Source organism: Nansenia antarctica (assembly GCF_963989245.1).
Source record: "Nansenia antarctica genome assembly, chromosome: 5".
Lineage (NCBI taxonomy): Eukaryota > Metazoa > Chordata > Actinopteri > Argentiniformes > Microstomatidae > Nansenia > Nansenia antarctica.
Window position 1 is genome coordinate 10347760 of NC_137690.1, and position 131004 is coordinate 10478763.

Below are 131004 nucleotides of genomic sequence, written 5' to 3' on the forward strand. Positions count from 1 at the left end.
GGAAAAGAGACTGCGGTTGCCCTGGCGATACGAGGTGCCCGTGTCATCATTGCTTCCCGGGACGTGGACAAGTCTGAGAAGGCGGTGAGGGAGATAAAGATCAAGGGTCGCAGTGTCAACGTCCTGCACATGGAGTTGGATCTGGCCAACCTCCGCTCCATACGGGAATTCTGTAAGACCTTCCTGCAGAGAGAGAAGAGGCTGGACATCCTGATCAACAATGCAGGTGAGATGGGCGCTTAGGTGGCGTAGTGGATTAAGTGCTGACCATGTACCGCAGGGCTCCCGGGTTCGATTCCAGCAGCGGACATATCCTGCATGTCATCCCTTCTCTCTCTCTCACCCATCCTTCCTGTCATAATCTCTACTATATCTGTCATTTAAAAGAAAACATATGAGTGGGACTGCCCCACTCAGAAAAAATAACTTAAAAAAAACAATGCAGGTGAGTGACTCTCAAAAGCAATGCCACACACTCCTTTCAAAGGTACGTACATGCTTGATAAAACTGCCTCTTAGATAAACCCTGGGCTGATGGTGTGTATGTACTTATGGTATATATAAATGTTTTCCTCTCCCTCTTACCCTCCCAGGCATGCCCAGTGTGCTGGAATGGACGGACGACAATTTTAGCATGTGTTTCGGGGTCAACCACCTGGGTCACTTCCTGTTGACCAACCTGCTCCTGAACCGTCTGAAGGAGTGCGCCCCTAGCCGGGTGGTCACTCTCACATGCTCCAACTACAAATACCAGAAGCTGGACTTCCAGGACCTGAACTACAACCTGCTCCCTTTCTTCACCTACTGCCGCAGCAAGCTGGCCAACATCTACTTCAGCCATGAGCTGGGGAGGATGATGGAGGGCAAAGGGGTGACGACCTATGCCGTGCACCCTGGTGAGAGATATTCGGCTGCTTTCATGGACCCAGATTATAAGACTAATTCTAGACTAAAAAGCATCCTCAATGGAGATTTTCAATTGCAAGTGTGATTTAATCCTGGACTAGGCTTAAGCCTTGTCTGTGAAACCGGCTCCTGATATACAACAACAACAACAAAAAGGCATTCGGCTAGATGCTCATCTAGAATCTTGTTCTAGTGCTGGGGAAATTACTCATCATCTATTACAAGTGGGTTAATTATCCTCATATCGCTCCTTCTCTCTCTCTCCCTCTCCCAGGTTACGTGCAGAGTAACTGGACGTGCCACTACTCCACCCTGTTCCGTATGCTGATGCAGGTGATCATGTGGATGTTCTTCGTGCCGTCCGAGATCGGGGCTCAGACGGTGGTCTACTGTGCCGTCTCTGACGAGGCCGCCAAGCACAGCGGTGGCTACTTCTCGGACTGCCGTCCCGCCACTCTATGGGCATTTGCCAGGGATGAGGGCGTGGCCAAGAAACTGTGGGAGGCAAGCGAAAGGCTCGTCAACCTGGCCTGATGAAAGGATGCCTTCGGCAACATTGGGATTTACAGTAGAAAAAGAAAAATATTTTGGTTGCAATTTCTTTTCTTTTTTTTTCTTTTATTATTATTATTATTATTATTATTTATTTATTTTTACGCTTCGATAACGTCTTTATTGACAACAGCATATATTCATGTTAATGTTCTAATGTAAATTACCAACTTGGTGGATTTATTGGAACTTTGTAATGGCAACAATTAGATAAATATCCTAATTCTGTAGAATAAAAACCGAGAGCGCTTAAGCTGATTCACCAAAAGGAACAAGGAACAAGGAACAAGGAGAAAAAGGAACCCATTTTTCTCATCTTTACCAAGAAAAGATTGGTGCCAATAACTGTGGAGGGCACTGTATGTTGAAGTAACAAAATTGACCCTTGACTGCCACCTGCTGGTCTGTACCATAAACATCACACATGGCTCTTTTAAGGCTTTCTGAAAGAACTGAAGGAGAGACTGAGAGGAGCGGTGAGGTGTCTCCCCGTGGCAGGGAGGTTCTCAGGCGTGGCTGGAGAGGGAGGGGGCTGGACCAGAGCTCCCCCTACAGGGCTGGGTCTGGGGCCTGGGGGGGGGTATGGAGGGGGTAGCAGGTCTGGGGCCTGGGGGGGGTATCAGGGCTGGGTCTGGGCCCTCTGGGGCCTGGGGAGGGTATGGAGGGGGTAGCACGGCTGGGTCTGGGCCCTCTGGGGCCTGGGGGGGGTATGGAGGGGGTAGCAGGGCTGGGTCTGGGGCCTGGGGGGGGTATGGAGGGGGTAGCAGGGCTGGGTCTGGGGCCTGGGGGAACCACCTCCTTCCTCCCCACAGAGGCGGGGGTCTTCGGGGCTCCGGGGGGACTCTCCTTGGGGCCCTACTGGGCTGCTATCTGGAGAGACAGCCCTCTCCCCAAGGAGGGGAAGGCGGGAGGGGAGGGCGAAGCGTCTTTAGCCGGGGGCCTCCCTCTGCTCATGGTGTCCTTCACCATCTCCACCAGTCCTGGTCCTCCTGATGGGGATGCGGGGCTGCACCCAAGGGCAGGAGGGGTAAGAGAAGGAGGGGTAAGTGAAGGAGGGGTAAGAGAAGGAGGGGTAGGGGCAGGAGGGGTAAGAGAAGGTGGGGTGAGGGCAGCTAGGGTAAGGGCTGCTGGGGTAAGGGCCGTGGGCACAGCGGGGAGGTTAGAAGACCTCTGGGCGGTGGTGGGATGGGGGGTCTTTGCTGGGGCCTTGGTTGCAATTTCATTTGATGACTACAATTTAATTCAAAGCATGAGGAGGGTCAGTACACTGTATTGTGACAAGCTTTGATGTACTGTAACATCATGATGTAGTGATACTTTTCAAGCATCCAGTGTGTGGGCATTTTTGTATGGTAATGGGGATCACTATTGTTTTGTTGTTTGAGATGTGTTTTTTTTATGATGCTATTTATGTTAATATTTATTTGTCTTCAGAGAGCAGTGTTTGCCTTTATAATATGCTATTTTACATTTGTATGGATGCATTCAAACATTCTTTAAGGTTTCCCCGTTATTGCTTTCCTGAAACCCTTAAAACACGGCTGCTTTTTCTTCTGTTACAAAAAAACCTTATACTGAAAAAAAACTTTGCAATATCACACGAGAGGGAGTGTGTTATACTGAATATCAGCACGGCTGTGATTCGGTGGTAGGTACGAGGCCGCAGGCCGAGTAGAAGACAATCACAGCCGTGATATTCAGTATAACACACGACCTCGAGTGTGATATTGCTTTTATACAACAGTTCTACAGCGCAATTTATTAGTTAACAGTAATAAGTGACAACAGATTATTATTTGTTTGTTTATTCAATCATTTATTTTGGCTCCGTCAAGAAAAAATAGTTCCGCAACGGGACTGTTCAACTGGACTGTTGCCTAGTAACCTGAACACAAACTAGCTACTTTGTATCGTGGCTAGCTACTTTGTATCGTGTACATTTATTTGTACATTTCCATGTATTGTGCAACCAGTGAAATATGACTCGGTTGACAGTCGCTTTGGTGGCATGTGTGAATGTGATTCAGACGAGTTGACATCAGACAGCACACTGCTCCATCGTTTCCTGTTCTCGGTGGATGGTCTCCAATAACTTTTTAGCGAGCTTTCAGACCTGCAAAACACATACGTTTTTTTGTTTAGATTTTTATGTTCCGCTACTCATTCATTATAAATCACAATTCAGATCGTAATCTCACCTATGCCCGCTCACTGCCATGATCTCCCTCGCCTCGAGTCCCGCATCGGACAGTTTCTGTATGGCAGTGGCTCTCAGGCTGTGGTTGGTGTAAGATGTGTGTGTCCCTACCTCTTTGCACATCCTCTGCAACATCTGTGCCAGCTGGTTTACTCCCAGGGGAACGGTGGTGTACCAGTAGCTGTCTGTCTCCGCTGTTACCCTCCTGGGCTGCAGATAGAGGGCTTTTGCATTGGGCGGAATTTTGGTCAGGTATTTTTCGAGAGATGCTACCGGGCAGAGGGGATTTCCTCGCTCCTCAAACATTGCGCCCCTACGATTTTCTCTGTCTCGCTCAAGTGGGTCTTTATGGTTTTTTGTTTCTTCATTGAATGTCATGGTAAAATACTTTTCTCCATTCTCATGACGTTTTAGTACGAATGAGTCAGGTTTGAGATCCCGGTTCCCCTCTTTACCCCTGCGTCCAAAGTGCAACTGAATATCATACCAGACCTTGTTCAGTAAACCTTTTGGATAGTCTGGATTTAATGTTGCAGAATATTTTAAGGTGCGCTGGTCTTCAGGTGTTATCGGGGGGCGGTGTGTTGTTTTGTCTTTCCCTGCCCTTCTGAGCTCTTTCACAACACCTTTGAAGACATTATTGGCTGATGTGAATTCTGGGTCCTGCATCAGATTCCAAGACCGGCTAACCGGTGGCTCGTTGATGTAACGGTTTAGACCAGCACGAAGCCCAAGGTAGCTGCTGATGCTGTAGTGCTCCCCTTTAGTTGTCCGGATGGACCCAAAAAACTGCCTCAGGACTGTATTTAGCTCTGCCTTCTCAATGGACTGAATGTTGATGTCTATATGTTTAAGGCTTAGCCAAGTCTGGAGGCAGTTCAAGGCCCATGTTGTTTGCCTTACGGTGTTAATTTCATTTTTACTCTTCTCCAATTTGTCCAGGTCGGCCGGTGTCATATCAGCACACCTGGGGGTTTGCACTGAAGTACCTTCGTCCTCTCCTTCTGATTCATAATTTAAGTCAAATGTTATATTTGGAAATATATCCATCTTCTGTTTCTGTTGTAGGCTATATGACCGTTAATGTAGTCTAATTAACGGTAATTTAACACCTGTGCGGCGGAGTGATACATATAGTTAAAAGTCCCAGTGCTGTTATACTATATATCGTAACTCATGGAATGCCTCTTGTCCAATCAAATTATTTGGTCGGAACTAACTGTTGTATAAACTGAAATAAAGTCCTTAATTTCTTTTGTGAGATGGCTTACAATACATGATCATTAAGAGAGCGATAATGTCCTGGCTGACATTTTGACCTGTCTTTTTACTCAAAGGGTATTGTTATATTTTTTATCTTATGAATATCAATAGAATGGGGAGTAATGCAGCAGGAATTTCAGATAGAGATTGTATTTTTTATCGTATATCCGACTGGGAAATAAAGCAATCAATCTTAAACACACCCTCAACAGTGCTTATAGTGACAGTTGATAAGAGAGCAGGTGTGGTCACCTTTGTTTAGGGAGTGAGGAGCGAGAGTTCCTTCAAGAGAGTAAAGTAGCCAGTATAGGGTGTTAGACCTAACCAAGGGATCTCTGCTGATCGACTCAATCGATTGAATAGGCTCACCTTAGGCTCACCTTTGGTAAAACAGTCAAAAGAGAGGTAAAGGAATTGGTTTAATGAGACTTGCAATGGACGAATACTGTACAGGGACATGTGGATGGAAGGACTAGACTAACAATTTTGAGAAAATGGCAGAGAGACTCCTGAATAGTTTCCTCTGCTGCCATGTCTGTTCCGAGACGTTCAGAGATCCTGTGTCTCTGGGCTGCCACCACAACTTCTGTTCCAGCTGTCTGGACAAGTCATGGGATCAGGCCAACAACAAGAACTGTCCGGTTTGTAGAAGAAAATCTTCTAAGAATGAACCAGGAGTTAACTTTCCATTGCAGAAGCTAGCTGACTCATTCACAGGTAGAGATAAAGCAGGGTCACCTGGAGAGGGGAGAGAAATGTATGTTGTTCCAGATGAGGGTGGAGAGGTGGTGTGTCGTCTACATAGAGAGGAGCCTAAATGGTTCTGTGAGGTGGAGCAGAGAGCTTTGTGTCACCTTTGTGAAGACCCTGCTCACCACGGCCACACAGTGGTTACCTTAGAGCAGGCAGTGAAGGACCTGAAAGAGCAACTGAAATCTGATTTAGAGACCTTGCAGGACAAGCGGTACAAATGCAATGACGTTGAGGAGGCATACAATGAAGTGGTGGAGTACTCTGAGGGTCAGCTCGAGGCCACAGAGAGACAGATCAGGGTGGAGTTTGAGAAGCTCCACCAGTTCCTGAGAGAGGAAGAGGAAGACAGACTGGCTGCACTCAGGGAGGAGGCGGAGGAGAAGGGGAAGATTGTCACCAGAGAGGTGAAGAGCATCCAGGACCAGATCTCTTCTCTAACAGAGAGCATCTCTGCGGTGGAACAGGACCTGAAGAAACAGGAGCTGTCATTTCTCACCAGCTATAAACACACTCAGAGGAGCATCAGAGACCAGAGCTCACTGCCTGATCCACAGCTGGTCTCGGGAGCACTGATAGACGTGGCCAAACACCTGGGCAACCTGACATTCAGAGTCTGGGAGAAGATGAAGAAGATTGTCAAATATAGCCCTGTGGTTTTAGACCCCAACACTGTATCCTGCTGGCTCTCTGTGTCTGATGATCTGACCAGTGTGAGTTACACAGGCCAAAGGCAGCAGCTCCCTGGCAACCCAGAGCGCACACAGTACGCTACTGTATTTGGCTCTGAGGGGTTCAGCTTCGGAAGGCACAGCTGGGATGTAAATGTGGGGGACCATCCTTACTGGGATATAGGCGTGGCCAAAGAGACAGTCAACAGGACGGCGTTGGTACATGCCTCACCCAAGTATGGAATCTGGGCTATAGTGTTCAGGAGCGGTGAGTATACAGATGGAATGGGTAATGCACTCACTGTGAAGAGGAGACCCCAGAAGATCAGAGTACAGCTGGACTACAACAAGGGAGAGGTGTCCTTCTATGGAGCTGAAGACATGACTCACATCTGCACTCATAAAGAGACATTCACTGAGACACTTTACCCATACTTCTCTATCGTAGGCTGATGGTATTAATCGATATCAACCGTGATATTAAGATCTGCCCAAACAGAGGTGTGGCTCAGGAGGTAGAGCCGGCGTCTAATGATCGCAAGGTCAGCGGTTTGGCAGTTCAATCCCCGGCTGGCCACATGTCGAGGTGTCCTTGGGCAAGACACTGAACCCCAAATTGCTTCCAATAAGTGGGCCGGTGGCTCGCATGGTAGCTTGCTGCCATTGGTGTGTGAATGTGTGTGTGAATGGGTGAATGACAGGCCATGTAAAGCGCTTTGGAATAAGGCACTATGGTGCAATCCATTTAGGTGTCAGAGTGCTCTCATCTCAATAATGTTTGTGTATACGGGTGCATAGACGTGTGTGTGTGTGTGTGTGCTTGAGTGTAGTTGTAGTCGACTCAATCTACATGGAGGATCAATATATCACATATTTTTTATGAAACTGATAAGTTTATGAACTTATCTTTGATCTCAAGTCGTTCCCCTGGTGAAATAAAGGTTACATAAACAATAAAAAATAAAAAATGCGAGAACATTTTAATTTACTATGTTTTGTGATTCAGAGTATCACTATGATCTCTGTGATTCACGGGATCAAATGGTCCAAATTGCATAGAATGTAATGGGAAATTAATGTAATTTTAATGGTCAGTTAGTTGCTCTGAAACTATTCTCTCAACCTTTTAAATGATTGGCATAATGCTAATTGGTCCTGATTAAGAACCTGATTTTTGCCTGAAATCATACACGATACATGATTATACAATATAAGCTGTTAAATCTTACTGCACATTTGTAACAACTTGATCAAATGTTAAATACTGTACATTCTGCTACTTATCATCACTATGTTTTGTTAATTGATCTGTGTGTGTATGAGATGCAAAATTAACTGCTCTGATTGAATGAAACTGATTTATCATCCTATCAGTATAAAACTTTGAAGAACCCTAGGAGGCAGCCTTTTATTGAAAAAAAGTGAGGTTCAATTCTCATTTTATTGGCAACACCTTATTAAGGGTAATCATAATCATTATCATCATCTTTATTTGAGTGTACTTGTATGTGTTATCCATATGTATGAGGGCTAATTTAATAAAGCAAATATCAGAATGTTCAGATGTTCATGTTCAACTGGGAAGTTGGTCCTAACTGATTAAGCCCCAGGGAGTCTGTACTCCTAACTAAATCTAACCTAATCTATTATGGTGTTGACCTTTTGCAGAAAGTCCAGCAACAGTTTTGTAGATCAATTTGACAAACCACTGTAACTGTAAAGGCTCAGGCTGGATGATTTACAACTAGAAAATTGAAAACCGGATCATTCTGATGGATGAGAACAGAACACTTACTTTCGACAATGGGGCTTGCAATACATTGTACTGTAATGTATTGTAGGCTACTTTGGATAAGAGTGCCTGGCAAATTGGGCTACCCAAATGTAAATGTGTATTACTTAGAAAGCACGGATTCCAGGCTTCAAATTACTAGTAGAGCAGTAGAAAAGGAATGAATGTTCTCTGACATGACATGCTTTGATAAGCACGTTTTGATAAGCTCTTAAAGATTTTACTCATGTCTGCCACAGATAGTGAGAGCACATAGTCCTCCTGTACAGAGGGGGCCCTCATATCAGCTATGGTGTTAATGAAGGTATTCAGTTTCCCCTGAAGGGAGGCTTCAATATGCACCATGTTACTTGGTTTGCCTTTGTAGTCTGAGATACCTACCTCTCATTCTATCCTCCCCCCCCCTCCCATCCTTTATTCTTTTCTTCTCCCTCTTTCTCTCTTCCCCTGTCCATTTATCCTTCTCTCCTTCCTACCGTCTCGCAGTAGGAATGAAAAATAGAACATTTAACATTAATCCAAGCTCATTCAGACTGCAGACATGGCATAATGTCATGTGACACACACACACACACACACACACACACTAAGCGATGAGGAGTCTGTGCAGGAGCCAATATTTCTAATGATTCATTGTCTTGTACATGATTCTTGTTATGATTCTTGTATATGATTCTTTTTTTTTCTGATTTTATCCCTTTTTCACCCAATTTAGTATCCAATTGTACCCAACCTAGCATCCAATTATCCCCTGCCTATTGCGTAGGATCCGCCGCACGACCCCGTGGCCGGCAGCCCCAGAGGAGATAGCCAGGCAGACTAGCTGTCTGGCTTCTCGAGCCCGACACCGTTATTCCGGCACCCAGGGGGCGGTGTTGCGCGACGGATCCTTGTCCGGAAATAGTCCTATTCCCTGTGAGCCCCGGACATATCCGGGTCTGGCGAGACCGGGATTCGATCCCAGTCCCCGGTGGGCAGCTTGTACTAGAGGCTAATGCTTAGACCGCTGCGCCACCGCGGGGCTACTTGTATATGATTCTTGTTATGATTACATTTCTATTGGGATATTGCCTCAGGCATAGCTGTAAACATGCTTAGCTACTATATTTGTTGCTGTAATCGCAGTTGCTTCTAGCTATGATATTTAAGATCACTTATCTAGTTACACAATCTTCAGCATAACAAGTTCATAAGATATGAAAAATGCACAAGCAAAAGTAATGGAATGCAATTTATTTTGTATTCACAGTGGACAGCAGCTCCGGCCAAGGCTGTTTGCAGTTGAGCGTCCTCTGGAGGAGTCGGGCGCTAGAGAGAGGAGAGAGAGTTCATATGAGCTTCACCAGGCCTATAGCTACAGAATTAGGGTTGGGTACCGAAAATCAGTACCGGTATCTGGGTTTCCGTTAACCGGCAATTGCCGGTCTTTGTCCGGTAAAATTTGGTGAAGTCCGACAAATTGAAAAGTCGTCGGACATATTGAAAATAATTCCCTTTGAATACAATTCGCTAAAGCTGGCTGGGTGCGTTCGTAAACACGCTCTGGAAATCCGATCAGCACTCGCGGAACGCCTCTCGTCCAATCGAACGACTCGGTCGCTCTGTGACATCGAAGCCAGCGTGCGCTCCGGCGCTCTCAGAGCGTGTTTACGAACGCACCCCTAGAAGTTTCCAGCCAGCTAGCTGAAGCTGCTACACACACCAGAGCCATGGCGACCGAACGGCAAGTTAAACAACATACTATAAAAGTGACATTGTTTTACTCATTACTCATACGTTTGTTGTCATTCGGCGGTGCTAATAGTCGCTTTCTTTTTTAATTTATTTAATTTATTTTATTTTAGCAGTTTCCCCGAAAGTTAAGTGTTTGTTTTTATATCACTATTTGCACTTCTGGTTAGATGCTAAACTGCATTTTGTTGTCTGGTACTTGTACTCTGCAATGACAATAAAGTTGAATCTCACCTAATCTAATCTAATCTAATCTAAAATAATCTAAAATAATCCCATAACTATTACTCCCTATTTTCATCAGTGTTTCAATCCTTGAATCTGTGATGGAAATCAAGCAAAGCCACTTCAAGTCTCCCCACCACTGACAGCGCTGGGTGTGCCTTTCCTTACACTCTCGGTTATTCCCTGTGGATTTAAAAAAACGGTGTTTTGGTTTCTATAATGTGGTCTATTCTCAGTGTTGACGAGCAACTCAGGGGGCTTTGAGATGGCTAACAGCTAATTAAAGGAGTAATTCCACTCAAAAGGGTAGAAGTAAGCTGACTGTCTGTCTGTCTGTCTGTCTGTCTATCTGTCTGTCTGTCTGCCTGTCTGTCTGTCTGTCTGTCTGTCTGTCTGTCTCTCTGTCAGTGTGCTGGACTACCTATGACTTCCATGGTACCTGGGAACGCGTTGTCGGAGAGAAACGCCCTCTGTACAAAGGACCTACTGACCAAAATCCCTGTTCCCCGTAGCCTACATGCTTGCACTGTTACTGTTCAATAAAATGTTATACATCTAGACATTGTGGTATTTCTTTATATACGTATCCCAGACTGCCTATCAATTGTTTCTCAATAAACAGTTATGTTCTTCCCATTGTCATACTCCCGAGCTAAACGAAATGCCTTCCCAACCAGCGAGACTTATAGAAATGACGTTGTTTTATTGATTTAAAAAAAAAAAAAGGGTAAAACTGTAAAGAGAAAATAGAAAACTCACATTAATCCCAAACAATTTAACAAACTTCAGTTAACGTAATGTGGAGTCCGTTCATTGATCGATGCTGTCTGTTCAGTTCCCAGTGAGGCGCCCGTTCAGCGCTGGACCCGTTCAGCGCTGGATTTGACGCATGGCATAGCGCGCATGCGTCAAATCATGTTATATTATTATATATTATATAGCTCGCATCTAATCGTATCGGATGAGAAATAGACATTAAATGGCATATATAGGCCGCTACACAACAGTAATCACCGCGACAAACATTAGATTTGGAGGAAAAAAATATATGATTTTGGAAAAAAAAAATATTATATTTTAATATGATGACCGGAATATATCACGTTTGTCCGGTAAATCGAATTCTTCCCGGACACGATGTCCGACGGCAAATTTTTCTAACGGAAACCCTGACCGGTATATACCGGTTACTTTACATTCGGTATATACCGTACCGAATTGCAAAGGAGATTTCGGTACCTCATTTCGGTACTTTTCTATCTCGCCCCCTGGTGTCCGGTGTCATGCAACAGTCAACTGGTGACTCGTGACGTCACATCGCCTGTTAAATTTCCACTCAGTGGGTGTCGTGGTAGTAGTGAGCTGAGCAGTTGTGTTACGAGTTAAGAAGAGTGAGTGAAAGCATATATACTAAATTATTATATTATCTGAATTGTATTATTATTATTATTATTATTATTATTATTATTATCATAATCATATTATCTAATTTCGCTAGCTAGCCTAGCTACGAGGTCACCGAGAATGCCGAAGGCCCTAATGAAGCAGCGTTCTAAAGTGTGGCTGCATTTCACCCGACTCGACGAAAACAACGCGAAGTTCAAAATGCTTAAAATCATTCGCACTTTATCGCTATTATGGCGATGTGCTGTGCCTATGGTGTTCCTCAGTCCAGCGGCAGTCAAATGCCGGTAGATTCGTGTCTTGCTCTCTCAGCACCGCTTCCTGGTTGACGACTCCCGTTGACAGCGGGGGGGGAGAGAAACGTTTTACCAGGGAATTCGCTCCGCTCTGTGTCGTTCAGTTTCAGGTGAAGTGACGTGAAAACAATATTTGTTTACTTTATGTTTATAAATCTGTGCCATTAGACATTAGACAACAATGTCAAAACCCAAAAAAAGTCAAAATGACAATAAAAAAGTCAAGAGAGGTGTCGTATTTTGCCAGAGAATGCAAATATGCTGATCTTTTTGCAAAAGAATTGCTGAGGTGGGAGTTTTATTTTTATTTATTTTTTATTTAAGTGTATATTTAACTGTAATATTATATATATTGTGCCTCAGTCAGCAGGAGTTTTATTTTCATTTATTTTAATTTGAGTGTATATTTAACTAATATATATTGTGCCTCAGCAATAAAAAAGTGAAAAGCTGTTTAATGTTGTCGACCGTGTTATTATTATATATATATATACAGTATGTCATTTTAAAAAATCAAAAGTACCGAATTAAGTAGTTAAGTTTCGGTACCGGTACCGTTTTTAAAGTATCGGTTAGGTACCGGTACCGGATAAAACCCAAACGATACCCAACCCTATACAGAATAGAATACTTCATTAGTGTAGTTAGTATGTCCTTGGTCTATGTGTTCTACATGTTGACTTACCTCTGCTGTGTCCATCGTTGTGAAGATGGTTACAGGGTCTCGGGGGACGGAGGCCGTCTCCTCCAGATGCTCTGGAAGAGGGAACGCTTCTGTTTCTTTGAAGCTCCGCTCTCCTCACAAGGCGTCGTCTCAGCTGTCACTGGGCTGGCCGCTAGAGAGAGGAGAGAGAGTTCATATGAGCTTCACCAGGCCTATAGCTACAGAATAGAATACTTCATTCGTTTGGTTAGTATGTCCTAGGTCTATGTGTTCTACGTGTTGACTTACCTCTGCTGTGTCCCTCGTCGTGGGCAACCTCGATGCCCTCCTGTCCTGGGGCTGAAGGCTGGATACCTACCTTTATATCCTCCTGTTCTGGAGCTGGAGGCTGGACACCATCATTGATGTCCTCCTGTCCTTCAGCAGGAGGCTGGACACCATCATTGATGACCTCCGGTCCTGGGGCTGGAGGCTGGACACCAACCTGGTTGGTCCTCTTGCACTATATCAGTTGTTACAGAAGAAGAATCAATGACAGAACATATCTCTTAAAACCCCATTATTCCTACAACAACAATGCATAGCTTGTCTGCTGTTTTATGATAAACTGGTAAGACTTTACTTTTACATTACACTTCCTTAATGTGAAATTATGTGGAATGTGGCGCATAGAGAAGCAAAGAGGTGGGTTTGTTATTATCAAACTAGTAACTAAATTAGAAACGTTATGCTAGTTATTAATTAACGTTAATTTCGCAATGAAGACCGAACTGCAGCGTTTTAGCCAACACCTAGCTTGCTAGACAGGTGTGTTTTTTTTCTCCAGCTGACGTTATGTTAGACTCTAGAATCATGGGCATCATTTATTTTGTAAATTGTTTTTGTCCAACCTCTCTCCTAATCTCCTCAGAGGTCTGGGAGCGCGAGGAGTCTTCCTCTCCAGAAGACTCAGGTGAGGATCCACCCTGATAATGGTCACCGAGTTTGGACACAGCTTTCCCACAACCAGAGGGCAGTGGTCTGAGTTTGACCTGGAAGACGCCGACCAAAGGCCTGTGGTCTGACGTCTTAATCCCTGTACAACTCTGGTACTTGATGACCTTGATGTCACCTGCCTGTCTGCTCCTGTACAGTATTCTGTCCTAGAATACACAGAGACAGATGTACAGTAGGTTAAGACTCCTACATCAACAATGTTTCTTGCCCAAAGCCATGAGCGATGACGATGAATGGGTTTCTTACTGTGTAGGAAGGAGTTCTCTGCTTGGAGGAGGTGTCGTACACGTCACAACCGGTGTCAAACTTGTATGTGGGGCGGAAGTGAATCGGTGCCTCCTGGAAGCCTTTAAAGATAGTGCCTAGAGCAAAAATAGATCATAGAAGACTTCCTTTTGTGTACACAATACACAATGCCGGTCGAGAGAGGACACTGGCGTTTCGCCGCTTCTCCGCACGAAATCTAGATATACTTGCCGTATACAGAGTACATTGTCCTACAAAGACACTTAGATTTAGATTTAGTCATCTAAAAATTAATTAGACCCCTATACTTTCTTTTATTTATTTTTATATTTTTATTTTACTACTCTTTTCAGTTTGTAAAGCATCTTTGAGTGTCTAGAAAAGCGCTATATAAGTCTAATGTATTATTATTATTATTATTATTATTATTATTATTAGAATGCATTTTAAGTTATCATTCTCCATCTAATATCTTGAACCTTAAAACACATTTGGGTCCTTTTCGAGTGTTAGCATGTTGCAAGTTGTAGCTGTAGTGTAGCTGTATATAAACATACCATCCTTCATCTCCTGAGAGAGTTGGTCGTGCTGGAGCAGTGCAGACATGTCTGGGCCTTCAGTCTTGTCCAGAATGTTCATCACCCCTACACGGTCTTCACTGAGGCGGAAATTTAAGTCCCCGAACCAGAAGACCTCATCAAAGTGGGTGGTCACATCAGCTGAGAGACATAGAACACAGTCGGACATTAACACTGATGTTTCCACGCAAATACCTTGTTGGTAAAGGTTGTTCAGAGAACAAACAGAGCAGTCCCCCTGACTTAATTAGCCATGGACTATGACATTGCAGTAAGAGGAATACATTAGCACTCCCTTTCCCTGTAAAGAAACACCAGAACACAGTTTAGTCTGTTTATTTATTTTGTGTTGTTTCAATATTAAGAATGGAAAATTATGTTTATTTATTTATTTTGTGTTGTTTCAATATTAAGAATGGAAAATGATTAGTACGTACTGTGGATACTGTAATTTATGTATTAATTCATGGATTATATCATTTAAGTATTATTGTTCTCACTTGGAAGTGAGGGATAGGGGTAGGACAGGATAAGCTGAGGCTTCATCCTACTCCCTTTCCAACAGTGATACCTGTACTTTTCCTTATTAGTTTTTTTTATTTTTAAACCATTGTTCGAAATAAAGATTCATTCATTCATTCAGTCTGGTCTACTTACAGGCTGTGGAGAGGTCAGGGTGTGTGTCAGGGGGGCATTTGGGAAGACCAAGTGTTTTAATGATCTTCTCGTAGTCCCGGATCCTCTTAGACACTCCTCTTACTCCGGCTGGAACACATGGACATAAAAACAAAAAAAAGCTCAACAATGCTACAATGCTACATCATCTAAAGACAAATCACTTAATCAGTACAATCATACTTAGGGCAGCACTCATCATGGCTGGATGACACATACTGGCTCCAGAACAGCTTCTTTCACAGCTTCTTTCAGCACCCCACCCCCACACCCCATGGGGTAAACTGACTATCAGTACCCTCCCCCACCCTCCACACACACACACACACACACACACACACACACACACACACACACACACACTGCGGACAACCATTTTAGCCTTGAGACTACTGCTGGTTGCACCACACACCTGGTCAATGTGAACACTCAATTACCCTTTGCACTACTGTTGTTTACAAATACTACCATTGCACATACCATTTTTTTTGTTGCACAGTGCACATACTCTTTTTGATATAGCCTTATACACCATACTGTACATAGCTACCATAACTGTATATAGCTTACTACTATCCTCTCCTGTATATACCTCTAACTACCGTACTGTACCTATCACTATGACTATCATGTTTTATCTATTAGATGCATATTTCGGTCGCATTTTGTTGTCTGGTACTTGTACTCTGCAATGACAGTAAAGTTGAATCTAATCTATAAAAAAAAAAAGGAATGGGCTTTCTGTTCCCTGTTTAGAATCCCATGTCATGCAATGGCATCTCTTCCTGAGCAGAACTGCATTTCCCAGAGGCCTCTCTTACAGGTCAAATGGGAGACGATGAAGAGGAACTTAGTCTCGAAGAAAGTGAGAGCAATCCCCAGAGCCCCTTTGGTCTTGATCAGAGGGAAGACCCGCGTAGAGACTTTGGCATGCTCCGCCCCTGCCAGGGACACACACACACTTATGAGGTTAATTTTGTTGGTTATGAATCAAAGAATGAATTCTGAGTTTAAGACGATTTAATTAAACAAAGCACAGGTATACAAGATATGAGAGCTGGATTCTGGTCTGGCTGGTCAGCTGGGCTGGGGTGAAATAAGAGAGCGATCTGCCCCTGTGCTCCCACCTTTATGTCCTTTCGTATGCAAATATCTACCACAGTGATCCTATCACAGTCACTACATAGATGCCTGAGGTGTGAAAAGTAGGAGACCCCAATATGATGTCACCTGGCCTTAAGTCAGGGGGCAGGTCACAGATCACAAGAGCCATTTTATAACATTCCTTCATAGCATACATACAGGCCCATACCATATACAATCCATGCATGTGTGTGTGTTTAAGTAGAAATATACTACACACACACACACACACACACACACACATGCAAACACACATGCAGACGCACATACACGCACACACATTCACACACACACACACACACGCAGACGCACACGCACATACATACATACACACACACACACACATACATACATACACACACACACACACACACACACACACACACACACACACACACACAGTCAGACTATGACACTAAACAAATGTGCATTGTAGCTTGATAAACGTGTATGCACAGTAGTAGCTAGACAGATCATGTTATATAACATCTGCAATGTCAATGACACTCAATGAAACATTCTATCTGACACAACATTCTCTGGACCGGACCTGTGCATAACCCGGCGATGTCCCTCCTGATGAACACGGTGAGGTACAGAACTCCGTGGGCGGCGGCGTGCTGCAGCTTGTAGCACGACCCCAGAACCTCCTGGAGACGGGCCTCCCACTGCCGCCTGTGACACACACACACACACACACACACACACACACGCAAACACACACACAAACACACACACGCAAACACACACACACATACACACACGCCCACACACGGACACACACAAACACACACACACACGCAGACGCACACACACGCACATACACACACACACATGCAGACGCACATACACACACGCATTCACGCACACACACACACACACACACACACGCAGACGCACACACACGCACATACACACACACACACAAACACACATGCAGACACACATACACGCACACGCATTCACGCACACACACACACACACACATGCAAACACACGCAGACACACATACACACATGCACATAAACACCTCAGTTTTCACAACACTTAACCTCATTGTTATGACGTTATAACTCATTAACATAATCATGCCGTCTCATACACACCTGTTTCGACATCCCTCCTGGACTCCAATGACGTACACATCTTGATGATGCTCAGACTCAAACAAAAGATCCTCTAGGTTGTTTGGTCCCTGAAAATGACACATGATTTACTGTTGGTTTGGTAAATGGACCTCTCATGTCTACCTAGTGCCAAAACTGTGGGACGAGTAGCCGAGTCCAATTTTGCTCGAATAATAAATAAAGAAGAACATGTACAATACTAATAAGCGCTGCTTGCTACTGCAAGCACACTTAATAACACGCTGACCCTTCACCTTCTCTCCCTGCATGTTCCACGTGGTGATGTAGACGCTCAGGCTCTTCTCTGGGAGGTAGCGGTCCAGCACGTCAGGTTCTATCGGATCGCAGGTAAGTGTTTATTTCCTTTACAGATTTTTTTCAGGACTGGACTGTACATATTAAATGAGAGGTACATTTTTATATTTCGTTTAAACCACTGGGTGAAATTGTGTTTAGTTCTTTAATCCAGTGTCTTTCCCTCATCATTCTCTGTCTTTTTGACCAACAGGTTCCAGATTCCAGGCCTACAATCAGGAGATTCTCCCTACCATGATCTCTAAAATGTTCGTACAGTAGGGTGGATTCCTCAATACGATTTACCCTGTAAAGGTGCTGTTTTAAACGTTCAACGTTGATTTGTCCAAAACAAACCCAATTTATAAAACTGATCAATATCAGTCAAAACACTGCAGGTCAATGAGTTCGAGCTGAACGTCGCTGAGTGTATTATCCACACTGCAGGTTAAGGGAGAACAAATCATGTTCATTTAATTCTCAACTGTTTTGAAGTCTTGAAATCGCCTTGAAAACTCACCATTCAGAGCTCCTAACCAGTGGCGGCTGGTGCTAAATATTTTGGGTGGGGCACAGGTTATGGGGGAATGCTCCACGGGGAAGAATATCAACTTTAAAATCTGGATTTACAGTCGATTTTAGCATGAGAATAACAGTGTTTCCCCTAGGTTTGCTGCCTTGGGGGGGTGGCATGGACCGTGGCATGGACCCCCCCCCCCCAGGGGGTAAGACCCTGCGACATACCAGCGTCATGTCCAGGGGGTGTACTAACTTGTACATTAAGCCGCCTCACGCTACGGAAACAGGAGATAGGCTCCTTCCCTATGGGCCATTAGGCTCGAGAACCATCGGTTCTCAAGGCTACTTACTTATGTGGTCTTGACTACCTGTCCACTTTCTCACCTGGTTCTTGCTGTCTCTCTCTCTGGTGTGCCGATACCATCCTGCACTCTCTACTTCTCTCCCTCTCTATCCTCCTCTCTCCCTTTTGCTGTCAACCAAAAGGCAAACATAACAACCAGAGTATTTATAATCTAATAAGAGGTATAAATTGATCCATATCAACATATCTCTTAAAACCCCATTACTCTCTCACCTGGAAAAAAAAACATGTCGAACTATACTATACAAAACAGACATTTCAAATGCTTCAATCCACTGTCCATGTACATGTACTGCTGGATACTTACCTCGATGTCCACCTGTCCTGGAGCTGGAGGCTGGATACTTACCTTGATGTCCTTCTGTCCTTCAGCAGGAGGCTGGACACCATCATTGATGACCTCCGGTCCTGGGGCTGGAGGCTGGACACCAACCTGGTTGGTCCTCTTGCACTATATCAGTTGTTACAGAAGAAGAATCAATGACAGAACATATCTCTTAAAACCCCATTATTCCTACAACAACAATGCATAGCTTGTCTGCTGTTTTATGATAAACTGGTAAGACTTTACCTTTACATGACACTTCCTTAATGTGAAATTATGTGGAATGTGGCCCTCTTATAAATTCACTGTATATTTTCTGTTTTACCTTGCGCTTCATCGTTGAAAGGAATTTGCTGAGTTTCCCTTTCTTCTTCTTCCCACTAGCATCCCTCTGAGGCTGTGTGACCGAGGCTGTGGAGGTGTCGGATCCCATTGAGAGGGCCATCACCTGGTTGACCTCGGCCCCCACAGGAGGCTGACATGTGAGACTACCCTCACTACACACCCTCTCTACATTCTCCAGCAGAAATCCTACAGCACTGTGGCATTGCTGTAGCTCCACTGAGGTCTCCATTTTCCCTGACTGTGCCACCATGTCACCCAGGGTCTGATGCAACTCCTGCAACTCCTTCAGCTTCCCCTCCAGACCATCACCAGCACTAAGGACACTCGGACACCTCGAGGTGTCCAAGCACTCGGCTTCGTCCTTGAGCCTCTGCACAGACTCCAGCAGGTTCTCCTTCTCAACCAGCTCGTCCTCCAGGAAGGCGTTCCTCTCCATCACATGGTTCATGCGCTCGGACACCTCAGCTTGCACGGCAAGCTCATGCCGCAGATCTGCCCCGACACACAGGAAGAGCAGACACAGCATATCAGCCATCCATAATGGATAACATTCATCCAAACTAGCAGTATGAAGGATGTCAGGAATCTAACACGGTATATATCTCCTAGTAGCAAGCCAAGGGAAGAGTAGGCCCCCGTTTGAATAGTCTTGAAATAGATACATCCATCCATTCACTTTCTTTCCATTTCACCCTTATTTGACCAGGCAAGTTGCCTGAGAGAACACATTCTCATTTGCAGCGAGAATCTGGGGAACTGTTGCAGGGGGGAGGGGTGGGGATGAATAAGCCAACTGGTAGCAGAGGGTGACATGTTAACGCCTACTCTTGCGATAAGTGCCATGGGATCTTTAACGGTATTCAGGAGTCGGGACCTCGGTTAACCGTCTGTCTTTCTTTCCTTCTTTCCTTCCATGTATAAATCACTGATCTGACATGACTTGATTGGTGGTAAACAAGCAATGAAAATGTTGCTTTGACCAATCCAATCACATTAGATCAGTGACTTCCTCAAGGATGGAAGGAAAGGAAGGAAGGAAGGGTGCATTCAAGTACTCGAATAGGGTAATCAGACAATTGTCAATCAACCATCAGATGACTCATCCTTTAACAGAGAGGCTGGCTGGAGTGTAGAACTAAACAGAGACAGTTGTTGTTGTAACATTAGACGCTCCTGTGGTGAGCTCTCGGCCCGGCGCTCACCTCTGGCTTCGTCCTTGAGCCTCTGCACAGACTCCAGCAGGTTCTCCTTCTCAACCAGCTCGTCCTCCAGGAAGGCGTTCCTCTCCATCACATGGTTCATGCGCTCGGACACCTCAGCTTGCACGGCAAGCTCATGCCGCAGATCTGCCCCGACACACAGGAAGAGCAGACACAGCATATCAGCCATCCATAATGGATAACATTCATCCAAACTAGCAGTATGAAGGATGTCAGGAATCTAACACGGTATATATCTCCTAGTAGCAAGCCAAGGGAAGAGTAGGCCCCCGTTTGAATAGTCTTGAAATAGATACATCCATCCATTCACTTTCTTTCCATTTCACCCTTATTTGACCAGGCAAGTTGCCTGAGAGAACACATTCTCATTTGCAGCGAGAATCTGGGGAACTGATGCAGGGGGGAGGGGTGGGGATGAATAAGCCAACTGGTAGCAGAGGGTGACATGTTAACGCCTACTCTTGCGATAAGTGCCATGGGATCTTTAACGGTATTCAGGAGTCGGGACCTCGGTTAACCGTCTGTCTTTCTTTCCTTCTTTCCTTCCATGTATAAATCACTGATCTGACATGACTTGATTGGTGGTAAACAAGCAATGAAAATGTTGCTTTGACCAATCCAATCACATTAGATCAGTGACTTCCTCAAGGATGGAAGGAAAGGAAGGAAGGAAGGGTGCATTCAAGTACTCGAATAGGGTAATCAGACAATTGTCAATCAACCATCAGATGACTCATCCTTTAACAGAGAGGCTGGCTGGAGTGTAGAACTAAACAGAGACAGTTGTTGTTGTAACATTAGACGCTCCTGTGGTGAGCTCTCGGCCCGGCGCTCACCTCTGGCTTCGTCCTCGAGCCTCTGCACAGACTCCAGCAGGTTCTCCTTCTCAACCAGCTCGTCCTCCAGGAAGGCGTTCCTCTCGATCACATGGTTCATCCGCCCCTCAAAGACCTCCAGGAACATGATGTTCTCCCTGGGAGACGGCAGGGAGGGAGAGACAAGACAGACATGATTACATTAGAAACTGTTTAATTGGTCTTTAGCATCACCAGTTACATCAAACATAAAATCATTGTCATCATTAGTCACCATACACAACAAACTAGCTCATTACTGCCTACATTGGGAAAGCCGCCGTTGTCCATTACGTGCCAAAATTGTGGAACTCAGGGTATCAGAGAGGTGGACTCAGTAGACATTTTTAAATGACAGCTGAAAACAAATCTTTTTAACCAGTATTTTTTAACTGGCATATAATTATTAATACTTTTTTTCTTATTATATTCCTACTCATTTTTCATATTTTTATTTAAATATATATTATTCTTTCTTTCATTAAAGTTGCTCTGTTTATTACTGTATTATGGCTGTGCTGAACTATTCATTATTGTGACATGATTGTGCTGAACTGTCAAAGCACGTTGAGCTGCATAATCTAAGCCATTGTAGCTAGAATTCTATCCATGTGCTCTATGGGTGTGGACTGGCATTGGAGGGAATTATATTATAGATATGATAAAGCATCTAGAATGTTTGCTAATAGTTTGTGTGAAGTCCCTCTTCAACAGACAACCTAAATTGTTTTACTTATTTAGACAGGCTCACAAAATACTGAATAACTTCATGTAGGTCAGGAGAAGGTCAAAGCAGACTGACCTCTTTGCCCTTTCCAAGGCATCGTTGGACTGCTCCAGCTCTTTCTGCAGGTGGACCTCAAACTTCTCCTGCAATATCACAACAAATAGACAACAGATTATTTTTTCATAATAATAGTCATTCTAGAAAAATGTTGTATTATTATTATTATTGAAAATGTGTATTATTACTTTCACATATTATTAGCAATTAAATATGGTATTATTATTATTATATTCTTGATTTAATATTATTATTGATGTATTATATTATTGTTCTCTGCAGTTCTCTGTTTCGTGCCTTCAGTTCCGTCTCCAGCAACTCCTGCAGCTCCTCCTGAGACTGCTCAGCCCTGAAGACACAGACACAGACACAGACACAGACACAGACACAGACACAGACACAGACACAGACACACAGACACAGACACAGACACAGACACAGACACAGACACAGACACAGACACACACACACACACACACACACACACACACACACACACACACACACACACACACACACACACACACACACACACACACACACACACACAAAACAGTCAAAGATGTCCTACAGTTCAACATAGCTAAGATTAAGTTGATTCTTTGATCTGTGTGTTACTGGCAGAATTTGAACCCTGGTCTCCCACGTGAAAGACTCAAGCATCTCTCCCATTAAGCCAAGAGGACGTCCTCAAAGTCACAGTTCATAGGTCTCAGACAGGGCTACCTCATCACAAGAAGGTGCTTTCAAACCATGTGCTTGGCAAAAATCCAGACTCTGTCTCCTTACCTCGGCTGGTGTGCTTCTGGCTGCTCTTCCCAGAAACACTGAAAGGACGGGTACCTTTCTTTATTGGGTTCTCCCATGTCTTTACAGAAGGTATGGTTTTACAGCACCTAAAACAAATCTGAAGAAGAACGCCACATTATGAGAGCTTTCGCAACGGAGGTAAAAAAAAAAAGTGCGTTTTTTAGAGTCCGCGATATGTTATTGACGTTGCGAAATTTGGTAGGTCCTTTAGCTAGCTAGCTAACATTAGCATTATTGACCCATCCAGATCAGAAAAAGTGTGTACGCTTTCATCCTGGCGGCAGTGTGAGGGGAAAGACTGCGGCGGGTCTGCGGCGGGTCTCTATATGGATCGCAACAAGTGTCCAAAAAGTGTAGTTTGTTTTTCTTCTTTTGAGAGGTGATCTAATGAATCGTTGCTTGAAACAGGTGGTTAATGACAGGTGGTTAATGACCTTACCTTCTCTTCATGGTTTCTTCATGGTTTCTTCTGGAATCTGGTCTCAATCTTAGTTGTCTATCTAAACAACGGGACATGTGTGAGATGTTAACCCGTGTCTGCCAAGTTGTGATCAATGACACAGTGCGCGTGGTTTAATAGTGGTAGGTACACTCTAATACGTCATAAAGACCATTCATTCTTAATACGTCATAAAGGCATTCCGTTGACATCAATATTTATAACAATGATGTATTTTAAAATCGTCTATATATAAATATTCTCTTTCACTATAGAAATAAATTATCCAGATATGCCCTGCAGTGATGCATTTTTTTTTCCAACGGTTATGACAGCCTTCAAAATATCTCACTCATATCCAACAGAATATCAAAAATATCATCTTTTTAAATGTTAAAATCTCTGTAGAAAAATGTTTGAAATATATATATATATGTATATATACAAATAAAATTTGATGCAAATTATTTTTTATCTTTAAAAATCATTTAAAGCTGAATGGCATACTGTATATTTGCAAGTTATCATCATGACAATGACTTGCAGGATACTGATCACATGCATTTCACCATATTGAACTTATAGCCTATTTGGCAACATACTGAACTTATAGCCCATTTGGCAACAGAGGAGTGACCCTTGAGATAATTTCCCTCCGCTTCAATTTGGCTTCCCTCCATAGTCATATCAGCTCAAAGGTGTAAATGCAGAAACAAACATCAGACTTCTCACAGGAGGTCAGAGGTCATGTGTGACCTAGAAGCCGACAGTGACCTCAACCCACTGGAACATAACCGCAAATTCAAGATGGCTGACAAGTAATTGGTGTCAGTTCCTTGTCAGATCATGGCATTGAAACATAAACATGTTACAGTACATGGTCCATATTCACCTCCCACTGGGTCTGATTCACTAAGCGGGTTGATGTCACTTCTTGGAGTGTGGCAGTCCTTCACTCTTTCTCTCACTCCCGCTCTCGTATTTGTTTCAGTTTTGATTGGACAGAGACAGTAGAGAGAGACAGGAAGTCAGGAGGCGAGGGTATGTCAGCAGGGCATGGGCACAAATTCGGACCCATGTCGACATATGGCCATTTGTGTGCTGGACCACCCCAGGCCATGGTGTTAGACCACTGGACCACCCCAAACTATGGTGCTAGACCACTGGACCAACCCAGGCTGTGGTGCTGGACCACTGGACCACCCCAGGCTGTGGTGCTGGACCACTGGACCCCCCAGGCTGTGGTGCTGGACCACTGGACCAGGCCACCACTAAACCTTTTACACTAGGTGCAACTTGCTCCTCTTTGTTCAAGACCAGATAAAACACCATGGGTCGTTTTTCCACAGACACGGCTTGAGCCTAGTCCTGGACTAAAATCACACTTTCAATGTCAAACCTCCACTGAAGATGCGTTTTAGTCTAGGATTAGACTCAAGCCTCGTCTGTGAAACCGGCCCAACAAGCAGAACGGAACATGAAACGGTCTTCGTTTGGGTTTTACTCCCATTCGGTCCTTCCCTCTCAAAACCTTTAGTTGAACTTTTAAACTTTTTCTCTCCTTCTCTAATTTCACTGTGTAAAGTCCTTTGAAAAGAACACGGGCAATGTGAACCAGGCCTCTATCGCTCTGTTTCAGTAAGACTGTCTGCAACGCCATGATTAGTGTAGGCCGGGCTTCCCTTTTGATCAGTGGAGGCCGGTGGAGGTAGAAATCGGAGGACAGGCTCATGGTAATGTATGGAATGAGGAATGATACCAAACACGTGTTTGATACAGTTCCTCGTGTTTGATACCGTTCCTCATTTCATGCCATGCATTACAATGAGCCCGTCCTCCGATTTCTACCTCCGCCGGCCTCCATTTTCGATAGTGACCGAGAGATTCCGTGACCTTGCTGCCTGTGATTAAACAAAACCCAGAATCTCGGTTTCTGTTGGAAATCTATCAGCGCCACTTGGACACAGGGCTCTTCTGTCTCCTGTTGCATCACTTTTGAATTCGTGGCTGACTGCCGTCCTTCTGCATGGATTACACTGTCTACGCTGTCTGCCTGCCTGCCTGTCTGTCTGTCTGTCTGCCTGCCTGTCTGTCTGTCTGTCTGCTTCTCTGTCTGTCTATCTGCCTGTCTGTCTGTCTGCCTGCCTGCTCCTCTGTCTCTGTCTGTCTGTCTGTCTGTCTGTCTGCCTGCCTGCTCCACTGTCTGTCTGTCTGCCTGTCTGCTCCTCTGTCTGTGTGTCTGTCTGCTCCTCTGTCTGTCTGTAGAGTAGTTTTTTCTTCTTCTTCTCTCTGTGGTAGAGAAGTCCTCCTGTAGTTCTTCTTCTTCTGTCTCTCTCTCTGTGGTAGAGAAGTCCTCCTGTAGTTCTTCTTCTTCTGTCTCTCTCTGTGGTAGAGAAGTCCTCCTGTAGTTCTTCTTCTTCTTCTCTCTCTGTGGTAGAGAAGTCCTCCTGTAGTTCTTCTTCTTCTTCTCTCTCTGTGGTAGAGAAGTCCTCCTGTAGTTCTTCTTCTTCTGTCTCTCTCTCTGTGGTAGAGAAGTCCTCCTGTAGTTCTTCTTCTTCTGTCTCTCTCTCTGTGGTAGAGAAGTCCTCCTGTAGTTCTTCTTCTTCTTCTCTCTCTGTGGTAGAGAAATCTTCCTGTAGTTCTTCTTCTTCTTCTCTCTCTGTGGTAGAGAAATCTTCCTGTAGTTCTTCTTCTTCTCTCTCTGTGGTAGAGAAGTCCTCCTGTAGTTCTTCTTCTTCTTCTCTCTCTGTGGTAGAGAAATCTTCCTGTAGTTCTTCTTCTTCTTCTCTCTCTGTGGTAGAGAAATCTTCCTGTAGTTCTTCTTCTTCTTCTTCTTCTCTCTCTCTGTGGTAGAAAAGACCTCCTGTAGTTCTTCTTCTTCTCTCTCTGTGGTAGAGAAGTCCTCCTGTAGTTCTTCTTCTTCTTCTCTCTCTCTGTGGTAGAGAAATCTTCCTGTAGTTCTTCTTCTTCTTCTTCTCTCTCTCTGTGGTAGAAAATACCTCCTGTAGTTCTTCTTCTTCTCTCTCTGTGGTAGAGAAGTCCTCCTGTAGTTCTTCTTCTTCTTCTCTCTCTCTGTGGTAGAGAAGTCCTCCTGTAGTTCTTGGTTCTCCGTGTATCTTGTTGTGACTGATTTGATTACCTCATTGTCGGGCACCAATGATCTGTGAGGCAAATACCTCAGTGTAACAGCACCATCTACAGGTTCTGATGTTTACATGAGCGTCAACATGTGACTTTTTTTTGATTGATTGAAAACTTTATTAGAAGATTTGCAGAAGTAGGTACATGAAAGTACATATTACATACAAGGTCAACTAACAGGATAAAAACCCAAGAAAGCCACTGGCTTATTTCAATTGGGGTCCTTGATTGACCAAAGTAAGTTAAATGAAAACTTGTTGAAGAGAGCAAAAACGCAATGTATGAAACATTACAGGAAAATATCTTCTGGTCAACTATTTGTAAATAAGTAAATAATTGACTTTTGGAAAAACATTGGTAATATCTGTCAAGGACAGTTTTTGGCCCTCTCAGCCACGCCTCCCAATGGTAAGCTTTTTTTTATTTTTAGTATCAACCTGGTAGTAATCAAGTTTTTGTTACGTCACATTACAAGTGTACTTACAAGTGTAACAGAGTGAAATTCTTAGACTTCGGTTCCTTGACATTTTATAATAATATTTTTTTTTTAAAAAGCTAATAAAATCAAGCTTATCTGTCCCTCTCGTCCAGTACATTGTCAAGTGAAGCCAACATTGCTACTTGTTGAGGGGCTTTTAAACGGCATGTGTTATTGACTGCAAGTTTGGTACACATGAGACAGTCAATATTGTGCTTAACACCCCATGTCAATGTGATCACTCTTTAACCTTTGCACTACTGCTGTTACCGTACTTGCCATACTATACCTATCACTATCATTGTCAAATTGTTATATCAAGTGCACTTCTGGTTAGATGCTAAACTGCATTTTGTTGGCTGGAACTTTTAAGTTGAATCTAATCTAATTTAATTGAATTATTTCATATATAATGCATATATAGCTCTCTTGAGGTCCAAAGAAAAATATAATAAACACAGCAGTTGTCAGACTGTACAATAGCAATAATTAATTACTTTACGGTTTGTAGAAATCATCATCATCCCAAACAGTGATTCTCCAGTTTCTGTAAACCCTTATATTTGAGACAACCCAAGACATGTGAAACTCAATAATATTATGCTTTGTTAATCACTATGTCTTAGATGTGAACTAGATTAAAACTGTCCTGATCTGAATAAAACGGTCTAAAACTGTCTGAATAAAAATCTATCTTCCTGTAAAAATGAAAGTGAAAAAAGAAAGGAAAACAACAGTATATTTCATATTTGTTTAGGTGGCCAGTATCTGCCTCAATGCAACATTTGAATGCAATCAGAAAGAGTTAATTGTGTTAATTTCAGGAACAATCATCCATTCAACAAAAGTAACAAAACATGAGACAGTTGATCTTGGAAAAAGATGTTTATAAAAAAGACATGTTCCACATTGAGAAGGCTGATGAAGTTTCCCAAAACTTACATACATAAGGTACAATACTTGTCTTGACACCACTATGCACAGGAGTCTTACTTATTTACTGCATCAATAAATAATGTCTTCAAAAAGTCTATAGTTGTTGAGTCACACAATGAGCTGTATGGAGGTATCAAGGTATTTTTGTCAATGGAGGTGTGAAGGCTGAAATGTATTGATATTCCGTATTCTGACAATTAAGACTGGTTGTATTTTGTCAACTGTCCCACTTCTTTGACAGAAACCGTTTAAACCTATGCTACTATGTAAACCGCCGCTAGAATGGTGACACATTATGAATAAACACTCATACAACAACAACATTGCATCATTGTCTGGTTTTACATGGCTTGAGTTTCTAAACAAAATACATGTCCATGTACAATTAGTGTTCATATATTTGAATGTAAAATACTACTTTTTAAAACATCAGAAACAACACATGGCTTGAACAATGACAAGTACAATCATCCATATCACAACTGTTGATTGTTGTTGAATATTTTACGGTTGACATTGTACATGGAAAAATGAGTAGATAGGGTTAGGCCTAACAGTGTACCTAATTCTGAGTGTTCAGAATGTTGGTATGCTGTCCTCACCCTAACGAACATAGAGCATTGGTATTGTGCCATGTTCTATGGTTCAGACAAGACAGTTGGAGACTGACACATGAGGTCAATGCATAGCAACTATGGTACAGAAACAACTCATCACTTCATGTTTGACAATCCTAACAGGGAAACCTTTACCTAACAGAACATTACTGCACAGCAGATGCGAGGTGGTTTAAGAAACAGTCATTAGAATCTTTGAAGAATGGCTGAAATATTTTCATTTGTCATTATGTGATTCTCCTGAAACGAATCAAATGTTTTTAGGAAGGGGGTGCTCTGATTAGTCTTGAAATGTTTTCTTTTTCCATTCTGGTGGATCATCAAAGCTTTGCCTCCCTCTAGTGGTCAGTTTTTTAAAACTGGAAAATGTAATTGAAATTGACAACTTTTAGCCCTTTGTGATAACAAACAGTAACATGTGTGAACCCAACCGTATGACTGAGTTTGTGCAAGCTGAATTGAATACATGTCAATGAAGTGAACTTCATTATATTTACTTTCAATATCCTTCTAATAATTGCATGTCTTAATGCTCTCCAAGAAACTTGGAACAGCTCAAACATCTACTCTATGATGGGCTCAGCAAGACGATGTGAATTAAGTCCTGCATGATGCCACTCTCTACAGTTTTTCTGATATATCACTATCTATCAACATCTATGTTACAGCATGTACTGTATAATACCAGATGGTCCCTGATGACATGACTCCCTATCAACCCTAGCAATCTCCTCAACACAGCACCAATACAACAGGGCCTCTTCACGCAATGATCTCATCAAAAATGATCCGCTCATGTCTTGCAGATCGACTCATGATTTGGGTCTAGCTCAATGCATTATAATCCAACTCCACAGGAGGGGGGCGAGTCTTTCTACTATAGGGTTTGAATAAGCACATCGTGTGTGTAGTAGTGTACCTACCTATGGTTCTGCATACAGTATTTGTTTATAACCATTTCATCATACAATACATTGGAGAAAAAAGATTAGAATGGATATGGCCAGAGAAGAAAAACCGTAATATGACAAGCGTATCCAGTATGGGTAAGGAATGGAGGATTGCATCCAAAGTAGAAAAAGAGTTATTATACATGAAGGGCACAAATGGTAAACTAGGGAACTCTGGGAAATAGGCGTTGTGACATCTGGGGCCGCCGTGGTGGGCCTGGAGAAGACTCCTTCCTTAGAGGAAACCAAAAACATCATGGTCCTCACACTGGTCACACTTCTTAGGAGAGACAAAGTTGCAATGGAGCCCTTCACCTAAAATGGTCTGTCCATATTTGGTTGTTACGAGTCAGTCTTTTGTATTTTTGATCCCTCATTCCTAATCTTAAAAAGAAAAAAGAAAAAAAACACATCTATACACCAAGTCAAAGTCCCTTGGGCGGGAAGTTATTTGTTCTTGACGCTTTCTCAACTCTCCAGTTCAACTTGATTGATCTAATTTTTGGTATGGAATGAAAAAAAGGGTCACTCTGAAAAAGGAAGAAGTCCAAGTCTACATTGCAACAGCTATGACCTGATTGTGCCGAGCGCACTGTCGTGGGCCCATGGACACACAGAGAGGCTCATGGGTAAAATGCATCCAATCCACTGACTCTTGACTCCCAAAGGTCCTAGTAAAGGCTCATCGACGTCGAAACACAATGACAGCGGGACACAATGTCAATGGGGCGACAGCAGTCTCTAGGGCCAAAATGGCTGCTCAGTAGTTCAGGGGAAAGAGGGAGAGTGTGAATAACCATTATATCTATATTGCACATCTGATCATTCAGCATAAGAGTTGATGCCATGCTTCCACAGAACAGAGGAATAGGGATCTCTGTCAGCTGGCAGGCAAAGGTTGTGCGTGGGGGGTGGTCAAGAAAGGCCAACAAGAAACGAAGGGTTCCCCTCTGCCAGTAGGTGTATTACTGCATATGGGAACTGCATATGAAAACGTTTTCACAAGTCTCATATAGGGTGCGTTCCTGCCGCACAAGAACCCAAATCATGATTCTTGTAATTATATACTGTATATATATATTTTAAATGGGGGTGGGGGGGTTGCACTGCCTGAGAGGGAGAGAGATCTGGTGGAGGGAGAAGGGAGCTTTCCCTTTCAGCCCTACAGGCAGGTCCAGGTTCCAACTAGTACCAGTTCAAACCGGTTTGGTCCAGTTGTGTTCAGTGCTAGCCCACTTGTATCTGGCCAGAGAAGATGGTGAGCAGGAGCATGATGGCGAAGCCCGTTAGCAGGCCCGCGTTCTGGATGGCAAAGGTCAGGAGACAGCCACTGCCCCCCGACTCCTCCTCCTCACGACTCACCTCGTTCATCTCTGGGAACTGATGGAGGGAGGGTGAGAGAGAGATAGGTCAGTTCATCACCTCCCATATACACACCTATCATTGAAACAACATGCAAATGCTCAAAAGAGGAATTTGCATTGTGAATTATTGTATTTGTTATAAACATGATACACACAATACAACCGCCAACACACACTTCCATCCATTACCTGTCAGCAATAATGGACGGACGTAAGCACACACACACACACACACACACACACACACACCCTTACCATGTCAGCCAGGGCAATATAGAGGAACATTCCCCCCGCCAAGGCGAAAATCCAGTTGGGCGAGAAGCTGTTACCAGCCAGAATGCCAAAGCCCATACCCAAGTAACAGCAGCAGGCGGACATGAAGTTAAAGAAGAGCGCCTGTTGGATACTCATGCCCGCGTTCAACAGGATCACAAAGTCCCCTGCACAGAGGGAGAGGAGAGAGAGGGGAGAGGAGAGAGAGGAGAGAGAGGGGAGAGGGGAGAGGAGAGAGGAGAGAGAGGAGAGGAGAGGAGAGGAGAGGAGAGGAGAGGAGAGGAGAGGAGAGGAGAGGAGAGGAGAGAGAGGGGAGAGGAGAGAGGAGAGAGCGGGCAAGCAACAGCAGGGGTGAGCAAGAACCGGCCAACTAGGTCATATCACAAACAGACTTAGTTTGACATCTGTCAATTATTGACTGTTTGTCTTTGAAACTTAATGAGGACATACACATAACAAAAATAGCCTGCGCTGCACATTGAGAAACTACCCCATCTTGAGGGGAAACCTGGCATGGAAGAATAAATCAAATTGAATGAATTTGAATGTGGTGAACAAAGCAGAACTGGGGAGGACAACGACAGAGACTTAATGCAGACTACACCCTACCAGCTCAGTGGGCTTGCTGTTAGAGTGTCCGCCCTGAGATTGGGAGGTGGTGAGTTCGATCCCCGGCCGAGTCATACCAAAGACTATAGAAACGGTCCCCGATGCGTCCCTGCTTGACACTAAGCATTAAGGGTTGGATTGGGGTTAAGACCCTGCGACATACCAGCGTCATGTCCAGGGGGTGTATTTGTACAACAAGCCGCCTCACGCTATGGAAACAGGAGATAGGCTCCTGCCCTCTAAGGGCCATTAGGCTCGAGAGAACCATCGGTTCTTCTCAAGGCTACTTCCTTTGACACCATGGACTCACTCACCCAGTTCATGGGGGAACTCCTCACACAGGATGGCCACGGAGGTGCTGATGCCCTGGAACACGGAGGAGGTGAACGAGGCCCCGATGGCCAGGCCGTCGATGAAGTTATGGAGCCCGTCGCTCAGGGTGATCATCCAGGCCAGCGTGCCGATGTCAGAGTAGGCCGTGCCCTTCAGCCAGTAGCAGCCACCCTTTCCCCCACCACCCCCGCCCAAGCTCTGGGAGTCCTATTAGGGGAGAGGAGGAGGAAAGGAGTGTGAGTGAGAGAGTGTGTTCAGGGTGGAGGGGTGCGTGTGTGTGTGTGTGTGTGTGTGTGTAAAAAGACCTTTCTGAACAGGCAAGTCAATAACCCTTGTCTAAACATGGAGTTTTCATAATCTAGGTGTGGTTGTACTGATGTGGTCTAAGTATATTTGCGTGTGATGTACACACAGTGAGTCATACTACCTGATGCAGCAGGACAGACACAGATGTCTTATGACTTCAATAATTTCAACTAATCTGAGGGGAAAGGACTTCAGAAATATCTGCTTTCATTATGTTTTATAGTGAATAACACGCATAAAGCGACTGTCATTGAAGCTGTTCCTGAAGCTGTTTTTTTTTGTTCAACACTAAAATATAACAACGAGCTGTTTATCCTGATCCTCCCCCCCGTCCCTCCCTCAGCTGTTACCCCCCCGTCTCCCCTCACCTGTGTGGTCTGTGTGGGCATGGTGAGCATCCTGTCCCCCTCCCCCCCCTCCACCCTGGGCAGGGAGAGGCCTGTCTCTCCGTTCTGTAGCTTCTCTGTCACGCCCTCCTCCGTGTTGCCGTTGGCTGCAGAGTAGCGCTCAGCTGGGTAGTGGCTGTGGCCGTGGCCCTGACCCTGCCACACACACACACACACACACACACACACACACATATGTTTATAGTTAGGGACAGTTTTTCCAGATGATGTGAACTGAGCAGGAGAAACTCAAGAGCCCTAGTTTTAGCATGATGTGGTGAAGGTTAACTACAGGCTACCCTATATATATATAGTTAAGAGGCATGCTGACATTGGATTATGTTTATCGTGTGTGCTGGCATGGCCACGATGCACTCCTGAGACATGACCATATTCTTCATGATATTGGACATTTTAAAATGATAAAATAGACTTTCTATGTAGGCTCATTTCCAGACATAGCTTTGGAATAGACCATTGAGTAAGAGCTGTATGAAAAGTATGAGTCTCGGAGCTTCAACAAAGTTGGAATGACTTTTGCTGTCAGACTGTGTGCCATATGGATTGGATTGAGTATATACGTCAAGTACCTTATAATTGGATCAAGAGGTCACACTCGGGCTCCTAAATGTTGGAGCATTACAGTGGCTGCATAATCTTTGGTTGTTAGGTAAAAATCACACCCAGGTGGTGAAGTAAGCAGTGCAGGTTTTTAAGCAATCATAATAAAATAAAAGGACAGCTATTGTTTTTTCATAAGAAAAAAGGAAAGTGACAGTTAGTACAGGGCATGCTTTTCTCAGGCTACTATTGTATTGCCAGGCATGTGATGCATGGGCGACTCCTGATTGGTTTAAATCTCATTCTACGAACACACACACACACGGGGACACACACAAGTCACATACTGTATAGAAGCGGCTGCACCGCTTAAAAACCATTATGGCCCAATAGTGCACTTGATTAAACATCCACCAGGGGGTAGCATCATCTAAAATACATTTCAGCTTCAACCAATGACACCCTTCAAACAATATACTTACTACATCGACCACTATTAACTCTTATCAAGCAACGCTTACATAGCAAAGCAAACCCTTTCCATAGGCTACTGAAGGGTCCAGTTTTAGTGGTAATGATCGGTTTCATATCCTTAACACATTTAGTGCCGAGAGTGAATAAAGTCGCCCACATTGTCAACATTCTAAAGTGTGAAGGGTGACTTTATTCATCAAAAACGCATCGATGATGATACTTCATTTTATAGTCATATCAAAGCATTGCTGCTAGGTAAGATATCCCATAAAACAGTTACGGCACACTAGGTGGTGAGTGTTCTGGAAATTATTTGGCAGTTGAGTGAGTTAAACTACATAGCTTGGTGCCATTGAGATGGGAATTCCATGTTAAGCTATGCAAGTGAGGCATCCACGTGCGTGTTAAGGAGGTGTGTCCCCCCCAGGTGTTCTAGTGTTAACTCCTCCTCCCCCCCCCCCAGGTGTTCTAGTGTTAACTCCTCCTCCCCCCCCCCAGGTGTTCTAGTGTTAACTCCTCCCCCCCCCCAGGTGTTCTAGTGTTAACTCCTCCCCCCCCCCCCCCAGGTGTTCTAGTGTTAACTCCTCCCCCCCCCCCCCCCAGGTGTTCTAGTGTTAACTCCTCCCCCCCCCCCAGGTGTTCTAGTGTTAACTCCTCCCCCCCCCCCCCCAGGTGTTCTAGTGTTAACTCCCCCCCCCCCCCCCCCAGGTGTTCTAGTGTTAACTCCTCCCCCCCCCCCCCAGGTGTTCTAGTGTTAACTCCTCCCCCCCCCCCCCCAGGTGTTCTAGTGTTAACTCCTCCCCCCCCCCCCCCAGGTGTTCTAGTGTTAACTCCCCCCCCCCCCCCCCAGGTGTTCTAGTGTTAACTCCTCCCCCCCCCCCCCAGGTGTTCTAGTGTTAACTCCTCCCCCCCCCCCCCCAGGTGTTCTAGTGTTAACTCCTCCCCCCCCCCCAGGTGTTCTAGTGTTAACTCCTCCCCCCCCCCCCCCCCAGGTGTTCTAGTGTTAACTCCTCCCCCCCCCCCCCCAGGTGTTCTAGTGTTAACTCCTCCCCCCCCCCCCCCCAGGTGTTCTAGTGTTAACTCCTCCCCCCCCCCCCCCCCAGGTGTTCTAGTGTTAACTCCTCCCCCCCCCCCCCAGGTGTTCTAGTGTTAACTCCTCCCCCCCCCCCCCAGGTGTTCTAGTGTTAACTCCCCCCCCCCCCCCCAGGTGTTCTAGTGTTAACTCCTCCCCCCCCCCCCCCAGGTGTTCTAGTGTTAACTCCTCCCCCCCCCCCCCCCCAGGTGTTCTAGTGTTAACTCCTCCCCCCCCCCCAGGTGTTCTAGTGTTAACTCCTCCCCCCCCCCCAGGTGTTCTAGTGTTAACTCCTCCCCCCCCCCAGGTGTTCTAGTGTTAACTCCTCCCCCCCCCCCCCCAGGTGTTCTAGTGTTAACTCCTCCCCCCCCCCCAGGTGTTCTAGTGTTAACTCCTCCCCCCCCCCCCAGGTGTTCTAGTGTTAACTCCTCCCCCCCCCCCCCCCCAGGTGTTCTAGTGTTAACTCCCCCCCCCCCCAGGTGTTCTAGTGTTAACTCCCCCCCCCCCCCCCCAGGTGTTCTAGTGTTAACTCCTCCCCCCCCCCAGGTGTTCTAGTGTTAACTCCTCCCCCCCCCCCCAGGTGTTCTAGTGTTAACTCCTCCCCCCCCCCCAGGTGTTCTAGTGTTAACTCCTCCCCCCCCCCAGGTGTTCTAGTGTTAACTCCTCCCCCCCCCCCAGGTGTTCTAGTGTTAACTCCCCCCCCCCCCAGGTGTTCTAGTGTTAACTCCTCCCCCCCCCCCCAGGTGTTCTAGTGTTAACTCCTCCCCCCCCCAGGTGTTCTAGTGTTAACTCCCCCCCCCCCCAGGTGTTCTAGTGTTAACTCCCCCCCCCCCCAGGTGTTCTAGTGTTAACTCCTCCCCCCCCCCCAGGTGTTCTAGTGTTAACTCCTCCCCCCCCCCCCCCCAGGTGTTCTAGTGTTAACTCCTCCCCCCCCCCCAGGTGTTCTAGTGTTAACTCCTCCCCCCCCCCCAGGTGTTCTAGTGTTAACTCCTCCCCCCCCCCCAGGTGTTCTAGTGTTAACTCCTCCCCCCCCCCAGGTGTTCTAGTGTTAACTCCTCCCCCCCCCCCCCAGGTGTTCTAGTGTTAACTCCTCCCCCCCCCCCCAGGTGTTCTAGTGTTAACTCCCCCCCCCCCCCAGGTGTTCTAGTGTTAACTCCTCCCCCCCCCCCCCCCCAGGTGTTCTAGTGTTAACTCCTCCCCCCCCCCCCAGGTGTTCTAGTTTTATCTCACACCAATTCTTCACAATGACAACACATGTCTTGCTTATCACTCATGTTGCAGCTCTAAACCACACAGTTAACAAAACACTACAAAACACTCTAGAGCCATGGCGTCATAATGATGGTATTAATACAATTCTCTACATTTGGCACACTCTTCCTTGATAAAACCTCTTGTGTTTACGTGGAAAACACTACCATTCAGAATGCTAAACTCAAACCACCAATCATACAATCACACTCCTCATATGGGCAAACACCTATTGCTTTTCAATTAGCAATCATAGCTTTAGCAATAAAAGGGCCAAAGGTGCGCTCTCCTGTGTTGAAATATATCTCTCTCTCTCACCCATCCTTCCTGTCATAATCTCTACTATATCTGTCATTTAAAAGAAAACATATGAGTGGGACTGCCCCACTCAGAAAAAATAACTTAAAAAAAACAATGCAGGTGAGTGACTCTCAAAAGCAATGCCACACACTCCTTTCAAAGGTACGTACATGCTTGATAAAACTGCCTCTTAGATAAACCCTGGGCTGATGGTGTGTATGTACTTATGGTATATATAAATGTTTTCCTCTCCCTCTTACCCTCCCAGGCATGCCCAGTGTGCTGGAATGGACGGACGACAATTTTAGCATGTGTTTCGGGGTCAACCACCTGGGTCACTTCCTGTTGACCAACCTGCTCCTGAACCGTCTGAAGGAGTGCGCCCCTAGCCGGGTGGTCACTCTCACATGCTCCAACTACAAATACCAGAAGCTGGACTTCCAGGACCTGAACTACAACCTGCTCCCTTTCTTCACCTACTGCCGCAGCAAGCTGGCCAACATCTACTTCAGCCATGAGCTGGGGAGGATGATGGAGGGCAAAGGGGTGACGACCTATGCCGTGCACCCTGGTGAGAGATATTCGGCTGCTTTCATGGACCCAGATTATAAGACTAATTCTAGACTAAAAAGCATCCTCAATGGAGATTTTCAATTGCAAGTGTGATTTAATCCTGGACTAGGCTTAAGCCTTGTCTGTGAAACCGGCTCCTGATATACAACAACAACAACAAAAAGGCATTCGGCTAGATGCTCATCTAGAATCTTGTTCTAGTGCTGGGGAAATTACTCATCATCTATTACAAGTGGGTTAATTATCCTCATATCGCTCCTTCTCTCTCTCTCCCTCTCCCAGGTTACGTGCAGAGTAACTGGACGTGCCACTACTCCACCCTGTTCCGTATGCTGATGCAGGTGATCATGTGGATGTTCTTCGTGCCGTCCGAGATCGGGGCTCAGACGGTGGTCTACTGTGCCGTCTCTGACGAGGCCGCCAAGCACAGCGGTGGCTACTTCTCGGACTGCCGTCCCGCCACTCTATGGGCATTTGCCAGGGATGAGGGCGTGGCCAAGAAACTGTGGGAGGCAAGCGAAAGGCTCGTCAACCTGGCCTGATGAAAGGATGCCTTCGGCAACATTGGGATTTACAGTAGAAAAAGAAAAATATTTTGGTTGCAATTTCTTTTCCTTTTTTTTCTTTTATTATTATTATTATTATTATTATTTATTTATTTTTACGCTTCGATAACGTCTTTATTGACAACAGCATATATTCATGTTAATGTTCTAATGTAAATTACCAACTTGGTGGATTTATTGGAACTTTGTAATGGCAACAATTAGATAAATATCCTAATTCTGTAGAATAAAAACCGAGAGCGCTTAAGCTGATTCACCAAAAGGAACAAGGAACAAGGAACAAGGAGAAAAAGGAACCCATTTTTCTCATCTTTACCAAGAAAAGATTGGTGCCAATAACTGTGGAGGGCACTGTATGTTGAAGTAACAAAATTGACCCTTGACTGCCACCTGCTGGTCTGTACCATAAACATCACACATGGCTCTTTTAAGGCTTTCTGAAAGAACTGAAGGAGAGACTGAGAGGAGAGGTGAGGTGTCTCCCCGTGGCAGGGAGGTTCTCAGGCGTGGCTGGAGAGGGAGGGGGCTGGACCAGAGCTCCCCCTACAGGGCTGGGTCTGGGGCCTGGGGGGGGGTATGGAGGGGGTAGCAGGTCTGGGGCCTGGGGGGGGTATCAGGGCTGGGTCTGGGCCCTCTGGGGCCTGGGGAGGGTATGGAGGGGGTAGCACGGCTGGGTCTGGGCCCTCTGGGGCCTGGGGGGGGTATGGAGGGGGTAGCAGGGCTGGGTCTGGGGCCTGGGGGGGGTATGGAGGGGGTAGCAGGGCTGGGTCTGGGGCCTGGGGGAACCACCTCCTTCCTCCCCACAGAGGCGGGGGTCTTCGGGGCTCCGGGGGGACTCTCCTTGGGGCCCTACTGGGCTGCTATCTGGAGAGACAGCCCTCTCCCCAAGGAGGGGAAGGCGGGAGGGGAGGGCGAAGCGTCTTTAGCCGGGGGCCTCCCTCTGCCCATGGTGTCCTTCACCATCTCCACCAGTCCTGGTCCTCCTGATGGGGATGCGGGGCTGCACCCAGAGGGAAGCTTCCAGAAGCTCCGCTGGGGTGCAGGGGTAAGGACAGGAGGGATAAGGGAAGGAGGGGTAAGAGAAGGAGGGGTAAGGGCAGGAGGGGTAAGGGCAGGAGGGGTAAGAGAAGGAGGGGTAAGTGAAGGAGGGGTAAGAGAAGGAGGGGTAAGGGCAGGAGGGGTAAGAGAAGGTGGGGTGAGGGCAGCTAGGGTAAGGGCTGCTGGGGTAAGGGCCGTGGGCACAGCGGGGAGGTTAGAAGACCTCTGGGCGGTGGTGGGATGGGGGGTCTTTGCTGGGGCCTTGGTTGCAATTTCATTTGATGACTACAATTTAATTCAAAGCATGAGGAGGGTCAGTACACTGTATTGTGACAAGCTTTGATGTACTGTAACATCATGATGTAGTGATACTTTTCAAGCATCCAGTGTGTGGGCATTTTTGTATGGTAATGGGGATCACTATTGTTTTGTTGTTTGAGATGTGTTTTTTTTATGATGCTATTTATGTTAATATTTATTTGTCTTCAGAGAGCAGTGTTTGCCTTTATAATATGCTATTTTACATTTGTATGGATGCATTCAAACATTCTTTAAGGTTTCCCCGTTATTGATTTCCTGAAACCCTTAAAACACGGCTGCTTTTTCTTCTGTTACAAAAAAACCTTATACTGAAAAAAAACTTATTTAAGCAATATCACACGAGAGGGAGTGTGTTATACTGAATATCAGCACGGCTGTGATTCGGTGGTAGGTACGAGGCCGCAGGCCGAGTAGAAGACAATCACAGCCGTGATATTCAGTATAACACACGACCTCGAGTGTGATATTGCTTTTATACAACAGTTCTACAGCGCAATTTATTAGTTAACAGTAATAAGTGACAACAGATTATTATTTGTTTGTTTATTCAATCATTTATTTTGGCTCCGTCAAGAAAAAATAGTTCCGCAACGGGACTGTTCAACTGGACTGTTGCCTAGTAACCTGAACACAAACTAGCTACTTTGTATCGTGGCTAGCTACTTTGTATCGTGTACATTTATTTGTACATTTCCATGTATTGTGCAACCAGTGAAATATGACTCGGTTGACAGTCGCTTTGGTGGCATGTGTGAATGTGATTCAGACGAGTTGACATCAGACAGCACACTGCTCCATCGTTTCCTGTTCTCGGTGGATGGTCTCCAATAACTTTTTAGCGAGCTTTCAGACCTGCAAAACACATACGTTTTTTTGTTTAGATTTTTATGTTCCGCTACTCATTCATTATAAATCACAATTCAGATCGTAATCTCACCTATGCCCGCTCACTGCCATGATCTCCCTCGCCTCGAGTCCCGCATCGGACAGTTTCTGTATTGCAGTGGCTCTCAGGCTGAGGTTAGTGTAAGATGTGTGTGTCCCTACCTCTTTGCACATCCTCTGCAACATCTGTGCCAGCTGGTTTACTCCCAGGGGAACGGTGGTGTACCAGTAGCTGTCTGTCTCCGCTGTTACCCTCCTGGGCTGCAGATAGAGGGCTTTTGCATTGGGCGGAATTTTGGTCAGGTATTTTTCGAGAGATGCTACCGGGCAGAGGGGATTTCCTCGCTCCTCAAACATTGCGCCCCTACGATTTTCTCTGTCTCGCTCAAGTGGGTCTTTATGGTTTTTTGTTTCTTCATTGAATGTCATGGTGAAATACTTTTCTCCATTCTCATGACGTTTTAGTACGAATGAGTCAGGTTTGAGATCCTGGTTCCCCTCTTTACCCCTGCGTCCAAAGTGCAACTGAATATCATACCAGACCTTGTTCAGTAAACCTTTTGGATAGTCTGGATTTAATGTTGCAGAATATTTTAAGGTGCGCTGGTCTTCAGGTGATATCGGGGGGCGGTGTGTTGTTTTGTCTTTCCCTGCCCTTCTGAGCTCTTTCACAACACCTTTGAAGACATTATTGGCTGATGTGAATTCTGGGTCCTGCATCAGATTCCAAGACCGGCTAACCGGTGGCTCGTTGATGTAACGGTTTAGACCAGCACGAAGCCCAAGGTAGCTGCTGATGCTGTAGTGCTCCCCTTTAGTTGTCCGGATGGACCCAAAAAACTGCCTCAGGACTGTATTTAGCTCTGCCTTCTCAATGGACTGAATGTTGATGTCTATATGTTTAAGGCTTAGCCAAGTCTGGAGGCAGTTCAAGGCCCATGTTGTTTGCCTTACGGTGTTAATTTCATTTTTACTCTTCTCCAATTTGTCCAGGTCGGCCGGTGTCATATCAGCACACCTGGGGGTTTGCACTGAAGTACCTTCGTCCTCTCCTTCTGATTCATAATTTAAGTCAAATGTTATATTTGGAAATATATCCATCTTCTGTTTCTGTTGTAGGCTATATGACCGTTAATGTAGTCTAATTAACGGTAATTTAACACCTGTGCGGCGGAGTGATACATATAGTTAAAAGTCCCAGTGCTGTTATACTATATATCGTAACTCATGGAATGCCTCTTGTCCAATCAAATTACTTGGTCGGAACTAACTGTTGTATAAACTGAAATAAAGTCCTTAATTTCTTTTGTGAGATGGCTTACAATACATGATCATTAAGAGAGCGATAATGTCCTGGCTGACATTTTGACCTGTCTTTTTACTCAAAGGGTATTGTTATATTTTTTATCTTATGAATATCAATAGAATGGGGAGTAATGCAGCAGGAATTTCAGATAGAGATTGTATTTTTTATCGTATATCCGACTGGGAAATAAAGCAATCAATCTTAAACACACCCTCAACAGTGCTTATAGTGACAGTTGATAAGAGAGCAGGTGTGGTCACCTTTGTTTAGGGAGTGAGCAGCGAGAGTTCCTTCAAGAGAGTAAAGTAGCCAGTATAGGGTGTTAGACCTAACCAAGGGATCTCTGCTGATCGACTCAATCGATTGAATAGGCTCACCTTAGGCTCACCTTTGGTAAAACAGTCAAAAGAGAGGTAAAGGAATTGGTTTAATGAGACTTGCAATGGACGAATACTGTACAGGGACATGTGGATGGAAGGACTAGACTAACAATTTTGAGAAAATGGCAGAGAGACTCCTGAATAGTTTCCTCTGCTGCCATGTCTGTTCCGAGACGTTCAGAGATCCTGTGTCTCTGGGCTGCCACCACAACTTCTGTTCCAGCTGTCTGGACAAGTCATGGGATCAGGCCAACAACAAGAACTGTCCGGTTTGTAGAAGAAAATCTTCTAAGAATGAACCAGGAGTTAACTTTCCATTGCAGAAGCTAGCTGACTCATTCACAGGTAGAGATAAAGCAGGGTCATCTGGAGAGGGGAGAGAAATGTATGTTGTTCCAGATGAGGGTGGAGAGGTGGTGTGTCGTCTACATAGAGAGGAGCCTAAATGGTTCTGTGAGGTGGAGCAGAGAGCTTTGTGTCACCTTTGTGAAGACCCTGCTCACCACGGCCACACAGTGGTTACCTTAGAGCAGGCAGTGAAGGACCTGAAAGAGCAACTGAAATCTGATTTAGAGACCTTGCAGGACAAGCGGTACAAATGCAATGACGTTGAGGAGGCATACAATGAAGTGGTGGAGTACTCTGAAGGTCAGCTCGAGGCCACAGAGAGACAGATCAGGGTGGAGTTTGAGAAGCTCCACCAGTTCCTGAGAGAGGAAGAGGAAGACAGACTGGCTGCACTCAGGGAGGAGGCGGAGGAGAAGGGGAAGATTGTCACCAGAGAGGTGAAGAGCATCCAGGACCAGATCTCTTCTCTAACAGAGAGCATCTCTGCGGTGGAACAGGACCTGAAGAAACAGGAGCTGTCATTTCTCACCAGCTATAAACACACTCAGAGGAGCATCAGAGACCAGAGCTCACTGCCTGATCCACAGCTGGTCTCGGGAGCACTGATAGACGTGGCCAAACACCTGGGCAACCTGACATTCAGAGTCTGGGAGAAGATGAAGAAGATTGTCAAATATAGCCCTGTGGTTTTAGACCCCAACACTGTATCCTGCTGGCTCTCTGTGTCTGATGATCTGACCAGTGTGAGTTACACAGGCCAAAGGCAGCAGCTCCCTGGCAACCCAGAGCGCACACAGTACGCTACTGTATTTGGCTCTGAGGGGTTCAGCTTCGGAAGGCACAGCTGGGATGTAAATGTGGGGGACCATCCTTACTGGGATATAGGCGTGGCCAAAGAGACAGTCAACAGGACGGCGTTGGTACATGCCTCACCCAAGTATGGAATCTGGGCTATAGTGTTCAGGAGCGGTGAGTATACAGATGGAATGGGTAATGCACTCACTGTGAAGAGGAGACCCCAGAAGATCAGAGTACAGCTGGACTACAACAAGGGAGAGGTGTCCTTCTATGGAGCTGAAGACATGACTCACATCTGCACTCATAAAGAGACATTCACTGAGACACTTTACCCATACTTCTCTATCGTAGGCTGATGGTATTAATCGATATCAACCGTGATATTAAGATCTGCCCAAACAGAGGTGTGGCTCAGGAGGTAGAGCCGGCGTCTAATGATCGCAAGGTCAGCGGTTTGGCAGTTCAATCCCCGGCTGGCCACATGTCGAGGTGTCCTTGGGCAAGACACTGAACCCCAAATTGCTTCCAATAAGTGGGCCGGTGGCTCGCATGGTAGCTTGCTGCCATTGGTGTGTGAATGTGTGTGTGAATGGGTGAATGACAGGCCATGTAAAGCGCTTTGGAATAAGGCACTATGGTGCAATCCATTTAGGTGTCAGAGTGCTCTCATCTCAATAATGTTTGTGTATACGGGTGCATAGACGTGTGTGTGTGTGTGTGTGTGTGTGCTTGAGTGTAGTTGTAGTCGACTCAATCTACATGGAGGATCAATATATCACATATTTTTTATGAAACTGATAAGTTTATGAACTTATCTTTGATCTCAAGTCGTTCCCCTGGTGAAATAAAGGTTACATAAACAATAAAAAATAAAAAATGCGAGAACATTTTAATTTACTATGTTTTGTGATTCAGAGTATCACTATGATCTCTGTGATTCACGGGATCAAATGGTCCAAATTGCATAGAATGTAATGGGAAATTAATGTAATTTTAATGGTCAGTTAGTTGCTCTGAAACTATTCTCTCAACCTTTTAAATGATTGGCATAATGCAAATTGGTCCTGATTAAGAACCTGATTTTTGCCTGAAATCATACACGATACATGATTATACAATATAAGCTGTTAAATCTTACTGCACATTTGTAACAACTTGATCAAATGTTAAATACTGTACATTCTGCTACTTATCATCACTATGTTTTGTTAATTGATCTGTGTGTGTATGAGATGCAAAATTAACTGCTCTGATTGAATGAAACTGATTTATCATCCTATCAGTATAAAACTTTGAAGAACCCTAGGAGGCAGCCTTTTATTGAAAAAAAGTGAGGTTCAATTCTCATTTTATTGGCAACACCTTATTAAGGGTAATCATAATCATTATCATCATCTTTATTTGAGTGTACTTGTATGTGTTATCCATATGTATGAGGGCTAATTTAATAAAGCAAATATCAGAATGTTCAGATGTTCATGTTCAACTGGGAAGTTGGTCCTAACTGATTAAGCCCCAGGGAGTCTGTACTCCTAACTAAATCTAACCTAATCTATTATGGTGTTGACCTTTTGCAGAAAGTCCAGCAACAGTTTTGTAGATCAATTTGACAAACCACTGTAACTGTAAAGGCTCAGGCTGGATGATTTACAACTAGAAAATTGAAAACCGGATCATTCTGATGGATGAGAACAGAACACTTACTTTCGACAATGGGGCTTGCAATACATTGTACTGTAATGTATTGTAGGCTACTTTGGATAAGAGTGCCTGGCAAATTGGGCTACCCAAATGTAAATGTGTATTACTTAGAAAGCACGGATTCCAGGCTTCAAATTACTGGTAGAGCAGTAGAAAAGGAATGAATGTTCTCTGACATGACATGCTTTGATAAGCACGTTTTGATAAGCTCTTAAAGATTTTACTCATGTCTGCCACAGATAGTGAGAGCACATAGTCCTCCTGTACAGAGGGGGCCCTCATATCAGCTATGGTGTTAATGAAGGTATTCAGTTTCCCCTGAAGGGAGGCTTCAATATGCACCATGTTACTTGGTTTGCCTTTGTAGTCTGAGATACCTACCTCTCATTCTATCCTCCCCCCCCTCCCATCCTTTATTCTTTTCTTCTCCCTCTTTCTCTCTTCCCCTGTCCATTTATCCTTCTCTCCTTCCTACCGTCTCGCAGTAGGAATGAAAAATAGAACATTTAACATTAATCCAAGCTCATTCAGACTGCAGACATGGCATAATGTCATGTGACACACACACACACACACACACACACACACACACACACACACACACACACACACTAAGCGATGAGGAGTCTGTGCAGGAGCCAATATTTCTAATGATTCATTGTCTTGTACATGATTCTTGTTATGATTCTTGTATATGATTCTTTTTTTTTCTGATTTTATCCCTTTTTCACCCAATTTAGTATCCAATTGTACCCAACCTAGCATCCAATTATCCCCTGCCTATTGCGTAGGATACGCCGCACGACCCCGTGGCCGGCAGCCCCAGAGGAGATAGCCAGGCAGACTAGCTGTCTGGCTTCTCGAGCCCGACACCGTTATTCCGGCACCCAGGGGGCGGTGTTGCGCGACGGATCCTTGTCCGGAAATAGTCCTATTCCCTGTGAGCCCCGGCCATATCCGGGTCTGGCGAGACCGGGATTCGATCCCAGTCCCCGGTGGGCAGCTTGTACTAGAGGCTAATGCTTAGACCGCTGCGCCACCGCGGGGCTACTTGTATATGATTCTTGTTATGATTACATTTCTATTGGGATATTGCCTCAGGCATAGCTGTAAACATGCTTAGCTACTATATTTGTTGCTGTAATCGCAGTTGCTTCTAGCTATGATATTTAAGATCACTTATCTAGTTACACAATCTTCAGCATAACAAGTTCATAAGATATGAAAAATGCACAAGCAAAAGTAATGGAATGCAATTTATTTTGTATTCACAGTGGACAGCAGCTCCGGCCAAGGCTGTTTGCAGTTGAGCGTCCTCTGGAGGAGTCGGGCGCTAGAGAGAGGAGAGAGAGTTCATATGAGCTTCACCAGGCCTATAGCTACAGAAACAGAATAGAATACTTCATTAGTTTAGTTAGTATGTCCTTGGTCTATGTGTTCTACATGTTGACTTACCTCTGCTGTGTCCATCGTTGTGAAGATGGTTACAGGGTCTCGGGGGACGGAGGCCGTGTCCTCCAGATCCTCTGGAAGAGGGAACGCTTCTGTTTCTTTGAAGCTCCGCTCTCCTCACAAGGCGTCGTCTCAGCTGTCACTGGGCTGGCCGCTAGAGAGAGGAGAGAGAGTTCATATGAGCTTCACCAGGCCTATAGCTACAGAATAGAATACTTCATTCGTTTGGTTAGTATGTCCTAGGTCTATGTGTTCTACGTGTTGACTTACCTCTGCTGTGTCCCTCGTCGTGGGCAACCTCGATGCCCTCCTGTCCTGGGGCTGAAGGCTGGATACCTACCTTTATATCCTCCTGTTCTGGAGCTGGAGGCTGGACACCATCATTGATGTCCTCCTGTCCTTCAGCAGGAGGCTGGACACCATCATTGATGACCTCCGGTCCTGGGGCTGGAGGCTGGACACCAACCTGGTTGGTCCTCTTGCACTATATCAGTTGTTACAGAAGAAGAATCAATGACAGAACATATCTCTTAAAACCCCATTATTCCTACAACAACAATGCATAGCTTGTCTGCTGTTTTATGATAAACTGGTAAGACTTTACTTTTACATTACACTTCCTTAATGTGAAATTATGTGGAATGTGGCGCATAGAGAAGCAAAGAGGTGGGTTTGTTATTATCAAACTAGTAACTAAATTAGAAACGTTATGCTAGTTATTAATTAACGTTAATTTCGCAATGAAGACCGAACTGCAGCGTTTTAGCCAACACCTAGCTTGCTAGACAGGTGTGTTTTTTTTCTCCAGCTGACGTTATGTTAGACTCTAGAATCATGGGCATCATTTATTTTGTAAATTGTTTTTGTCCAACCTCTCTCCTAATCTCCTCAGAGGTCTGGGAGCGCGAGGAGTCTTCCTCTCCAGAAGACTCAGGTGAGGATCCACCCTGATAATGGTCACCGAGTTTGGACACAGCTTTCCCACAACCAGAGGGCAGTGGTCTGAGTTTGACCTGGAAGACGCCGACCAAAGGCCTGTGGTCTGACGTCTTAATCCCTGTACAACTCTGGTACTTGATGACCTTGATGTCACCTGCCTGTCTGCTCCTGTACAGTATTCTGTCCTAGAATACACAGAGACAGATGTACAGTAGGTTAAGACTCCTACATCAACAATGTTTCTTGCCCAAAGCCATGAGCGATGACGATGAATGGGTTTCTTACTGTGTAGGAAGGAGTTCTCTGCTTGGAGGAGGTGTCGTACACGTCACAACCGGTGTCAAACTTGTATGTGGGGCGGAAGTGAATCGGTGCCTCCTGGAAGCCTTTAAAGATAGTGCCTAGAGCAAAAATAGATCATAGAAGACTTCCTTTTGTGTACACAATATACAATGCCGGTCGAGAGAGGACACTGGCGTTTCGCCGCTTCTCCGCACGAAATCTAGATATACTTGCCGTATACAGAGTACATTGTCCTACAAAGACACTTAGATTTAGATTTAGTCATCTAAAAATTAATTAGACCCCTATACTTTCTTTTATTTATTTTTATATTTTTATTTTACTACTCTTTTCAGTTTGTAAAGCATCTTTGAGTGTCTAGAAAAGCGCTATATAAGTCTAATGTATTATTATTATTATTATTATTATTATTATTATTATTAGAATGCATTTTAAGTTATCATTCTCCATCTAATATCTTGAACCTTAAAACACATTTGGGTCCTTTTCGAGTGTTAGCATGTTGCAAGTTGTAGCTGTAGTGTAGCTGTATATAAACATACCATCCTTCATCTCCTGAGAGAGTTGGTCGTGCTGGAGCAGTGCAGACATGTCTGGGCCTTCAGTCTTGTCCAGAATGTTCATCACCCCTACACGGTCTTCACTGAGGCGGAAATTTAAGTCCCCGAACCAGAAGACCTCATCAAAGTGGGTGGTCACATCAGCTGAGAGACATAGAACACAGTCGGACATTAACACTGATGTTTCCACGCAAATACCTTGTTGGTAAAGGTTGTTCAGAGAACAAACAGAGCAGTCCCCCTGACTTAATTAGCCATGGACTATGACATTGCAGTAAGAGGAATACATTAGCACTCCCTTTCCCTGTAAAGAAACACCAGAACACAGTTTAGTCTGTTTATTTATTTTGTGTTGTTTCAATATTAAGAATGGAAAATTATGTTTATTTATTTATTTTGTGTTGTTTCAATATTAAGAATGGAAAATGATTAGTACTGTGGATACTGTAATTTATGTATTAATTCATGGATTATATCATTTAAGTATTATTGTTCTCACTTGGAAGTGAGGGATAGGGGTAGGACAGGATAAGCTGAGGCTTCATCCTACTCCCTTTCCAACAGTGATACCTGTACTTTTCCTTATTAGTTTTTTTTATTTTTAAACCATTGTTCGAAATAAAGATTCATTCATTCATTCATTCAGTCTGGTCTACTTACAGGCTGTGGAGAGGTCAGGGTGTGTGTCAGGGGGGCATTTGGGAAGACCAAGTGTTTTAATGATCTTCTCGTAGTCCCGGATCCTCTTAGACACTCCTCTTACTCCGGCTGGAACACATGGACATAAAAACAAAAAAAAGCTCAACAATGCTACAATGCTACATCATCTAAAGACAAATCACTTAATCAGTACAATCATACTTAGGGCAGCACTCATCATGGCTGGATGACACATACTGGCTCCAGAACAGCTTCTTTCACAGCTTCTTTCAGCACCCCACCCCCACACCCCATGGGGTAAACTGACTATCAGTACCCTCCCCCACCCTCCACACACACACACACACACACACACACACACACTGCGGACAACCATTTTAGCCTTGAGACTACTGCTGGTTGCACCACACACCTGGTCAATGTGAACACTCAATTACCCTTTGCACTACTGTTGTTTACAAATACTACCATTGCACATACCATTTTTTTTGTTGCACAGTGCACATACTCTTTTTGATATAGCCTTATACACCATACTGTACATAGCTACCATAACTGTATATAGCTTACTACTATCCTCTCCTGTATATACCTCTAACTACCGTACTGTACCTATCACTATGACTATCATGTTTTATCTATTAGATGCATATTTCGGTCGCATTTTGTTGTCTGGTACTTGTACTCTGCAATGACAGTAAAGTTGAATCTAATCTATAAAAAAAAAGGAATGGGCTTTCTGTTCCCTGTTTAGAATCCCATGTCATGCAATGGCATCTCTTCCTGAGCAGAACTGCATTTCCCAGAGGCCTCTCTTACAGGTAAAATGGGAGACGATGAAGAGGAACTTAGTCTCGAAGAAAGTGAGAGCAATCCCCAGAGCCCCTTTGGTCTTGATCAGAGGGAAGACCCGCGTAGAGACTTTGGCATGCTCCGCCCCTGCCAGGGACACACACACACTTATGAGGTTAATTTTGTTGGTTATGAATCAAAGAATGAATTCTGAGTTTAAGACGATTTAATTAAACAAAGCACAGGTATACAAGATATGAGAGCTGGATTCTGGTCTGGCTGGTCAGCTGGGCTGGGGTGAAATAAGAGAGCGATCTGCCCCTGTGCTCCCACCTTTATGTCCTTTCGTATGCAAATATCTACCACAGTGATCCTATCACAGTCACTACATAGATGCCTGAGGTGTGAAAAGTAGGAGACCCCAATATGATGTCACCTGGCCTTAAGTCAGGGGGCAGGTCACAGATCACAAGAGCCATTTTATAACATTCCTTCATAGCATACATACAGGCCCATACCATATACAATCCATGCATGTGTGTGTGTTTAAGTAGAAATATACTACACACACACACACACACACACACACACACATGCAAACACACATGCAGACGCACATACACGCACACACATTCACACACACACACACACACACACACACGCAGACGCACACGCACATACATACATACACACACACACACACATACATACATACACACACACACACACACACACACACACACACACACACACAGTCAGACTATGACACTAAACAAATGTGCATTGTAGCTTGATAAACGTGTATGCACAGTAGTAGCTAGACAGATCATGTTATATAACATCTGCAATGTCAATGACACTCAATGAAACATTCTATCTGACACAACATTCTCTGGACCGGACCTGTGCATAACCCGGCGATGTCCCTCCTGATGAACACGGTGAGGTACAGAACTCCGTGGGCGGCGGCGTGCTGCAGCTTGTAGCACGACCCCAGAACCTCCTGGAGACGGGCCTCCCACTGCCGCCTGTGACACACACACACACACACACACACACACGCAAACACACACACAAACACACACACGCAAACACACACACATACACACACGCCCACACACGGACACACACAAACACACACACACACGCAGACGCACACACACGCACATACACACACACACATGCAGACGCACATACACACACGCATTCACGCACACACACACACACACACACACGCAGACGCACACACACGCACATACACACACACACACATGCAAACACACATGCAGACACACATACACGCACACGCATTCACGCACACACACACACACACACATGCAAACACACGCAGACACACATACACACATGCACATAAACACCTCAGTTTTCACAACACTTAACCTCATTGTTATGACGTTATAACTCATTAACATAATCATGCCGTCTCATACACACCTGTTTCGACATCCCTCCTGGACTCCAATGACGTACACATCTTGATGATGCTCAGACTCAAACAAAAGATCCTCTAGGTTGTTTGGTCCCTGAAAATGACACATGATTTACTGTTGGTTTGGTAAATGGACCTCTCATGTCTACCTAGTGCCAAAACTGTGGGACGAGTAGCCGAGTCCAATTTTGCTCGAATAATAAATAAAGAAGAACATGTACAATACTAATAAGCGCTGCTTGCTACTGCAAGCACACTTAATAACACGCTGACCCTTCACCTTCTCTCCCTGCATGTTCCACGTGGTGATGTAGACGCTCAGGCTCTTCTCTGGGAGGTAGCGGTCCAGCACGTCCGCCCCCAGCAGCGCACCACCGTCCTGCACACTGCGATGGGGGAAGTATAGAGAGCAGATTTGCATGACCTGTCTAGCCATACACTCAGTGAAGCTGTTTACCAACTTCAAATACTCATCAATTAATCCAAGGTGGTTGACAACTTTTATTAAGGCCTACTCCTGTTTAAGACAATAATAATAATAATAATAATAATAATAATAATAATAATAATAAATTAGACTTTTCTAGACACTCAAAGACGCTTTACAAACTGAAAAGATCGAGTAGTAAAAATAAAAATAAACAAAAAATAAATGTGATGTTTATGTTCCCTCTCAGAAGGTAAACAGAGGCGATTCTCATATGGATCAGTGCTTTATCTACAAACTCCAATTCATGACTGTGAATCCTACACTACAGTATTCTGGTGAACATATTGGATGACTGAGTTTATGTGTAACCAAATGACTTACCTCACTGTCTCTGTGTCATCACCTGGTATAACAATGCTCGTCAGACATCTTGTAGATATCATCTTCTCTCGAAGTAGATGTCTTCTCTTCATCTCTTCATCAGTTTTAGCTTGGCCCCTAGTGGCTGTCATAGTGCATGCCTTATCAGATTCATGTTGACTGGTGTGAACCTGTGTATAGCTATGGCTTTTTGTTTGAATACAGTAATTTAATGTATTCATTTTGGGGAACCATAGCATGTGGTTATGTACAATACATATCAATTGATATTCAGTTATCATACATTATATATTTATATCATACATTATATTTAAAAAACAGTATTGTGACTGCATTTCGCCTGTTATGTTTGTATGGGTACAAACGTCGAATTCTGACGTGACATTGCATCCAAACGTCGAATTCCGACGTGACATTGGGGTAGCTCGTTCTGAAAGCGCAGGGATGCGCATGCGCCTGTCGGGGCTTCTCTCGGGATTATTCCATTTTGAATTGCACTTGCATTAATTAGTTAGGCCACATTTAGGGTTAGGGTTAAGGTTAGGGTTAGGGTTAAGGTTAGGTTAGGGGAATAAAAGGCTCTGCTTGCCCGAAGGCTCGCAGAATGCACGGCACACTAATCTTTTAGTTTTTTTCTCTCATTTCAGATCTTTGTTCAGATTATGTCGTCGACCATCCACAATCCAAGGATCTCCGGCTTCAGAATTTCAGTACGTATCCAGGTAAGCACCCATTTTAACTTTTTTTTTTTTTAAACTTTTTTCAGGTTCTATCGGATCGCAGGTAAGTGTTTATTTCCTTTACAGATTTTTTTCAGGACTGGACTGTACATATTAAATGAGAGGTACATTTTTATATTTCGTTTAAACCACTGGGTGAAATTGTGTTTAGTTCTTTAATCCAGTGTCTTTCCCTCATCATTCTCTGTCTTTTTGACCAACAGGTTCCAGATTCCAGGCCTACAATCAGGAGATTCTCCCTACCATGATCTCTAAAATGTTCGTACAGTAGGGTGGATTCCTCAATACGATTTACCCTGTAAAGGTGCTGTTTTAAACGTTCAACGTTGATTTGTCCAAAACAAACCCAATTTATAAAACTGATCAATATCAGTCAAAACACTGCAGGTCAATGAGTTCGAGCTGAACGTCGCTGAGTGTATTATCCACACTGCAGGTTAAGGGAGAACAAATCATGTTCATTTAATTCTCAACTGTTTTGAAGTCTTGAAATCGCCTTGAAAACTCACCATTCAGAGCTCCTAACCAGTGGCGGCTGGTGCTAAATATTTTGGGTGGGGCACAGGTTATGGGGGAATGCTCCACGGGGAAGAATATCAACTTTAAAATCTGGATTTACAGTCGATTTTAGCATGAGAATAACAGTGTTTCCCCTAGGTTTGCTGCCTTGGGGGGGTGGCATGGACCGTGGCATGGACCCCCCCCCCCCAGGGGGTAAGACCCTGCGACATACCAGCGTCATGTCCAGGGGGTGTACTAACTTGTACATTAAGCCGCCTCACGCTACGGAAACAGGAGATAGGCTCCTTCCCTATGGGCCATTAGGCTCGAGAACCATCGGTTCTCAAGGCTACTTACTTATGTGGTCTTGACTACCTGTCCACTTTCTCACCTGGTTCTTGCTGTCTCTCTCTCTGGTGTGCCGATACCATCCTGCACTCTCTACTTCTCTCCCTCTCTATCCTCCTCTCTCCCTTTTGCTGTCAACCAAAAGGCAAACATAACAACCAGAGTATTTATAATCTAATAAGAGGTATAAATTGATCCATATCAACATATCTCTTAAAACCCCATTACTCTCTCACCTGGAAAAAAAAACATGTCGAACTATACTATACAAAACAGACATTTCAAATGCTTCAATCCACTGTCCATGTACATGTACTGCTGGATACTTACCTCGATGTCCACCTGTCCTGGAGCTGGAGGCTGGATACTTACCTTGATGTCCTTCTGTCCTTCAGCAGGAGGCTGGACACCATCATTGATGACCTCCGGTCCTGGGGCTGGAGGCTGGACACCAACCTGGTTGGTCCTCTTGCACTATATCAGTTGTTACAGAAGAAGAATCAATGACAGAACATATCTCTTAAAACCCCATTATTCCTACAACAACAATGCATAGCTTGTCTGCTGTTTTATGATAAACTGGTAAGACTTTACCTTTACATGACACTTCCTTAATGTGAAATTATGTGGAATGTGGCCCTCTTATAAATTCACTGTATATTTTCTGTTTTACCTTGCGCTTCATCGTTGAAAGGAATTTGCTGAGTTTCCCTTTCTTCTTCTTCCCACTAGCATCCCTCTGAGGCTGTGTGACCGAGGCTGTGGAGGTGTCGGATCCCATTGAGAGGGCCATCACCTGGTTGACCTCGGCCCCCACAGGAGGCTGACATGTGAGACTACCCTCACTACACACCCTCTCTACATTCTCCAGCAGAAATCCTACAGCACTGTGGCATTGCTGTAGCTCCACTGAGGTCTCCATTTTCCCTGACTGTGCCACCATGTCACCCAGGGTCTGATGCAACTCCTGCAACTCCTTCAGCTTCCCCTCCAGACCATCACCAGCACTAAGGACACTCGGACACCTCGAGGTGTCCAAGCACTCGGCTTCGTCCTTGAGCCTCTGCACAGACTCCAGCAGGTTCTCCTTCTCAACCAGCTCGTCCTCCAGGAAGGCGTTCCTCTCGATCACATGGTTCATGCGTCGCTCGGACACCTCAGCTTGCACGGCAAGCTCATGCCGCAGATCTGCCCCGACACACAGGAAGAGCAGACACAGCATATCAGCCATCCATAATGGATAACATTCATCCAAACTAGCAGTATGAAGGATGTCAGGAATCTAACACGGTATATATCTCCTAGTAGCAAGCCAAGGGAAGAGTAGGCCCCCGTTTGAATAGTCTTGAAATAGATACATCCATCCATTCACTTTCTTTCCATTTCACCCTTATTTGACCAGGCAAGTTGCCTGAGAGAACACATTCTCATTTGCAGCGAGAATCTGGGGAACTGTTGCAGGGGGGAGGGGTGGGGATGAATAAGCCAACTGGTAGCAGAGGGTGACATGTTAACGCCTACTCTTGCGATAAGTGCCATGGGATCTTTAACGGTATTCAGGAGTCGGGACCTCGGTTAACCGTCTGTCTTTCTTTCCTTCTTTCCTTCCATGTATAAATCACTGATCTGACATGACTTGATTGGTGGTAAACAAGCAATGAAAATGTTGCTTTGACCAATCCAATCACATTAGATCAGTGACTTCCTCAAGGATGGAAGGAAAGGAAGGAAGGAAGGGTGCATTCAAGTACTCGAATAGGGTAATCAGACAATTGTCAATCAACCATCAGATGACTCATCCTTTAACAGAGAGGCTGGCTGGAGTGTAGAACTAAACAGAGACAGTTGTTGTTGTAACATTAGACGCTCCTGTGGTGAGCTCTCGGCCCGGCGCTCACCTCTGGCTTCGTCCTTGAGCCTCTGCACAGACTCCAGCAGGTTCTCCTTCTCAACCAGCTCGTCCTCCAGGAAGGCGTTCCTCTCGAACACATGGTTCATGCGTCGCTCGGACACCTCAGCTTGCACGGCAAGCTCATGCCGCAGATCTGCCCCGACACACAGGAAGAGCAGACACAGCATATCAGCCATCCATAATGGATAACATTCATCCAAACTAGCAGTATGAAGGATGTCAGGAATCTAACACGGTATATATCTCCTAGTAGCAAGCCAAGGGAAGAGTAGGCCCCCGTTTGAATAGTCTTGAAATAGATACATCCATCCATTCACTTTCTTTCCATTTCACCCTTATTTGACCAGGCAAGTTGCCTGAGAGAACACATTCTCATTTGCAGCGAGAATCTGGGGAACTGTTGCAGGGGGGAGGGGTGGGGATGAATAAGCCAACTGGTAGCAGAGGGTGACATGTTAACGCCTACTCTTGCGATAAGTGCCATGGGATCTTTAACGGTATTCAGGAGTCGGGACCTCGGTTAACCGTCTGTCTTTCTTTCCTTCTTTCCTTCCATGTATAAATCACTGATCTGACATGACTTGATTGGTGGTAAACAAGCAATGAAAATGTTGCTTTGACCAATCCAATCACATTAGATCAGTGACTTCCTCAAGGATGGAAGGAAAGGAAGGAAGGAAGGGTGCATTCAAGTACTCGAATAGGGTAATCAGACAATTGTCAATCAACCATCAGATGACTCATCCTTTAACAGAGAGGCTGGCTGGAGTGTAGAACTAAACAGAGACAGTTGTTGTTGTAACATTAGACGCTCCTGTGGTGAGCTCTCGGCCCGGCGCTCACCTCTGGCTTCGTCCTTGAGCCTCTGCACAGACTTCAGGAACATGATGTTCTCCCTGGGAGACGGCAGGGAGGGAGAGACAAGACAGACATGATTACATTAGAAACTGTTTAATTGGTCTTTAGCATCACCAGTTACATCAAACATAAAATCATTGTCATCATTAGTCACCATACACAACAAACTAGCTCATTACTGCCTACATTGGGAAAGCCGCCGTTGTCCATTACGTGCCAAAATTGTGGAACTCAGGGTATCAGAGAGGTGGACTCAGTAGACATTTTTAAATGACAGCTGAAAACAAATCTTTTTAACCAGTATTTTTTAACTGGCATATAATTATTAATACTTTTTTTCTTATTATATTCCTACTCATTTTTCATATTTTTATTTAAATATATATTATTCTTTCTTTCATTAAAGTTGCTCTGTTTATTACTGTATTATGGCTGTGCTGAACTATTCATTATTGTGACATGATTGTGCTGAACTGTCAAAGCACGTTGAGCTGCATAATCTAAGCCATTGTAGCTAGAATTCTATCCATGTGCTCTATGGGTGTGGACTGGCATTGGAGGGAATTATATTATAGATATGATAAAGCATCTAGAATGTTTGCTAATAGTTTGTGTGAAGTCCCTCTTCAACAGACAACCTAAATAGTTTTACTTATTTAGACAGGCTCACAAAATACTGAATAACTTCATGTAGGTCAGGAGAAGGTCAAAGCAGACTGACCTCTTTGCCCTTTCCAAGGCATCGTTGGACTGCTCCAGCTCTTTCTGCAGGTGGACCTCAAACTTCTCCTGCAATATCACAACAAATAGACAACAGATTATTTTTTCATAATAATAGTCATTCTAGAAAAATGTTGTATTATTATTATTATTGAAAATGTGTATTATTACTTTCACATATTATTAGCAATTAAATATGGTATTGTGGTGATTCACATTAAGAGACATTCACCAAGAAGGGTTTGTACCTTTAAGAGTGGGGGTTAAAGGGGCAAGGGTTTCCGGTTCCGGGTGAAGTTATTGTGGTTGTCACGGAGAGTGTATGTTAGCATGTAGCAGAAGTGAGTGAAGTAAACATCCTCGACTCCAACCTACGTCTGTCGTCTCTTTGTTGCACTTCCCACATTGGTGACCCTGACGAAAGCGAACGAGATGTCTGTCCAGAACCCCGGAAACGCCGCCGCGTTGCCCGCACCGGACTATGCTAACATATACGCAGCAACCGTCAAGCTGCCCGACTTTTGGCAGCAGAACCCACGGGCGTGGTTTCACCACATAGAAGCCCAATTCCGGCTGAGAGGGATAACGCAGGATGGGACTAAATATTTCCATGTGGTGTCTGCGTTGGATGCTTCGACAACGGCGCGCGCGATGATGCTGTTAGAGGATCCACCGGCTGTCGGCATGTACGGTGCATTGAAGACATTCCTGCTGAAACTTTATGAGCTGTCAGAATTAGAGAAAGCAGACCGCCTGCTGTCACTCAATGGCCTCGGCGACGGCAAACCGTCGGAGTTGATGGAGAGAATGTTGTCGGTGCTGGGATCAGCTGATCCCTCGTTCTTGTTTACACACATTTTCCTGCGGCAGCTCCCGGCGCCTGTGCGCACAGCACTGGCCAGTTCCCCCCTCTCCTCCACCAAGGATTATCGTTCTCTGGCTGCGGAGGCCGACAGGGTGTACCTCGCTAACCGGCAGCAGTTTATCCATGCGCTGCTGCCCCACCCAGACCACTTGACCCCACCTCCACCCCTGGAGGACTATACAGACACCGCGGCCGCGGTGACGGCCCGCCGCCAAGCCGACGACGGGCTCTGTTACTACCATGCAAGGTTTGGGTCCAAGGCCAAGCAGTGTCGCAAGCCATGCAGTTTCAGGGTACAGGGAAACGCCAGGGCCGGCGCTCATTAGCGGCTATGGGCGCCGGCCGTGACTGCAAGCTGTTGTTCGTCGCCGACTCCTTATCTGGCCGGCGGTTGCTGGTCGACTCAGGCGCTCAACGCAGCATCCTGCCAGCGCAGGCAGTGGACACCATGGCCGGCGGACACGGCCCCCAGATGGACGCCGCTAATGGCACACCCATACGAACATTTGGCATCAGGTATGTGGAAGTGTGTTTTGGCGGGCGCCGTTTCGGCTGGGACTTTGTTATGGCTGCTGTATCCACGCCACTTCTGGGCGCGGACTTCCTCTGTGCTTTTAACCTGCTGGTGGATATTAAGAACTGTCGCCTGATCGATGCCCTCTCTTTTGCTTCGTACCCCTGTACGCTGGGGGGGGCGGGAGCGCTTTGCCTGGCAAACACGCTGGCCACCGGGGATCCATATCAACGCCTGCTCGCCGGTTTCCCTGACCTCACTACACCCACGTTCTCAGCGGAGGTGGCTAAGCACGGCGTAGAGCACCATATCACCACCGTGGGCCCCCCAGTCTATGCCCGGGCCCGACGCCTCGACGCGGCCAAGCTTGCAATCGCCAGAGGGGAGTTTTCGACCATGGAGCGACTCGGCATCGTGCGCCGCTCAAAGAGCCCGTGGGCTTCCCCCCTACATATGGTGACTAAGGCCGACGGGGGTTGGCGCCCCTGCGGCGATTTCCGTCGCCTGAATAACGCCACAACCCCCGACCGGTACCCCGTTCCACACATACAGGACTTCTCTGCCCACCTGGCGGGGGCCGTCATTTTTTCCAAGGTGGACCTGGTGCGCGGGTACCACCAGGTGCCGGTCCATCCGCAGGATGTGCCAAAGACGGCTGTCATCACACCCTTTGGACTTTTCGAGTTTCTGCGAATGCCTTTTGGCCTCAAAGGGGCGGCGCAGACGTTTCAGCGCCTGATGGACTCTGTGCTCCGAGACATGCCATTCATGTTTGTTTACCTGGATGACATTCTGGTGGCCAGCGCGTCCATGGAGGAGCACATGACACATCTCCGGCAGTTGTTTGAGCGGCTCAGGGCCCACGGCCTCATTGTAAACCCAGCCAAGTGCCAGTTCGGGCAGTCATCCATCACCTTCCTCGGACACCATGTCGCTCCGCAGGGAGCCGCCCCTCTTCCCGCCAGAGTGGAGGCCATCACCAGTTTCCCCCGTCCCCGCACGATACAGTCTCTACAAGAGTTCCTGGGCATGGTGAATTTTTACAACCGTTTTATTCCCCATGCCGCCCACCTCATGCGTCCCTTGTACGAGACCCTGCGGGGAAAAGGGCCCAAGGACGTGTTGGACTGGTCCCCGGAGATGGACAAGGCTTTCGGGGCTGCTAAGAACGCGCTGACTAACGCTGCTCTACTGGCGCACCCGTCTCCCACAGCCCCGGTCGCCCTCACGACGGACGCCTCTGACTATGCAGTGGGGGCGGTGTGCGAGCAGTGGGTGAACGGGGCTTGGCAGCCGCTGGCCTTCTTCAGCAAACAGCTCCGCGACAACGAGCGCAAGTACAGCACCTTTGACAGGGAACTGCTGGGTCTTTTCCTGGCCACCAGGCACTTTAGATTCCTGTTAGAGGGCCGCCAGTTCACCGCCTTCGTGGACCACAAGCCACTGACATTCTCCATGGCCAAGACCTCGGAGCCATGGTCTGGGCGTCAGCAGCGTCAGCTCTCGGCGATCTCCGAGTTCACCACGGACATCCAGCACTTGGCGGGCAAGGACAACTTCGTCGCCGACTGCCTCTCACGGGCGGTCGTTGGGTCTGTGCACTTAGGACTCGACTATGCCGCCATGGCGGCGGACCAAGCCGCAGACTCTGACATTCAGGCCTACCGGGTCGCTCCTACTGCACTGCAGCTGGAGGACGTGGTGTTCGACGCGGCCAAAGCCACTCTCCTCTGCGACGTCTCCACCGGCCAACCACGTCCTATGGTGCCGGCTGCCTGGCGGCGCAGGGTTTTCAACACCATCCACGGCCTTTCCCACCCGGGGGTGAAAGCCTCGGCTAAATTGGTGGGGATTAAGTTTGTTTGGCCTGGCCTCCGGAGGGACGTTAGAACCTGGGCTGGCTCGTGTGTGGCATGTCAGCGCGCTAAGGTGCACCGCCATACCAAAGCCCCTTTAGCACCGTTTGTGGTGCCAGAGAGGCGTTTTGACCACGTGCATGTGGACCTGGTAGGCCCCCTGCCCCCGTCTCACGGATATACCTACCTCCTCACCATGGTGGACCGGACCACCAGGTGGCCAGAAGCTGTTCCTCTGGCCTCTACTACGGCAGCGGAGGTGGCCCGGGCGTTCATTGGGTGCTGGGTGGCCCGCTTTGGCACACCAGGTGACATCACGAGCGACAGGGGCCCCCAGTTCACCTCGGAGCTCTGGACTACGGTTGCTGAGCACCTGGGGGTGAAGATCCACCGCACTACGGCGTACCACCCGCAGGGCAATGGACTTTGTGAGCGGTTCCATCGGGACATGAAGGCCGCTCTTCGGGCCAGCCTGATGGACAGTGGCTGGGTGGACCGCCTCCCGTGGGTCATGCTCGGTCTTCGCTCTGCCCCCAAAGAGGATCTCCAGGCCTCGTCCGCCGAGCTGGTGTATGGCCAGCCACTGCGGGTTCCTGGGGAGTTTCTTCCAGAGGCTGCAGCTCCCTGGTCGGCCGCCTCTCATAGAACTGTGTTCCGGGGCATTGTGAATGACCTCGTCCCTATTCCGACATCACGTCACTGCCTCCCCCAGTCCTACGTCCCCAGGGACCTGCCATTGGCTAAGTACGTTTTCATCCGACACGACAGCCATCGGGCTCCACTGCGGCCCCCCTACGACGGGCCCTTCCGTGTCCTGGAGGCGGGCGCTAAGCACTTTGTGGTGGACATGGGGGGCAGGTCAGAGCGGGTCGCTATAGACCGTCTCAAGCCTGCTCACTTGAACATTGACGAGCCAGTTCAGTTGGCCCTACCCCCGCGGCGGGGGCGGCCCCCTACCCCAACCTCTGTCCCTACCCCAACCTCTGTCCCTACCCCAACCTCTGTCCCAGCTCCAGTTCCAGTTCCAGTTCCAGTTCCAGCTCCAGTTCCAGTTCTCACCCTTAATCCCCCTCCTGCGAAGCGCAGCCGTTTCGGCCGCTTGATCCGCCCCCCGCCACGTTAACTGTAGTACTGTTCATGGATTGCCTGTTCAGTTGGACTTTTAATGGTTATCTTGGTTTTTTGTACCTTCTGGGTTGGTGAATTCTGGGGGGGCCTGTGTGGTGATTCACATTAAGAGACATTCACCAAGAAGGGTTTGTACCTTTAAGAGTGGGGGTTAAAGGGGCAAGGGTTTCCGGTTCCGGGTGAAGTTATTGTGGTTGTCACGGAGAGTGTATGTTAGCATGTAGCAGAAGTGAGTGAAGTAAACATCCTCGACTCCAACCTACGTCTGTCGTCTCTTTGTTGCACTTCCCACAGTATTATTATTATTATATTCTTGATTTAATATTATTATTGATGTATTATATTATTGTTCTCTGCAGTTCTCTGTTTCGTGCCTTCAGTTCCGTCTCCAGCAACTCCTGCAGCTCCTCCTGAGACTGCTCAGCCCTGAAGACACAGACACAGACACAGACACAGACACAGACACAGACACAGACACAGACACAGACACAGACACAGACACAGACACAGACACAGACACAGACACACACACACAGACACACACACAGACACACACACAGACACAGACACACACACACACACACACACACACACACACACACACACACACACACACACACACACACACAAAACAGTCAAAGATGTCCTACAGTTCAACATAGCTAAGATTAAGTTGATTCTTTGATCTGTGTGTTACTGGCAGAATTTGAACCCTGGTCTCCCACGTGAAAGACTCAAGCATCTCTCCCATTAAGCCAAGAGGACGTCCTCAAAGTCACAGTTCATAGGTCTCAGACAGGGCTACCTCATCACAAGAAGGTGCTTTCAAACCATGTGCTTGGCAAAAATCCAGACTCTGTCTCCTTACCTCGGCTGGTGTGCTTCTTCTGCCTGCTCTTCCCAGAAACACTGAAAGGACGGGTACCTTTCTTTATTGGGTTCTCCCATGTCTTTACAGAAGGTATGGTTTTACAGCACCTAAAACAAATCTGAAGAAGAACGCCACATTATGAGAGCTTTCGCAACGGAGGTAAAAAAAAAAAAAGTGCGTTTTTTAGAGTCCGCGATATGTTATTGACGTTGCGAAATTTGGTAGGTCCTTTAGCTAGCTAGCTAACATTAGCATTATTGACCCATCCAGATCAGAAAAAGTGTGTACGCTTTCATCCTGGCGGCAGTGTGAGGGGAAAGATTCTCCACCAGACAGATATGTGTAGTTTGTTTTTCTTCTTTTGAGAGGTGATCTAATGAATCGTTGCTTGAAACAGGTGGTTAATGACAGGTGGTTAATGACCTTACCTTCTCTTCATGGTTTCTTCATGGTTTCTTCTGGAATCTGGTCTCAATATTAGTTGTCTATATAAACAACGGGACATGTGTGAGATGTTAACCCGTGTCTGCCAAGTTGTGATCAATGACACAGTGCGCGTGGTTTAATAGTGGTAGGTACACTCTAATACGTCATAAAGACCATTCATTCTTAATACGTCATAAAGGCATTCCGTTGACATCAATATTTATAACAATGATGTATTTTAAAATCGTCTATATATAAATATTCTCTTTCACTATAGAAATAAATTATCCAGATATGCCCTGCAGTGATGCATTTTTTTTTCCAACGGTTATGACAGCCTTCAAAATATCTCACTCATATCCAACAGAATATCAAAAATATCATCTTTTTAAATGTTAAAATCTCTGTAGAAAAATGTTTGAAATATATATATATGTATATATACAAATAAAATTTGATGCAAATTATTTTTTATCTTTAAAAATCATTTAAAGCTGAATGGCATACTGTATATTTGCAAGTTATCATCATGACAATGACTTGCAGGATACTGATCACATGCATTTCACCATATTGAACTTATAGCCTATTTGGCAACATACTGAACTTATAGCCCATTTGGCAACAGAGGAGTGACCCTTGACATAATTTCCCTCCGCTTCAATTTGGCTTCCCTCCATAGTCATATCAGCTCAAAGGTGTAAATGCAGAAACAAACATCAGACTTCTCACAGGAGGTCAGAGGTCATGTGTGACCTAGAAGCCGACAGTGACCTCAACCCACTGGAACATAACCGCAAATTCAAGATGGCTGACAAGTAATTGGTGTCAGTTCCTTGTCAGATCATGGCATTGAAACATAAACATGTTACAGTACATGGTCCATATTCACCTCCCACTGGGTCTGATTCACTAAGCGGGTTGATGTCACTTCTTGGAGTGTGGCAGTCCTTCACTCTTTCTCTCACTCCCGCTCTCGTATTTGTTTCAGTTTTGATTGGACAGAGACAGTAGAGAGAGACAGGAAGTCAGGAGGCGAGGGTATGTCAGCAGGGCATGGGCACAAATTCGGACCCATGTCGACATATGGCCATTTGTGTGCTGGACCACCCCAGGCCATGGTGTTAGACCACTGGACCACCCCAAACTATGGTGCTAGACCACTGGACCAACCCAGGCTGTGGTGCTGGACCACTGGACCACCCCAGGCTGTGGTGCTGGACCACTGGACCCCCCAGGCTGTGGTGCTGGACCACTGGACCAGGCCACCACTAAACCTTTTACACTAGGTGCAACTTGCTCCTCTTTGTTCAAGACCAGATAAAACACCATGGGTCGTTTTTCCACAGACACGGCTTGAGCCTAGTCGTGGACTAAAATCACACTTTCAATGTCAAACCTCCACTGAAGATGCGTTTTAGTCTAGGATTAGACTCAAGCCTCGTCTGTGAAACCGGCCCAACAAGCAGAACGGAACATGAAACGGTCTTCGTTTGGGTTTTACTCCCATTCGGTCCTTCCCTCTCAAAACCTTTAGTTGAACTTTTAAACTTTTTCTCTCCTTCTCTAATTTCACTGTGTAAAGTCCTTTGAAAAGAACACGGGCAATGTGAACCAGGCCTCTATCGCTCTGTTTCAGTAAGACTGTCTGCAACGCCATGATTAGTGTAGGCCGGGCTTCCCTTTTGATCAGTGGAGGCCGGTGGAGGTAGAAATCGGAGGACAGGCTCATGGTAATGTATGGAATGAGGAATGATACCAAACACGTGTTTGATACAGTTCCTCATTTCATGCCATGCATTACAATGAGCCCGTCCTCCGATTTCTACCTCCGCCGGCCTCCATTTTCGATAGTGACCGAGAGATTCCGTGACCTTGCTGCCTGTGATTAAACAAAACCCAGAATCTCGGTTTCTGTTGGAAATCCATCAGCGCCACTTGGACACAGGGCTCTTCTGTCTCCTGTTGCATCACTTTTGAATTCGTGGCTGACTGCCGTCCTTCTGCATGGATTACACTGTCTACGCTGTCTGCCTGCCTGCCTGTCTGTCTGCCTGCCTGCCTGTCTGTCTGTCTGTCTGTCTGCTTCTCTGTCTGTCTATCTGCCTGTCTGTCTGTCTGCCTGCCTGCTCCTCTGTCTCTGTCTGTCTGTCTGCCAGTCTGTGTGTCTGTCTGTCTGTCTGTCTGTCTGTCTGCCTGCCTGCTCCACTGTCTGTCTGTCTGCCTGTCTGCTCCTCTGTCTGTGTGTCTGTCTGCTCCTCTGTCTGTCTGTAGAGTAGTTTTTTCTTCTTCTCTCTCTCTGTGGTAGAGAAGTCCTCCTGTAGTTCTTCTTCTTCTGTCTCTCTCTCTGTGGTAGAGAAGTCCTCCTGTAGTTCTTCTTCTTCTGTCTCTCTCTCTGTGGTAGAGAAGTCCTCCTGTAGTTCTTCTTCTTCTTCTCTCTCTGTGGTAGAGAAGTCCTCCTGTAGTTCTTCTTCTTCTTCTCTCTCTGTGGTAGAGAAGTCCTCCTGTAGTTCTTCTTCTTCTGTCTCTCTCTCTGTGGTAGAGAAGTCCTCCTGTAGTTCTTCTTCTTCTGTCTCTCTCTCTGTGGTAGAGAAGTCCTCCTGTAGTTCTTCTTCTTCTTCTTCTCTCTCTGTGGTAGAGACATCTTCCTGTAGTTCTTCTTCTTCTTCTTCTTCTTCTCTCTCTCTGTGGTAGAAAAGACCTCCTGTAGTTCTTCTTCTTCTCTCTCTGTGGTAGAGAAGTCCTCCTGTAGTTCTTCTTCTTCTTCTCTCTCTCTGTGGTAGAGAAGTCCTCCTGTAGTTCTTGGTTCTCCGTGTATCTTGTTGTGACTGATTTGATTACCTCATTGTCGGGCACCAATGATCTGTGAGGCAAATACCTCAGTGTAACAGCACCATCTACAGGTTCTGATGTTTACATGAGCGTCAACATGTGACTTTTTTTGATTGATTGAAAACTTTATTAGAAGATTTGCAGAAGTAGGTACATGAAAGTACATATTACATACAAGGTCAACTAACAGGATAAAAACCCAAGAAAGCCACTGGCTTATTTCAATTGGGGTCCTTGATTGACCAAAGTAAGTGAAATGAAAACTTGTTGAAGAGAGCAAAAACGCAATGTATGAAACATTACAGGAAAATATCTTCTGGTCAACTATTTGTAAATAAGTAAATAATTGACTTTTGGAAAAACATTGGTAATATCTGTCAAGGACAGTTTTTGGCCCTCTCAGCCACGCCTCCCAATGGTAAGCTTTTTTTTTTTTTTTGTATCAACCTGGTAGTAATCAAGTTTTTGTTACGTCACATTACAAGTGTACTTACAAGTGTAACAGAGTGAAATTCTTAGACTTCGGTTCCTTGACATTTTATAATAATAATATTTTTTTTTAAAAGCTAATAAAATCAAGCTTATCTGTCCCTCTCGTCCAGTACATTGTCAAGTGAAGCCAACATTGCTACTTGTTGAGGGGCTTTTAAACGGCATGTGTTATTGACTGCAAGTTTGGTACACATGAGACAGTCAATATTGTGCTTAACACCCCATGTCAATGTGATCACTCTTTAACCTTTGCACTACTGCTGTTACCGTACTTGCCATACTATACCTATCACTATCATTGTCAAATTGTTATATCAAGTGCACTTCTGATTAGATGCTAAACTGCATTTTGTTGTCTGGAACTTTTAAGTTGAATCTAATCTAATTTAATTGAATTATTTCATATATAATGCATATATAGCTCTCTTGAGGTCCAAAGAAAAATATAATAAACACAGCAGTTGTCAGACTGTACAATAGCAATAATTAATTACTTTACGGTTTGTAGAAATCATCATCATCCCAAACAGTGATTCTCCAGTTTCTGTAAACCCTTATATTTGAGACAACCCAAGACATGAACGTGAAACTCAATAATATTATGCTTTGTTAATCACTATGTCTTAGATGTGAACTAGATTAAAACTGTCCTGATCTGAATAAAACGGTCTAAAACGGTCTGAATAAAAATCTATCTTCCTGTAAAAATGAAAGTGAAAAAAGAAAGGAAAACAACAGTATATTTCATATTTGTTTAGGTGGCCAGTATCTGCCTCAATGCAACATTTGAATGCAATCAGAAAGGGTTAATTGTGTTAATTTCAGGAACAATCATCCATTCAACAAAAGTAACAAAACATGAGACAGTTGATCTTGGAAAAAGATGTTTATAAAAAAGACATGTTCCACATTGAGAAGGCTGATGAAGTTTCCCAAAACTTACATACATAAGGTACAATACTTGTCTTGACACCACTATGCACAGGAGTCTTACTTATTTACTGCATCAATAAATAATGTCTTCAAAAAGTCTATAGTTGTTGAGTCACACAATGAGCTGTATGGAGGTATCAAGGTATTTTTGTCAATGGAGGTGTGAAGGCTGAAATGTATTGATATTCCGTATTCTGACAATTAAGACTGGTTGTATTTTGTCAACTGTCCCACTTCTTTGACAGAAACCGTTTAAACCTATTCTACTATGTAAGCCGCCGCTAGAATGGTGACACATTATGAATAAACACTCATACAACAACAACATTGCATCATTGTCTGGTTTTACATGGCTTGAGTTTCTAAACAAAATACATGTCCATGTACAATTAGTGTTCATATATTTGAATGTAAAATACTACTTTTTAAAACATCAGAAACAACACATGGCTTGAACAATGACAAGTACAATCATCCATACCACAACTGTTGATTGTTGTTGAATATTTTACGGTTGACATTGTACATGGAAAAATGAGTAGATAGGGTTAGGCCTAACAGTGTACCTAATTCTGAGTGTTCAGAATGTTGGTATGCTGTCCTCACCCTAACGAACATTGGTATTGTGCCATGTTCTATGGTTCAGACAAGACAGTTGGAGACTGACACATGAGGTCAATGCATAGCAACTATGGTACAGAAACAACTCATCACTTCATGTTTGACAATCCTAACAGGGAAACCTTTACCTAACAGAACATTACTGCACAGCAGATGCGAGGTGGTTTAAGAAACAGTCATTAGAATCTTTGAAGAATGGCTGAAATATTTTCATTTGTCATTATGTGATTCTCCTGAAACGAATCAAATGTTTTTAGGAAGGGGGTGCTCTGATTAGTCTTGAAATGTTTTCTTTTTCCATTCTGGTGGATCATCAAAGCTTTGCCTCCCTCTAGTGGTCAGTTTTTTAAAACTGGAAAATGTACCGTAATTGAAATTGACAACTTTTAGCCCTTTGTGATAACAAACAGTAACATGTGTGAACCCAACCGTATGACTGAGTTTGTGCAAGCTGAATTGAATACATGTCAATGAAGTGAACTTCATTATATTTACTTTCAATATCCTTCTAATAATTGCATGTCTTAATGCTCTCCAAGAAACTTGGAACAGCTCAAACATCTACTCTATGATGGGCTCAGCAAGACGATGTGAATTAAGTCCTGCATGATGCCACTCTCTACAGTTTTTCTGATATATCACTATCTATCAACATCTATGTTACAGCATGTACTGTATAATACCAGATGGTCCCTGATGACATGACTCCCTATCAACCCTAGCAATCTCCTCAACACAGCACCAATACAACAGGGCCTCTCTTCACGCAATGATCTCATCAATAATGATCCGCTCATGTCTTGCAGATCGACTCATGATTTGGGTCTAGCTCAATGCATTATAATCCAACTCCACAGGAGGGGGGCGAGTCTTTCTACTATAGGGTTTGAATAAGCACATCGTGTGTGTAGTAGTGTACCTACCTATGGTTCTGCATACAGTATTTGTTTATAACCATTTCATCATACAATACATTGGAGAAAAAAGATTAGAATGGATATGGCCAGAGAAGAAAAACCGTAATATGACAAGCGTATCCAGTATGGGTAAGGAATGGAGGATTGCATCCAAAGTAGAAAAATAGTTATTATACATGAAGGGCACAAATGGTAAACTAGGGAACTCTGGGAAATAGGCGTTGTGACATCTGGGGCCGCCGTGGTGGGCCTGGAGAAGACTCCTTCCTTAGAGGAAACCAAAAACATCATGGTCCTCACACTGGTCACACTTCTTAGGAGAGACAAAGTTGCAATGGAGCCCTTCACCTAAAATGGTCTGTCCATATTTGGTTGTTACGAGTCAGTCTTTTGTATTTTTGATCCCTCATTCCTAATCTTAAAAAGAAAAAAGAAAAAAAACACATCTATACACCAAGTCAAAGTCCCTTGGGCGGGAAGTTATTTGTTCTTGACGCTTTCTCAACTCTCCAGTTCAACTTGATTGATCTAATTTTTGGTATGGAATGAAAAAAAGGGTCACTCTGAAAAAGGAAGAAGTCCAAGTCTACATTGCAACAGCTATGACCTGATTGTGCCGAGCGCACTGTCGTGGGCCCATGGACACACAGAGAGGCTCATGGGTAAAATGCATCCAATCCACTGACTCTTGACTCCCAAAGGTCCTAGTAAAGGCTCATCGACGTCGAAACACAATGACAGCGGGACACAATGTCAATGGGGCGACAGCAGTCTCTAGGGCCAAAATGGCTGCTCAGTAGTTCAGGGGAAAGAGGGAGAGTGTGAATAACCATTATATCTATATTGCACATCTGATCATTCAGCATAAGAGTTGATGCCATGCTTCCACAGAACAGAGGAATAGGGATCTCTGTCAGCTGGCAGGCAAAGGTTGTGCGTGGGGGGTGGTCAAGAAAGGCCAACAAGAAACGAAGGGTTCCCCTCTGCCAGTAGGTGTATTACTGCATATGGGAACTGCATATGAAAACGTTTTCACAAGTCTCATATAGGGTGCGTTCCTGCCGCACAAGAACCCAAATCATGATTCTTGTAATTATATACTGTATATATATATTTTAAATGGGGGTGGGGGGGTTGCACTGCCTGAGAGGGAGAGAGATCTGGTGGAGGGAGAAGGGAGCTTTCCCTTTCAGCCCTACAGGCAGGTCCAGGTTCCAACTAGTACCAGTTCAAACCGGTTCGGTCCAGTTGTGTTCAGTGCTAGCCCACTTGTATCTGGCCAGAGAAGATGGTGAGCAGGAGCATGATGGCGAAGCCCGTTAGCAGGCCCGCGTTCTGGATGGCAAAGGTCAGGAGACAGCCACTGCCCCCCGACTCCTCCTCCTCACGACTCACCTCGTTCATCTCTGGGAACTGATGGAGGGAGGGTGAGAGAGAGATAGGTCAGTTCATCACCTCCCATATACACACCTATCATTGAAACAACATGCAAATGCTCAAAAGAGGAATTTGCATTGTGAATTATTGTATTTGTTATAAACATGATACACACAATACAACCGCCAACACACACTTCCATCCATTACCTGTCAGCAATAATGGACGGACGTAAGCACACACACACACACACACACACACACACACACACACACCCTTACCATGTCAGCCAGGGCAATATAGAGGAACATTCCCCCCGCCAAGGCGAAAATCCAGTTGGGCGAGAAGCTGTTACCAGCCAGAATGCCAAAGCCCATACCCAAGTAACAGCAGCAGGCGGACATGAAGTTAAAGAAGAGCGCCTGTTGGATACTCATGCCCGCGTTCAACAGGATCACAAAGTCCCCTGCACAGAGGGAGAGGAGAGAGAGGGGAGAGGAGAGAGAGGAGAGAGAGGGGAGAGGGGAGAGGAGAGAGGAGAGAGAGAGAGGGGAGAGGAGAGAGGAGAGAGCGGGCAAGCAACAGCAGGGGTGAGCAAGAACCGGCCAACTAGGTCATATCACAAACAGACTTAGTTTGACATCTGTCAATTATTGACTGTTTGTCTTTGAAACTTAATGAGGACATACACATAACAAAAGTAGCCTGCGCTGCACATTGAGAAACTACCCCATCTTGAGGGGAAACCTGGCATGGAAGAATAAATCAAATTGAATGAATTTGAATGTGGTGAACAAAGCAGAACTGGGGAGGACAACGACAGAGACTTAATGCAGACTACACCATACCAGCTCAGTGGGCTTGCTGTTAGAGTGTCCGCCCTGAGATTGGGAGGTGGTGAGTTCGATCCCCGGCCGAGTCATACCAAAGACTATAGAAACGGTCCCCGATGCGTCCCTGCTTGACACTAAGCATTAAGGGTTGGATTGGGGGTAAGACCCTGCGACATACCAGCGTCATGTCCAGGGGGTGTATTTGTACAACAAGCCGCCTCACGCTATGGAAACAGGAGATAGGCTCCTGCCCTCTAAGGGCCATTAGGCTCGAGAGAACCATCGGTTCTTCTCAAGGCTACTTCCTTTGACACCATGGACTCACTCACCCAGTTCATGGGGGAACTCCTCACACAGGATGGCCACGGAGGTGCTGATGCCCTGGAACACGGAGGAGGTGAACGAGGCCCCGATGGCCAGGCCGTCGATGAAGTTATGGAGCCCGTCGCTCAGGGTGATCATCCAGGCCAGCGTGCCGATGTCAGAGTAGGCCGTGCCCTTCAGCCAGTAGCAGCCACCCTTTCCCCCACCACCCCCGCCCAAGCTCTGGGAGTCCTATTAGGGGAGAGGAGGAGGAAAGGAGTGTGAGTGAGAGAGTGTGTTCAGGGTGGAGGGGTGCGTGTGTGTGTGTGTGTGTGTGTGTGTAAAAAGACCTTTCTGAACAGGCAAGTCAATAACCCTTGTCTAAACATGGAGTTTTCATAATCTAGGTGTGGTTGTACTGATGTGGTCTAAGTATATTTGCGTGTGATGTACACACAGTGAGTCATACTACCTGATGCAGCAGGACAGACACAGATGTCTTATGACTTCAATAATTTCAACTAATCTGAGGGGAAAGGACTTCAGAAATATCTGCTTTCATTATGTTTTATAGTGAATAACACGCATAAAGCAACTGTCATTGAAGCTGTTCCTGAAGCTGTTTTTTTTTGTTCAACACTAAAATATAACAACGAGCTGTTTATCCTGATCCTCCCCCCCGTCCCTCCCTCAGCTGTTACCCCCCCGTCTCCCCTCACCTGTGTGGTCTGTGTGGGGGTGAGCATCCTGTCCCCCTCCCCCCCCTCCACCCTGGGCAGGGAGAGGCCTGTCTCTCCGTTCTGTAGCTTCTCTGTCAGCCCCTCCTCCGTGTTGCCGTTGGCTGCAGAGTAGCGCTCAGCTGGGTAGTGGCTGTGGCCGTGGCCCTGACCCTGCGACACACACACACACACACACACACACACACACACACACACACACACACACACACAAATATGTTTATAGTTAGGGACAGTTTTTCCAGATGATGTGAACTGAGCAGGAGAAACTCAAGAGCCCTAGTTTTAGCATGATGTGGTGAAGGTTAACTACAGGCTACCCTATATATATATAGTTAAGAGGCATGCTGACATTGGATTATGTTTATTGTGTGTGCTGGCATGGCCACGATGCACTCCTGAGACATGACCATATTCTTCATGATATTGGACATTTTAAAATGATAAAATAGACTTTCTATGTAGGCTCATTTCCAGACATAGCTTTGGAATAGACCATTGAGTAAGAGCTGTATGAAAAGTATGAGTCTCAGAGCTTCAACAAAGTTGGAATGACTTTTGCTGTCAGACTGTGTGCCATATGGATTGGATTGAGTATATACGTCAAGTACCTTATAATTGGATCAAGAGGTCACACTCGGGCTCCTAAATGTTGGAGCATTACAGTGGCTGCATAATCTTTGGTTGTTAGGTAAAAATCACACCCAGGTGGTGAAGTAAGCAGTGCAGGTTTTTAAGCAATCATAATAAAATAAAAGGACAGCTATTGTTTTTTCATAAGAAAAAAGGAAAGTGACAGTTAGTACAGGGCATGCTTTTCTCAGGCTACTATTGTATTGCCAGGCATGTGATGCATGGGCGACTCCTGATTGGTTTAAATCTCATTCTACGAACACACACACACACACACAGGGACACACACAAGTCACATACTGTATAGAAGCGGCTGCACCGCTTAAAAACCATTATGGCCCAATAGTGCACTTGATTAAACATCCACCAGGGGGTAGCATCATCTAAAATACATTTCAGCTTCAACCAATGACACCCTTCAAACAATATACTTACTACATCGACCACTATTAACTCTTATCAAGCAACGCTTACATAGCAAAGCAAACCCTTTCCATAGGCTACTGAAGGGTCCAGTTTTAGTGGTAATGATCGGTTTCATATCCTTAACACATTTAGTGCCGAGAGGGAATAAAGTCGCCCAAATTGTCAACATTCTAAAGTGTGAAGGGTGACTTTATTCATCAAAAACGCATCGATGATGATACTTCATTTTATAGTCATATCAAAGTATTGCTGCTAGGTAAGATATCCCATAATAAACACTGCTAGGTAAGATATCCCATAATAAACACACTAGGTGGTGAGTGTTCTGGAAATTATTTGGCAGTTGAGTGAGTTAAACTACATAGCTTGGTGCCATTGAGATGGGAATTCCATGTTAAGCTATGCAAGTGAGGCATCCACGTGCGTGTTAAGGAGGTGTCCCCCCCCCAGGTGTTCTAGTGTTAACTCCTCCCCCCCCCCCAGGTGTTCTAGTGTTAACTCCTCCCCCCCCCCCAGGTGTTCTAGTGTTAACTCCTCCCCCCCCCCCCCAGGTGTTCTAGTGTTAACTCCTCCCCCCCCCCCCCCCAGGTGTTCTAGTGTTAACTCCCCCCCCCCCCCCCAGGTGTTCTAGTGTTAACTCCTCCCCCCCCCCCAGGTGTTCTAGTGTTAACTCCCCCCCCCCCCCCCCCAGGTGTTCTAGTGTTAACTCCCCCCCCCCCCCAGGTGTTCTAGTGTTAACTCCTCCCCCCCCCCCCCCCAGGTGTTCTAGTGTTAACTCCTCCCCCCCCCCCAGGTGTTCTAGTGTTAACTCCCCCCCCCCCCCCAGGTGTTCTAGTGTTAACTCCTCCCCCCCCCCCAGGTGTTCTAGTGTTAACTCCTCCCCCCCCCCCAGGTGTTCTAGTGTTAACTCCTCCCCCCCCCCCCCCCAGGTGTTCTAGTGTTAACTCCCCCCCCCCCCCCCAGGTGTTCTAGTGTTAACTCCTCCCCCCCCCCCCCCCCAGGTGTTCTAGTGTTAACTCCTCCCCCCCCCCCCCAGGTGTTCTAGTGTTAACTCCTCCCCCCCCCCCCCCCCAGGTGTTCTAGTGTTAACTCCTCCCCCCCCCCCAGGTGTTCTAGTGTTAACTCCTCCCCCCCCCCCCCCCCAGGTGTTCTAGTGTTAACTCCTCCCCCCCCCCCAGGTGTTCTAGTGTTAACTCCTCCCCCCCCCAGGTGTTCTAGTGTTAACTCCTCCCCCCCCCCCCCAGGTGTTCTAGTGTTAACTCCCCCCCCCCCCCCCCCCAGGTGTTCTAGTGTTAACTCCCCCCCCCCCCCAGGTGTTCTAGTGTTAACTCCTCCCCCCCCCCCCCCCCAGGTGTTCTAGTGTTAACTCCTCCCCCCCCCCCCCAGGTGTTCTAGTGTTAACTCCTCCCCCCCCCCCCCCCCAGGTGTTCTAGTGTTAACTCCTCCCCCCCCCAGGTGTTCTAGTGTTAACTCCTCCCCCCCCCCCCCCCAGGTGTTCTAGTGTTAACTCCTCCCCCCCCCCCCCAGGTGTTCTAGTGTTAACTCCTCCCCCCCCCCCCCCCAGGTGTTCTAGTGTTAACTCCCCCCCCCCCCCCCAGGTGTTCTAGTGTTAACTCCTCCCCCCCCCCCAGGTGTTCTAGTGTTAACTCCCCCCCCCCCCCAGGTGTTCTAGTGTTAACTCCTCCCCCCCCCCCCCAGGTGTTCTAGTGTTAACTCCTCCCCCCCCCCCCCCCCAGGTGTTCTAGTGTTAACTCCTCCCCCCCCCCCAGGTGTTCTAGTGTTAACTCCTCCCCCCCCCCCAGGTGTTCTAGTGTTAACTCCTCCCCCCCCCCCAGGTGTTCTAGTGTTAACTCCTCCCCCCCCCCCCCCAGGTGTTCTAGTGTTAACTCCTCCCCCCCCCCCAGGTGTTCTAGTGTTAACTCCCCCCCCCCCCCAGGTGTTCTAGTGTTAACTCCTCCCCCCCCCCCAGGTGTTCTAGTGTTAACTCCTCCCCCCCCCCCAGGTGTTCTAGTGTTAACTCCCCCCCCCCCCCAGGTGTTCTAGTGTTAACTCCTCCCCCCCCCCCCCAGGTGTTCTAGTGTTAACTCCTCCCCCCCCCCCCCCCCAGGTGTTCTAGTGTTAACTCCTCCCCCCCCCCCCCCCAGGTGTTCTAGTGTTAACTCCTCCCCCCCCCCCAGGTGTTCTAGTGTTAACTCCTCCCCCCCCCCCAGGTGTTCTAGTGTTAACTCCTCCCCCCCCCCCCCCAGGTGTTCTAGTGTTAACTCCCCCCCCCCCCCCCAGGTGTTCTAGTGTTAACTCCTCCCCCCCCCCCCCCAGGTGTTCTAGTGTTAACTCCTCCCCCCCCCCCCCCCAGGTGTTCTAGTGTTAACTCCTCCCCCCCCCCCCCCCAGGTGTTCTAGTGTTAACTCCTCCCCCCCCCAGGTGTTCTAGTGTTAACTCCTCCCCCCCCCCCAGGTGTTCTAGTGTTAACTCCCCCCCCCCCCCCAGGTGTTCTAGTGTTAACTCCTCCCCCCCCCCCCCAGGTGTTCTAGTGTTAACTCCTCCCCCCCCCCCCCCAGGTGTTCTAGTGTTAACTCCCCCCCCCCCCCCCAGGTGTTCTAGTGTTAACTCCTCCCCCCCCCCCCCCCCAGGTGTTCTAGTGTTAACTCCTCCCCCCCCCCCCCCCCAGGTGTTCTAGTGTTAACTCCTCCCCCCCCCCCCCCCCCAGGTGTTCTAGTGTTAACTCCTCCCCCCCCCCCCCCCAGGTGTTCTAGTGTTAACTCCTCCCCCCCCCCCCCCCCCAGGTGTTCTAGTGTTAACTCCTCCCCCCCCCCCCAGGTGTTCTAGTTTTATCTCACACCAATTCTTCACAATGACAACACATGTCTTGCTTATCACTCATGTTGCAGCTCTAAACCACACAGTTAACAAAACACTACAAAACACTCTAGAGCCATGGCGTCATAATGATGGTATTAATACAATTCTCTACATTTGGCACACTCTTCCTTGATAAAACCTCTTGTGTTTACGTGGAAAACACTACCATTCAGAATGCTAAACTCAAACCACCAATCATACAATCACACTCCTCATATGGGCAAACACCTATTGCTTTTCAATTAGCAATCATAGCTTTAGCAATAAAAGGGCCAAAGGTGCGCTCTCCTGTGTTGAAATATATCTCTCTCTCTCACCCATCCTTCCTGTCATAATCTCTACTATATCTGTCATTTAAAAGAAAACATATGAGTGGGACTGCCCCACTCAGAAAAAATAACTTAAAAAAAACAATGCAGGTGAGTGACTCTCAAAAGCAATGCCACACACTCCTTTCAAAGGTACGTACATGCTTGATAAAACTGCCTCTTAGATAAACCCTGGGCTGATGGTGTGTATGTACTTATGGTATATATAAATGTTTTCCTCTCCCTCTTACCCTCCCAGGCATGCCCAGTGTGCTGGAATGGACGGACGACAATTTTAGCATGTGTTTCGGGGTCAACCACCTGGGTCACTTCCTGTTGACCAACCTGCTCCTGAACCGTCTGAAGGAGTGCGCCCCTAGCCGGGTGGTCACTCTCACATGCTCCAACTACAAATACCAGAAGCTGGACTTCCAGGACCTGAACTACAACCTGCTCCCTTTCTTCACCTACTGCCGCAGCAAGCTGGCCAACATCTACTTCAGCCATGAGCTGGGGAGGATGATGGAGGGCAAAGGGGTGACGACCTATGCCGTGCACCCTGGTGAGAGATATTCGGCTGCTTTCATGGACCCAGATTATAAGACTAATTCTAGACTAAAAAGCATCCTCAATGGAGATTTTCAATTGCAAGTGTGATTTAATCCTGGACTAGGCTTAAGCCTTGTCTGTGAAACCGGCTCCTGATATACAACAACAACAACAAAAAGGCATTCGGCTAGATGCTCATCTAGAATCTTGTTCTAGTGCTGGGGAAATTACTCATCATCTATTACAAGTGGGTTAATTATCCTCATATCGCTCCTTCTCTCTCTCTCCCTCTCCCAGGTTACGTGCAGAGTAACTGGACGTGCCACTACTCCACCCTGTTCCGTATGCTGATGCAGGTGATCATGTGGATGTTCTTCGTGCCGTCCGAGATCGGGGCTCAGACGGTGGTCTACTGTGCCGTCTCTGACGAGGCCGCCAAGCACAGCGGTGGCTACTTCTCGGACTGCCGTCCCGCCACTCTATGGGCATTTGCCAGGGATGAGGGCGTGGCCAAGAAACTGTGGGAGGCAAGCGAAAGGCTCGTCAACCTGGCCTGATGAAAGGATGCCTTCGGCAACATTGGGATTTACAGTAGAAAAAGAAAAATATTTTGGTTGCAATTTCTTTTCTTTTTTTTTCTTTTATTATTATTATTATTATTATTAATTTATTTTTACGCTTCGATAACGTCTTTATTGACAACAGCATATATTCATGTTAATGTTCTAATGTAAATTACCAACTTGGTGGATTTATTGGAACTTTGTAATGGCAACAATTAGATAAATATCCTAATTCTGTAGAATAAAAACCGAGAGCGCTTAAGCTGATTCACCAAAAGGAACAAGGAACAAGGAACAAGGAGAAAAAGGAACCCATTTTTCTCATCTTTACCAAGAAAAGATTGGTGCCAATAACTGTGGAGGGCACTGTATGTTGAAGTAACAAAATTGACCCTTGACTGCCACCTGCTGGTCTGTACCATAAACATCACACATGGCTCTTTTAAGGCTTTCTGAAAGAACTGAAGGAGAGACTGAGAGGAGAGGTGAGGTGTCTCCCCGTGGCAGGGAGGTTCTCAGGCGTGGCTGGAGAGGGAGGGGGCTGGACCAGAGCTCCCCCTACAGGGCTGGGGCTGGGGCCTGGGGGGGGGTATGGAGGGGGTAGCAGGTCTGGGGCCTGGGGGGGGTATCAGGGCTGGGTCTGGGCCCTCTGGGGCCTGGGGAGGGTATGGAGGGGGTAGCACGGCTGGGTCTGGGCCCTCTGGGGCCTGGGGGGGGTATGGAGGGGGTAGCAGGGCTGGGTCTGGGGCCTGGGGGGGGTATGGAGGGGGTAGCAGGGCTGGGTCTGGGGCCTGGGGGAACCACCTCCTTCCTCCCCACAGAGGCGGGGGTCTTCGGGGCTCCGGGGGGACTCTCCTTGGGGCCCTACTGGGCTGCTATCTGGAGAGACAGCCCTCTCCCCAAGGAGGGGAAGGCGGGAGGGGAGGGCGAAGCGTCTTTAGCCGGGGGCCTCCCTCTGCCCATGGTGTCCTTCACCATCTCCACCAGTCCTGGTCCTCCTGATGGGGATGCGGGGCTGCACCCAGAGGGAAGCTTCCAGAAGCTCCGCTGGGGTGCAGGGGTAAGGACAGGAGGGATAAGGGAAGGAGGGGTAAGAGAAGGAGGGGTAAGAGAAGGAGGGGTAAGAGAAGGAGGGGTAAGGGCAGGAGGGGTAAGGGCAGGAGGGGTAAGAGAAGGAGGGGTAAGTGAAGGAGGGGTAAGAGAAGGAGGGGTAAGGGCAGGAGGGGTAAGAGAAGGTGGGGTGAGGGCAGCTAGGGTAAGGGCTGCTGGGGTAAGGGCCGTGGGCACAGCGGGGAGGTTAGAAGACCTCTGGGCGGTGGTGGGATGGGGGGTCTTTGCTGGGGCCTTGGTTGCAATTTCATTTGATGACTACAATTTAATTCAAAGCATGAGGAGGGTCAGTACACTGTATTGTGACAAGCTTTGATGTACTGTAACATCATGATGTAGTGATACTTTTCAAGCATCCAGTGTGTGGGCATTTTTGTATGGTAATGGGGATCACTATTGTTTTGTTGTTTGAGATGTGTTTTTTTTATGATGCTATTTATGTTAATATTTATTTGTCTTCAGAGAGCAGTGTTTGCCTTTATAATATGCTATTTTACATTTGTATGGATGCATTCAAACATTCTTTAAGATTTCCCCGTTATTGCTTTCCTGAAACCCTTAAAACACGGCTGCTTTTTCTTCTGTTACAAAAAAACCTTATACTGAAAAAAAACTTTGCAATATCACACGAGAGGGAGTGTGTTATACTGAATATCAGCACGGCTGTGATTCGGTGGTAGGTACGAGGCCGCAGGCCGAGTAGAAGACAATCACAGCCGTGATATTCAGTATAACACGACCTCGAGTGTGATATTGCTTTTATACAACAGTTCTACAGCGCAATTTATTAGTTAACAGTAATAAGTGACAACAGATTATTATTTGTTTGTTTATTCAATCATTTATTTTGGCTCCGTCAAGAAAAAATAGTTCCGCAACGGGACTGTTCAACTGGACTGTTGCCTAGTAACCTGAACACAAACTAGCTACTTTGTATCGTGGCTAGCTACTTTGTATCGTGTACATTTATTTGTACATTTCCATGTATTGTGCAACCAGTGAAATATGACTCGGTTGACAGTCGCTTTGGTGGCATGTGTGAATGTGATTCAGACGAGTTGACATCAGACAGCACACTGCTCCATCGTTTCCTGTTCTCGGTGGATGGTCTCCAATAACTTTTTAGCAAGCTTTCAGACCTGCAAAACACATACGTTTTTTTGTTTAGATTTTTATGTTCCGCTACTCATTCATTATAAATCACAATTCAGATCGTAATCTCACCTATGCCCGCTCACTGCCATGATCTCCCTCGCCTCGAGTCCCGCATCGGACAGTTTCTGTATGGCAGTGGCTCTCAGGCTGTGGTTGGTGTAAGATGTGTGTGTCCCTACCTCTTTGCACATCCTCTGCAACATCTGTGCCAGCTGGTTTACTCCCAGGGGAACGGTGGTGTACCAGTAGCTGTCTGTCTCCGCTGTTACCCTCCTGGGCTGCAGATAGAGGGCTTTTGCATTGGGCGGAATTTTGGTCAGGTATTTTTCGAGAGATGCTACCGGGCAGAGGGGATTTCCTCGCTCCTCAAACATTGCGCCCCTACGATTTTCTCTGTCTCGCTCAAGTGGGTCTTTATGGTTTTTTGTTTCTTCATTGAATGTCATGGTGAAATACTTTTCTCCATTCTCATGACGTTTTAGTACGAATGAGTCAGGTTTGAGATCCCGGTTCCCCTCTTTACCCCTGCGTCCAAAGTGCAACTGAATATCATACCAGACCTTGTTCAGTAAACCTTTTGGATAGTCTGGATTTAATGTTGCAGAATATTTTAAGGTGCGCTGGTCTTCAGGTGATATCGGGGGGCGGTGTGTTGTTTTGTCTTTCCCTGCCCTTCTGAGCTCTTTCACAACACCTTTGAAGACATTATTGGCTGATGTGAATTCTGGGTCCTGCATCAGATTCCAAGACCGGCTAACCGGTGGCTCGTTGATGTAACGGTTTAGACCAGCACGAAGCCCAAGGTAGCTGCTGATGCTGTAGTGCTCCCCTTTAGTTGTCCGGATGGACCCAAAAAACTGCCTCAGGACTGTATTTAGCTCTGCCTTCTCAATGGACTGAATGTTGATGTCTATATGTTTAAGGCTTAGCCAAGTCTGGAGGCAGTTCAAGGCCCATGTTGTTTGCCTTACGGTGTTAATTTCATTTTTACTCTTCTCCAATTTGTCCAGGTCGGCCGGTGTCATATCAGCACACCTGGGGGTTTGCACTGAAGTACCTTCGTCCTCTCCTTCTGATTCATAATTTAAGTCAAATGTTATATTTGGAAATATATCCATCTTCTGTTTCTGTTGTAGGCTATATGACCGTTAATGTAGTCTAATTAACGGTAATTTAACACCTGTGCGGCGGAGTGATACATATAGTTAAAAGTCCCAGTGCTGTTATACTATATATCGTAACTCATGGAATGCCTCTTGTCCAATCAAATTACTTGGTCGGAACTAACTGTTGTATAAACTGAAATAAAGTCCTTAATTTCTTTTGTGAGATGGCTTACAATACATGATCATTAAGAGAGCGATAATGTCCTGGCTGACATTTTGACCTGTCTTTTTACTCAAAGGGTATTGTTATATTTTTTATCTTATGAATATCAATAGAATGGGGAGTAATGCAGCAGGAATTTCAGATAGAGATTGTATTTTTTATCGTATATCCGACTGGGAAATAAAGCAATCAATCTTAAACACACCCTCAACAGTGCTTATAGTGACAGTTGATAAGAGAGCAGGTGTGGTCACCTTTGTTTAGGGAGTGAGCAGCGAGAGTTCCTTCAAGAGAGTAAAGTAGCCAGTATAGGGTGTTAGACCTAACCAAGGGATCTCTGCTGATCGACTCAATCGATTGAATAGGCTCACCTTAGGCTCACCTTTGGTAAAACAGTCAAAAGAGAGGTAAAGGAATTGGTTTAATGAGACTTGCAATGGACGAATACTGTACAGGGACATGTGGATGGAAGGACTAGACTAACAATTTTGAGAAAATGGCAGAGAGACTCCTGAATAGTTTCCTCTGCTGCCATGTCTGTTCCGAGACGTTCAGAGATCCTGTGTCTCTGGGCTGCCACCACAACTTCTGTTCCAGCTGTCTGGACAAGTCATGGGATCAGGCCAACAACAAGAACTGTCCGGTTTGTAGAAGAAAATCTTCTAAGAATGAACCAGGAGTTAACTTTCCATTGCAGAAGCTAGCTGACTCATTCACAGGTAGAGATAAAGCAGGGTCATCTGGAGAGGGGAGAGAAATGTATGTTGTTCCAGATGAGGGTGGAGAGGTGGTGTGTCGTCTACATAGAGAGGAGCCTAAATGGTTCTGTGAGGTGGAGCAGAGAGCTTTGTGTCACCTTTGTGAAGACCCTGCTCACCACGGCCACACAGTGGTTACCTTAGAGCAGGCAGTGAAGGACCTGAAAGAGCAACTGAAATCTGATTTAGAGACCTTGCAGGACAAGCGGTACAAATGCAATGACGTTGAGGAGGCATACAATGAAGTGGTGGAGTACTCTGAGGGTCAGCTCGAGGCCACAGAGAGACAGATCAGGGTGGAGTTTGAGAAGCTCCACCAGTTCCTGAGAGAGGAAGAGGAAGACAGACTGGCTGCACTCAGGGAGGAGGCGGAGGAGAAGGGGAAGATTGTCACCAGAGAGGTGAAGAGCATCCAGGACCAGATCTCTTCTCTAACAGAGAGCATCTCTGCGGTGGAACAGGACCTGAAGAAACAGGAGCTGTCATTTCTCACCAGCTATAAACACACTCAGAGGAGCATCAGAGACCAGAGCTCACTGCCTGATCCACAGCTGGTCTCGGGAGCACTGATAGACGTGGCCAAACACCTGGGCAACCTGACATTCAGAGTCTGGGAGAAGATGAAGAAGATTGTCAAATATAGCCCTGTGGTTTTAGACCCCAACACTGTATCCTGCTGGCTCTCTGTGTCTGATGATCTGACCAGTGTGAGTTACACAGGCCAAAGGCAGCAGCTCCCTGGCAACCCAGAGCGCACACAGTACGCTACTGTATTTGGCTCTGAGGGGTTCAGCTTCGGAAGGCACAGCTGGGATGTAAATGTGGGGGACCATCCTTACTGGGATATAGGCGTGGCCAAAGAGACAGTCAACAGGACGGCGTTGGTACATGCCTCACCCAAGTATGGAATCTGGGCTATAGTGTTCAGGAGCGGTGAGTATACAGATGGAATGGGTAATGCACTCACTGTGAAGAGGAGACCCCAGAAGATCAGAGTACAGCTGGACTACAACAAGGGAGAGGTGTCCTTCTATGGAGCTGAAGACATGACTCACATCTGCACTCATAAAGAGACATTCACTGAGACACTTTACCCATACTTCTCTATCGTAGGCTGATGGTATTAATCGATATCAACCGTGATATTAAGATCTGCCCAAACAGAGGTGTGGCTCAGGAGGTAGAGCCGGCGTCTAATGATCGCAAGGTCAGCGGTTTGGCAGTTCAATCCCCGGCTGGCCACATGTCGAGGTGTCCTTGGGCAAGACACTGAACCCCAAATTGCTTCCAATAAGTGGGCCGGTGGCTCGCATGGTAGCTTGCTGCCATTGGTGTGTGAATGTGTGTGTGAATGGGTGAATGACAGGCCATGTAAAGCGCTTTGGAATAAGGCACTATGGTGCAATCCATTTAGGTGTCAGAGTGCTCTCATCTCAATAATGTTTGTGTATACGGGTGCATAGACGTGTGTGTGTGTGTGTGTGCTTGAGTGTAGTTGTAGTCGACTCAATCTACATGGAGGATCAATATATCACATATTTTTTATGAAACTGATAAGTTTATGAACTTATCTTTGATCTCAAGTCGTTCCCCTGGTGAAATAAAGGTTACATAAACAATAAAAAATAAAAAATGCGAGAACATTTTAATTTACTATGTTTTGTGATTCAGAGTATCACTATGATCTCTGTGATTCACGGGATCAAATGGTCCAAATTGCATAGAATGTAATGGGAAATTAATGTAATTTTAATGGTCAGTTAGTTGCTCTGAAACTATTCTCTCAACCTTTTAAATGATTGGCATAATGCTAATTGGTCCTGATTAAGAACCTGATTTTTGCCTGAAATCATACACGATACATGATTATACAATATAAGCTGTTAAATCTTACTGCACATTTGTAACAACTTGATCAAATGTTAAATACTGTACATTCTGCTACTTATCATCACTATGTTTTGTTAATTGATCTGTGTGTGTATGAGATGCAAAATTAACTGCTCTGATTGAATGAAACTGATTTATCATCCTATCAGTATAAAACTTTGAAGAACCCTAGGAGGCAGCCTTTTATTGAAAAAAAGTGAGGTTCAATTCTCATTTTATTGGCAACACCTTATTAAGGGTAATCATAATCATTATCATCATCTTTATTTGAGTGTACTTGTATGTGTTATCCATATGTATGAGGGCTAATTTAATAAAGCAAATATCAGAATGTTCAGATGTTCATGTTCAACTGGGAAGTTGGTCCTAACTGATTAAGCCCCAGGGAGTCTGTACTCCTAACTAAATCTAACCTAATCTATTATGGTGTTGACCTTTTGCAGAAAGTCCAGCAACAGTTTTGTAGATCAATTTGACAAACCACTGTAACTGTAAAGGCTCAGGCTGGATGATTTACAACTAGAAAATTGAAAACCGGATCATTCTGATGGATGAGAACAGAACACTTACTTTCGACAATGGGGCTTGCAATACATTGTACTGTAATGTATTGTAGGCTACTTTGGATAAGAGTGCCTGGCAAATTGGGCTACCCAAATGTAAATGTGTATTACTTAGAAAGCACGGATTCCAGGCTTCAAATTACTGGTAGAGCAGTAGAAAAGGAATGAATGTTCTCTGACATGACATGCTTTGATAAGCACGTTTTGATAAGCTCTTAAAGATTTTACTCATGTCTGCCACAGATAGTGAGAGCACATAGTCCTCCTGTACAGAGGGGGCCCTCATATCAGCTATGGTGTTAATGAAGGTATTCAGTTTCCCCTGAAGGGAGGCTTCAATATGCACCATGTTACTTGGTTTGCCTTTGTAGTCTGAGATACCTACCTCTCATTCTATCCTCCCCCCCCTCCCATCCTTTATTCTTTTCTTCTCCCTCTTTCTCTCTTCCCCTGTCCATTTATCCTTCTCTCCTTCCTACCGTCTCGCAGTAGGAATGAAAAATAGAACATTTAACATTAATCCAAGCTCATTCAGACTGCAGACATGGCATAATGTCATGTGACACACACACACACACACACACACTAAGCGATGAGGAGTCTGTGCAGGAGCCAATATTTCTAATGATTCATTGTCTTGTACATGATTCTTGTTATGATTCTTGTATATGATTCTTTTTTTTTCTGATTTTATCCCTTTTTCACCCAGTCTTGTACATGATTCTTGTTATGATTCTTGTATATGATTCTTTTTTTTTCTGATTTTATCCCTTTTTCACCCAATTTAGTATCCAATTGTACCCAACCTAGCATCCAATTATCCCCTGCCTATTGCGTAGGATCCGCCGCACGACCCCGTGGCCGGCAGCCCCAGAGGAGATAGCCAGGCAGACTAGCTGTCTGGCTTCTCGAGCCCGACACCGTTATTCCGGCACCCAGGGGGCGGTGTTGCGCGACGGATCCTTGTCCGGAAATAGTCCTATTCCCTGTGAGCCCCGGCCATATCCGGGTCTGGCGAGACCGGGATTCGATCCCAGTCCCCGGTGGGCAGCTTGTACTAGAGGCTAATGCTTAGACCGCTGCGCCACCGCGGGGCTACTTGTATATGATTCTTGTTATGATTACATTTCTATTGGGATATTGCCTCAGGCATAGCTGTAAACATGCTTAGCTACTATATTTGTTGCTGTAATCGCAGTTGCTTCTAGCTATGATATTTAAGATCACTTATCTAGTTACACAATCTTCAGCATAACAAGTTCATAAGATATGAAAAATGCACAAGCAAAAGTAATGGAATGCAATTTATTTTGTATTCACAGTGGACAGCAGCTCCGGCCAAGGCTGTTTGCAGTTGAGCGTCCTCTGGAGGAGTCGGGCGCTAGAGAGAGGAGAGAGAGTTCATATGAGCTTCACCAGGCCTATAGCTACAGAATAGAATACTTCATTAGTTTAGTTAGTATGTCCTTGGTCTATGTGTTCTACATGTTGACTTACCTCTGCTGTGTCCATCGTTGTGAAGATGGTTACAGGGTCTCGGGGGACGGAGGCCGTCTCCTCCAGATCTTCTGGAAGAGGGAACGCTTCTGTTTCTTTGAAGCTCCGCTCTCCTCACAAGGCGTCGTCTCAGCTGTCACTGGGCTGGCCGCTAGAGAGAGGAGAGAGAGTTCATATGAGCTTCACCAGGCCTATAGCTACAGAATAGAATACTTCATTCGTTTGGTTAGTATGTCCTAGGTCTATGTGTTCTACGTGTTGACTTACCTCTGCTGTGTCCCTCGTCGTGGGCAACCTCGATGCCCTCCTGTCCTGGGGCTGAAGGCTGGATACCTACCTTTATATCCTCCTGTTCTGGAGCTGGAGGCTGGACACCATCATTGATGTCCTCCTGTCCTTCAGCAGGAGGCTGGACACCATCATTGATGACCTCCGGTCCTGGGGCTGGAGGCTGGACACCAACCTGGTTGGTCCTCTTGCACTATATCAGTTGTTACAGAAGAAGAATCAATGACAGAACATATCTCTTAAAACCCCATTATTCCTACAACAACAATGCATAGCTTGTCTGCTGTTTTATGATAAACTGGTAAGACTTTACTTTTACATTACACTTCCTTAATGTGAAATTATGTGGAATGTGGCGCATAGAGAAGCAAAGAGGTGGGTTTGTTATTATCAAACTAGTAACTAAATTAGAAACGTTATGCTAGTTATTAATTAACGTTAATTTCGCAATGAAGACCGAACTGCAGCGTTTTAGCCAACACCTAGCTTGCTAGACAGGTGTGTTTTTTTTCTCCAGCTGACGTTATGTTAGACTCTAGAATCATGGGCATCATTTATTTTGTAAATTGTTTTTGTCCAACCTCTCTCCTAATCTCCTCAGAGGTCTGGGAGCGCGAGGAGTCTTCCTCTCCAGAAGACTCAGGTGAGGATCCACCCTGATAATGGTCACCGAGTTTGGACACAGCTTTCCCACAACCAGAGGGCAGTGGTCTGAGTTTGACCTGGAAGACGCCGACCAAAGGCCTGTGGTCTGACGTCTTAATCCCTGTACAACTCTGGTACTTGATGACCTTGATGTCACCTGCCTGTCTGCTCCTGTACAGTATTCTGTCCTAGAATACACAGAGACAGATGTACAGTAGGTTAAGACTCCTACATCAACAATGTTTCTTGCCCAAAGCCATGAGCGATGACGATGAATGGGTTTCTTACTGTGTAGGAAGGAGTTCTCTGCTTGGAGGAGGTGTCGTACACGTCACAACCGGTGTCAAACTTGTATGTGGGGCGGAAGTGAATCGGTGCCTCCTGGAAGCCTTTAAAGATAGTGCCTAGAGCAAAAATAGATCATAGAAGACTTCCTTTTGTGTACACAATACACAATGCCGGTCGAGAGAGGACACTGGCGTTTCGCCGCTTCTCCGCACGAAATCTAGATATACTTGCCGTATACAGAGTACATTGTCCTACAAAGACACTTAGATTTAGATTTAGTCATCTAAAAATTAATTAGACCCCTATACTTTCTTTTATTTATTTTTATATTTTTATTTTACTACTCTTTTCAGTTTGTAAAGCATCTTTGAGTGTCTAGAAAAGCGCTATATAAGTCTAATGTATTATTATTATTATTATTATTATTATTAGAATGCATTTTAAGTTATCATTCTCCATCTAATATCTTGAACCTTAAAACACATTTGGGTCCTTTTCGAGTGTTAGCATGTTGCAAGTTGTAGCTGTAGTGTAGCTGTATATAAACATACCATCCTTCATCTCCTGAGAGAGTTGGTCGTGCTGGAGCAGTGCAGACATGTCTGGGCCTTCAGTCTTGTCCAGAATGTTCATCACCCCTACACGGTCTTCACTGAGGCGGAAATTTAAGTCCCCGAACCAGAAGACCTCATCAAAGTGGGTGGTCACATCAGCTGAGAGACATAGAACACAGTCGGACATTAACACTGATGTTTCCACGCAAATACCTTGTTGGTAAAGGTTGTTCAGAGAACAAACAGAGCAGTCCCCCTGACTTAATTAGCCATGGACTATGACATTGCAGTAAGAGGAATACATTAGCACTCCCTTTCCCTGTAAAGAAACAACAGAACACAGTTTAGTCTGTTTATTTATTTTGTGTTGTTTCAATATTAAGAATGGAAAATTATGTTTATTTATTTATTTTGTGTTGTTTCAATATTAAGAATGGAAAATGATTAGTACTGTGGATACTGTAATTTATGTATTAATTCATGGATTATATCATTTAAGTATTATTGTTCTCACTTGGAAGTGAGGGATAGGGGTAGGACAGGATAAGCTGAGGCTTCATCCTACTCCCTTTCCAACAGTGATACCTGTACTTTTCCTTATTAGTTTTTTTTATTTTTAAACCATTGTTCGAAATAAAGATTCATTCATTCATTCAGTCTGGTCTACTTACAGGCTGTGGAGAGGTCAGGGTGTGTGTCAGGGGGGCATTTGGGAAGACCAAGTGTTTTAATGATCTTCTCGTAGTCCCGGATCCTCTTAGACACTCCTCTTACTCCGGCTGGAACACATGGACATAAAAACAAAAAAAAGCTCAACAATGCTACAATGCTACATCATCTAAAGACAAATCACTTAATCAGTACAATCATACTTAGGGCAGCACTCATCATGGCTGGATGACACATACTGGCTCCAGAACAGCTTCTTTCACAGCTTCTTTCAGCACCCCACCCCCACACCCCATGGGGTAAACTGACTATCAGTACCCTCCCCCACCCTCCACACACACACACACACACACACACACACACTGTGGACAACCATTTTAGCCTTGAGACTACTGCTGGTTGCACCACACACCTGGTCAATGTGAACACTCAATTACCCTTTGCACTACTGTTGTTTACAAATACTACCATTGCACATACCATTTTTTTTGTTGCACAGTGCACATACTCTTTTTGATATAGCCTTATACACCATACTGTACATAGCTACCATAACTGTATATAGCTTACTACTATCCTCTCCTGTATATACCTCTAACTACCGTACTGTACCTATCACTATGACTATCATGTTTTATCTATTAGATGCATATTTCGGTCGCATTTTGTTGTCTGGTACTTGTACTCTGCAATGACAGTAAAGTTGAATCTAATCTATAAAAAAAAAAAGGAATGGGCTTTCTGTTCCCTGTTTAGAATCCCATGTCATGCAATGGCATCTCTTCCTGAGCAGAACTGCATTTCCCAGAGGCCTCTCTTACAGGTAAAATGGGAGACGATGAAGAGGAACTTAGTCTCGGAGAAAGTGAGAGCAATCCCCAGAGCCCCTTTGGTCTTGATCAGAGGGAAGACCCGCGTAGAGACTTTGGCATGCTCCGCCCCTGCCAGGGACACACACACACTTATGAGGTTAATTTTGTTGGTTATGAATCAAAGAATGAATTCTGAGTTTAAGACGATTTAATTAAACAAAGCACAGGTATACAAGATATGAGAGCTGGATTCTGGTCTGGCTGGTCAGCTGGGCTGGGGTGAAATAAGAGAGCGATCTGCCCCTGTGCTCCCACCTTTATGTCCTTTCGTATGCAAATATCTACCACAGTGATCCTATCACAGTCACTACATAGATGCCTGAGGTGTGAAAAGTAGGAGACCCCAATATGATGTCACCTGGCCTTAAGTCAGGGGGCAGGTCACAGATCACAAGAGCCATTTTATAACATTCCTTCATAGCATACATACAGGCCCATACCATATACAATCCATGCATGTGTGTGTGTTTAAGTAGAAATATACTACACACACACACACACACACACACACACACATGCAAACACACATGCAGACGCACATACACGCACACACATTCACACACACACACACACACACACACGCAGACGCACACGCACATACATACATACACACACACACACACATACATACATACACACACACACACACACACACACACACACACACAGTCAGACTATGACACTAAACAAATGTGCATTGTAGCTTGATAAACGTGTATGCACAGTAGTAGCTAGACAGATCATGTTATATAACATCTGCAATGTCAATGACACTCAATGAAACATTCTATCTGACACAACATTCTCTGGACCGGACCTGTGCATAACCCGGCGATGTCCCTCCTGATGAACACGGTGAGGTACAGAACTCCGTGGGCGGCGGCGTGCTGCAGCTTGTAGCACGACCCCAGAACCTCCTGGAGACGGGCCTCCCACTGCCGCCTGTGACACACACACACACACACACACACACACACACGCAAACACACACACAAACACACACACGCAAACACACACACACATACACACACGCCCACACACGGACACACACAAACACACACACACACGCAGACGCACACACACGCACATACACACACACACATGCAGACGCACATACACACACGCATTCACGCACACACACACACACACACACACACGCAGACGCACACACACGCACATACACACACACACACACAAACACACATGCAGACACACATACACGCACACGCATTCACGCACACACACACACACACACATGCAAACACACGCAGACACACATACACACATGCACATAAACACCTCAGTTTTCACAACACTTAACCTCATTGTTATGACGTTATAACTCATTAACATAATCATGCCGTCTCATACACACCTGTTTCGACATCCCTCCTGGACTCCAATGACGTACACATCTTGATGATGCTCAGACTCAAACAAAAGATCCTCTAGGTTGTTTGGTCCCTGAAAATGACACATGATTTACTGTTGGTTTGGTAAATGGACCTCTCATGTCTACCTAGTGCCAAAACTGTGGGACGAGTAGCCGAGTCCAATTTTGCTCGAATAATAAATAAAGAAGAACATGTACAATACTAATAAGCGCTGCTTGCTACTGCAAGCACACTTAATAACACGCTGACCCTTCACCTTCTCTCCCTGCATGTTCCACGTGGTGATGTAGACGCTCAGGCTCTTCTCTGGGAGGTAGCGGTCCAGCACGTCAGGTTCTATCGGATCGCAGGTAAGTGTTTATTTCCTTTACAGATTTTTTTCAGGACTGGACTGTACATATTAAATGAGAGGTACATTTTTATATTTCGTTTAAACCACTGGGTGAAATTGTGTTTAGTTCTTTAATCCAGTGTCTTTCCCTCATCATTCTCTGTCTTTTTGACCAACAGGTTCCAGATTCCAGGCCTACAATCAGGAGATTCTCCCTACCATGATCTCTAAAATGTTCGTACAGTAGGGTGGATTCCTCAATACGATTTACCCTGTAAAGGTGCTGTTTTAAACGTTCAACGTTGATTTGTCCAAAACAAACCCAATTTATAAAACTGATCAATATCAGTCAAAACACTGCAGGTCAATGAGTTCGAGCTGAACGTCGCTGAGTGTATTATCCACACTGCAGGTTAAGGGAGAACAAATCATGTTCATTTAATTCTCAACTGTTTTGAAGTCTTGAAATCGCCTTGAAAACTCACCATTCAGAGCTCCTAACCAGTGGCGGCTGGTGCTAAATATTTTGGGTGGGGCACAGGTTATGGGGGAATGCTCCACGGGGAAGAATATCAACTTTAAAATCTGGATTTACAGTCGATTTTAGCATGAGAATAACAGTGTTTCCCCTAGGTTTGCTGCCTTGGGGGGGTGGCATGGACCGTGGCATGGACCCCCCCCCCCCAGGGGGTAAGACCCTGCGACATACCAGCGTCATGTCCAGGGGGTGTACTAACTTGTACATTAAGCCGCCTCACGCTACGGAAACAGGAGATAGGCTCCTTCCCTATGGGCCATTAGGCTCGAGAACCATCGGTTCTCAAGGCTACTTACTTATGTGGTCTTGACTACCTGTCCACTTTCTCACCTGGTTCTTGCTGTCTCTCTCTCTGGTGTGCCGATACCATCCTGCACTCTCTACTTCTCTCCCTCTCTATCCTCCTCTCTCCCTTTTGCTGTCAACCAAAAGGCAAACATAACAACCAGAGTATTTATAATCTAATAAGAGGTATAAATTGATCCATATCAACATATCTCTTAAAACCCCATTACTCTCTCACCTGGAAAAAAAAACATGTCGAACTATACTATACAAAACAGACATTTCAAATGCTTCAATCCACTGTCCATGTACATGTACTGCTGGATACTTACCTCGATGTCCACCTGTCCTGGAGCTGGAGGCTGGATACTTACCTTGATGTCCTTCTGTCCTTCAGCAGGAGGCTGGACACCATCATTGATGACCTCCGGTCCTGGGGCTGGAGGCTGGACACCAACCTGGTTGGTCCTCTTGCACTATATCAGTTGTTACAGAAGAAGAATCAATGACAGAACATATCTCTTAAAACCCCATTATTCCTACAACAACAATGCATAGCTTGTCTGCTGTTTTATGATAAACTGGTAAGACTTTACCTTTACATGACACTTCCTTAATGTGAAATTATGTGGAATGTGGCCCTCTTATAAATTCACTGTATATTTTCTGTTTTACCTTGCGCTTCATCGTTGAAAGGAATTTGCTGAGTTTCCCTTTCTTCTTCTTCCCACTAGCATCCCTCTGAGGCTGTGTGACCGAGGCTGTGGAGGTGTCGGATCCCATTGAGAGGGCCATCACCTGGTTGACCTCGGCCCCCACAGGAGGCTGACATGTGAGACTACCCTCACTACACACCCTCTCTACATTCTCCAGCAGAAATCCTACAGCACTGTGGCATTGCTGTAGCTCCACTGAGGTCTCCATTTTCCCTGACTGTGCCACCATGTCACCCAGGGTCTGATGCAACTCCTGCAACTCCTTCAGCTTCCCCTCCAGACCATCACCAGCACTAAGGACACTCGGACACCTCGAGGTGTCCAAGCACTCGGCTTCGTCCTTGAGCCTCTGCACAGACTCCAGCAGGTTCTCCTTCTCAACCAGCTCGTCCTCCAGGAAGGCGTTCCTCTCGATCACATGGTTCATGCGCTCGGACACCTCAGCTTGCACGGCAAGCTCATGCCGCAGATCTGCCCCGACACACAGGAAGAGCAGACACAGCATATCAGCCATCCATAATGGATAACATTCATCCAAACTAGCAGTATGAAGGATGTCAGGAATCTAACACGGTATATATCTCCTAGTAGCAAGCCAAGGGAAGAGTAGGCCCCCGTTTGAATAGTCTTGAAATAGATACATCCATCCATTCACTTTCTTTCCATTTCACCCTTATTTGACCAGGCAAGTTGCCTGAGAGAACACATTCTCATTTGCAGCGAGAATCTGGGGAACTGTTGCAGGGGGGAGGGGTGGGGATGAATAAGCCAACTGGTAGCAGAGGGTGACATGTTAACGCCTACTCTTGCGATAAGTGCCATGGGATCTTTAACGGTATTCAGGAGTCGGGACCTCGGTTAACCGTCTGTCTTTCTTTCCTTCTTTCCTTCCATGTATAAATCACTGATCTGACATGACTTGATTGGTGGTAAACAAGCAATGAAAATGTTGCTTTGACCAATCCAATCACATTAGATCAGTGACTTCCTCAAGGATGGAAGGAAAGGAAGGAAGGAAGGGTGCATTCAAGTACTCGAATAGGGTAATCAGACAATTGTCAATCAACCATCAGATGACTCATCCTTTAACAGAGAGGCTGGCTGGAGTGTAGAACTAAACAGAGACAGTTGTTGTTGTAACATTAGACGCTCCTGTGGTGAGCTCTCGGCCCGGCGCTCACCTCTGGCTTCGTCCTCGAGCCTCTGCACAGACTCCAGCAGGTTCTCCTTCTCAACCAGCTCGTCCTCCAGGAAGGCGTTCCTCTCGATCACATGGTTCATCCGCCCCTCAAAGACCTCCAGGAACATGATGTTCTCCCTGGGAGACGGCAGGGAGGGAGAGACAAGACAGACATGATTACATTAGAAACTGTTTAATTGGTCTTTAGCATCACCAGTTACATCAAACATAAAATCATTGTCATCATTAGTCACCATACACAACAAACTAGCTCATTACTGCCTACATTGGGAAAGCCGCCGTTGTCCATTACGTGCCAAAATTGTGGAACTCAGGGTATCAGAGAGGTGGACTCAGTAGACATTTTTAAATGACAGCTGAAAACAAATCTTTTTAACCAGTATTTTTTAACTGGCATATAATTATTAATACTTTTTTTCTTATTATATTCCTACTCATTTTTCATATTTTTATTTAAATATATATTATTCTTTCTTTCATTAAAGTTGCTCTGTTTATTACTGTATTATGGCTGTGCTGAACTATTCATTATTGTGACATGATTGTGCTGAACTGTCAAAGCACGTTGAGCTGCATAATCTAAGCCATTGTAGCTAGAATTCTATCCATGTGCTCTATGGGTGTGGACTGGCATTGGAGGGAATTATATTATAGATATGATAAAGCATCTAGAATGTTTGCTAATAGTTTGTGTGAAGTCCCTCTTCAACAGACAACCTAAATTGTTTTACTTATTTAGACAGGCTCACAAAATACTGAATAACTTCATGTAGGTCAGGAGAAGGTCAAAGCAGACTGACCTCTTTGCCCTTTCCAAGGCATCGTTGGACTGCTCCAGCTCTTTCTGCAGGTGGACCTCAAACTTCTCCTGCAATATCACAACAAATAGACAACAGATTATTTTTTCATAATAATAGTCATTCTAGAAAAATGTTGTATTATTATTATTATTGAAAATGTGTATTATTACTTTCACATATTATTAGCAATTAAATATGGTATTATTATTATTATATTCTTGATTTAATATTATTATTGATGTATTATATTATTGTTCTCTGCAGTTCTCTGTTTCGTGCCTTCAGTTCCGTCTCCAGCAACTCCTGCAGCTCCTCCTGAGACTGCTCAGCCCTGAAGACACAGACACAGACACAGACACAGACACAGACACAGACACAGACACAGACACAGACACAGACACAGACACAGACACACAGACACAGACACAGACACAGACACAGACACAGACACACACACACACACACACACACACACACACACACACACACACACACACACACACACACACACACACACAAAACAGTCAAAGATGTCCTACAGTTCAACATAGCTAAGATTAAGTTGATTCTTTGATCTGTGTGTTACTGGCAGAATTTGAACCCTGGTCTCCCACGTGAAAGACTCAAGCATCTCTCCCATTAAGCCAAGAGGACGTCCTCAAAGTCACAGTTCATAGGTCTCAGACAGGGCTACCTCATCACAAGAAGGTGCTTTCAAACCATGTGCTTGGCAAAAATCCAGACTCTGTCTCCTTACCTCGGCTGGTGTGCTTCTGGCTGCTCTTCCCAGAAACACTGAAAGGACGGGTACCTTTCTTTATTGGGTTCTCCCATGTCTTTACAGAAGGTATGGTTTTACAGCACCTAAAACAAATCTGAAGAAGAACGCCACATTATGAGAGCTTTCGCAACGGAGGTAAAAAAAAAAAAGGTGCGTTTTTTAGAGTCCGCGATATGTTATTGACGTTGCGAAATTTGGTAGGTCCTTTAGCTAGCTAGCTAACATTAGCATTATTGACCCATCCAGATCAGAAAAAGTGTGTACGCTTTCATCCTGGCGGCAGTGTGAGGGGAAAGACTGCGGCGGGTCTGCGGCGGGTCTCTATATGGATCGCAACAAGTGTCCAAAAAGTGTAGTTTGTTTTTCTTCTTTTGAGAGGTGATCTAATGAATCGTTGCTTGAAACAGGTGGTTAATGACAGGTGGTTAATGACCTTACCTTCTCTTCATGGTTTCTTCATGGTTTCTTCTGGAATCTGGTCTCAATCTTAGTTGTCTATCTAAACAACGGGACATGTGTGAGATGTTAACCCGTGTCTGCCAAGTTGTGATCAATGACACAGTGCGCGTGGTTTAATAGTGGTAGGTACACTCTAATACGTCATAAAGACCATTCATTCTTAATACGTCATAAAGGCATTCCGTTGACATCAATATTTATAACAATGATGTATTTTAAAATCGTCTATATATAAATATTCTCTTTCACTATAGAAATAAATTATCCAGATATGCCCTGCAGTGATGCATTTTTTTTTCCAACGGTTATGACAGCCTTCAAAATATCTCACTCATATCCAACAGAATATCAAAAATATCATCTTTTTAAATGTTAAAATCTCTGTAGAAAAATGTTTGAAATATATATATATATGTATATATACAAATAAAATTTGATGCAAATTATTTTTTATCTTTAAAAATCATTTAAAGCTGAATGGCATACTGTATATTTGCAAGTTATCATCATGACAATGACTTGCAGGATACTGATCACATGCATTTCACCATATTGAACTTATAGCCTATTTGGCAACATACTGAACTTATAGCCCATTTGGCAACAGAGGAGTGACCCTTGACATAATTTCCCTCCGCTTCAATTTGGCTTCCCTCCATAGTCATATCAGCTCAAAGGTGTAAATGCAGAAACAAACATCAGACTTCTCACAGGAGGTCAGAGGTCATGTGTGACCTAGAAGCCGACAGTGACCTCAACCCACTGGAACATAACCGCAAATTCAAGATGGCTGACAAGTAATTGGTGTCAGTTCCTTGTCAGATCATGGCATTGAAACATAAACATGTTACAGTACATGGTCCATATTCACCTCCCACTGGGTCTGATTCACTAAGCGGGTTGATGTCACTTCTTGGAGTGTGGCAGTCCTTCACTCTTTCTCTCACTCCCGCTCTCGTATTTGTTTCAGTTTTGATTGGACAGAGACAGTAGAGAGAGACAGGAAGTCAGGAGGCGAGGGTATGTCAGCAGGGCATGGGCACAAATTCGGACCCATGTCGACATATGGCCATTTGTGTGCTGGACCACCCCAGGCCATGGTGTTAGACCACTGGACCACCCCAAACTATGGTGCTAGACCACTGGACCAACCCAGGCTGTGGTGCTGGACCACTGGACCACCCCAGGCTGTGGTGCTGGACCACTGGACCCCCCAGGCTGTGGTGCTGGACCACTGGACCAGGCCACCACTAAACCTTTTACACTAGGTGCAACTTGCTCCTCTTTGTTCAAGACCAGATAAAACACCATGGGTCGTTTTTCCACAGACACGGCTTGAGCCTAGTCCTGGACTAAAATCACACTTTCAATGTCAAACCTCCACTGAAGATGCGTTTTAGTCTAGGATTAGACTCAAGCCTCGTCTGTGAAACCGGCCCAACAAGCAGAACGGAACATGAAACGGTCTTCGTTTGGGTTTTACTCCCATTCGGTCCTTCCCTCTCAAAACCTTTAGTTGAACTTTTAAACTTTTTCTCTCCTTCTCTAATTTCACTGTGTAAAGTCCTTTGAAAAGAACACGGGCAATGTGAACCAGGCCTCTATCGCTCTGTTTCAGTAAGACTGTCTGCAACGCCATGATTAGTGTAGGCCGGGCTTCCCTTTTGATCAGTGGAGGCCGGTGGAGGTAGAAATCGGAGGACAGGCTCATGGTAATGTATGGAATGAGGAATGATACCAAACACGTGTTTGATACAGTTCCTCGTGTTTGATACCGTTCCTCATTTCATGCCATGCATTACAATGAGCCCGTCCTCCGATTTCTACCTCCGCCGGCCTCCATTTTCGATAGTGACCGAGAGATTCCGTGACCTTGCTGCCTGTGATTAAACAAAACCCAGAATCTCGGTTTCTGTTGGAAATCTATCAGCGCCACTTGGACACAGGGCTCTTCTGTCTCCTGTTGCATCACTTTTGAATTCGTGGCTGACTGCCGTCCTTCTGCATGGATTACACTGTCTACGCTGTCTGCCTGCCTGCCTGTCTGTCTGTCTGTCTGTCTGCCTGCCTGTCTGTCTGTCTGTCTGCTTCTCTGTCTGTCTATCTGCCTGTCTGTCTGTCTGCCTGCCTGCTCCTCTGTCTCTGTCTGTCTGTCTGTCTGTCTGTCTGTCTGTCTGTCTGCCTGCCTGCTCCACTGTCTGTCTGTCTGCCTGTCTGCTCCTCTGTCTGTGTGTCTGTCTGCTCCTCTGTCTGTCTGTAGAGTAGTTTTTTCTTCTTCTTCTCTCTGTGGTAGAGAAGTCCTCCTGTAGTTCTTCTTCTTCTGTCTCTCTCTCTGTGGTAGAGAAGTCCTCCTGTAGTTCTTCTTCTTCTGTCTCTCTCTGTGGTAGAGAAGTCCTCCTGTAGTTCTTCTTCTTCTTCTCTCTCTGTGGTAGAGAAGTCCTCCTGTAGTTCTTCTTCTTCTTCTCTCTCTGTGGTAGAGAAGTCCTCCTGTAGTTCTTCTTCTTCTGTCTCTCTCTCTGTGGTAGAGAAGTCCTCCTGTAGTTCTTCTTCTTCTGTCTCTCTCTCTGTGGTAGAGAAGTCCTCCTGTAGTTCTTCTTCTTCTTCTCTCTCTGTGGTAGAGAAATCTTCCTGTAGTTCTTCTTCTTCTTCTCTCTCTGTGGTAGAGAAATCTTCCTGTAGTTCTTCTTCTTCTTCTCTCTCTGTGGTAGAGAAGTCCTCCTGTAGTTCTTCTTCTTCTTCTTCTCTCTCTGTGGTAGAGAAATCTTCCTGTAGTTCTTCTTCTTCTTCTCTCTCTGTGGTAGAGAAATCTTCCTGTAGTTCTTCTTCTTCTTCTTCTTCTCTCTCTCTGTGGTAGAAAAGACCTCCTGTAGTTCTTCTTCTTCTCTCTCTGTGGTAGAGAAGTCCTCCTGTAGTTCTTCTTCTTCTTCTCTCTCTCTGTGGTAGAGAAATCTTCCTGTAGTTCTTCTTCTTCTTCTTCTTCTCTCTCTCTGTGGTAGAAAATACCTCCTGTAGTTCTTCTTCTTCTCTCTCTGTGGTAGAGAAGTCCTCCTGTAGTTCTTCTTCTTCTCTCTCTCTGTGGTAGAGAAGTCCTCCTGTAGTTCTTGGTTCTCCGTGTATCTTGTTGTGACTGATTTGATTACCTCATTGTCGGGCACCAATGATCTGTGAGGCAAATACCTCAGTGTAACAGCACCATCTACAGGTTCTGATGTTTACATGAGCGTCAACATGTGACTTTTTTTTGATTGATTGAAAACTTTATTAGAAGATTTGCAGAAGTAGGTACATGAAAGTACATATTACATACAAGGTCAACTAACAGGATAAAAACCCAAGAAAGCCACTGGCTTATTTCAATTGGGGTCCTTGATTGACCAAAGTAAGTGAAATGAAAACTTGTTGAAGAGAGCAAAAACGCAATGTATGAAACATTACAGGAAAATATCTTCTGGTCAACTATTTGTAAATAAGTAAATAATTGACTTTTGGAAAAACATTGGTAATATCTGTCAAGGACAGTTTTTGGCCCTCTCAGCCACGCCTCCCAATGGTAAGCTTTTTTTTTTTTTAGTATCAACCTGGTAGTAATCAAGTTTTTGTTACGTCACATTACAAGTGTACTTACAAGTGTAACAGAGTGAAATTCTTAGACTTCGGTTCCGTGACATTTTATAATAATAATATTTTTTTTAAAAGCTAATAAAATCAAGCTTATCTGTCCCTCTCGTCCAGTACATTGTCAAGTGAAGCCAACATTGCTACTTGTTGAGGGGCTTTTAAACGGCATGTGTTATTGACTGCAAGTTTGGTACACATGAGACAGTCAATATTGTGCTTAACACCCCATGTCAATGTGATCACTCTTTAACCTTTGCACTACTGCTGTTACCGTACTTGCCATACTATACCTATCACTATCATTGTCAAATTGTTATATCAAGTGCACTTCTGGTTAGATGCTAAACTGCATTTTGTTGTCTGGAACTTTTAAGTTGAATCTAATCTAATTTAATTGAATTATTTCATATATAATGCATATATAGCTCTCTTGAGGTCCAAAGAAAAATATAATAAACACAGCAGTTGTCAGACTGTACAATAGCAATAATTAATTACTTTACGGTTTGTAGAAATCATCATCATCCCAAACAGTGATTCTCCAGTTTCTGTAAACCCTTATATTTGAGACAACCCAAGACATGTGAAACTCAATAATATTATGCTTTGTTAATCACTATGTCTTAGATGTGAACTAGATTAAAACTGTCCTGATCTGAATAAAACGGTCTAAAACGGTCTGAATACAAATCTATCTTCCTGTAAAAATGAAAGTGAAAAAAGAAAGGAAAACAACAGTATATTTCATATTTGTTTAGGTGGCCAGTATCTGCCTCAATGCAACATTTGAATGCAATCAGAAAGGGTTAATTGTGTTAATTTCAGGAACAATCATCCATTCAACAAAAGTAACAAAACATGAGACAGTTGATCTTGGAAAAAGATGTTTATAAAAAAGACATGTTCCACATTGAGAAGGCTGATGAAGTTTCCCAAAACTTACATACATAAGGTACAATACTTGTCTTGACACCACTATGCACAGGAGTCTTACTTATTTACTGCATCAATAAATAATGTCTTCAAAAAGTCTATAGTTGTTGAGTCACACAATGAGCTGTATGGAGGTATCAAGGTATTTTTGTCAATGGAGGTGTGAAGGCTGAAATGTATTGATATTCCGTATTCTGACAATTAAGACTGGTTGTATTTTGTCAACTGTCCCACTTCTTTGACAGAAACCGTTTAAACCTATTCTACTATGTAAGCCGCCGCTAGAATGGTGACACATTATGAATAAACACTCATACAACAACAACATTGCATCATTGTCTGGTTTTACATGGCTTGAGTTTCTAAACCAAATACATGTCCATGTACAATTAGTGTTCATATATTTGAATGTAAAATACTACTTTTTAAAACATCAGAAACAACACATGGCTTGAACAATGACAAGTACAATCATCCATATCACAACTATTGATTGTTGTTGAATATTTTACGGTTGACATTGTAGATGGAAAAATGAGTAGATAGGGTTAGGCCTAACAGTGTACCTAATTCTGAGTGTTCAGAATGTTGGTATGCTGTCCTCACCCTAACGAACATTGGTATTGTGCCATGTTCTATGGTTCAGACAAGACAGTTGGAGACTGACACATGAGGTCAATGCATAGCAACTATGGTACAGAAACAACTCATCACTTCATGTTTGACAATCCTAACAGGGAAACCTTTACCTAACAGAACATTACTGCACAGCAGATGCGAGGTGGTTTAAGAAACAGTCATTAGAATCTTTGAAGAATGGCTGAAATATTTTCATTTGTCATTATGTGATTCTCCTGAAACGAATCAAATGTTTTTAGGAAGGGGGTGCTCTGATTAGTCTTGAAATGTTTTCTTTTTCCATTCTGGTGGATCATCAAAGCTTTGCCTCCCTCTAGTGGTCAGTTTTTTAAAACTGGAAAATGTACCGTAATTGAAATTGACAACTTTTAGCCCTTTGTGATAACAAACAGTAACATGTGTGAACCCAACCGTATGACTGAGTTTGTGCAAGCTGAATTGAATACATGTCAATGAAGTGAACTTCATTATATTTACTTTCAATATCCTTCTAATAATTGCATGTCTTAATGCTCTCCAAGAAACTTGGAACAGCTCAAACATCTACTCTATGATGGGCTCAGCAAGACGATGTGAATTAAGTCCTGCATGATGCCACTCTCTACAGTTTTTCTGATATATCACTATCTATCAACATCTATGTTACAGCATGTACTGTATAATACCAGATGGTCCCTGATGACATGACTCCCTATCAACCCTAGCAATCTCCTCAACACAGCACCAATACAACAGGGCCTCTTCACGCAATGATCTCATCAATAATGATCCGCTCATGTCTTGCAGATCGACTCATGATTTGGGTCTAGCTCAATGCATTATAATCCAACTCCACAGGAGGGGGGCGAGTCTTTCTACTATAGGGTTTGAATAAGCACATCGTGTGTGTAGTAGTGTACCTACCTATGGTTCTGCATACAGTATTTGTTTATAACCATTTCATCATACAATACATTGGAGAAAAAAGATTAGAATGGATATGGCCAGAGAAGAAAAACCGTAATATGACAAGCGTATCCAGTATGGGTAAGGAATGGAGGATTGCATCCAAAGTAGAAAAATAGTTATTATACATGAAGGGCACAAATGGTAAACTAGGGAACTCTGGGAAATAGGCGTTGTGACATCTGGGGCCGCCGTGGTGGGCCTGGAGAAGACTCCTTCCTTAGAGGAAACCAAAAACATCATGGTCCTCACACTGGTCACACTTCTTAGGAGAGACAAAGTTGCAATGGAGCCCTTCACCTAAAATGGTCTGTCCATATTTGGTTGTTACGAGTCAGTCTTTTGTATTTTTGATCCCTCATTCCTAATCTTAAAAAGAAAAAAGAAAAAAAACACATCTATACACCAAGTCAAAGTCCCTTGGGCGGGAAGTTATTTGTTCTTGACGCTTTCTCAACTCTCCAGTTCAACTTGATTGATCTAATTTTTGGTATGGAATGAAAAAAAGGGTCACTCTGAAAAAGGAAGAAGTCCAAGTCTACATTGCAACAGCTATGACCTGATTGTGCCGAGCGCACTGTCGTGGGCCCATGGACACACAGAGAGGCTCATGGGTAAAATGCATCCAATCCACTGACTCTTGACTCCCAAAGGTCCTAGTAAAGGCTCATCGACGTCGAAACACAATGACAGCGGGACACAATGTCAATGGGGCGACAGCAGTCTCTAGGGCCAAAATGGCTGCTCAGTAGTTCAGGGGAAAGAGGGAGAGTGTGAATAACCATTATATCTATATTGCACATCTGTTCATTCAGCATAAGAGTTGATGCCATGCTTCCACAGAACAGAGGAATAGGGATCTCTGTCAGCTGGCAGGCAAAGGTTGTGCGTGGGGGGTGGTCAAGAAAGGCCAACAAGAAACGAAGGGTTCCCCTCTGCCAGTAGGTGTATTACTGCATATGGGAACTGCATATGAAAACGTTTTCACAAGTCTCATATAGGGTGCGTTCCTGCCGCACAAGAACCCAAATCATGATTCTTGTAATTATATACTGTATATATATATATTTTAAATGGGGGTGGGGGGGTTGCACTGCCTGAGAGGGAGAGAGATCTGGTGGAGGGAGAAGGGAGCTTTCCCTTTCAGCCCTACAGGCAGGTCCAGGTTCCAACTAGTACCAGTTCAAACCGGTTTGGTCCAGTTGTGTTCAGTGCTAGCCCACTTGTATCTGGCCAGAGAAGATGGTGAGCAGGAGCATGATGGCGAAGCCCGTTAGCAGGCCCGCGTTCTGGATGGCAAAGGTCAGGAGACAGCCACTGCCCCCCGACTCCTCCTCCTCACGACTCACCTCGTTCATCTCTGGGAACTGATGGAGGGAGGGTGAGAGAGAGATAGGTCAGTTCATCACCTCCCATATACACACCTATCATTGAAACAACATGCAAATGCTCAAAAGAGGAATTTGCATTGTGAATTGTTGTATTTGTTATAAACATGATACACACAATACAACCGCCAACACACACTTCCATCCATTACCTGTCAGCAATAATGGACGGACGTAAGCACACACACACACACACACACACACACACACACACCCTTACCATGTCAGCCAGGGCAATATAGAGGAACATTCCCCCCGCCAAGGCGAAAATCCAGTTGGGCGAGAAGCTGTTACCAGCCAGAATGCCAAAGCCCATACCCAAGTAACAGCAGCAGGCGGACATGAAGTTAAAGAAGAGCGCCTGTTGGATACTCATGCCCGCGTTCAACAGGATCACAAAGTCCCCTGCACAGAGGGAGAGGAGAGAGAGGGGAGAGGAGAGAGAGGAGAGAGAGGGGAGAGGGGAGAGGAGAGAGGAGAGAGAGAGGAGAGGAGAGGAGAGGAGAGGAGAGGAGAGGAGAGGAGAGGAGAGGAGAGGAGAGGAGAGGAGAGAGAGGGGAGAGGAGAGAGGAGAGAGCGGGCAAGCAACAGCAGGGGTGAGCAAGAACCGGCCAACTAGGTCATATCACAAACAGACTTAGTTTGACATCTGTCAATTATTGACTGTTTGTCTTTGAAACTTAATGAGGACATACACATAACAAAAATAGCCTGCGCTGCACATTGAGAAACTACCCCATCTTGAGGGGAAACCTGGCATGGAAGAATAAATCAAATTGAATGAATTTGAATGTGGTGAACAAAGCAGAACTGGGGAGGACAACGACAGAGACTTAATGCAGACTACACCCTACCAGCTCAGTGGGCTTGCTGTTAGAGTGTCCGCCCTGAGATTGGGAGGTGGTGAGTTCGATCCCCGGCCGAGTCATACCAAAGACTATAGAAACGGTCCCCGATGCGTCCCTGCTTGACACTAAGCATTAAGGGTTGGATTGGGGGTAAGACCCTGCGACATACCAGCGTCATGTCCAGGGGGTGTATTTGTACAACAAGCCGCCTCACGCTATGGAAACAGGAGATAGGCTCCTGCCCTCTAAGGGCCATTAGGCTCGAGAGAACCATCGGTTCTTCTCAAGGCTACTTCCTTTGACACCATGGACTCACTCACCCAGTTCATGGGGGAACTCCTCACACAGGATGGCCACGGAGGTGCTGATGCCCTGGAACACGGAGGAGGTGAACGAGGCCCCGATGGCCAGGCCGTCGATGAAGTTATGGAGCCCGTCGCTCAGGGTGATCATCCAGGCCAGCGTGCCGATGTCAGAGTAGGCCGTGCCCTTCAGCCAGTAGCAGCCACCCTTTCCCCCACCACCCCCGCCCAAGCTCTGGGAGTCCTATTAGGGGAGAGGAGGAGGAAAGGAGTGTGAGTGAGAGAGTGTGTTCAGGGTGGAGGGGTGCGTGTGTGTGTGTGTGTGTGTGTGTGTGTGTGTGTGTAAAAAGACCTTTCTGAACAGGCAAGTCAATAACCCTTGTCTAAACATGGAGTTTTCATAATCTAGGTGTGGTTGTACTGATGTGGTCTAAGTATATTTGCGTGTGATGTACACACAGTGAGTCATACTACCTGATGCAGCAGGACAGACACAGATGTCTTATGACTTCAATAATTTCAACTAATCTGAGGGGAAAGGACTTCAGAAATATCTGCTTTCATGATGTTTTATAGTGAATAACACGCATAAAGCAACTGTCATTGAAGCTGTTCCTGAAGCTGTTTTTTTTGTTCAACACTAAAATATAACAACGAGCTGTTTATCCTGATCCTCCCCCCCGTCCCTCCCTCAGCTGTTACCCCCCCGTCTCCCCTCACCTGTGTGGTCTGTGTGGGGGTGAGCATCCTGTCCCCCTCCCCCCCCTCCACCCTGGGCAGGGAGAGGCCTGTCTCTCCGTTCTGTAGCTTCTCTGTCCCCCCCTCCTCCGTGTTGCCGTTGGCTGCAGAGTAGCGCTCAGCTGGGTAGTGGCTGTGGCCGTGGCCCTGACCCTGCCACACACACACACACACACACACACACACACACACACACACACACACACACACACACACACACACACACACACACACACACACATGTTTATAGTTAGGGACAGTTTTTCCAGATGATGTGAACTGAGCAGGAGAAACTCAAGAGCCCTAGTTTTAGCATGATGTGGTGAAGGTTAACTACAGGCTACCCTATATATATATAGTTAAGAGGCATGCTGACATTGGATTATGTTTCTCCTGAGACATGACCATATTCTTCATGATATTGGACATTTTAAAATGATAAAATAGACTTTCTATGTAGGCTCATTTCCAGACATAGCTTTGGAATAGACCATTGAGTAAGAGCTGTATGAAAAGTATGAGTCTCAGAGCTTCAACAAAGTTGGAATGACTTTTGCTGTCAGACTGTGTGCCATATGGATTGGATTGAGTATATACGTCAAGTACCTTATAATTGGATCAAGAGGTCACACTCGGGCTCCTAAATGTTGGAGCATTACAGTGGCTGCATAATCTTTGGTTGTTAGGTAAAAATCACACCCAGGTGGTGAAGTAAGCAGTGCAGGTTTTTAAGCAATCATAATAAAATAAAAGGACAGCTATTGTTTTTTCATAAGAAAAAAGGAAAGTGACAGTTAGTACAGGGCATGCTTTTCTCAGGCTACTATTGTATTGCCAGGCATGTGATGCATGGGCGACTCCTGATTGGTTTAAATCTCATTCTACGAACACACACACACACGGGGACACACACAAGTCACATACTGTATAGAAGCGGCTGCACCGCTTAAAAACCATTATGGCCCAATAGTGCACTTGATTAAACATCCACCAGGGGGTAGCATCATCTAAAATACATTTCAGCTTCAACCAATGACACCCTTCAAACAATATACTTACTACATCGACCACTATTAACTCTTATCAAGCAACGCTTACATAGCAAAGCAAACCCTTTCCATAGGCTACTGAAGGGTCCAGTTTTAGTGGTAATGATCGGTTTCATATCCTTAACACATTTAGTGCCGAGAGTGAATAAAGTCGCCCACATTGTCAACATTCTAAAGTGTGAAGGGTGACTTTATTCATCAAAAACGCATCGATGATGATACTTCATTTTATAGTCATATCAAAGTATTGCTGCTAGGTAAGATATCCCATAAAACAGTTACGGCACACTAGGTGGTGAGTGTTCTGGAAATTATTTGGCAGTTGAGTGAGTTAAACTACATAGCTTGGTGCCATTGAGATGGGAATTCCATGTTAAGCTATGCAAGTGAGGCATCCACGTGCGTGTTAAATACACTCCCGTCCCAGACAGCTTCCTACCCTGTTTTAGTAGTTCAATCTTGCTCTTTCGATTAGCAAAACGAACTATTATTGCAGGCTTTGATCTGCTGTCCTTTCGGGGAAGTGTATGACAAGCTGCAATTGTATTGCTTTCAATAGGCATGTTTTTCTTTTCAAAGAATTGTATGATTTGTTGTTCCAGTGTTTGTAGTTCATGTGCAGGTGCGTCCTCACCTTTGTTTGTTGCTGTGCCTGACGCCGCCCTGGCATTATATTTGATGCTTGGTCTCCAGTCCGGTTATCACCAAATCTTCCATTCGGGAATATTGTTCAATGTCGTCGATTCTTTTCTCCAGATCATCAATCTTTTTATCCTTTTCCTTGATAAGCGTTTTCAGTTGTTTCACCTCATCCATTAGTTCCATAAGTTTGGTTTCCTCCATTTCCTCTTCCATCGCATTTTGTTTATTCAGCTTTGGTGGCATTTTTCCCTTTGTTTAAGTACTTTTAAGAGTTATATTTCAGAGAGCTCAGAGAGCTCCAAACAATTCCACCATCTTGGAAAGGGGCGGGGTCAATTTGGCGGGGTCATTAAATTGACCCCGCCCCTTTAGACCATTGGAAGGGCAGCCAATAGGGCACATCCTCTAATATTGCCACTCGAAAGGGCACTTTAGTGCGATGTTTTTCAACTGTGGGGGCACATGGTCAAGTTTAGACCATTGGAGGGGCACCAATAGGGCGCATCCTCTCATTTTCGCCACTCAAAAGGGCATTTTTGCTACTCAAAAGGGCACTTAAGCAAGACGTTTTTCAACTGTGGGGGCACCAGGAGGGGCAGTCGCCCCCTGCCCCCCCTATGAGTCCGCCAGTGCCCAACAGGCAGTGTACATGTTCAGTACAGTACAAATCCCAATTCTGCCACCATACTAATACTCTTAAACATTGCTGCTACATGCCTATTACCAATAGGATTCTATCAAACACATACAACAGGCTTATGTGCCAGGTATATGTCACAACAATCTACTGAACAAGGCGAACAATCTGTCGTGATTGAGTTGAGTTGTGTTTGAATACAGTTTGCATCTAAGTTAAGTGAGAGTTATATTCCTTTTCTTTTCTTTCTTTTCTTAAGCTTCTGGGGGAATAAAGTAACCAAGTTTCCAGTAGAATATGGCCCTGCTGAGACACTACCCTTCTGAAGACAAGAAGAACCTAGTTAATGCAGATCACAAACATAACGTATTGAAGCCACTCTCCCGCCTATGATTTGGTGATAGTAAAGCATGGCAAAGAACTTAATGCATAACAACATAAGTATGTCAAGCTTGCAGTACTTAACTTGTGCTGTTATCTATTTTATTTCGCATAGCACGATAATACTCCAGACCAGCAGGTGGCGGTCATTTGACAGAAGTTGGGCCGCCAAAACCCAAACCAAAACAGGCATGGGCAGAGAGGATCCACGATCATCCGTCTGACGTAAACAATCGAGTGTGTTACATGACCGGTGGGCTACAGACAAGACAGGAGAACATGATTCGGTTATCGAGTAAAAAACTATGTCTTTCACGATTAATACTCGACCAAAGCTCTACGATACAACAGAAAGCCAGACTGTCTGTGTGCCGCAGCAGATGTCTGTCTCATCAGGTAACTAGCTTACGTTATAATTGTCTGGCTACAGTTAGTTAGCTTAGCTGTCAACAACACTGGCTGTGTTCGGAATGGCATACTTATACTAGCATACTACTCATACTAGATTTTGACGTAGATTTGGAGTATGCAGTGCGTTCACACTGTAGATTATGTGAAATTTGAGTATGCGAGAAATGTATGTAACTAGATTTTCGGTCGGCTGGTATTGGCATACTTATTATGAATTTAGTAAGCAGTATGCAGTATACTCATTGAGTATGCAGTATGCTAGTATGCCATTTCGAACACAGCCCCTGTCACTGTCGTTAGCTGTGCTAGTTGAGCCAAAGTCAGATCATAGGACAAATAGTGATCTTGCCAATGACCATGGCCACTCTGAATAGAGCTGATCTGTTTCATTAACGGGATTCGTCAGTTATCAAATGGTCGGATATATATATTAGGGAGAGTGAAGTTGAAGATATCGTTTCTGGCTGTAGTAAAACTAACTGCCAAACAGGACAGGTGGCCATAGATGGATGTCATTGTCACCGTGCGTCAGCACATTAGAAAGAGTCGATAGATACCCTGTACATTTAGATAGATACCCTGTACATTTATGTTACGGTACATGTGGGAAAACTAGGGTTAGGGTTAGGTGCTACGTCGATTTGGTACATGCTGGCATGTCTAACCCTAACCCTAACCTTAACCTTAACCCTAACCCTAGCACCCTAGTAACTACCCCTAACCCTAGTACCTACCCCTAACCCTAGCACCCTAGTACCTAACCCTAACCCTAGTTTTCCCACATGTGCCGTAACATTTATATTGATAATCAATACAGTATTTTCCCCCAGGATTTCTGAACAGTGTGTCGATGGCTTGTATTAGTTACTGTAGCATTCCTAAATATCTAAGTTTAATTTGCCTTTAAATGTTTACATAGTGGGGGGCATTTTCATTGTTTGCAATTGTTGTCAGCCGCTGTTTTCTACTAGCTAGATGATGTATTGATTTGACTTTCTTGTCTGCGCTCTCCTCTCTGTTTCAGCAACTTGGCAGCTGTCGCTGTCTTTCTACACCAAATGACTCTACTTGTACGGGCTCATGGGGTTCCCTGAGTTCATCTAAGGTACTTGGGACCTCTGTCTGTCTATTTCGATGACACACAGTCACATACACATTTTAGGCAGGTCACCGACTTATAATTTACTGTATGTGGTGGGGTATCAATGGGTCTAAGTTGATTCTATAGCCCAGTGCACACGGCGTGCGATGGAGAATCGAATGTTGTCGTGCGACAATATCGCATCGCAATGCACACGGCGTGCGATGCGATATTGTCGCACGACAACATTCGATTCTCCATTCACACCCACACACTTTGGCGGTGTGAATTGAGAATCGAATGTTGTCGCGCGACAAAATCGCATCGCACGCCGTGTGCATTGGGCTTATGTTGATTAGGAGTGTTTTTGAATAACATTTTGGCAGAGATCCCCAACCCTGGTCTTTGAGAGGTGAAGGGCATGCAGACTTTGGTTCCAGCTCAGCACTAACACACCTAATGCTGATTATCACCAGGTGTGTATCCTATTACTTTTCACACTGTAGTGTGAAAAAGATATGTTGTGCTGAGCTGGAACAAAAGTCTGCACATACTGCCCTCTGTCACCAGGATGGGCAACTGATATGAGCAAAATAATGTAAGCCTATGCTAATTAAACTAATCAGCATATGACTGACGTTCACAGTTTGTTTCCCTGTCCCAGTGGCTTGATGTTAGAGTTGGAAGATGTGAACAGTGGAGAGGCCTACATTTGACATCACCAATACGGGCAGAGGAGAACGCTGCTCAGATCAGGTACTAGCCTACAGTATTATGTGAAATGACCTTCCTCTTGTATGAACCTTTGTCTCTGTCATACAGTGCCCTCCACAATTATTGGCACCCATGGTAAAGTTGAGTAAAAAGGGTTCTAAAAAATGCACCTTTTGGTGAATTAGCTTAACGTCACACTGACAAAAATTTGATATCCAACCTTTAATTTAAGTACCGTATTTTCCGCACTATAAGGCGCACCGGATTATAAGGCGCACCTTCAATGAATGGCCTATTTTAGAACTGTTTTCATATATAGGGCGCACCGGATTATAAGGCGGACTGTCGTTTTTTTTTTTTTTGACTGGGGTTGCGTTATGCATCCACTAGATGGAGCTGTGCTAAAGGGAATGTCAACACAACAGTCAGATAAAGTCAAACTTTATTAAGCGTTCTTCTGACAACTCCGTTCACTCCCATGGTAACGTTGTTCAAACGTTAATGTGCATATTAACAATATTAACAATAACATATTAACTCTTTGACTGCCAGCCATGTTCAGAGCGGAGAGCTCCACACTGCCAGACTTTTGGGGCATTTTCGCTGAACTTTGAAGACCCACCAAATATTAACTTTTCGGACTACATAAACATTGAACATATCTACCAAAACTTTAGACTCTCTTCTTTCATCAGAAAAAGAAAGTTTGTTTCTAGCCTCTTTGAGTGTTTAGAAATCGGCCGTAGAACATAGGGTGGTTTCAGCAAAAACACCTGATTTTGACCAATAAACAGAGAAAACGAGCTTTTTCTGCAGATTTTTTATTTTAATTTTTTTTCTGCACTTTTTCTGTATCATCCGACTCTGAACTGTTTGAAGAGTCGCGCGATGCCGCGCTGCTCCGCAATGCTCCGCGCCGCAATGCTCCGCGCCGCAATGCTCCGCGCCGCGTTTGGCACATACCCTGATCCGTTTCGCCATTACTACAACCCACAGCAAGCCACTTCCTTCTCCAGGCTTTTATCAAACTACTGCCCCCATCTGGGACCGAAATACATTACACCCAAGTCTGAAATTCACTCGCTAGGTGTAGAACATGTCAATAACGCGATCCCCGCAAAAAAAAAAAAAAAATCTATAAGACGCCAATTGGCGTCTTTGGCAGTCAACGTTACTATTCTATAAGACGCCAATTGGCGTCTTTGGCAGTCAATGAGTTAACAATATTAACAATATCTCCCAGCCTTGTTCACTCTTCTCCCAAACGTGGAGGGGAACTTTTCTTTGTCTTTGTAGACCTCAAGCTTCACATTCCAAAGGCATGGGTGTTCTACAATGACATGGAGACAGAGGGATGAGATGTTCATTAATTCAATTCAGTCAAACATTCAAACTTTATTTCAGTAAACACGTAGTAAAAGAAACAGTCTGATACCACTAAATCAAACGTTAGTGCATAACTCAACATTGTTCAGTTATGTATAACACGTAAAGCTCACTTTTTCAGTTCATTCCTCTTCCACGAATCCCTTGAATTCTTCTTCTTCAGTGTCCGAATTGAACAGTTGGGCGAGTACAGGATCCAATATGCCCGGCTCCCTCTCGTCATTATCCGAGTCAGTGTCGCTGCTGTTGAATGAATGAATGAATGAATGAATGAATGGTCTTTATTGTCATTGCTATAGTACAGGTACCAAACAACGAAATTTGGGAGGCGGGGCTCCCCTGGTGCTAGGAAAGAAAAAAAAACAAGAAGGGAAAGGAGCTGGTTTACATAAATAAAGGCTATGTACACTATCCACTATACTATACTATACCTGTTGCCTGGCAGTTCAGTGATTATTCCTGCCTTCGTGAAAGCTCGGACCACAGTTGAGACTGATATATCAGCCCAGGCATCCACGATCCATTGGCAGATAGTGGCATAAGTCGCCCGGCGCTGTCTCCCTGTCTTGGTGAACGTGTGTTCGCCTTCTGTCATCCACTGCTCCCACGCAGCTCGCAGTCTAGCTTTGAACGCCCTGTTTACACCAATATCTAGCGGCTGGAGTTCTTTAGTTAATCCACCCGGAATGACGGCAAGCTCCGAATTAGTTTGCTTCACTTGTTTTTTTATAGCATCGGTGATATGGGCGCGCATGGAGTCGTAGATCAATAGGGACGGAGCTGTGTGGAAAAAGCCACCCGGTCTCTTGACGTAAATTTCTCTCAGCCACTCACTCATCTTTTCCTCATCCATCCATCCCTTCGGGTTAACTTTGATGACGACGCCGGCTGGAAAGTTTTCTTTTGGCAAGGTCTTCCTCTTGAAAATAACCATCGGTGGAGGTTTCTGGCCATTAGCCTGGCAGGCGAGAACTACAGTGAAGGATGACTTCTCATTCCCTGTGGTGCGTATAGACACCGTACTGGTTCCCGTTTTCTCCACAGTGCGGTTCACAGGAATATCAAAGGTGAGTGGAACCTGATGAGAGATGAGATGAGATGAGATAACGTTTATTGCCATTTATTCATACACATTAAGCATACACATATAGGAATTTGATTTGGCGTTACAGTAATAGCATTTCTAAATGCAATGCAAACAAAACAACACAGGTCCATATCAACCTCGTCCATGTTGGTGATGTGCTCTGGCAGGATCTTCTTTTCAGTGATCTTCTTTTCGCAGTATGCGCGGAAAGTGACCAGCTTTTCTTGATAATCCTTTGGCAGTTGCTGCGAGACGGTAGTTCTTGCGCGGATGGAGAGTTTACGTCTTTTCATAAAACGAAATCACCAAGAAGGACCGCCTCGAAATTCCTCGATGTTCATGTCCCGTGCTAGCGCTGTTGCCTTCATTCGAACTGTGACTGTAGAGACGCTTCTACTTGCTGCTCTCTGTTCAACAACCCACTGTTCGAGTTTGTCCTCTAACTGTGGCCATCTCGCTTTGTTCCCTCGGAAACTTTGTTTAGTCTTCTTTACTTGGCGCAGGTCATCTTCTTGCTTCCTCCACTTCCGTACCATTGATTCATTAATGTTGAATTCTCTCGCTGCTGCTCTATTCCCATGTTCTACTGCGTGACTGACAGCCTTGAGCTTGAACTCTGCGTCGTAAGCGTGTCTCTTGACAGGAGCCATTTTGTGGTCTTTATACACACAAGTGGTGTGGGACTGTGAGTAAGCACCGGTGTTTACTGATTACCGTAATGCTGCAAGCGGTGCGGCTTTGTAGTTTACCAGTCGTACTGACACATTTTATAATTATTAAATTGTTTTTATTGGTCATGTCATTTTTACATTTTGATCCATATATAAGGCGCTCCGGATTATAAGGCGCACTGTCGTTTTATTTTATTTTTTTTGGCTTTTAAGTGCGCCTTATAGTGCGGAAAATACGGTACATTTATTCTTTAAAAAAAAATCTGTCTTCAAGAAATCATTTTTTCCTCCACACAATTTACTCCACAGTGACATGACTGAAGCGGATTATGAGAAACTGGCAGATGAGACACTTGATTCGTTGACAGACTTCTTTGAGGATCTTATGGATGGACCTTTGATGACAAGTGCAGGTGCCGACTCGGATGTTGTCTTTTCTGTAAGTACATTCCTTTCGCTAATCAATGATTTGTTGTTATTAGATGCCCATATAGGGAGTGAAACAACCTCCTCTGTTCTTAGATGGGCAGGTTCCCAGACACCAGAGGATGTTTAGTCTGGGGTGAGGCTCAGTATGTGTCTGGGAATCCAGCCCCTAGAGTACATGCTTTCTTTAGGAGTATCAAGGGACTAGGGGTGTAACGGATCACCTAACTCACAGATCGGATCGTGTCACGGTTTTTGAGTCACGGATCGGATCATTTTTCGGATCAACACAAAACATTTTTGTTTTTATAAAAACTGCTTTTTCCTTGAATTCTGTAAAAACACCACTTTTACTATGTGACAAAAACCAACAACATTCAAGATGTCAAAACTGGTAATATATATATACATACATATATAAACATATTCTACACTCAAACATTACATAATTATACTGAAATACACTCAATTTAAATGATAGGAGAGAGGGAGGAGGCGCCTGGTTGCAGCAGTGGGCTCTTTAAAGCAGATGAATAAACATGTTTTATGCCACTTTTAACTAAATAATAAAGTGAACCCTTATTTTGAACATGGTATGAAAAAAATGCGTTCTTCTCCGCCGAACAACGTAACATGATACACTTGTGGGCCGCGTTCGTAAATTCGCTTTAAGAGCGCCGGAGCGCACACTGGGTCCGACGTCATAAAGGGACCAAGTCATTTGATTGGACAAGAGGCGTTCCTTGAACGCTGTTCAGATTCCAGAGCGGATTTACGAACGCAGCCTTGTTGTTGTGGATTCCCAGCTTCACGTGTGAGCAAACAACGGATTCTTTTTCTTTCGCATTATCAACCTATCATTGCGCTTTAGAGTAAAACAAAGCCCGCAATTGTCGCGTCTATCTTTTCATGGCAACTCTACATTGTGATTTACAAGAGATATTAAGTAATATTATTACTTGTTAACATTTTGCAATTGATCCGCGGTACACATGCGTTCCGAACCGTGGAGGGCGATCCGAACGGATCACGGAATTTCCGTGATCCGTTACACCCCTACAAGGGACAGGGAAACAAGTTTCTCTACTGTAAATGATGTAAAAAGACAATAAAAAAAATTAAAAAATTATTATTCCTTCTTCTAGCTATGAATGATGGATAGATGATTTACTTAGTCAAATATATTTGTAAAGTAAATCACATTGGATAAAGGCGTCTGCTGAATGCCAAACATGTTAATGTAATATAGTGAATCCGACTAAGAGTTATTGTTTTAACCTCAACAATGATAAGTAGGGTTGGGTACCGTTTGGGTTTTATCCGGTACCGGTACCTAACCGATACTTTCAAAACGGTACCGGTACCAAAACGGTACTTAATTCGGTACTTTTGATTTTTAAAAATGACATATATATATACTGTATATATATATATATATATACGGTCGACAACATTAAACAGCTTTTCACTTTTGTATTGCTGAGGCACAATATATATTAGTTAAATATACACTCAAATTAAAATAAATGAAAATAAAACTCCTGAGCCTTGGGGACTCCATTAAGCTGGGGGTGCCTATCGTTGGTACTGATGTCGAATACGAGTACACACTTGTTCGGCAGCCCCTCAAGGACATCAGAATATTCTTAGAAAAGGGATCTAGTGAAGAGGCCTGCATAGCCCCCGGAACCAAGAAGACCAAGAGGAAATATAACTCTGATGAACTGGAGCCCTCCACCTCGTCAAAATCCAAACTCTGTTGCCGCTCAGCTACTACTACTCCCCTCCCCCTCTCTGGTCCATGATGACATGACGATTTTTCAGACACAGTAGTAGGATAAGGATATATCTACATGATATATACATGATCTGACACAGTACCCGAATATCAGGAGATCCCCGATCATGTTGTCCACCTGGCAGAGACGCAGCCACACATCCGCCCTACGTCATCAACAGACGCGTCGAATCCTGGAGTGCACTGTCCAATCAAAGGCTTGCGTTCGTAAACTCGCTCTGAGAGCGTCGCAACACACACTGGGCCCGACGTCATAAGGGGAGCAAGTCATTTGATTGGACAGAAGGCATTCCACGAGTGGTGATCAGAATTCCAGAACGAGTTTACGGAACGCACCCATAAGTCGAGCGTCGCGTTATGCCAACCCGCTAGCGGAAGTTGCTATTAGCAACCTTCTCGTTATCCTTCCGTACTCGCTGCTTTCACTGAGTGGAAATTTAACAGGCGATGTGACGTCACGAGTCACCAGTAAAGTACCGAAGTGAGGTACCGAAATCTCCTTTGCGATTCGGTACGGGTACATACCGAATGTAAAGTAACCGGTACCTACCGGTACCGATTTTCGGTACCCAACCCTAATGATAAGATGCAGGCATGTTGGCCAACTCAAATATTGAGTCCCTGACTTTCCGGGTCCATAAACTAAAGTTATCCATGACATGGCCTGAGGGGTGGGGGAAATTATCGAAAAATGTGGGATCTGTCACTCCCATGTTGTCCACTAGATGGAGGTGTTGACACATATTCCATTTACTCTGAAGGCAATCACTACATGCTTTTTTCATCAGAAGACAGTTTTTTTCTTACAATGTTTTAATGGGAGAGACTGTGTGCATCGATTATTATATTTGGTAAGTAATGTTGGTGGCTGACAATAATGCTTATGCCTTTATGCAACAAATAGTTGATGTAAGCAATTAAACATGGATGATGAAAATGTGATGGTAAAGATCGTTGTTGGACTAGTAGTGAATCATGACTGTGTGTGATGATGAAACAGCATGCGTGCGAGCGTGCATGTGTTAATCTGACAGTCTTTGACCTGCAGTGCAACTCGATGATGTTGGCTATTGATGGCCTGAGACCTGACCCACTCCTGATGAGAGAGAAGGGAACTAACGAACTTAGAATATCTAAGCTGGAATGTATGAGTTCACTAGATCCATACAAATAACATCTTTTCTAATACTGAAACACTAGGAAAAAATGGGTTTGAAGAAAACAACCGTTTCCTTACCAGACGATTTGATTATAAACTTGGAACGGTGCGTGTGCAGGGCTGATTAGGCCCCGTTGCAGTATTGATTTCTGTCCCAGTTCTGCAAACCCAATTAGGGCTTCTCTGTTGGTGGTGTAGAGGAGGCGGGCCAACTGAAACGAAGGCAATCTGTCCTCTGGAACGCTTCCCATCATGCTACTCTGACCCATAACTGAAGGCATTCATTTATCAAAACGAGAAAAAATTAAAGTTGTCAGAGCTGAAAATGGGCTAGGCTGCTTATCACCATAGGGATAATGCTACTGAATGTGTATTAAGTGTATATTCTTCTATCAATCACAAATAATTTGCTAGCTTATGCTGAATTTGGTCAAACATGTTCTTGGGACAATTCCATTGGTTCCATTGTCCCAGGCAAACTGCAACAAGCACAGATCAAGTATTTGAAAGTATTTGCCATAATGTGTAGGCTATTCTGAAGTGTACAGAAACATCTTATCTGCTCGAGTACAAGCAAATGTCTGCATATTCATTACAGTAAGACAATCACCCAAATCATACTGCCATAGGAACCAGGGAGTTTTTTCAGGGTCAAAAAGTGGAAAGTTCTTGACTGGCCAAGTCAATCTTCAGATTGAAATCCAATTGAATATGCATTTTATTTCCTGATGATGAGATTTAAGGCAAAAAGACAAAGCAACTGAAGATGGCTACATTACAGGCCTGGCAGAGCATCACAGAGAAGATACCCAGGCTGAAAAGGCTGGGGTCAAAGGGTTGTAGCTATTGCATGCAAAGAATTGTTTACCAATACTAAGTAAGAGTGCTTAATTTGGACATTATATTAATCTGTCCTATTACTTGCGCCGTGAAATAGGGGGACTATGTGTATAAAGAATCTTGTTAGGCTATTTCTAACCAAGTACACAAATACCATCAAATAAAAGTAGAAAATCTCTGCTTTTACTCAAATCTCAACTTTTCAAGTACACAGCCAAAAGAAGAAGAAACATGCTTCACTGTCCCATTACTTATGCAGGGCATTGTTTATGTCACGATTTAACGCTGACTGAGAGATATTTTTAGACGCCCGGTTTCAAAGACAATGCTTGCACTCAGTGTGTTGCACACAATGGTCTGCCAGGCTGACGTAACGCTTTTTCGGTTCCTCCATTAAACCGCCGTTCCCCTGTGGATCCTATTGTTATTCTTTTCTTTACCTACTCGTTCGGTTATTGCTCGCTGAGAGCTCGTAACAGAATCCATGAAGGCACATTCAGGCATACGTGAATGTCTCCAACCTGCTATGGTCTTCCAAAGGAAGTCTGAGGGGGCTATTCCAGTGACTGACCCTGTCCCCACAACACTTATCTTTGCTTTATAGCTCTGGTGGAATGTGTTTGTCCTTGAATCAAGTGTCTGAAGAAGACCATACCTGGGCTAAATCCCTTTATTCCTTGTCCTAACTAGTCCGCACCATTTGAGTAAGTCACACTATAGCCACATAGCCATCGCATATGCAGTAGATTCAATAGGCCTATGCAATGGGTTCTCTTTACATTGATCAGTGGTGAGTGTCAGGTTTGATAGCCGTAAACGGGGGGTGTTTATGTCTTTATTGACAGTACACACCGCCTGACACTCTGAGGGTCAACTCGAGATCTGCCATTAAGAGTCAAGGCTGAACTGCTCTCTGGTAGATTTGGCTGCAGGGGGGCTTGACTGACAGGCTACTAGCCTGGTGACAGATTAATCCTCTCTCTCTCTCTCTCTCTCTCTCTCTCTCTCTCTCTCTCTCTCTCTGTCTCCCTCTCTTTCTCTCTCTCTTTCTTTTTTCCTCTTCTCTCAGTCGCTCCCCTTCTCTACCTCACTCCTCTACCTCGCTCCTCCTCTTTTCCTGGAAGGAAAATGTAATTTGCCCAGATGTGTTTTCCTAATGTGGTAGTTGTTACCACCTCGTTATAGACCTGGCTTTGGCCCACGGCTCGTTCAGCATGTCCAGTCTCTCAGCCTGTATTTAAGTATGGAAGCAGTAGCATCCATCCATCCTTCTCTAGCAGTGCCGTCTGGCTGGGTTACGCTTCCTCCGGCCTCTGTGGACAGCGGTGGTGCAGCAGCTGAGGGGGTGATGGGTACTTAGGCCGCTGTAGAGCGGGGGGGTTGCTGACAGGCTGACAGGTCATTCACACTCACTCCACGTCTCCTACCGCTGCCGCCACCACCACCGGGGCAGATTAATGTCACACACTGGAATGCCCTGCCTGTCAGTAGGCCAACACAGCGTGCGCGTGCCGTGCGTGCACACAGTGAGATTTCCTCTGGGATAAACGCACAAGCGAGATCTATATCAGTTCCTTTCTTTCTCCCTCCCTCCCTCCCTCCCTCCTTCCATCCACAGAGAAGAAGCTTTCATCCTCCTCTCCTCTGACTGATTGGTTAATGTTCCCGTCTTGGCAGCTGACCCTCTTTTCAACTGCCGGGAGTAACATATGGGACCATAAACAATACACACACACACACACACACACACACACACACTGCAAACCCCTATAAAAGAAATACAGTAACCCAATCACATCTGGCTAAACCCAGCTCTCACTTTTGCTGGCCACTATTTTCCAGAATGAAATATAGACTACTGACACACAGTAGAAACGACCATGGGTGGGTGGGACACAGTACTCATCTGTACTACTAAGTGCATACTTCTGCCCACTCACTCTTGCCCCCCACTTTGTACTGTAAATTGTATTCACCTCGTAATTAGATGATGGATTTTAACAGCACTGTGTCATGAAGATTAGGCTTAAAACCTGTCCTTGACAAAGAGGGTACTGCACAGTCACTGAGGATATTCAGGGGGTACTGCACACAGAGGATATTCAGGGGTACTGCATGTCCTGCCCTTTCCCCCAACGGAATCACCAACGGCCCCTGAAATAGCCACTTACGGAATCCTTCTTGCTCTAATATGGAACCCAGAGAAGCCATAGGATTCCTTCTCTGTGGTTACACCCCCGCCCCAGCCCGTCCTCCAGCCCCCCATCCTGGCTTAATCCCCTTAACGAGTGAAAAGGATATTCATTAACACCCTTTTACAAGCCCACTGTGGAGCTCTGCAGCCTGGAGGTCAACCCCAGCCTGGGGAGAGGAGAGGGGCAGGAAAGATCCCATTTAAGAACAGCAGCCGGAATTAATTAAAGAAATAACATTCCATTTAATCAGGGGTGGCTGACTTTGTGGGGGGTCAGTTACTGGAAACACAGTTTTCAGATTATTTATTATGGCGTATGGAGTATTCAAAAGCTGGCAGCCCGCCCAATGTGTGTCTGATTGTTTATGTGCCATGCACGTGTTCTGAATCTCAAACTGTGACTGTCTGATTTGCTTGCAATGGAGCATTGGGTCATATATGCCTATAGGCAGAGATGAGAAGCTTTGGAAGTCATACAGACAATTTTGGCACCATCTCTGTGTCTGTCGAGGAGTGGAGAGAGATGTTACTTGAGTCACTTTCCTTTGATGAAGTTGGATAAGGAATCGATCATAACTGCTAATGGGATTCACACCTGAACCAGCCGTACCAACGACACATTGATATTGGGTCTAGGGTTGGAGTTTGAATTTCAGTTAATCCCAATGCACAGAATTAAATTGACATTGTAACACATGTATTTCCATGTGGATTAATCAGTTCATGCCATGAATTAGCAACATTTCAAGTTGTTACTTTGTCCAGGCACTAATGGCTTTGAAGAGGGCCGATTTCAATTGTACCCCAATCTGCTTAAGTTTACCGTCCCCTGGAAGGGAAATGCCTGTGAGCTCTTGAGGTGTAAAAACTGTGATGTCATCAGTTCAGATTCAGTATTACATTCTCAGTATACACATTCTCTCTCTACTCTCTCTATTAGAATGTTACATTCTTCTATTGAAGTATTTGCCTTGTAATAGATGTATAAGTATACCGTGTTATTAAAGCCTCAAAATATAGCCGAAAGTCTCTGCCAAACATAAATGTGGAAACCGATTTTTTAATATAAATCCCTCTACAGTTTCCTTACCCTGTATGCTCAGAGGTGTTGTTCTCTCTCTCCCTGACAGAGCGGTGTGTTGACAGTGAAGGTGAGTGACGAACACGGGACGTACGTCATCAACAAACAGACGCCCAACAAACAGATCTGGCTATCGTCTCCTACCAGGTTTGTGTGCTCTCAAACACTCATATTCAAATTCCGACAGTTGAGAGTTGATGTCACTCTTTCAGAATCTGCTGGTCTCTAGCCAATATTGTTGCTGTGTGTGTGTCGCACTATCGAGTGACGTTATGTACTTTATGCCTCATTCATTCATTGTTCTCGATCCAAAAGCCTGGAGAATAGAGTCGAATTCCAATTTTCAATTTACTGTCCCAAATCCTTCTGGAGGCCACTGTAAGGGTCAGCCTCATCTTCTTATGGCCTCTTGTCTCCCCCAGTGGGCCGAAGCGCTACGACTGGACGGGCGAGCGCTGGGTGTACTCTCACGACGGCAAAAGCCTCCATCAGCTGCTCTCCACGGAATTCTCCATCATCTACAACACAAACATGGACCTGTCCAACCTAACCCACTCCTGACCGCCTAGAGGAGATAGAGAGAGAGAGAGAAGGACCTCGACTACTCCCGTCCCCGACCGCCAACCCCACGACCAACACAATATACGGTGTAGTATCGTTTAGCAACGTCACCTCTGGACTTCAAAGCATCAACATGGGTTGGCCTAGGACAGCACCGCTTCAGCCTATTTACCACGACCGCCTGTGATATCTGTGACATCCAATGATGACAGGGAGAGGCTAGCGGAGGTAGAAATTGGAGGACGGGCTCATTGCAGTCAAATGTGTTTGATACCAGTCCTCAGATTTCTACATCCTCTGCAGTGAACGTGTATACCGTACTACTGCTGTAGTGTTTGTTTGTATGTAAATCTACATAGCCTTTTTGTGTCATTATCTGGTTTGAATGGGCCTGTCTTGTCCTATGACTAAAGGAGTAGTGAATGCACTAAAGGAAGTTCTGCCAGACCAAATACACTATGTTGTTCATTACCTTTCGTTAGCAGTTCAAATTGGTCTTGAAGTTCACATTATACAGGTTTTCCCCCTCTGTTAATCTTCAATAAATGCCACGTTTCAAATGTGACACTGATTGAGCTGTGATGACGAGCATTTTGTGACCTAATTTGTATAGGGAGTTGCAATCAATGAACATATGGTGTGTTTCTACAAGTCTGTCTCGTTAAACATACCATGAACGTTCTAATTGACCAAAACAGATGTTACTCATCCATTTACATGTAAATCAGTAGCAGCAATGGATTGCATTATTCCATGTATGGAATCTAATCTGCGATCAAGAACAGGAAGCTCTGTTTTAATAGCCGAGGCAAAAGTAGATATACAAGAGAGATATTAGTGTGGGGATATCCTATCCCTATATATACCAAACTGTTATCTACAGCTCAGAGAAAGTCTGTCAGAGGGGTGGTGGCAGCTCTGAGATGGCAGGTACATCCTGTTCAGTATGCAGAGGGAAGAGTGGGATTACCTTGTAGGACAGATGGGATGGAGCAAGAGGTCCTACTCGTATTAGGCTGTACAGCTTGATAACTGTTTCAGTTCTCTCTCTCTGTCTCTCTCTCTCCCCAGGAGTGTTTGTTCATTGTTCACTGCTGTGAAGAGAGATGGGCCATTGACGACAAGTATTTACAATTCATAATGTCCGAATAACGTCTGTATGACATGCATAGGGAAGTCACCATATTCAGGCTATGAATCCAGCAGATTCTTGTTTCCGTTGTGTGGAAAACGAGTTATTCTCCTTGGAATCTTCTCCATTTAAGCTCACACTCGAATTAATTTAAATTATGTTAGTCTCAGAAAATGTGTTTTTACAAAATAAAAACATTGAATCGTCTATTTTTGTTCTTATTTTTTCAATTATTATTTTTTACATGACCTTTTGGGCTTTGGGCAAGTATTCTAGTGGTTTTATCGTGTGCATTGTCTTGTCATGAATGTCACTATTTTCCATCCATGTAAAAAAAATAGACTTACATCTAGGGTGCATCTAAGGCCTGTGTTGAGTCATATCCATGTTGACACGTGTTATTAATATAACCCTTGGTAATGATGGCTTACAATGCTATCAGATTTGGTACTGTAACTATCAATGGATGATCCACAGAGATCCTCTGCTTTATCCATAACAGGAGATATTAGTTACAGAGCTATAGCAAATCATTGAAATGAAGTGTTTTGGGCCCATGACCCAATATACCTTCTCATTGTTCGTAAACATTTTTTATTCATACGGTCTTCAATTATCATTTATCCATGCGTTTTAGCCTTAATGCAGTATGGGCCGGTTTCACAGACAAGGCTTAAGCTTAATACTAGACTAAAAAGCATCTTCAATGGAGATTTTACATTGAAAGTGTGATCCAGTCCGGGACTAGGCTTAAGCCATGTCTGTGAAACTGGCCCAAAGAGTGATAATTGACTTAGTTCTCCAGATGGTGAGCAATGCAAGCCCTATGTTAATTTGTCCTGCAACATGTCACATCAGCCCCATAAATAGCTTTTCGAAGTTTCCATGGGAACATGGCTCTGGACACCTTTGTCTGCACGCGCTTATGTTTCTCTCTCACCATCTCTCTATAGCTCTCTCTCTCTCTCTCTTCCTCTAAAAGACTCAGATATCACCCGACTGGCTATATAACCCTCCGAACCGGTCAGACAAGCAGTAAAGCAACCGCGCATTAAATATGAAAGTAGGCCTCCGTCAAAGTAGATCAGGCAACGGTGCTCATAGAATCCTGGCCTGGAATGTATCGACAGTGAAGAAGAAGGAGGAGGTAAGGTTCAGATGTTGAAATGTCGTCACTTATATTGTTTTTTTAAATGAAACGTCAGACACATTTCAAAGGGGTTGTTTTGTTAAAGTAACTCATGTAATTTGCTGTAGATGGTGATCTGCAGGTATAGACTGCTCAGTGGAGCAAAAAAACTATGTAGGTGGTTTCTGCTGACATAATGACAACTGTTATGCTGCACACTCACCTCTGCGTTTAAAGACACACCCTTTTTGCACCTATTCGTTCTGGCGTAGCACTGTGTCCTACAAAAGGGGTTACATAACTACATAACATAAACCTGTAGTTGAGTCTAGGTCTCTAGGAGCTCTCAACTGTTGTTGAAGTCAAATATTAGGCTGCAGTTGAAGGTAAGAAAGACTAGTATTTTAGAGTGTGCATCTTTGTCCTAGTCATGTGTGTTAGCCTTCTTATTTCTGTGCTTTATTGATATATGATTATGGTGTGGGTAGCCTATAATGAACACGTTGAGTGGACATTGTAAGCCATGTTGTGCTGTCCAATGAAGTTGTCTGTCATAAAACTGTATAGTACTGTATGTCTAGAAGATAAACAACCTTTCTGTAGGTTCTGGTTTTTGAGCAGTGCCTCTCCCCCACTCGTTTTTCCACTTATTTCACTTTTATCACAAGCATACTCTAGGTCTCGTTCTCAGGCTACTGCCGGTTTTAAAGTGTGTTCTAGAATAGTAGCCTAAAGTTCATCCCACCCTTTAACCCTTCATCTTCACAGAGCTCTCTTGGCTGTGTGGTACCCCTCGTGTCCATGCCAGCATGTGCGCCTGGGGGAATACACCCTCTGCACCCTCCCTCCCACCGTCCTTTCATCCATCCCTCTTCCCTCCACCCTGAACCAAGCAGGGATAACGTAGCAAACCATACCGCAGTGGCACACAACCTTCCCTTGGCCTGCCATTGTAATTGATGATGATAAAATACACTCTCTGCAGGGGTTGATATAGATATTGCTTGTTTTGCGGAACAGTGATTGTCGGCTATTTATGGATCGGCCCTGTGGTTTTGTATGCAGTTTTAGAATAGAGATAAAAATTAGTGGAGAGGGTCTGAGGAGCAGAGGTGGGCAGCCTGTGTGAAGGTTGTTGTAGAGCGAGGCCTTGTTTACTGTGAACCTATTGATCTTGTTCTGTGATAGGGCAAACAAGCTGGGCTTGACTAGGTGCATCATATCCAGGGATCAAATTAAGGCCCTGTGAAGCTTCTATCTCTCTCTCTGTGCCTCTCTCTCTCTCATACACACACACACACACACACACACACACACACACACACACACACACACACCCACACACACACGCTCCCTCTCTGTGATAGCATCTAAGAGATAAAGGGGAGGGTTGGAAAAAAAAAATCAACATTTACTCAGCCTTTGAAGACAGGAATGCGGTAGAGTCACTGTCAACGATGAGAAATTAATCTGTTCAATTCCTGGCGAATGAAGCAATTTGTCTCAATTTCCCCAGTCCCTGTGCCATCGCTAACCCTCCCTGTCATTTCCCAAGATTAAATTCCTCGCCACTTGGGGAGGGAAAGCTCTGCTTTTTTTTGCCTCCAGAGCGAATTAAGGAAACTTTATATAGTCATACTGAGGAATGCATTGTGAAGCCAGAGATTGGATTCTCTTGTTTTGGACCATGCAGTCTTATCTCAAAGACCCAGTTGGCCTACAGTAGGCTTAAATATATATTATTTATTTCTGCCTACATGTTTGATTGAGAGTTTGTGTGAAATTAAGGCCACCTCCCAGTTAGTTGTTTAAGGTGTTGTACAGTAGATTTGCTCAAACTGAAATTCTCTAAACAGAGGTCATTTTGTCTTACTATTTACCATTTGAATCAGGGATCAGTAGATATTGATAATTAACAAAAAATGACTCAGAAATTAATGTATTCATCTTTGTATAGTGTATCATCTTTGTATAGTGTATCATCTTTGTATAGTGTATCATCTATCACCCCTCTTCTCTGTTCGCTCCTGAACGCTTTGGATAAAAGCGTCTGCTAACTGTCAAAAAATATAAATGTAAATGTAAAGAAGTTTTTTTTAGCATTATTTTCCTTCCACAGTCCTTGCTTTTGAGCACATCCTAAAACGTATCTTTATTGACAAGCCATGTATCACTTACCCAGTAGCCTACTATGGCAGACGAGACAGTGAATCCAATTTAAACATTAAGTATTTAGTGATCCTAAAAACTGTTCAACTTTCATAATTTATTTATAAATTATTTATTTATTTAAGAAGCCTTTTGCTCATTTCCGCGACTTGACAATTTCCGGCCTGCGGCCCTTTTCACCAAACCATGTCACAAATGTCCCTTCAGTGATGCTTCAGTGACCATGACACAAAGCACAGAGTGAACAAACTAGTATTACCAGACCTGGGACACACTAGCACCTGTACATCGAAAACAACAAACAAACAACCCTCATCCTTCATCCTTCATCCTCCCTCATGAAGCTGCTCAGCTTGGGAATAGCTTTCTCCCGACTGGCTATACTGCTGACCACTGAATCTGTGGTCATTATGATTGACCGTTTGATTCACATATTGATTGGTTTATGTGGCGTCAGATTAAGGATTTATGGATTTGACCAGGGCGGCTAACACAGTTGGAGCTTAAACATTGTAGCACAACAACACAACTGCTTGGTCAAAAACACACAGCACTTACAATGCAGTTCACTATCCCTAATATCACTCTATAATGTAGCACATGCCCTTCTACTCTATGGACTAATACTTACTACAATTAAACTCTTATCATAGTAATTCTGTACTTTATAACTTTTTTTAAACTTTTTAACTAGTATCAATCCCAGGTCTCATGTGTGCCACCAGACTGGGTTAGCCTGCTGATTTCAAGCCAAATCCAAAGTGGGACACACATACACACTGCAGTTAATTCCAAAATAAAGTATTTCAGGAAAAACAGGACAGTGTGGCGCTCCGCTTCTGACTTCAACACAGCAGGGTGTCTATGGAGAAACCCACAGTAATCAAAGAGATATGAACTGATTGGACTATTTTCTGTGGTCAACATCCTTGTGTATGACGTGTTGGTCGATGACTGAAGGTTAAGTGTTGCGTAAAGGTCACAATCCTCGGTGGACCGTTTGGGGGGCCGGTGTCCCATTCTAAATGTCCCCTGACACACCACACAATGGTAGGGAGGGGGGAGGGGGGGTTCCTGACAGTGTGTTCAGTGATTTAATCTCATCTGTCCTTTGCAATCAGTAAGCAACTTGATTGATTACAATAGATAGAATGGCAGGGAAAGTATATGCTCAAACTATGGGGGAACAGGTGAGACTATAACATAGTAACTGTCCGTAACACTTAAAGTAGTACAGTAAGTATAGTAAACCCAACATTATGTTCAGTATATTGACTTATTACAAAAAGTAGATGTGTGTGTGTCATATTATCTTTCCAATCATATCCACATGTAACGCCCATACCTCGATATTACTCCACTTAGTGACATGACAGTGAGATTGAGATGCCACCCTCCTCTCTGGGCTGCCACGTCTACAGTACATTGGCCTCTGGGGTTTTTTATTGAGTTTTCATCATTAATAACCTCAGGGTCAGAGGTGAGGCTGTGGAGACCTTGGTTTATCATAAAGGAGGATGGGGAACACACAGACACACACACACACACACACACACACACACACACACACACACAGGGGTGGGGCCCTGGACCTGGCCAGCGTAATGAAAACAGCTGTGTGGCTCTCTGCTGCGTCTCAAGGCCGGACAGTAATTTAGAGCAGGGTGATGGAGGTCTGTTAGAGCAGGGTGATGGAGGTCTGTTAGAGCAGGGTGATGGAGGTCTGTTAGCTCTGGGGCAGCGTTTAGAGGGAAGGGCTGAAGGGAAGCCAGGCATCTGACACATGATGAGAAGGACACACACACACACAGACACACGCTGCATTTTCGCTAGTGTCAGAGGACATGGCTACTTATTTATGAGCCGAAGGGACAGTATGTGTGAGCGAGCATATATGATGTGGTAGGCTTTAGAGACATGAACACAGAGAAATACTTGCACACACACACACACAATTTCCCTATCACACAAACACACACACTCTCTCTCAATCACATAAACTATCACTCATAAATTCACTGTACACATATCCTCCTCTCCATATCCACCAGCGAGAAGCACCATTTATTCTGAAGTCAGCATCACAGCGAATATTCTCTCTGAAAATGGATATAGAGTGAAACATTATCCTAGACAGAGAGAGAGAGAGCGAGAGGGCGAGGGAGGGAGGGAGACAGAGGCTCTTTATCCCACAGACAGAATCTCAATTAGGTGTCAGCCCTGCCGTGGCATGGGGCAGCAGTCAGGGCGTTATCTCTGCCAGGGAGACAGACGAACAAGGACAGAGGGAGATAAACTCACTCAAAGTGATGTCGAATAGTAAGACATTCCCTCTGAACAGGGGAGAGAGAGGGAGGTTGAGAGAGGGGAGAAATAGAGACAGAGAGATGGGAAAGAAGGAGTGTGTCTGTGTGTGTGTGTGTGTGTGTGTGTGTGTGTGTGTGTTTGTGTGTGTGTGTGTGTGCTTGCATGTAAGCATGTTTGTGTGTGTGTGTGTGTGTGTGTGTGTGTGTGTGTGTGCGTGCGTGCGCGTGCGTGCGTGCGTGTGCGTGTGTGTGTGTTCCAATCTCCACCAGATCGATCAGACTGACAGATTCACCTGCATTATGCAATGAGGTTGGCTGTGCCCCTCCCTGGGCCTGCCTGGCATAGTAAAGAGGAGGGGACTACAGCCAAGACAGGGCCCAGCAAGGTGCCGCAGTACTGCATGTGTGAGTATAGTGCTGATGTGTTGAGTTATTGTGTGTGTGTGTTGTGTGTGTGTGTGTTTGTGTGTGCTCATGTAAATGTGTGTGTGTCTTAATTACTGTGTGTGTGTGTGTGTGTGTGTGTGTGTGTGTGTGTGTGTGAGAGTTTAATGGTGATGCATTGAGCAACTGCAAATCTATGGCACAACGCCTGAGATACAAGTTACACCTCAGCAGAGGTGGCTCTCAGCAAGATTAATGAATGAATGCAGAGCTTGCATACACACACACACACACACACACACACACACACACACACACACACACACACACAGATAGCCGAGCCCACTTGCCCACTTCTCTCTCTCTCTCTCTCTCTCTCTCTCTCTCTCTCTCTCTCTCTCTCTCTCTCTCTCTCTCTCTCTCTCTCTCTCTCTCTCTCTCTCTCTCTCTCTCTCTCACACACACACACACACACAGATAGCCGAGCCCACTTGCCCACTTCTCTCTATCTCTCTCTCTTCTCTCTCTCTCTCTCTCTCTCTCTCTCTCTCTCTCTCTCTCTCTCTCTCTCTCTCTCTCTCTCTCTCTCTCTCACACACACACACACACACACATACACACACACACATATATAGAGTATGAATAAGAGGTTCAGTTGATGAAATGCTCCTGAGCTGTTCTGTATTGATGTTCCTGAGGCACCATCAGAGCACTACAGGATTGCCTCTCAAATACCCATTTAACTGAAGAGAAGAGATGGATGCAAACACACTAGTGGACAAAGAAAATAGGAGACAAAGTGGTTAGATCAGCTATTACAAGTAGTAAATCAAAGAATTAAGCTTAGGACCAGATGGGTATTACTGACAGACCTGATATGGGAATAGAAAAGACTCCTTGAGAATGAGAATCTGTAGTGAATCTCATTTCAACACTTTTATCAGTGTAATGAAAAGCAATGTAAGATTCCAATTTATTATTAACGCATCCATTTATAAGCAATGACTGAGTGAATCTATTCATGATGTACGGTTAAGAGCCCAGTATTATCTATTACATAGGTAGCCTATTAGTAGGCTATAGCTGCAAGGCAGAAGTAACCAGTGCCCTAACCGACAGTTTTATTGCTCGACCACTTAGCTATGCATGATGCTGATATATGTGTTTATGCTTCACCCTATGTCGATTCTAGTTTTATGGCTCCTTTTACGCTGATTTGGCTATTTGACAAGATACCTGTGATGAGTCCGGTGTCCGGTGACGAGGTATTGCTGTCCTCCAGGGGTCATGACCTTCACTTCAATAACCGGGACCTTTGCTCCATGGCAGAAATAACTCAAGCGCTATGTATGCTAACGCTGCATGGCATGCAGGAGTACACACACACACACACACACACACACACACACACACACACACACACACACACACACACACACACACACACACACACACACACACACATACACACACACACACACACACACACACATACACACACACACACACACACACACACACACACACACATATATACCTTGTCAAACATGTTTGTGTCTTTTCAAATGAGAGGTTTGTCATTTAGTTTTCCTATTTGATACAATAGCAACTGATATTCTGAAGATAGTGGTAACGGTCTATGCTTTCATATGGCATTTACAGTCACTGCATGGCCATTCACCCAACAATAACAGAATCATATATTATATTATAACTTTTTAATTGATCCAAGTGGATTTAATTGGATGCAAATGTGGAGCATCTTCATATTTGTTTACGCTTGGCAGCAATTTGTCGTAAAGGGCAACCCAGTACATCATGACACTGAACCGCCGACTTGTTAAGTTGTTAAACTGATGAATTAGCTTAGTGTGGAGCTGTGGATAGATTCAGTAGATTTAGTGGGTGTAAACTCCTCATCTGGCAAGTTTCTCTCTATCTCCCTCCCTCCCTCTCACGCTTTCTTTCTCTCTCTCATTTTCTCTGTCTCTCTCTCTCTCCTCTCTGTCTCTCTCTCTCTCTCTCTCTCTCTCTCTCTCTCTCTCTCTCTCTCTCTCTCTCTCTCTCTCTCTCTCCATAGGCCTAGTTGCTGTCTGACTTTCTATCAAACTTAATTGGTTTCCAGTGTGGTCTGTTTGATTTGGTCACTGGAGAAATTAGTAGAGCACTGGAACAAACCTATTTTTCTGTTGCAACATAAAAGCCTGGTATACAGCATGCACCAGTCGCAAAAAAAAGTCACCTTTTTGTGGTTCTGGTCATTGATCAGTGTCTGCTCTTCCCTGAATGTGCTTGCATAGCAGATAATTGCTATCATTTGGAACTGTGAGTAAGTGACCCAATCTCAAGCATTCAAGTGATTCACAATGTACTTGCCTTATTCTGTAGTGTATACCAGTACAAAGACACACACTTTCTCGTGTATACGCCTGTTTGTGTTCTTTTGTAAGGGCAAGTTCTATGACACAACTCAGATATTCCAAACGTAGGCCTACACTGTCACCTGCATCCTAATATGTTCCTTAATGCCGTACGACAGCACTGTATAATCACTGTTGGTAGATGAATGTACGTGCTAGCTTTTACTCTGACAAACCCTTGACATTGCGCGAAGGTCCTTCTGCCTCCTCTAAATTATCCATGCAAATCTATGCATGGCTCAACGCTTCACATCTCATTGGTAGTTTTGTGTCGCGCTGACACAAAATTACGCTAACATGCTTAAGTGCTAATGTGTTAACATTCCAGATGAACTGCTTGTTCTGCCTATCGCAAGGGTTAAAACAACCTATAACCGGTACAGCAACCTCAATATCACAAGCCGGTCTCCTTGTCAGAGGGTGGACACCTAGACAGCTGCACGGGCCCGCCTGCTCTCCAAAATGGTTCCTGTCCTGACCTGTAATCTAATGCGGTCTCCCCCCCCTACCCTGTCACAGTATGTTAGAGTTGTGTCCGGGATCCGACCTTCGTCTTCAGACCTCACAGGAGTGACCTTGTCGCCATTAATCTATCGGGGGGCTCTTGCTGTTTGAGCCGTTGCATGTGATTTAGCTCAGTGGTCGATATAGGTGCTGAGACATGATTACTCTAAGACTGTAGGGCGTGTTTCAGGGCTTGAGTGGTACCAGCTATAGAGGAATACAGCTAGTAGCACAAGGCATGTGCTGTCATATTTTGGGCGGAAGTGTCATTCGATTGTGTTTTTTGATGGACTGTCTGTGATCTTAGCCAATGAGTTTGTGGGGGAAATTGTTTGACGTATCCTTTACATTATACAGTATATACTGCAGCTAGGTAATCCCTTTGAGATTAAATATTTCAGCATAGCCCAGAGAAGATTTGAATAGAACATACAGAAAAAGCTTTTAGCTTCTCGTTGGGTTCAGGGGGAATTACACTTTCCCATTGTGCAGATCAGATCAGGTTGTGGCAGGATTTATGTCTGGGCTTATTCTAAACCTTTAGGTCCATACATCATCAGGACATCTTTTATTGTAAGTCCCTGTTGCCTTGTGCTAGATTGTTGTCCATTTCATGCTTATTCTAGGAAGATGTTTGATACTCTGTAGTTCAGTAGACATCATTCTACTCCTTTTTTCGGAACATCTCTGCGCTAAATATGTCATAGACCTTTGTCTGGGACACCTCTATGGAGTCAGATGAAACTGAAGGGCATATACTGTAGGTCCTCTGATATTAAATGTTTTAATATGCTAATAAAATACATATTTGTAACCTCATGAGTGTCCCGTGTCTTTGGGTTAAGCTATATCACTTAATTGTTCACCTTCCGCAACCGTGGAGTCACCTATGAACCTAGGCGAATGAATGACTATTGCATCGGAACGAACAACAACGAGTGGTTATCTTCTATTATTTGAGTTTTCTAAGGAGCCCACTTGACCATTTACTGTAACAACATCTGCTTAGTGATATTGAGACAAGGAACATGCGCAGACTTATGTAAGGGCAAGTGCTTTTTCCACCACAGTAACATGACATA

At 44.9% G+C, this 131004-nt stretch overlaps 12 protein-coding genes across 13 annotated transcripts in view; 7 read left to right on the plus strand and 5 right to left on the minus strand.

The window, feature by feature from the left end:
• The window catches only part of LOC308159304 (retinol dehydrogenase 14), a gene marked incomplete at both ends in the record, with an annotated part of 1952 nt that extends 512 nt beyond the window's left edge, over positions 1-1440 (plus strand). The window contains 3 exons of the mRNA XM_080533069.1: positions 1-226; positions 594-896; positions 1181-1440. The exon at positions 1-226 is cut by the window's left edge and continues 17 nt beyond it. Coding sequence (XP_080389195.1) covers positions 1-226; positions 594-896; positions 1181-1440 — 789 coding nt within the window. The remainder of the gene's footprint in view (positions 227-593; positions 897-1180) is intronic.
• A 3972-nt stretch (positions 1441-5412) lies between these two features.
• LOC308157721 (zinc-binding protein A33-like) lies at positions 5413-6792 on the plus strand (the record flags this gene model as incomplete). Its single annotated transcript, XM_080531329.1, has 1 exon — positions 5413-6792. One exon carries the CDS (start codon positions 5413-5415, stop codon positions 6790-6792), a length of 1380 nt encoding a protein of 459 aa, XP_080387455.1.
• A 20863-nt stretch (positions 6793-27655) lies between these two features.
• LOC308157723 (metal cation symporter ZIP14-like) lies at positions 27656-36493 on the minus strand (the record flags this gene model as incomplete). The annotated part of the gene is made up of 5 exons (XM_080531331.1): positions 27656-30672; positions 30912-31096; positions 31853-32078; positions 32546-32719; positions 36482-36493. 5 exons carry the CDS (start codon positions 36491-36493, stop codon positions 30520-30522), a joined length of 750 nt encoding a protein of 249 aa, XP_080387457.1. The 3' UTR covers positions 27656-30519.
• On the plus strand, positions 36492-37336 carry LOC308157665 (retinol dehydrogenase 14-like; the record flags this gene model as incomplete). The annotated part of the gene is made up of 2 exons (XM_080531268.1): positions 36492-36792; positions 37077-37336. The coding sequence occupies 2 exons, from the start codon at positions 36492-36494 to the stop codon at positions 37334-37336; spliced, it is 561 nt and encodes a 186-aa protein (XP_080387394.1).
• A 4076-nt stretch (positions 37337-41412) lies between these two features.
• Positions 41413-42792, plus strand: LOC308157724 (zinc-binding protein A33-like; the record flags this gene model as incomplete). Its single annotated transcript, XM_080531332.1, has 1 exon — positions 41413-42792. One exon carries the CDS (start codon positions 41413-41415, stop codon positions 42790-42792), a length of 1380 nt encoding a protein of 459 aa, XP_080387458.1.
• A 3026-nt stretch (positions 42793-45818) lies between these two features.
• Positions 45819-56589, minus strand: LOC308157725 (uncharacterized protein; the record flags this gene model as incomplete). The annotated part of the gene is made up of 14 exons (XM_080531333.1): positions 45819-46073; positions 46462-46713; positions 46814-46929; positions 47374-47535; positions 48052-48159; positions 48871-48990; positions 49747-49871; positions 50299-50387; positions 50574-50672; positions 53490-53881; positions 54592-54738; positions 55449-55501; positions 56185-56252; positions 56581-56589. The coding sequence occupies 14 exons, from the start codon at positions 56587-56589 to the stop codon at positions 45819-45821; spliced, it is 1995 nt and encodes a 664-aa protein (XP_080387459.1).
• A 9445-nt stretch (positions 56590-66034) lies between these two features.
• On the minus strand, positions 66035-75377 carry LOC308157726 (metal cation symporter ZIP14-like; the record flags this gene model as incomplete). Its single annotated transcript, XM_080531334.1, has 5 exons — positions 66035-69051; positions 69297-69481; positions 70178-70403; positions 70871-71041; positions 75366-75377. The coding sequence occupies 5 exons, from the start codon at positions 75375-75377 to the stop codon at positions 68899-68901; spliced, it is 747 nt and encodes a 248-aa protein (XP_080387460.1). The 3' UTR covers positions 66035-68898.
• Positions 75376-76220, plus strand: LOC308157064 (retinol dehydrogenase 14-like; the record flags this gene model as incomplete). Its single annotated transcript, XM_080530541.1, has 2 exons — positions 75376-75676; positions 75961-76220. The coding sequence occupies 2 exons, from the start codon at positions 75376-75378 to the stop codon at positions 76218-76220; spliced, it is 561 nt and encodes a 186-aa protein (XP_080386667.1).
• Positions 76221-80316: 4096 nt separating this feature from the next.
• On the plus strand, positions 80317-81696 carry LOC308157727 (zinc-binding protein A33-like; the record flags this gene model as incomplete). The annotated part of the gene is made up of 1 exon (XM_080531335.1): positions 80317-81696. The coding sequence occupies one exon, from the start codon at positions 80317-80319 to the stop codon at positions 81694-81696; it is 1380 nt and encodes a 459-aa protein (XP_080387461.1).
• Positions 81697-84641: 2945 nt separating this feature from the next.
• On the minus strand, positions 84642-93943 carry LOC308157728 (uncharacterized protein; the record flags this gene model as incomplete). The annotated part of the gene is made up of 14 exons (XM_080531336.1): positions 84642-85009; positions 85398-85649; positions 85750-85865; positions 86301-86462; positions 86975-87082; positions 87794-87913; positions 88662-88786; positions 89220-89308; positions 89495-89574; positions 91241-91579; positions 92290-92426; positions 93110-93177; positions 93389-93440; positions 93867-93943. The coding sequence occupies 14 exons, from the start codon at positions 93941-93943 to the stop codon at positions 84755-84757; spliced, it is 1980 nt and encodes a 659-aa protein (XP_080387462.1). The 3' UTR covers positions 84642-84754.
• A 4891-nt stretch (positions 93944-98834) lies between these two features.
• Positions 98835-104120, minus strand: LOC308158498 (metal cation symporter ZIP14-like). The gene is made up of 4 exons (XM_080532134.1): positions 103743-104120; positions 103041-103266; positions 102093-102277; positions 98835-101851 (listed from the first exon to the last, which is right to left on the minus strand). The coding sequence occupies exons 1-4, from the start codon at positions 103767-103769 to the stop codon at positions 101699-101701; spliced, it is 591 nt and encodes a 196-aa protein (XP_080388260.1). The 5' UTR covers positions 103770-104120; the 3' UTR covers positions 98835-101698.
• A 2590-nt stretch (positions 104121-106710) lies between these two features.
• Positions 106711-121217, plus strand: fxn (frataxin). 2 transcript variants are annotated; one of them, XM_080530964.1, is made up of 6 exons: positions 106711-106865; positions 107905-107985; positions 108608-108717; positions 112129-112258; positions 119367-119464; positions 119740-121217. In XM_080530964.1, exons 1-6 carry the CDS (start codon positions 106716-106718, stop codon positions 119876-119878), a joined length of 708 nt encoding a protein of 235 aa, XP_080387090.1. In that variant the 5' UTR covers positions 106711-106715; the 3' UTR covers positions 119879-121217. The 2 variants fall into 2 exon arrangements, with proteins under 2 accessions (XP_080387090.1, XP_080387091.1); XM_080530965.1 differs by having other exon boundaries at positions 108626-108717.
• The last annotated feature ends 9787 nt before the right edge of the window (positions 121218-131004 follow it).

What these genes read in the sequence shown, in the direction of transcription:
- fxn (XM_080530964.1), top strand. Translation starts at nt 106,716, where the DNA reads ATGACCGGTGGGCTACAGACAAGACAGGAGAACATGATTCGGTTATCG. An exon ending in GAGAACGCTGCTCAGATCAG is followed by an intron (nt 108,718 to 112,128) that starts GTACTAGCCTAC and finishes TTTACTCCACAG; the next exon opens with TGACATGACTGAAGCGGATT. An exon ending in ACTCGGATGTTGTCTTTTCT is followed by an intron (nt 112,259 to 119,366) that starts GTAAGTACATTC and finishes TCTCCCTGACAG; the next exon opens with AGCGGTGTGTTGACAGTGAA.
- LOC308158498 (XM_080532134.1), bottom strand. Translation starts at nt 103,769, where the DNA reads ATGCTCACCCCCACACAGACCACACAG. An exon ending in CCCCCACACAGACCACACAG is followed by an intron (nt 103,267 to 103,742) that starts GTGAGGGGAGAC and finishes CTCCCCTAATAG; the next exon opens with GACTCCCAGAGCTTGGGCGG. An exon ending in ATATTGCCCTGGCTGACATG is followed by an intron (nt 101,852 to 102,092) that starts GTAAGGGTGTGT and finishes TCCCTCCATCAG; the next exon opens with TTCCCAGAGATGAACGAGGT.